General features: G+C 36.6%; 1 protein-coding gene across 1 annotated transcript; it reads left to right on the forward strand.

Moving 5' to 3' along the window:
• Positions 1-5,110: 5,110 nt before the first annotated feature.
• LOC149802829 (proto-oncogene tyrosine-protein kinase receptor Ret-like) lies at positions 5,111-115,398 on the forward strand. Its single transcript, XM_089952281.1, has 21 exons — positions 5,111-5,241; positions 19,870-20,109; positions 20,443-20,718; positions 68,600-68,850; positions 69,272-69,413; positions 89,749-89,858; positions 91,418-91,528; positions 94,255-94,477; positions 94,953-95,177; positions 95,904-96,128; positions 96,471-96,742; positions 97,707-97,860; positions 99,299-99,406; positions 100,843-101,069; positions 101,602-101,724; positions 104,209-104,279; positions 104,642-104,682; positions 105,128-105,224; positions 107,251-107,350; positions 107,738-107,819; positions 108,609-115,398. The coding sequence occupies exons 1-21, from the start codon at positions 5,199-5,201 to the stop codon at positions 108,884-108,886; spliced, it is 3,399 nt and encodes a 1,132-aa protein (XP_089808407.1). The 5' UTR covers positions 5,111-5,198; the 3' UTR covers positions 108,887-115,398.
• The last annotated feature ends 9,984 nt before the right edge of the window (positions 115,399-125,382 follow it).

The raw sequence follows: 125,382 nt of genomic DNA on the forward strand, positions 1-125,382 counted from the left end.
ACCTGTTTAGCTATTCAATAATTAATAATAGATCTTCCTCTCATTGAAAACTTGTCAATGTAGATAAGAAAAATAAAGTGATATAACGTTATTTGAATTGTAAAGGTTTTTGAAAAATATAACATTTTCTTACCTATTTGTATAATCTCGCCTTTTCAATCCGCGTTCCTGCCGGGTTACCCGACTGTAAAATTAATTATTTCATATATGTACTACTTGTTGTCGAGCTTTGGACAAGGGCAAATAAGTTAGGGTAGTTGTTTGATAGGTTGTGCACCTTGAACATGTTTACAAGCTATTTAGGGCTTCACTTTTAGAGTGACATTCAGGCTGGTTTAAAAATGATCTTCAAAATATAAACTAAAGAGTGCTTATTCCTTTCGGACAAACTTGACAAACTGTACAGGAAGTGTGGTGCAAGATCATTATAATAGTTAGTGCATGTTAACGCTGTCCTGTATGTGCATTTACTCAAATTAAATAAAATATTGATTGTTGTTATAAACTCGAATACTTATATAGTTTAATCGAAGCTTATTCAATCCTGTCTGTTGAATGCCCTGCACATTGTATGAAGTGGAAAAACGCCAAGACGAAAATTATTGATCGCCATGGAATTTACAATGGTAGACAGGTACTAAAATTGGTTCAAAAAACAGGTCGTCATGTTTGTCACGAGTAATAACAGGGTAGTACGAATTTTGTTCAACACGCTCAGCTTTCTTTGTGAAATCACAGCGCGCGACACTCAATCCGGTTTGTACTGTATCACAATCTTTAGGTTGACAGTTTCCAAAAATGTCCACGTGCTTTAACATTGATTTTGCCGTATGTATTTCTCGAGGCGAGTAAATAATGACCATTCAAAGGAATATGGAGGTATGAGGATTCTAAATGAAGTGCATAACAGTCTTTTAAAGGTATGTGTAATCAAATTCTAAAACATTATATGAACAACTGTGATAATCGGTACTGAAATTTTCAATTCATATATTGATAGAATATAAAGAAATGGTCAAATTAGTTGAAACTTAGTTCAGATAAAAATCTATTGATGATTTAAAGAAAATAAAAGCGACCATTTCATACAGCTCTAAATTTAAATAGGTCACTGATATCTGAACTTTAATTTGATTGCCACCTAGGCATAACATTTTCTTCAGACGCATGGGGCACAAATACATTGTTAATTTAGTTTAGAAAGTTTAATTTCTCCTGACAAAAACTGCGAAAATTAAAATTGCTGTAAAATTCTTCAGCATTCTAGACTTATATTTTTCTTCCATTCTCCCTGTCCGCGAATATGCCGATGCGATATGGGACAACGTTATTTTATAGGGGTCACAGAAAATACAAAAATAAAAATAATTTAAAACAAAAAAAAAAAACATCTGTAGAGACTGCACAAAATGTCACAGGAGCAGTCAGGTTTGCCAATATTTATTGTTAAATGAAACATGGTGGGGGAAGACTTATAGTTACACGAAAGAAACACAGACTTCTGCACCTTTTAAAAATGCATTAAGGAAGATATCCTACATGCGTGGAAGATATACCTCAGTAGAGATGAAATATTTCTGAGCGTTCCTGTGTAACGTGCAGACAAACAAACTGCAATGTGCCGAACGCAATTATGATGTTGTTAAAACATCATTTCAGCGACAGTTACGAGCTGAAATTCGATACTAGCTCAAATATATTACAGTTCTACTATCACACACTTTAGGAGATTCTTAAATAAAGACATAACTATGATTCCAAATTGTTTCAAAGGAGGGAAAAGAAACTGATAAATTTACAATCATGTTTAATTCTGCACTGCCTTTAACTGAAAGAATACATGTTTAATGAAAATATAGTCGAGTCTCCTTTGTTGTTGTGGCGAAATAGAAAATACGAAACATTTAAATACATTGTCAAAATTACATTGTAACTAGCAGACGACATTGCATTTTATTCTTACTTTGGTACATTTCCATACTGCCATATATGGTAAACCTCATCTAGCAGAATCAGAGTACAGGATTTACTTGAATATTCATCAAGGGACTTTAATGGGAAGTAATCTCATATTAGGTTATTCATCATGGGACTTTAATGGGCAGTAATCTCATATTAAGATATTTATCAAAGGACTTTAATGCGCAGTAAACTCTTATTAAGATATTCATTAATGGTCTATAATGGGCAGTAATCTTATATTAGGATATTCATGAAGGCAGTTTAATGGGCAGTAATCTCATATTAGGTTATTCATCAAGGGGCTTTAATAGGCAGTAATATCGTATTAGGTTATTCATCAAGAGACTAAATTGGGCAGTAATCTCATATTAGGATATTCGTCAAGGGAATTTAGTCGGCAGTACTTATGTTGTAATATTCATAAAGGGTCTTTAATGGGCAGTACTCTCATAGGTTATTCATCAAGGGACTTTAATGGGCAGTAATCTCATATTAGATTATTCATCAAGAGACTTTAATGGGCAGTAATCTCATATTAGGATATTCGTCAAGGGAATTTAGTCGGCAGTACTTATGTTGTAATATTCATAAAGGGTCTTTAATGGGCAGTACTCTCATAGGTTATTCATCAAGGGACTTTAATGGGCAGTAATCTCATATTAGGTTATTCAGCAAGGGACTAAAATGGGCAGTGATCTTATGTTAGGTTATTCAGCAAGGGACTTTAATCGGCAGTAATCTCATATTAGGTAATTCAGCAAGGGACTAAAATTGGCAGTGATCTTATATTAGGTTATTCAGCAAGGGACTTCAATTGGCAGTAATCTCGTGTTAGGTTATTCATCAAGGGACTTTGATAGGCAGTAATCTTATATTAGGTTATTCATCAAGGGACCAAAATCTGCAGCAATTTTATATTTAGATATTCAGTAATCTGGCTTTTCATCGCTACTCGGCAAGCAACGTTATCAGTACTCCCTCATTAGATTTTCAAGTTGTTTAAAACTAACCAGACACCTACTAAAAATGTTTTGTATTTACAAAGGATTTAAATTGATATGCTAAACCCGGTTTATTTGCCATGAAGCAGTCTTAAAATTATGCTTCAGTATGCGATATTTGTTTATACACCATTTTCTATAACTGAAGTGATGCTATTTGTGTTCATAATATTTGTTAAATAAATATTACATGACGAGTCAGTCTTACACACCGTATATACTAGATTATAAGTAGAGTAAAACAGCAACTAACAAAGAAACTGATGTGTCATATCATACTGCGCTTGTAGAGAATAAGTTGTTTGTTTTCCGGACTATTCCTAACGAAATGCACCGACCTCGATCTGCCTGCGCATTATGCTCTAGCAGCTCTGGATCTGTGCAGTATGAAGTTGGACTCAACTTGTAAACGAGCATGAACGGTATACATTTGATTCACCTGGATTTACCCACTCCAAATGATTGATTTACCTACTCCGAATGATTGTAACTTCTATATTTGTATCTCTTAAATGTATGCAGGGTGTTTTGCTTGGAGAGGGATTAATATAAGGAACTATTCCTATGAAATTTTAGAAACTTGTTAGAGGTTTCGGTCGTATCTACGTATGGTCCACTGAAAACGCTTTAATCAACAGGACAAAATGATTTGCATTTTCGTTTGTGTGATGCATCAACATGATAACCCAGTTTCGTACAATTTGCCAAAATTAAGATTCTTATGATAGCATTCAAGAAAAGACCGCAAATGCCCATCACCCCAACTGAAGAAATAACCTATTTCAATGTTGCATTCCTCTCAGAGAACCAGACATTCCCGGTTAGTTTTGTAAAAGAAAATACAACATTTTGAACATTTTTATGAATTTAAATGCATACATAGTTCTGTCCTTTTTTTCCAAATCAGACAAGAAACATGATAACAATGTTGACCTTGTGTGTTTAAGTGTTTAAAGTAGTCACCCGAATCTCCCGCAAAATGCAAAGTGCGCGTTACTTAAGTACATATCACCCCACCACCCACAATACACCTTTAGTCACGGCTTTATCATCCGTTGACCGTGATTTATTCGTAAATTAGTCTTTATAACAAACTACTGTTCATTCTAGTACATATTTCCAAGTCAGAGTCCTTCCTAAACAAATACGTCGAGTGCTCCTGAAACCTTCGATCTATTATTGATCACTCGAAGGATAAATACTAGTAGTTAAGCTGGAGCAAGGTAAAATGGAGATATCTTGTTTAGGAATTTGTTATTCAGTTCTGTTTAGTGGTGTTTCCTGAAAGCACATTGAACTGAAACGTGACACGCTGCAAAACACTCCACTAATTGCTTTTCGATACATTGCCTCTACCAAAGGTTTGCGATTACCTAATTTGAAATAAATCGATGCGTGTACCATGTCAAGGTTTTTCCTTGGCAGTGAAGTTTTAACCCGTTCTGAGCACTGCGCTTTTTATCGCATTTAGAAAGGCATAATGTCGCACAACAATATAGACATTAGTCATTTAATATGAGAAAACAAACGAATTTCTCCATAATGAATTGGATGCTTGTTTGCAATTTAATTAGGCCGTAGAGTACTACCTCAAAGTAAATGGAATGTTGACTTGTAATTAATGCGGACTGCAACTCGTTATAACATTAACATGTAATTTCACGATGGCTAACATTAGCATGACCTCAGAACATTATCAGGAGAATTCTCTTTAATATTTTCTTGTTGAAGGTGAGTCTAACTACGCAGTTTAAAACTCCTCCTGTCCTTGTGCTTTTACATATGTGCTTTTTGATCCCTCATTGGTGTGTGTCTGCCACCGCTTCATTTCATTAGTTGGGACTCTGCCTTCCCCTAAGGTCTTTTTTGTGTGTGCTCATATATGAATTCCTATTTGAGGACTTGTATTTCAATTTTAGTTCCATCTTCAGCCTGATCTTCCTTTTCTTCCATGAGCTGTTTTCATATTTTATATTTGTGTTTGTTCGCACATAGTTTCTCCATTCATCTTAAATACTCTTTTTGTTTCTTTGAGTTGTTGTAGATAGATCTCAGTAAAATCGTACAAATTTGATTGTTTCCGCCTTTGCTTTGATTTTGTTTTGAATTGTGGCCTATTTGTCACTCTTCTCTATGTTTATCTCTGCAGATGGTTGTGACATAAAAGAAATAAGCGTCCTCACATTAGACAGTTCTCAGAGACACCGAAGGATGTAAACATCGACCAAAAGCAGGATGGACTTTAAGCTTGTTGTCATTCTTACGTTTGTTTCGAAAGGTGAGTGCTTACAACAGCAGCAATCAACTGCTGAAAGGAACACTTGGGGCTGGTAAAATTTCCTGTAATTTCTATCCAAACTGTTACATACGATCAAAGACATATCAAAGACAATGGTCCATTCATTGCTGATAGTGGCATACGTGTTACTTTTCTTTATTGTCTTCGTCAAGAGTGAAGTTATTGTGTGTTAATCGAATTTTCTCAAAGCGAATTTTAAAAGAGTATGCTGAATATTAAACCAATGTGTTTTTGTGAAATACTCAAATGAAAATACCGCTTCAATACATTAAGCTCAGATTCGATGCAAAAGATTTGTTAAAGAACTGTAATGTAATAAATATTTCGTTCGATGAAAAGCCCCAGTTTAATATCTAAGACAAAACGTAAACACTTTTCCATCATGAGCAGCAGGGGGTGGGGGTGGGGTGAATCCTACAAGTTTTTAGGCAAAAGGGAGGGCGAAATAAGCCCTTTATAAAACCGCGAGGACGCTTCGTTGTCGCCGTCGTTGCTGCGTTTTGTTGTCGGCGCCCTCCCTGCTGCTGTGAATTAAAAATTTAAGTTAACAATAATGACCAGCATTGGAGAAGCACATTCCGCTAGATTAGCTCGAGAGCGACTAGAAGCAATAAAACAGTTTCTTCCTGTGAGAGATTCTGTAAGACAAAAATTACAAGCGCGGCAAGAAGCACAAGTTGAATTTGCGACAGGTGCAGAACAGTTATTTAGACCCATTACAACAGCTACTGAAAAAGCTGTGGCGGTCACTGAAAGAGCTTTACTGGGAGATCCTAAGGACGAAACAAAAGGTATTCTTCCAGTGCTAAAACAAACCGTCGCGCAGACTGAAAAAATAGCAGCGAGAACTAAAAAAACAAAAAAACTTTTACGAGACCTTCCAACTGACATAGCTGCAGCTCAACCTCCGTCCGTCGGCGAAGAAATACTTGAGGGTATTGGACAAATTCGTACTGAACTCGCGTCTAAACCAATAAAGGAAAATATTGGACTGATTGCAAAATTTAAGGAGGATTTTATCGAAGATATTAAAAATATTAAAAGAAAAAAATTGCCTGAAAAAATATTAATTGGTATATTTAATAAATCTAGTATCTTAAAATCTGTTTCTGAAAAAGTAACTGATGATAATCTTATTAAATGGATATATCGTATACATCAAAACAAAAAACAAGCCAGAGATGATGATTTAGAATACAGAAGTCTTGATGAAGAAGTAAAGAGACTTTATAAAGAAATGCTGAAACAACTAGAACAACAACAACCCTCCCAGCAGGAACCTTCATATCAACTTCCTCCACCTCTGCAACAGATAGAACAACAACAGTCTTCTTCACCGCAGCAAAAGTTGGTTTCGGAACTTAAAAAGTCTGAGGAGCTACTTAAAAAAGCAAAAGGAGAAAGATCACCCTTAAGACTATTTAAGAAAACAACAGAAGAAGGAGCTACTGGCAGTGGTTTGGGAAGTGTTTTTACTTGTCCTAACAATATCATCAATGACGTGTCGCGGTTAGAAGTTCTTATAGGAGGAGCGCGGGCCGGAAATAACTCGCCAGAAATAATTAATGAAGCAGCTGATATCTGTCAGCGATTATTTCAAGGTGGTATCATGGATGCTAGTATATACCGAGAACTTATTGATGAACTCGCAGACAGCGACTAGTTAGATAAATAACTAATTAAATAAAATGATCGTACACAATTCTCATCGTAGACCAGCCATGGTCAGGGTTGTAAACTCACGAGTACCCGTATACAGGATGACTTATGGAAATGGACTTGGTGATGTTGTTCGGGGTTTGTTCGCGAGGATACCGATCGGAAAACAATTATCAATGAAAGCCATTGATGTTATTAAAGATAAAGCTACTGGCGCTGTTGGTAGCGCTGCCAGTAAAGCATTCTTGGCAATCAAGGACAGACTAGCACGATTAATACGCAAACCTCAAAAATCTCCGCCGGTAAAATTACAAGCCACCGCAGACATGCCTGCAAATGTTAGTAAAGTAATAAATGAAGCCGCAAATCAAAAACTATCAGCGCTGATAAATCAAGGGGCTGAACAAATAAACACAAGTTTGGTGGCGGGGAGTGGTCTTCGTTTTAGACGATAACTCTTATAATAAAATGTTTAAACGGGAATCCGACACAGCATTCGACATAGACGAACCGGTTCTTAAAAATGAATCAGTGAGTGATTTTCAGTATTATTCTTATGACGCACGAAACCCAAATCAACGAGGACGAATTGAATTACAGGTTCAGGATACAAGTAGATATTTTTTACCCGCTGAAGCATTTATTGAAGTAGAAGGTGAAATTATAAAAACAGATGATACAGTATACGGGAATGATGTTAAAATCGGTTTTGTCAATAACGGAATTATGGCCTTGTTTAGTAGCGCCATATATATGATTGATGGAATAAATATCGAATCGATTCAGAATGATGTCGATGTTGCTACAACAATAATTGGTTAGCAAGATATTCTGATGATTATACAAGATCAGCTGGTCCATCAATGATGTTTGCCAAGGACGCTTCTAATTTTCCTAACAGTGATCAGTTTATTATTAGACGACCAATAAACCGTGCTGGTCCTAATCCTGCTGATATCGACGTGGAAGACATGATTATTAGCGCTAACACAGAATTTAATTTAGGTTTTCATACACGTAGACAAATGCAAAGCGCTGGTTGTAGAAATTTTTCATGTGCCATTCCACTGTCTCACATCTTTGGATTTTGCAGAGATGTCAAAAAGGTAATTTTTGGAGCAAAACATACGGTTGTGCTTGTTAGAAAAAATGATGACAATGATGTTTTATGGCGATCCCTAGGTGACGCTGGTAAGGTAGAAATAAAAAAACTATTACTGTGGATGCCGGTAATGACTCCTGCAATTCCTGAAGAACAGCGATTGCTTTCTTTTATGGATCAAGGTGGTAAATTATTGTTATCGTGGCTTACAACAACCACAGATAGTATTCAGAGTAATAATAATGGTTTATTTACATGGCATATAGCATCACAGCAGGGAGTTTCTGCACCGCGACATATTTTCATTGCTGTTCAAGATGTTACACGAATAAACTCACAAACACGTTCGCATATGATATTTGATCAACTTGGTATCACTGACGTTTCTCTGAGAATAAACGGACATCAAGAACCGTCTGAGAACATACTGTTAAATTTTGGTAATAATCATATTGCACGTGCATATTAACGATTGACGAAATATCTAGCGCGTGATCTAAATATCGATACTGGTTTGCAAATATCACAATTGGATTTTATATCTCATTATCCAATCTATTACTTCTCACTAGAGCATCTTGATTTAACTAGACAGTCTGTCGTTGATATACACTTTCGGGCTACCGTGAATAGAAATGTGGCTGAAGTAGCTAATTACAGCGCAATTGCTGTTATACTTTCTGATAGAACAATGTTAATGGAAGGTGCTGGCGGCCGAATGAGATTCGTTGATGCACCAGTGGAAAACATGTAGGCAATTAGATCAATCTCATATTAAATAAAATGTCATATAGTCACGTTAATGTCACTCTGACTCCTGGTCAGGCTAAGAAATTACAATCGAAAAACGCGAGCACATGTGGGGCAACGATAACACTAAAAAACGATCAGATTACTGGCGGTCCAAACAAGCTATCGCTGACTAAAACACAACTTAACCATTTCAATAAAGCAAAACAAGCAAAAAATGGGGTTCAACTTAGTTTTGCTCCAAAAGCTGTCAAGGACATGATTAAAATCGGTGGTATATTTCCTCTTCTCGCCGCGATACTAGCACTGATAGCTGCTGCTGCTCCCGCAGTCGCAAAAGCAGCCGCGTTAGGAGCTGTTGGAACAGCTGTTGGAATGGCACTGAAGAAAGCAACTGGAAAAGGATACAAAAAAAGGACGCGGGTTAAGACTTCCAGGAACTCCATCTTCATGGTGCCCAAAACGGTTTTAACACCAATGTCAAATTTTGATTTGCTCGATGCTGTTAAACAATTAAATATAAAAAATTTCAGAGGCGTCTTTATGAGAGATCAATTACCACAACAACCGAATAATCCAGAAACCGGAATTATTAATCTCGATAACAGCGATGGTCCAGGAACTCACTGGGTTGCTTACGCGATCGATCCACGTGAAATTATTTATTTTGATTCGTATGGGTTAGCACCGCCAGTTGAATTTCTCAAATATACAAAAGACGTCCCCGCGTCAAAAGTTTGGTACTCAACGCTGCCAACACAAACACTGACCGATCCTCCGATATGTGGTCGTGAAGTATTAAATGTTCTCGATGCGATATCAGCGTCAACCAAACCACCTCACAAAGTCGTGCACGAGTATACCGCGGATCGATTTAAACAGTTTCCTATCAAATAATGGTTGATATTTACGGAAGATCTCTTCTCAACAGAAAAGGAAAGCGCACCGACGTGGATTTATTAAAATATGCGACCAAAGATGAAATCGATAATCTTTTAAGTCTGACCGGGATAGACCCAGATGAGGTTGTTATTTTTCAGGACCGGCACGGAAAACTAAAAACCAGTGATATCAAATGGCATGAAATAATTCGTAGGGTTATTGGAGCTACTCCGGGTAACACCCGCTGATATCAATTGCGACGTTGCGAGATGATATGTAGAAAGTTGCAGTAAAAAAAGACCGGTGATACAATGACAGGTGAACTCGGCATGAACGGAAACAAAATAACTGTGTTAAGAGATACAACATCCCCGGAAGATGCCGCAAACAAACAATATGTTGACGCGCTATTTACAACCGTCGGAACCATATTTGCTACTCGTTTACAAAATACCGGCGACACAATGATAGGTGAACTCAACATGAACAAAAATAAAATAACCGTGTTAGCGGATCCAACATCCCCGGAAGATGCCGCGACGAAAAATTATGTTGACACCGTTGACGGTAAACTGTCCACGTTGCGGGCTGAGTAGGATGTTCACATGACCGCGTTCACAAGACTTCGAAGAAACTTTCAAAAAACTAATGAAACCGCGAGTGAATTCTTTGGTGATCCACTCACCGTTGACATGAAACTTTCTGATATCAAGACCACTATTGACACGATCAAACAAACACAGCAAGATATCGTAAGTGGGATTCCTGATATCGTTAACAAAACCAGTTTGATTAAAATCCGACCTGGAGTTACTCCCGGGCATATTACCAACATAGTATGCACAGTATCATCTGGATTTGCAACATGGTCTAAACAAAACAACACTATCAAATATACAGCAACAGTCACTGGAGTGTACAGGCTGTCTGTGTTCAGTGCTGCAAAATTTGAAATTTTCACAACGTATCCCTGGAGACATTCCACCGACAAGTATTCCGGGGTTGTAACTATCATATTAAATAGCGGAACCGAATAAACATTTATGCTGGAATCCGCCGACAAGAAATTAACCGCAACATCTTACTGGTGGTGTTTGGAATTCGTAGCTTAAACACCTCAATTGGTTACTGCGTAAAATAATAAAATGGCATTAATGAAGTCAACAATGGCGGCATCAACGACAACGATGGCAGATGCGCAACAATACAGATATGATCAAGCACGCGAATGGCAATCAGAGTTAAAAAAATACCATTAACGAATGCACAATAAAAGTAAAAAAAATACAAGCGGCGTGTAATTATCCTAGACACAATAGTGTATTCAGTATCAGCGATAGTTGCATCTACGGGAGTATTATTATCAGCGCTAACACCAGTGACAACTGCAATCGCGGTCACAATTACAGTTTCAACATCAACGACAATTGCAGGCGTTGCTAATATTATCGCGAAAAAAATATCTTCATGCGCGCTAACAAAATTGCACGAGTATGAAAAGTTAAAGAATGCGGCCACGAGCGCCTGCTCGAAATTGTCGTCGTTGATATCATCAAGTCTCGACGATACAACAATATCAGATTCCGAATTCGCGCAAATGGCAAAGATGCATGAAGACTACACCGGTCATTTGAAGCAACGAAAGATAAATAACAACAATGTCGGAATTACTTCAACAGATAGTCGAAAATACAAGCCCAAAACGAACTTCTTCAATAACAGTAATCTCGACTAAACCAGAATTCAGTATTAATTTTCCAACTGCGATTCCAGTAAACGAGATCGCGTTAGCACAATTACGAGTATATCACAGTTGGCCCAATATCAGATCAAAATCGTTTGGTGGATTGCCAGCAAATAATTTGTTTGTGTTTGCATATAAAAATAAACCTGATGGTACATCAGACTGGAACGTCATTGGGTTACCAACCGGGTCTTATCAAATCGAAGAAATCAATGAGGAATTACAACGTCGAATAAAAAATATCACAACAAAGGAATCAAAGATAACAATAACTGTTCACGAGCCAACGCTGTCTTCTGCTATCGAAATAAGCACCCCAGACTACGCTGTGGATATATACAATAGTTCAATCAGAACAGTGTTAGGATGGCCTAAAGATGCTCCGCCGACACGACCAACACCACCAACGCCAAAGAAGTCTGATTATGTCACTGATAATAGGTCATATCACGGACTTAGACTGTTATACAGATATATTTTGGGTGAACTAGAAAAATCAACGGGCAGGGTAATATTTGAATTTCACCGCACGAATGAAAAGATGTGGATGTTTCCAGTCAAGGATGAGGACCCCGGCACATACATGACTGTGCGCCCAGATATGATCGCTGAACACTTTGAAATCATTAATCGAGAACACGGAAAACAATTACAGCTGCTGCGACAACTTTTTCAGGAAGATGTTTCCGATATAACAAGTTCATTGATACGCAGCGAAATCATCAAAATCGTAGAAACATTAAATCACCTTGCGGCCGATATGGAATACATTAACCAACAATTGATCACGTTGATGACATAGAGCCCTATAAACCAAAATTTCTCGATTATTACAAAATAACGGAAGCGAATCTGCCGAATTTTAAATTTCCCAGATATAACGCACCCGGGTTGAAGAAATCCGTCACTGACCTCATCAATGAGTCCTTCGACGACATTCTTGCACAATACAAGCGAACACTGCCAACGCCAACTATCCTCAGACACAATAACAGTCACGTCAGCGATGGCAGACATGTATCTCCGGGCATCGTAAATATAACCGAAGTGGTCGCGGTCAATCTTGTGTGTGATGTCATTGATGGCAGTTACAGCACAGACACGACAGTATCAAATCAAGCCCACAAGGATTTATTCTTTATTCATTTACTCCGAAAGATGTACCACCTGGATTTCTGATTGTGCAAGAGCCGATCAATCCAGTTTAGCTGCGATGTCACAATCCGTGGCTGACCAGAATAAATTTCGTGCTGACAGACCAACGCGGTCACCTTCTTGATTTTCGAGGTGAAACACTACATATTAATTTACTTGTGAAATCCTAAAAACAGTAAAAATATTTTATTTTATATATATTTTGTACACACTGTCCGATTTGCTAATTTGGAAAGGTAATTTTCTAGTAAAAATCACAGAAATCGTTCGATTTGGTAATTTGGAAAGGTAATTTACTAGTAAAAATCACAGAAATCGTTCGATTTGCTAATTTGGAAAGGTAATTTACTAGTAAAAATCACAGAAATCGTCCGATTTGCTAATTTTGATAGGGTAATTACATAAAAAATCATACGAATTCAACGTTTGTCAGTAAAAAGTAAAAAATATTAAAATCTGCAGAAAAAAATACATGTATTTATTTTTTACTGAAAAATCATGGAAGTCGAAGACTTCTACGATTTCACAATTAATCAATCGAGTATTATATAATGTACCACCGCGTAAAATGTTTCATACATAACAAAGAACTTCTTGATGAAGCTGTCAGTACTGGAAAAGTTACCCCGGAAAAAGTAATTGTTGATGAATACGGCACTGACGATTTTATACTGACTGATACGCAACTACAGCGACTAAAAAAAGATCATATTGTGATCGCGCATTGCAGTATACCTCAAATTTTAGAGTATATACGCGTATTTAGATCTTGAAATATTTGAATATGTACCACCACATAAATGTTTTCGTGTATGACAAACAAGCGCTCGAGCAAGCAGTTAGGGCTGCATTTGCACAAGAAGAAATTAACGTTATATTTATTATTGACGAATGCGGAGACGAAGATTTCTTACTAATACAGCAACAGTTAGATAGTCTGAGACGCGAACATATTATTTCAATTGTATGCGACCGAGATCAAATTCTCAATTATGCTCACTCTTGCATTAACTCCAGCCTACTAAGGAAAATATTATCACCTTGATGAAATCAAGATGATTTCATTTCTAGGTATCCTTGATGATCAAATAAAGGTGAGGTATTTACTTCCTCGTCCTTGACGAATTCATCCTTGATTTATTCAAGGGACATACAATTTTTTAGCTTTCTTACACGAGTATTTATTATCTTCCTTTTTTCATATTCTTGAGCTAATTCCAACCTAATCTTTTCAATTGCACGAGACAATGAAACAGATTCATTTATTTGTGCTTCTTCTACTGTAGCCAGCGATTTATATAAACTCGTCTGGATCCTTTTTATAAATCGGTACTGAGCAGGCAGAATATAAAGCCCTGCGCATTTAGCTTCATGTAGTGATTCAAAATCAGACATAATTGTTTCAGGATTTAGTTTATCGGATATATTAAATCCGCGCTCTTCTAATTTTTTAATAGCAACAATCACATCATTGATATTTTCGTAATTCATATATATATAAATATTATATATTTAAAAGAAAAAAAATAAACAGTCAAGGATGAGGACCCCGGCACATACATGACTGTGCACCCAGATATGATCGCTGAACAGTAGCCATTGATGAGCGGTTATCAATCATAAGTCTTGCATTGGCCTATGGGTCTTCATGAGGTCCTTTCAGACTTGAGATTTTTTACTTCCTTGATTTTGTCAAGGTGATTTTTTGACTTTCATCTTGAAGATTTTTTTTATCTCAGTCTTACAGATCCTTTCTGGTGGCTTCTCGTGATCGGTTCTTTTGGCCACATTTTTTTTTTTACCCATGTGATGTAGAGCTTTATACATCCAAGGCTACTGTTTATTTTTGGGAGCTCCATGTACATACCCCCCAAATCGAAATCCCAGGGGTGAAAAACACACCACCACGATTCGACGTGGAGGAGATATGTACACAAGGCCCCTGCTGGAGCCCCCATTCTATTATAAAACCCCAAATGGGCACCGTCGACAGAATGTCCGTGACGAGATTCGAACTGATGGCATTTGATAAAGTCGGGACGAGAGTCAAACGCTTTACCACTGTCTAATCTGATAATACAGGGTTTAAAAATTATTATATAGGTAACTACTGACAGACAGTTAACAAGTTCTAAAACATTACTGCAGAAATTTAAATTCTGAACTGGATTTTAAACACTGAATTTAAATTTAAGTTGGATCTAAACACAGAATTCATATTACTTATGAAAAATACCTGTACTCACAAACGCGGAAGTGTTATAGACTGTGACGCAATTGTAAAAAAAAAATAATTGCTTACCGCTCTGGATAAATTTACCTGTATTGCACAATCTCAGGGAGTGTTGCGCAATCACTTTGACAAGGGGAGGGAACTAATTGCATGAGATATGCTTAACGGAGTTATCTCCCATTTGCATTAAAAATCCTCGAATTTTAGTGAAGTAAATAATGAAAAACAATATTTTGTCTATATGTTTTTGAGAGGGTAGATTTGGTCACTTTATCTGCCACATGTCGTACCCCCGCGGCGTTAGTACCGAAATACTTGGCAGCTGAGTTCATTGAGTGAAATATTTTTTCTTCACTGGTACTTATGTTGAAAGATTTAACTGCCCTAGGCTCTCTCTTTCCCCCAGTATTCCCCCGTGCAGAATTTTCACTAGGTGTGACAGCCTGTAAATTTTGAAGAGAATTATCAAGTTTGTTGTTATTGATGTGATCAATTACAAGATCGTCTTTGATCTTCCCAAAGAAATACTCGAACACGAACCTGTGATTATAATAGTTTTTAGTCCCAGTGTTGAATCTTAGATAACCATAATTATTAACAACACCAACTTGTTTTTTCAACCTGCAATTTTTGACTATTCCCTCACGATTCGCTTCGTAATTCTTAATGATAGGATGTGGGACAAATTCTTGGCTCATTTATATAATGATGTATTTGTCTAATTTATAATTTGTCTGAAAACCTAGTTATATAATCGCGCTCACATTTTAGCGCAACATCGTTATTTTTTTGTTATAATTTCTTTTAAGTTCACGATATCTCTTTCCCCCGCAACTTGCACATAACTGTGTTTTACCCCTGACCCCAACACCACATCGCAGGCAGGGTATTGGTCCTAAACTCCCCCTTCGGACGCTTTGGGAATGTTCCCCGCAGAATTCTTTTCTGCAGGATTTGTTACAAACAGTTACGGATCCAACTTTAAGCCACTTGCACTGATTCATTATATATAATATTTCGTATTTAAATGTTTGTCTTAAATATAATATGGAGAAGTTTGAAAGATTATCTGCCATCGGCACCGAGAAAGCTTCTAGATTCGATCTTGACAGACTAACCCCTGACTCGCGGAGACGAGCCCTGACTGATCTGTTTGATATTATCAGGAATGCCAAAAAAGAATTTCGTAACGACGGTGCATCTCACGTATGGTCTACATTTAAAATTATACGCGACACTGACTCTGTCAATGTTGACTCTGTCAAGGACTCTGCAATGAATGATGCACGAGCGAAAACAATTATCGATTATCTCTTTGATAGTCAGAAATATTTTTTCAGAATAAAATTCATTGTGCAAGCAGATTCCGATACGTGGATTATCCGTTACAAAAATGACCCTGTCCTTGCTAATGAAAAAACCGTTCTGTTAAGTAAAGATTCCAAACCAGGAATGTTGACTGGGATTGATAAACCATATTACGCTCGATCATATCCTGTGACCGCGGTCATTTATGGAATCTATCCGATAAAAACACCAAAAATCAATAAACTCACCCCAGTGAGATTCTCATCCTTGACAAAGTCAAGGCTGAATTGTGTAGCCGAACGAGTAATGGAACATTTCAAAAATGCGATGCGCGGAAACGGTCTAACTGATCTAAGACGTTCCAAGATAGCAGCGTGGGGTGAAAAAGTCAAGGATAGGGGAACGTCAATAAACGATGTTGCCGAGCTAGAAAAAGCACTTAGATTCCCCATAACCGTAACAACGATAACAGAAGAAGTATTATACAAATCGAAATATAATCGGAACGGAGCTCCAAAAAATATCATTGATCATAACGCTCACGCTTGGACTAACGCAGTTACGATATTTCCGCGGGATCGTGTTGTGAAATATTATTCGGGAAATATATTTGATTTTATTAAACAGATAAGTAAAACCGATCCAGTATCAGTGTGGGTGTTTAAAAGTTCCGAAGATGACGAGTATGATCAATTTGTAAGATCTAACGGTGAATTATACCGGACGAAATCTCTGCAACAACAAATGAAAAAACTCGCATAGAAATATTCAAAAAACACTGAGCAGTTATTTACTAATTGTTTTACAGTTCCGAGTGTTGCCGCTCACACCGCCAGAGAGAGAAATTCATGGAGGCCAACCCGAAGTGAGTTTCTTGAAGATATACAATTGAGTTGTGTCGAGTATGGACATGGCGGTTTGTGGAATACCAAGTATAATACCAGCGAGATGATATCCGTAGACATGATTGCGTGTTATCCGGGAAGCTTTCTTGGGACGGGCGAGTGTAGTGGATATTTTAAAAGATTTGGACATCCCACGAACTCGATGACGCGAGTTGCTATAAACGGTCCTTTACCAGATTTTTCCCTGACAGGATTTGCTCGTGTAACATCGTTTGCGCTAGCTAAAAAACTTCATCCGATTTGTTATGTTTGGTTTGGCAGACACTTTAGTGAAAAGCGTTGGGCGCCAATAGTGTTATTGCGATATATGCTTGACAGCCGAATACTGGTATCGTTGACGGTCAGTGAAGCAATTATATCATATCGACCGCAGACTTCGGTTTGGTTACCAACACCGGAGCGTGTCAGTCTCGATGAAGTCATTGAAGAATATGCACGAGAGTGTCCCCATCAGATCATGGTTGTCATTAACAATAACGCTCCTAATATCTCTTGTCCTGAATGAATTCCTTCGCGTACTGATACCCAAATAACCGCTCAGAAAGTGTTCGATTAAATCGTTCAACAATTGCCTGATCACGATGAATCGCTGTATGTCCTTGTCTAATGGTGACATTATGTTGCTTCATCAGCGATGATACTGAGCCTTGAAATTCTTTGCCAGGATCAACTTGTAATAGATTTGGCCATCGCAGAGGTCCTTGTTGATAAATTCGTTCAAAAGCAGAAGCAACCTCAGATGCTGTTTTAGTCGTTAACGGTTCTGCATCCTTGTATTTACTTGCAACATCAACTACAGTTAGCGCGTACTTGTATGTTCGACGACGAACGGTATCATGTGGCAGAAATAATATATCAGCCTGATGAACTTCATTAGGAACACTAACATTATAAATGTGCAAAATTAATTTTTTTAGGACGCGGTAGATAAATTTGCCATATTGCCTGTTTGGATAATCAATCTGCTGCAGTATCACGTGTGACTTTTGCTGCACTAGCAAGTTTACTAATTGCTGCGCTACCCCTCCAGTATCCTCTTGGGGAATAATAAATCGACTCCATTATAATTAATTACCAGCGCCTAATACAAGCTTAGATTTCATCGCGGACTTTATTAACCAACTGGCTAACCTTTCTTAGAGAGATTTATCAGCAATAGAATTTAGCGCGTGAATTAATTTCACATCCGCGAGATGCCTATCTTGTAGATTTTTACTTTTATAAGCCACATCATGGACATGGCATGCTTTATCGATAGCATTTATTGGGTCTTCTCCGGGTTTTGGTCGATCTTGGTCATCAAGTCTGATATCAAGTCGGGTTCCAGGACCACAGTAATTATATCCTGGGCGATGTTTTTCTCCGGGATATTTCGCCCACGGAGCCCCTGGTAATTTTGCTAACTTGGCGGCAATATCACCTTTTTTATAGCTGACTTTGATTTTGGCTTTGCTTTTGGCGCTCCACTGGGAATAAATTTAAACTTTTTTGTACCGCATCGCTCACACTTGCCTGAAACCGCAGATCTGTTATTTTTTGTTGTAACCGTTGTCAGATCACTTGTTGGGGTACGTGCTCTACATTTTAAACAATATAAATCCATATTTATATTATATTACATCTAATAGAAATCACTGACTTTTCTGCTACAAGGAAACGAGAACCAGTTAAGCATCACGCAGCACTACCAAATTCTGTTCGCATGATTATAATTGGCCCATCTGGGAGTGGTAAGACGCAGTTGTTACTTAATTTAATAATGAAGTGGATGAAGTGGGATAAGTTGTATTTGGTAGCCCCAAGTGTAGACGATCAACGATGCTACGAAGTGTTAAAAGATTTTAATGAAAGTGCAAAATCGTTAAATGAAAACGGCGATGATGTTGTTGAATTTATAACTGACATTAATGAAGCGCCAAGTATTGATGATATTGATGGATTTATTAATAATTTAGTCGTGTATGATGATGTGATGTTGGATAAACAATCAAATCCTGCCAGAATATTTTCCAGAGGCAGGCACAAAAACACAGATGTGATTTATGTAACCCAACGATATACCCAGATACCGAAAGTGATCAGGGATAACTGTAATATTCCTGCTGTGTTTAACGGAGTTGATACACACACGTTACGAAATATACATCAGACTTGGTGCAGCGGTGATATGGACATAAATAAGTTTAGAAATTTATTTAGTCATGCCCAATCAACTCCGCACGGATTTATAACAATAAATTTACATGATCCTCGAACACGATATCGAGTTGGGTTAGATACGATTTTTGGATAAATTGGTTTTCAAAAAAGGACACACGGAAGCAGTAGGGAGGGCACCGACAACAAAACGCAGCAACGACGTCGACAATTGCGTTTACAACGAAGCGTCATTTCGGCATTTGGGAGTTTCAAAACGTTGTCTGTAGATTTTTTTAAAGCTTTATTTCGCTTTTTGAGGCTTCCTAAAAGTTGTAGAATTCGCCCTTCCTTGCCTGTCGCCCTTTGTTTTGCCTAAAAACTTGTAGGATTCGCCCTCCCTGCTGCTTGATGAGAAAGTCATGAAAATATGTTCTGTTTTACAATATCTTAATGTGTTTTCAGGAGACTTGAACTACTTTTGCTGCCAAGATAGATCTACGGCCTCTATTTTCTATAGTAACGTGTTTCACTATCTTCCTTCCTGACAGGAAAGAATAATTTTAGTTAGAAAATACAACCACGCTCTGTCACAAATGAGTTATCGGGTTAAAGATTATAACTAGTAGTCCATGGTGTAGTGTTAAACAAATCATATACTCTGGTTCTAAAGTATGATGCTTTCTTACAACTTTTGAATGCCATTTAATTCCTGTGATTTCATTTATTTCAGTCAACGACGCTCTATATGTATCACAACAGAACCTGTCATTTTGCTACCCTGATAACGCTGAACAAGGACTGTTGCTAGGGCGTGTGTTTGCCCATACTAACATTTTTAGTGATTGTTCAAAAACCGACCTTGAATATGCACTGATGGCCGCTGATGGGACAAGAAATGTTACGCAATATTTTGAAATTACCGGAAGTGGATGGATTAGGCTTGCTTCCGCACTGGATGGCAGGGCAAAAGGTACAAATAAATCAATTAGACCCTCGTAAGGAAAGATGTCATAGTAACAGATTCATTTAAACGTAGCTGAATAACGCCTGTTTATTATAAACTTTTTGGATCTGTTTGTCCGTACCATTCAAAACAGAATTACAGCGAATATATATAATTTAGTCGCTATGATAGATTTTTAAAACGATCAGTTCAATAGAATTTCAATCTCAAACTTGCGTGATACAAAAACGTTTGACATATGGACACCTTTTTTAATAAAAAAAAATTATGCTGAAATTTTATGATTTTTGCTGATCATTTTCTTTATTTATTTAAAATAAATGATGTTTTCTCCCGTAGGACAAACATCATTTAACTTTCTTATGGAAGTTAAATGTAAGAGTGAACCAAGTGTACAGCCATTAGTTGTTCCGGTAACATTACGTCAGCAGACGAATTCAAAGACCGGAGGTATTCAGAAAGACGATATACGGAGATACTGTTTTGGAGATCTACCAAAGACCTTCCAAATCGAAGAAAATGTTGAAAACGCTTCACTTGGACTGTTACGTGGGTGTAGTGATAACATATTCAATAACAGTACTCCTGTTGAAATAACCATGAAGATAGTGACAGGTAAGGTGTTTTAGACTTTCTCCCGATTTAAAATTACCACCGGGTTGTCGAAATCGACATTTCGTCGTAAATATCCCTATAATATAATATAACCACTCTGACAGGTCCTCTAATGAACTTAATATGTACAGTCACTGCAATGACATAAAGGATTGCGTAAAAATAGGGTTTTATATGCAGTAGATGATGCACTTAAACAGAGAAGCAGGAAATATACCTACGATTTGGGAAGGAGAAAGGGTGAAATGATTGCATAGAAATGAAAGTTCATATAGGAAAGATATGCGATAACAAACCCAATCGACTACATCGTAATATGTGACAAATTAAACACAAATCTATTAAAGAGATTATTTGTCACACCACCCGTTATATAACTGGACATTCAGCGTAGCCCAAAATGGCGGGTTAAATTGTACATTTTGCACCATTTTAACATTGCCTAGCACGAAGCTATTATGAAGACACTCTTTACTGTCATCGCGGCGAAAATGCGAGGCAGGGCTGGGGTTCGAACCATAGATCTCTTAAAATCTTGATAAGTGTCAACCGCCTGAGTCATCCGACAATATGCCCCAGATATGTCCCTGTTATATTATCAGTTCACATTTTTAAAGGATACCTTTATCAGTCTAGTGGAAAACTTGTAGCTTTTTAATCAGCGTGTAATCTTAGGCACACATTTGCTGACTTCAATCAAATATATTATGAAGCTCTATTATGACGAATACGTAACGTTTTATTTTTGTTTAACTGAATAGTTTATCTTCATCTACCCATCTGTTACCTTGATCGCCTTTTGTAATTGAAAGAACCATGAAGAAAACTGATTCAGTCCAGATGTAGATAATGTTATGATAAAATCGCTTCTTTAGCGATAGGATCGATTATTTTGAGACTATCGGACGACTGCTGTCTGGACTCAAAAGATGTTTGTATGATAATCAAGACTTCATGGCTTCTATCACTCATGTACAAATCAATATATACCTTTCCTTTTAGTTTTAAATGTCAGTAAGTTTGATCAAGATCTGCAAGTTTCCAAATTTACTACTTTGAAAGAATTATATTTTCATGACTCGTTAAGCAGCTGGGAATGAAATATGTACCAAAATATCTTTTCTTTTGAAAAGGAAAGTATTAATCTCACCGTCAAAACCGTTTGCAATTTGAGATATTAAGACAAACACGGTTACTAAATGGACTCAATGTTTATGATGTTAAGACAACCACGGTGACTAAATGGACACACTGTTTGGGATATTAAGACAACCAGCCACGGTGACTAAATGGACACAATGCTTATGATATTAAGACAACCAGCCACAGTAACTAAATGGACCCAATGTTTTTTGTTTTTTTTAATTTTATTTCTTGCTGTAAGATATATCAATACATTCTCATATCCTAAGCGACCTTTCACTTTGTGCAAGAAAAAGCATACAGCTGGTATGCCAATTCCATTAGTAGCAAAATCTGTTTGATACAGAACAGAGAAAAGTTTTTAAGCTTTTTGCATTGCAAGTCAAAGTTAATATTTTTTTGTATAGGAGTCATTTTGTCCTTACAGTTTAAGGCATACCTGCGATGGCGCCTGTTTATAACCGATACCTGTCTAGAGTGAAGGGACAATTATATTATGAATATGGATGGCAAATCACTTTATTTGCTACGTTCATCTACTTTATCGCTGCACTGATAACTTATAATTGTTATTATCACGTACAATGTTGATATTTCTAATTTCTGTTCATCCAAAATCCATCAGAAATATTCAAATATATATTCAACACATTTCTACTTTAACAAATTATACTTGTTAAAAAAACGAAAGAGCGAAATCTATATTAATATATTTCATTTGAAATGATAAAAATAGCACTTTGGTCCTTCATGAACCTTTACCGCAACAAAATAAGAAGAGAAAAATGACAACCAGTTTTAATATATTTTAAAACTAGAAAATTATTGAGTTATTTGAGCAAATATAATTTAAAGAGAACCATCACCAACATATCAGAGACGTATTTAAGCGCAAAGTAAATACATTCAGCTTTTACGGTTCTAAGAACTCAGATTTGTATGTACACATCACACTGAGTCATATTTGAAGAAGATCATCATTTGTAAAATTGGTCACTTTGAATCTGTGAAAATCCGTCAGACTTAATGGTGGTACTTGCAAAGCCACAAACCCAAGAAGATGAGTAATCTGAGTATATAAATCTTCGCCACCCCCCACCCAAACATTTAAACAAATTAAAGAGGAGTAAAATTGACCACGCCATTAAATGTGTATTCTTTGCACAACATACATTATTTACAAGAAAATAAGAAGAAGGAAAAGGTATTTGACAGAGATTAACATCTAATATTTCAGTTTTAATCAACCGTTAAACGGAAACTCGTCCGTTGATTTGCCTGTATTCATCAAGAACTAAGAGCTTGTCTAAACAAAAACCAGATGGAGATCGCTCCGGTGGCCTAGTGGTTAGAGCGTCCGTTTCAGATGCTGGAGGTCGCAGGTTCGAACCCCGGCCGATTCATACCAACGACTTTAAAAACTAGTACTAACAGCTGCCTCACTTTGCGCTCAGCATAAAGAGGTTAGTGTTAGGACTGGTCAGCCTGGTGTCAGGCTAATGTGACTGGGTGGGACATCATGCTACATGTCATCAGCATGATGCCCCAATGCTAGACATCACTATGAACTGCCACACTGCAGGCATCATAGCGATATGACTGAATTTTTTTTAAAGCTACATTACAAATCCCAAACACACACACACACACACACACACAGATGGTAGACACGTATTTATGCCATGAATATATGTACACAATCTCTCTTTTTTTAAACATTCTTGGAAATTCGGCAGTCTAGACGAAAACGACAAAAACGACAAAGTTGTTAACACTCTACAACATTATAACGAGTCAAACTCCGGAATACGTCATTGAATTACTCTCTCCGTGTATATGAACAAATACATCATAACCTATAGTCATTTGCAAATTCAGGATAAATTATACCAAATCATCTATTAAAACATTAACGCTGGCCTTGTGGAAGAATCTTGAACAAGATACTCAGTGTAGCATGTCGTACAGTGCATTGATAAAGTGTTTATGTCCAAATGTCATATCAAGTAAACTGTCTTATTTTTAGTCATCGAACCCAGATATTGTCAATACTAGATTACGACATAATGTAATCTCATTAAAACTCGATATTTACCGTGTTCAACTTATCAAAACCTCTTTTAGTTTATAAGATGGGATTGAAACCACCATGGATTTATTCATGTTCTGTCCCTATTCAGCAACGATCCGAGTTGAGGACATTACTCTCAGTGCCATTTCCAGCTGCTAGGCTGGATTAACTGCTTTTGTGAGAAGGCGATGCACATGAAAATACAGAATTATACAACATGTCTGCAAAAATATAAAAAAACCGGACGATTTCAATAATTACTCAAATCACGAATGCTGTCTTTGTGCTCATCTGTATGTCTGTCTGTCCCTGTCTCTCTTGCTCTCTGTCTCTCTCTATCTCTGTCTCTCTCACACCTCTCTCTCTCTCTCTCACACACACACACACACATCATGTTCAATTATTAGTCGCTGTTGTCATGATAAAATATGTTTTAATACGTGTATTATGGAGAGAGAGAGAGAGAGAGAGAGAGAGAGAGAGAGAGGAGAGAACTAATTTAAATACCGCTCCGGTGGCCTAGTGGTTAGAGCGTTCGCCTCGGAAGCGGGAGGTCGTGCGTTTGAACCCCGGCCGAGTCATACCAAAGACTTACAAAAATGGTACTAACAGCTGCCTCTCGAGACGCTCAGCATTAAGAGGTTAGTGTTAGAACTGGTCGGCCTGGTGTCAGGATAATGTGACTGGGTGGGACATCATACTACATGTCTGCGGCATGATGCCCCAGTGCTAGACATCACTATAAACTGCCACACTGCAGACATCGTAACAATATGACTGAAAAAGTGTTAAAGCTACGTTAAAAATCCTAATCACACACACACACTAATTTAAATTGTTAGAACTCTTGTCCAATCCCATTGTATCATATTATGACGATGAAATATGTTTAGACTAAAACATTATTTAATATATCGTATATTGGTGCTCTTTATGTACTGCATATACATGCCTAAACGTCTAGTGCAGCTGGAAACAACATAGACACTGATCTATCATCTTATAGAGCGCCGACAGATTAGAGTCAATGTTGTTTGTTGTACTGATTACTCCTAATACACTGCATAGACCCAGATATGTATGAGCAGTATGAGCATGATTCGACCTCAGATCTGGGTTTATAGACTGTGCAGTTGGATCCGATTAATACGCGATGATATACGGTTCGTGATGAAAGCTCCAGATTCCTATATTTTGATTTGCATGAAGAAATGCATATGGAAATCACTTTTATGAAGGCAAAATATTCATTTGTTTATTTGACAGGCGACTTGAATGCACGCACTGCAAATAGTTCAGATTTTTTTAGTGTAGCAGCAGGGAGGGCGAACAGACCGAAACTAAAAGTAGAATAAATAGATAAAAACAGTTTCACAAATACAGAAGGGCCAAACACACAAAAAACAGTTCCCTGGCGATGCTAGCATCGCTCGCGGGGTCCGTCATTGAAAAATCCATGATCGGCCCCCGCTGTGAGAAATGCTTCGACGCCAAGGAAAAACATTTTTATGTTAACGGAATTAAATCATTGATAAATAAATAATGGCAAATATCGGAGAAGCACTCACAACTAGATTGGCACGACAACGACTAGCCACGATTAAAAAATTTCTTCCGGTTCGTGATTCCGTCAAAGAAAAATTAAAAGCAAGACAAGAAGCGCGAGTTGAGTTTGCAACATCTGCGGAGGAATTATTTAAGCCTATTACAGCAGCTACTGGTGAAATTAAAACTGCAATTGTAGGAAAACCTGATCCTGCCGACCCTACCAAAACAAAACAAGGGTTACTTCAAGCAATAGAAGAACTTAAACAGCAACAGGCAGATGCAGGTGCTGTAGCTGATCCAGGTGCCGCCGGAGTAGTGACAGTTGCTAAGGAAACATTTATTAATAAATTTACCGAAGATGGTATTACTGAAATAAAAAATATTCCGCTTACTAACATAGATGAGCTTAGGGAATTTTCTACTTGGATTGTCTTAAATTATCCTAACCGGCAAGATTTTCTAAAACCAGGAGCTGCCTTGGGTATGACTCAGAGTGATTGGCGGGATTATGTTTATAAAGTAAACCGAGGCATTTCTCGAATATCTAGCATTGATGATACCTATAATTTTATAAAAACTGGCGTAATTGGGTTTAATAAGGAACTAAGAGACAAACGAATGAAGGCAAGGGAAGAGGAAAGGCAGGCAAAAATTCAGGCAAAGGAAATGAAAAAGCAGGCAAAAATACCGGCGAAGAAAACACAAGCTCTAAAACAGACCCCGCAAATGACACTGCACGATCCAGTGCCTGAATTTTTATCGCGTAAACCCGTGGGCGCTAGCTCTCCCGATGACGATGATGATTTTACCACTTCTGTTTCGTCACCCATTCCGCAACCCGATACGTCAGAAAGGGAAATACTAGAAAGGGAACTAATCGAATTAAATGATAAATTAAAATATGTAAACGAGGAAATAGAAGAAATAAAAAAACTGAAGAGTTCTGGTGCTAAAAATGCTTTATTAAACAAAATCGATAGTAGAAATTCTATAATTATTGAAATTGATAAAACAAAAGAAAAACTAAGGAAAATGGGAAAAGGTTACACCGGTCACGGTTATAATATCTGTCCTGATAGCGTCGTCAACGATGTGTCCAGACTAGAAGTTCTCATCGGAGGAAGACGTGCCGGAAACAACTCCCCAGAAATTATAAATGAGGCCGCAGGTATTTGTCAGCGACTATTTCAGCGTGGTCTTATGGATATCGGCGTTTACCGGGGACTCATTGATGAACTCGCGGATGGTTACTACAGCGACTAGTAAATTTAGTTAGAGAAACAATAATTAAATAAAATGATCGTGCACAATTCTCAACCTAGACACGCTAGCGTGTTACCAGTCCGCGTAGTGAACTCGCGATTACCAGTCTACAGAGCAACCTACGGAGATGGTCTCGGTGATACAATTACTGGTTTGTTTTCAAGAATAGCCCCTAAAGCGATTCCAATTGCAAAACAATTGTCGATGAAAGCTATTGATGTTGTCAAGGATAAAGTCCTTGGATCTGTTGGTGATCTCGCCGGGAAGGCATTTGCGTCAATCAAGGATAGACTGTTACAGTTAACTCGTAGATCAAAAAAACCGCCACCGGTAAAACTGGCCAGTACTGAACTTATGCCCGCGGACGTCAGTAAAGTAATAAATCAGGCTGCCAATCAAAAACTTGCAGAGCTTGTAACCCAAACACCCGAACAAATAAATACAAGCCTGATATCAGGAAGCGGATTTCGTTTTAGACGACAATAATTTTATATAAAATGTTCAAACGTGTATCTGATCCCGCGTTCGACATGGACGCACCAACACTCAAAGACGAATCCGTACGCGATTATCAGTATTATTCTTACGAGGCACGAACACCTGATCAACGGGGCCGAATTGAGTTGCAAGTCCAAGACACAAGTAGATATTTCTTGCCCGCGGAAGCATTTCTTGAATTTGAAGGTATTATTTTAAAAACTGATGATACCGAATACAACCCTGATACCCGAGTTGGGTTTGTTAATAATGGTATTATGGCGCTGTTTAGAAGTGCCTCATATAGTATTGATGGCCGCGAGATTGAAACGATTCAGGATAATGTTGACGTTGCTACAACAATCTTGGGATTAGCACGATATTCAGATGATTACACTAGATCAGCTGGCCCAACAATGATGTTCGCTAAGGATAATTCTGATAACTCGGATCATAGAAACGTTATTATAGGTCCTATAAGAGCAGCAGGAGGAGCAGCAGATACAACCGGAGTACTATCACCAAATCCTAATCACAATCTTGGATTTGCTACGCGTAAATTAATGCTATCAGGAAATCGCAGAGATTTTTCATGCGCAATTCCGCTGTCTCACATTTTTGGGTTTTGCAGAAATGTCCGAAAGGTTATTTTTGGAGCCAAGCATTCAGTTGTACTCACCCGAAAAGGTGACGACAATGACGCTCTCTGGCATCAAGTAGCTGATACAATTGCTAACACGACAGCACTTAACGGTAAAGTAGTATTATCAAAACTTGCACTGTGGATGCCAGTGATGTCCCCGTCGCTCGCTGAAGAACAACGATTACTTTCTTTTATGGACCAAGGCGGCAAATCATTAATATCATGGTTAACAACAACAACAGATTCTGCTCAAGGTTCTGGCGTTGGACAGTTTACTTGGCATATATCATCACAACAGGGAATATCAGCGCCGCGTCACATTTTTATTGCACTTCAAAATAACAGCCGAGTTGGTGAACAAACAAGAAATCACATGATATTTGATAATCTTGGAGTCACTAATGTTTCGCTGCGGATAAACGGTCATCAAGAACCATCCGAAGACATAACCATAAATTTTAGGAATAATCAAGTTGCTCGTGCATATCATCGTTTAATGACATTTATGGGTCGCGATCAGAATGTCGACACTGGTCTGCAAATATCACAGTTGGATTTTACAACGTTGTATCCCATTTACTACTTTTCACTCGAGCATATGGATTTGGCTAAACAAACTGTTGTTGATATTTACTTTCGAGCTAACGTCGCTGTGTTTCCACCTGAAATCATTGGTGCAAACGAGGCCGCAGGTCCCCCTGTTGTTCCAACTAGAATGGCAGGCATTGCTGGTTTTAGAGCTGTCGCGGTTATACTCTCCGACCGGGCAATGCTACTTGAAGGTGCTGGTGGACGAATGAGAGTTATTGACGCTCCCGTAGAAAACATGTGATGTTTTCCAAAAACATATAACAATTAGATTAGTTTCTGAAATATAATGTCATACAGTCATGTTAATGTCACCTTGACTTCCGGTCAAACGAAGAAATTGCAATCGAAGAACGCAAGCACGTGCGGGACATCAATAACACTAAAACGAGATCAACTTGTTGGTGGTCCAGACAAGCTGTCGTTGACTAATACTCAGATTAAACATTTTAATAAGGCACTAACAGCAAAAACCGGTGTCCGACTTAATTTCTCTGCTGCAGCTATCAAGGACATGACCAAAACCGGTGGAATATTTCCTCTTCTCGCAGCAATACCAGCGTTGATTGCCGCGGCAGCACCAGCCGTAGCAAAAGCCGCAGCACTTGGTGCAGTTGGAACCGCAGCTGGAATGGCACTAAAGAAGGCAACCGGACACGGGTATAAGAAAAAAAAGGGGAGATCCGCTCGCGGATCAGGGCTAAGACTACCAGGAACTCCGGCATCATGGTACCCAAAACGGGTTTAAAAACGCTTCGTGAAACGCAGTCTCCAATGAGCAATTTTGATTTATTAGATGCTGTTAAAAAATTGCGTATAAAACATTTCAGAGGTGTATTCATGCGAGATCAATTACCTCAACGACCAAATAATCCAGAAACTGGCATTATCAATCTCGATAACAAAGACGGTCCTGGAACTCACTGGGTTGCTTACGCGATCGATCCACGTGGAATTATCTATTTTGATTCGTACGGTTTAGCACCGCCAGTTGAGTTTCTCAGGTATGTCCGCAGATTTTATAATGTTCCAGTGTGGCAGTCGACGCTACCAACACAAACATTAGTTGATCCGCCCATTTGTGGGAACGAGGTTTTAAATGTTCTTGATGCAATCTCAAGAAATCCAGCAACGTCTCCGCATCGAGTAGTGCATGAATATACCGCATCGAGAAACGCTAGCGTTTCCAATGCTAGGCATTTTCATGCTCGCATTTAAAAAACAGCAATAAGAATAATGGTGGATATTTACGGAAGACCTTTCACAAGAAAAGTCAAACCTGGCACAGATGTTGATCTCTCAAAATATGCGACCCGAGATGAAGTCGATAATCTTTTGAATATAGCTGGAGTTGACCCAGATGAAGTTGCTATTTTTCAAGACAGGCAAGGAAAACTAAGAACGAGCAACATTAAGTGGAATGATATAATTCGCAGAGTTCTTGGAGCTACCAAGGATAACTTCGCCGCATTTAGTGATGGCGGCCGGATCAAGGACTCGAATATATCAATCGCAAGCATCAAAGACAGTATTGATAAAGGTGTTGACAAGTGCGTGAAAAAAGCCGGTGACACGATGACAGGAGAACTCAGCATGAATGGAAACAAAATAACCGTACTCAGAGATCCAGCTTCGAACGACGATGCAGCAAACAAACAGTATGTGGACACAGCCGACAGCGTCATAGATACCAAATTATCCACGTTACGAGCTGAGTATGATGTTCATGTGACCCAGTTTGGAAGACTTCGCAGAACCGTTCTTAACACCGTAGATGAGTTCTTCGGGAAACCTAATGCCGTCAGTATGAAACTCACCGAAATTAAGGAAACATTAGATAACGTAGTAAATGGAATTCCGCAGATAATGGAAAAATTTAATTTAATTAAAATTCCTGCCGGAGTAACCCCAAAAAACCTTGTGTGTACGAAAAAATCAGGAAGGGAAACATGGTCACAACAAAACAAGACTATTACACATACTGCAGATGTTACTGGAATATACAGACTGACAGTACTCTCTGCTGTAGAATTTAAGATATCTACCAGACATGATTTAACTAACGAGTTTTTCCGAGTTGCGTCTGTGGTAATAAACAAAAGAACCGAAGAAACTTTTACGCTGGAAGCCAAAAAGCCGGAGGGATTAGATACAGTCCCTTACTGGTATTGTCTGGAATTTGTCGCCGAAACACCTTAATTGGTCACCGGGTAAAGTAATAATGGAAGCATCCGCGTATAGATACAATCAAGTCCGTGAGTGGCAATCTGAGTTAAAAACTGTCATCGACGCGACGTCCCAAAAAGTAAAAAAATACCGCAGACGCATAACAGTGTTAGACGTTATGGTTTATTCAGTATCTGCCGTTGTTGCATCCGCGGGAGTAATACTATCAGCGGTCACTCCGGTAACAGCAGTAGTCGCTGCCACGATCTCTGTTTGTGCGACCACAACCACGGCAGGAGTTTTCAGCATCATAGCAAAAAAAATATCCTCGTGTGCTAACACAAAATTACACGATTACACGACAAAATTAAATACAGCCACGACCGCATATCAGAAATTATCATCGCTGATATCATCATCGTTAGACGTGCAAAGTAGCGATGCTGCGTTGATATCAGATTCTGAATTCAAACTAATGTCAGATGCGTACAATGACTATTTGAAAACTAAACAAATAAATAATGTCAGCGGAACTTCTTCAACAAATAGTCACAAACACAACGCCGGTAAGGACCACAATGATCTCAGTGTCCTCGACGACACCAGAATTCGGTATTAATTTTCGAACTCCAATTCGGGTGAACGAAATCGCGTTGTCGAAGCTCAGTGTGTATCACAGCTGGCCCAATATCAGGTCGGCATCATTTGGTGGTTTGCAGCGGAATAATTCGTTTGTGTTCGGGAAACCCAGCGCGGACCCACAACAACGTGAACTTGAATGGGATACAATTACGCTACCCACTGGGAGTTATCAGATCGAAGAAATCAACAATGAGATACAACGCCAAATAAAACGAATCACCGGCAAGGAAGCCAAAATATCTATAACAGCTCATGAACCAACGCTGTCTGCGGTCATTGAAATCTCAACACCGGAATACGCCGTGGATATTTATAGCAGCTCTCTTCGAACAGTATTAGGATGGCCACGAGAACGACCCGAACCTGAACCGGGCCCACCACCACCTCAAAAATCAGATTTCGAGACCGTTAAGCAAGACCCACACGACCTCGTCGGGGATTATTTATTATTTGCAGATAAATTAATATCCGGAGAAGCCTGGTTTTCAACATCACCTAGAATTCCCGTAGATATAATAGAGGCAGCTTTCACGGGCGGGGAATACCGTCAATACCGGCCAGAAGATATAGAAGCTCAGTTTTTTAATCCGATCAAACAAGCACATAAACAACAGCTAGAACTGTTGCGAGTATATTTTCAAGATTATATTTCTGATTTAACAAGTGGAACTGCAAGCAGTTCGGGAACTGGAAACGCTAGCGTTTCTACAAGCAGTTCACGCGATAAAATTATCACAGCCATAGAAAAACTAAACAAACTCGCATCCGCGATGGAAATTATAAATCAAAAAATAATTCAGAATCTACTGAATCTCAAGGGCGATTACGGAAACGAAAAAAGATCCAAGTTCGCATCCCAATTTGGTATTCCGGTGAAGAATATTCCAGATTTTAAATTTCCGGGATATAACGCGCACACGCTGAGAAAATCAGTCTCTGATCTTGTCGCGGAATCTTTCGAAGATATTTCTGCCACGTACACGCGAACAAAACCACAACCTGTTATTTTAAGACACGACAACAGTACAGCATCCGATGGCAGACACATCTCACCCGGGATCGTAAATATCACAGATGTTATTGCGGTCAATCTTGTATGTGACGTCATCGATGGCAGTTACAGCGCAGGCAGCGCTAGCGCTGACACAACGACGGCACAACAGGGGTTTATCCTGTATACGTTCACACCAAAAGACCCCCCTGGTTTTCTGATTGTGCAAGAACCAATCAATGTGGTCTATCTGCGGTGTAATAATCCGTGGTTGTCAACGATAAATTTCAAACTCACCGACCAACGGGGAAATTTGTTGGACCTGCGTGGCGAGACTGTCTCCGTGAACTTACTGGTGAAATCCTAGAAACGCATAGCGTTTCACAATTAAAAAAAAACAGTTGTGTATAATGGAACACGAATACATCCACGCACGAGTTCATATTCATGATAAGCAAATTCTTCACACGGCAATAAAAACCGCATTTGGAAACTCAAAGAATCAGCCCCCAGAACAGTATTTCCCCGTTAAAATAATCGTTGACGTGTATGGCAACGAAGACTTCTTGTTAACTCCGTCACAATTGACGCAGTTACAGCAAAATCATATGATCACAGCTTGGTGTCAACGAGAACAGATTATGAACTATTCTCATTGTTGTATTGATGTTGAAACGCTTAAGCAAATCCTGAAAATGTAAAACATTTCCAAAATCTGAAAACGCCCTTGAGAAGTCCTTTGGACTTCCAGAGAAATGCTTTGAGTTTCCAAGGGCAAAAAAAATAATACACTTTTTTTTTTACCGTGGAAATGTGCTTTACACTCCAAGCGGGGCGCTAGCGTTTCTCAGGTTCTACTTTCACTTTGTGCTGTGAGTCACACGCTATGCGGTTTATACTTCCTTGTCGGCCTCGTAGTCAGAAACACTAGTATTTTCGTCAGAAATGCAAGGCATTTCCGTGTCTAGATTCTTTATATAACCTTTTAACCGTCTCACCCTGGTGCTAATTAATTTTCGAGTCTCATACTCTTGTGACAATCCAAGACGAATCTTCTCAACTGCACGGCACAGTGGAATAAATTCAGATACCTGATTTTCAGTTATCCCGGCAAGTGATCTGTAAATGCGATCTTGCAAACCCTTAATGAACCTATATCTGGCAGGGAGATTGTTCTTCCCCAACCGTGATAGCTCATTCAAGGATTCAAAATCTGACATAATTGTTTCAGTGTCTAGTAAAATATTAAAACCTCGCTGTTGTAATTCTTTAATTTCAACAAGTATGGTATTTATATTTTCGTGATTCATATTATTATATATTTTTATATTTTTAATAGAAACACTTTGCATGAGAAACGCTAGCGTGAGCGATGCTAGCATCGCCAAAAACAAAACGAGACAGCCCTGGCTTCTAGGATCGAGTTCTCTAGCAGGCCCGGCAAACATTTATTTGACAACACAAACAACCTTTACCTCTGATTCGAGTATGACAGCAAGTAAAGGCACAATGAACATGTAATCTTATCCTAACTTATCCTAAGACCTTATCCTATGACGACACAAACATACACAGGTGGGTCATTTTCTACGGTCAGCAGCAGAGCAAAACCATCCATTGAATCGACCATTGGATGGTGCACAAAAGACACCCGCCATTGGCGGATTAAATTTATGGTTTTGCTTGCGCGTGCTGACTTTCGATCGACCCAAAGGTCTTAGGGAGCGATTTCGTATATAACCCAACTGTTACTTGCGAGTTGGAAATTCGCTCTAGCAGTGGGCGGGACTTGTTTAAAATATTTTAATTGTATGTTTTCTTAAGCGCGGTCATATAACAAGCACAGAAGAGCAAAACAGTCGGATATATTCAGTAAAACGAGGATATTGTTTGTAAAAAAATATATATTCTACGGTAAATAAATGATTACATGTTATGAACTCGATAAAATATTTTATCAAGGTGGCTTTCTTAGGGGGAGCAAATCCTCTGACCCAACGACAACTCTGCAAAGCGTTACACACTCTCGGAGGAGTTATCGTCGTTTGTGTCAACGATAAGAGTTACATAACAGCATGAAATCTTCTGTTTGAGCTTCTTTGAAAATGCTGTTTTGTAGATCCCGGTTGCGACATGCTGTACAGAAGGTGGACAAATACCGAAATACCTACCGGCGGCGTTTATTGACTGGAATACAATTTCTTCACCTGTAATTGCGTTTATAGATTTAATAGCTCTTCTTGCAACTGTTTTACAACGCCCTGTGTTACCCAGTAGGCAGTTCTTGCTCTGAGTGACCACGCGAAGATTGTTTATAGAGTTATCAAGTATGTTACCGTTAATGTGATCAATGACAAAACCCTTAGGGATCACTCCAAAGAAACATTCGTAAATAAAACGATGACATAAATACCTCTTTCCGCACGTGGCAGTAAATCTTGAATAACCACCATTATCAACTCCACCAACTGGTCGTCTTCGCGTGCAGTGTCGTACTATGCCATCTCGGTTTGCCTCATAATTTGGAATAGTTGGATGTGGAACAAATTCTTGTTCGGGGACGAATTCTTGATTCATTATACTATAAGCAAATCATTTGTCTAATTCATAATTTGTCTGAAAACTTATTTATGTAATCACGCTCCGAGAGAGTGTTATCACAGTCTGGATATTTTTTATCATAATACCGTTTTAGTTCTCGATAGCGTTTTCCCCCACACGCTGAACATAATTGCGTTTTTCCTCGTACTCCAATGCCGCATCTGATACACGGTATCGGTCCTAGACTCCCGCCGCGGACCTGTTGAGCATGTTGTCCACAGTATTCGTGTCTGCATGGTTTGCTACACGGCGCTGATGAATTTAGTTTAATCCACTTGCATTGGTGCATATAATATATTTGTCTATTTAAATACTTGTCTTAATTATAATAATGAGTTTTGAAAGACTATCCAGAATAAAACCCGCAGGCGGTCGATTCGATCTTGACCGGTTAACCACTGATCGTCGACGAAGAGAGTTGGCAACGGTAATTGGTGTTATCAAGGATGCCAAAGAAGAGTTTCGTCGTGATGGTGCCGCACACACGTGGTCTTCGTATAAAATTATCCCCGGCGATGCTAGCATCGCTCATCGAAGAGTTTCCCGTGAAAACTCCTTGAGTTTCATCATTGATGGTACCATCAACGATACAATCGCGCGTAATATAATTGAGTATCTCGACGATAGAAGATATTTCGTGCAGATAAAATTTATTGTTGGAGTCGACGACGAGGGAACCCGAAAGTGGATTATCAGAGACAAACTAGACCCTGTTCTTGATCCGCGCGGAAAAACCATTTTGTTGAGCAAAGACTCAAACCCGGGAGTACTTGTTGGGATTGATAAACCGTATTATGCCAGAGCGTATCCTGTGACCGCGGTCGTTTATGGAATTTATCCGATAAAGAAACCAAGTGTCGATAAACTCGCCCCGATGAGGGTGTCGCCGTTGACAGAGTCAAGGATGAATTGTGTAGCTGAGCGAGTAATGGAACATTTTAAAAATGCAATGCGAGGAAACGGCCTAACACCGCTAAGACAAACTAAAATAACAGCGTGGGCGACACGAGTAGCGGATAAAGGAGCGTCAATAAATGATGTTGCTGAGCTAGAGCGATTACTAAAATTTCCTATAACGGTTTCATCGTTAACCGGTGAGGTATTGTATGCGTGTAAATATGATTCCCGTGGAGCACCAATAACTATTATCGATCATAACAGTCACGCCTGGACTGACTCGGTTAGGATATTCCCGCGAGACCGTGTTGTGAAGTATTATCCGGAATTGCCGAGCGGAACCGCTAACGGGGAGAGTGCGAGGCACTCCATGTTTGATTTTATTTATCAGATAAGTAAAACCGATCCAGTGTCTGTGTGGTTATTCAGAAGTACCGAAGATGGAGAATATGATCAGTTTGTGAGACCCGACGGGGAAATATATAGAACAACGGCGTTACAGCAGGAAATGAAAAAACTCGCAGAAAAATATCATGCGGGCAACACTGATACATTACTGACACACTGTTTTACTGTCCCGGGTGTTGCCGCACATGTAGCCCGGGAACGAAATTCATGGGGACCAACTCCGAAAAGTTTTCTTGCGGATATCCAACAGAGCTGTGTCGAATACGGACACGGCGGTTTGTGGAATACTCGATATGATCACCGCGGTATGATATCCGTGGACATGACGGCGTGTTATCCAGGAAGTTTCCTTGGGCGTGGAGAATGCAGCGAATATTTTAAACGGTTTGGCCACGTTACAAACTCGATGACAAGAGTTGCTGTAAACGGACCATTGCCTGATTTTGACCTGACAGGATTTGCTTGTGTGTCGTCGTTTAAATTCGCTAAGGATTTACATCCTGTGTGTTATGTTTGGTTTGGCAGACATTTCGTTGAGAAGCGATGGGCACCGATAGTGTTATTGCGATACATGCTTGACAGTCGAATACTGTTGTCGCTGACGGTCAGCGAAGCGATTATATGTTATTGTCGTCAAACCGAAGTTTGGTTGCCAACTCCAACGCGGGTTACGTTAGAAGAAGTCATCGAAGATTGGTCACGAGAACATCCAGAAACTTCTATCGACGCTATCATCAAGAAAGCTCCTGAAGTACTTAAAAACAAACTTAGAAATGACGAAAGCACAGCAAAAGATCTAGGACGAAGAATAATAGGGAAATTCACTCAAGGTGGAGCGTATGATCATAAACAACATCACAGTCGATTAATCATGGACAAGGCTGAATTGGATCTTGTTGTCGCTGATGCAGCCACGAACAACATGTTCTGTAACCGCGAAGATGTGTTTCTGTCAAACGGGGAAAAACTAGGAACTGTTTTTAGTTATATCGACGGAGAATCATCTCAGTACACACATTTGAGATCTTCGATGCTAGCTTATGTATCCATAAATTTGTTGTCGATGATTAATAGATTCCCTGTTGTCGCAGTGAGAGTTGCAACGGATTCATTTTATATTGATAAAAAACACTCAGCGCTGTTGGATAATGTTATATCGGATGATCCATCGTGGGGCTCGTGGAGAATAAAGAATGAAATGTTACAAGGATATTGTGAATCAGCTGACGTTGAAATCAAGGATGAGTATCGCAGCGCAGAAATGTCTTCAACGGTTTCGTCGGGGGCAACTTCGTTGTTGCCGCCGGTGCACGATCCTGTTACAAGACACAAAACAGTTTATCTGAACGGCCCTGGTGGTTCTGGTAAGACAACTCGGGCGATTGAATTATTTCGCGGTTCTGACTTGGTCGTGCTGACTCCCACACACAGACTTGCCAGGGAGATGAGACAACGGGATGTTAACGCGTGCACGTATCACAGTTTTTTCAAATACAGCGGCGGCACGTGGACACCTGAACGAATGGGGACGAAATATATTCCCGAGAAAATAATCTGGGATGAGATAGACACTGTGCCGTTAGATATATTAAAACAGTTTCTGGATTGGCTGCTAAAAAAAAATACCGCAGTGGTGATGTGCGGCGATCATGGTCAACCACCGCCATTTACAGGTGAATCTCCACACACGTGGCTGAAAACTTTTGTAGATTATTATGAGGAAATAACTAACGATCACAGATCACTCGATGAAACGCTGAAAGAGTTTAAGGCGTTGATCAGGCTACAAACCAATAAAGTCCAGTGTGAGATAATGCGTGAAATAATTCCAGAGACTTCGCTGAGCGACTTTTGGGAAACGTGGAAACCAGGTGATCTCATAGTGGCAAGTAGAAAGATAGTCAGGGACACACTTCAGCAGCGGTTATTTCAGTTACATCAGAAGAAATTTCCCATGCTGGTAGTGCCGTTGTGTTATAGACCAGCTGATACGCGATTGCAGAATATTGATGTTGATATTCCAGGGCGCCTGACTGCGTCGGGGGCGGAGAAACAGAATTTAGTATTAAATGATATTGTCACAGTTGATGTTGATGCTGTTGAACAGGCACTGAAAATGAGCAAATCCCCGTGGACGCTAGGATACGCTATGACCATCCACAGTTCGCAGGGACTAACTATTTCAGATACAACAGTTTGGATTGTTGATGATCGCATCGAGTGGTCAAATTTAGTTTATTTAGCCGTGTCAAGAGTAAGAAGGATAGGTCAGTTACGAAGAATTGTATTAGATGATGTTGTCAACGACAGCATCAACAGATCAATCGCTGATGACACAATAAGAAAGAAATTAGCCGGTTACAAACAGAGCGACAAAAAAAATGGCAGAGAGTTTGATCTCGACGAAGCATTTATTATACAATTACAACAACAGCAGAATAATCACTGCGCGAGTTGTAATTGTATATTGCTGTGGCAGTATTCGAAAAATAATCCAAGGCAATTTACCGTAGATAGAATAGATAGTAATCGCGGTCATACGCGTGAAAATGTGATGTTGACCTGTCTTGAGTGTAATCGACGCAGAGGTGTTGCTGCAGTTATTTAAGTGATCGGGGTGGTAATTGTGTATCCGTGGGAATCACCTGAAGTTGCTCGCGTGTGAATCCGCGTTGAGGAGCAGTCGAATCTAATCTGTAGATTGCGTTTCTCCCAGTTGATCTTGTTATGCTGGATATCTTATGTGTAGTAACACTCCATGTGGGATCGGTTGCTCTTTTTTTTCCTCCTTCTAGTTCGCCTGGTTCGTATAAATACCTAACGGTGACATTACCCAGCAACGGGAACGCTAGCGTCCCTGGCTGCGTTGAAATATGTCCACGTTCGACGCCGGGTATATATTTTTTTGTGATTGCATTTACAGGTCTCATGTTTGTTGTTCTGGTAATTTCATTATTCAGCGCGGCTATCACGTTTGGCAGTCTTGCAACCCATTCACGAGATCTCGTATCGTAAATGAATTCCCTCGCGTACTGGTATCCGAATAATCTCTCAGCGAGTGTTCTATTAAATCGCTCAACAATTGCCTGATCCCGATGAATTTCAGTATGCCCTCGTCGTATAACAACGTTATGCTGCTTTGTCAGTGATGACACCGCGCCCTGAAATTCCTAGCCAGGATCAACTTGTAATAATCGTGGCCAGTTTAGAGGTCCTCGTTGATAAATTCGTTTAAACGCAGAGGCAACTTCAGCGGCTGTTTTAGTCGCTAACGGTTCTGCTTCTTTGTATCTACTAGCAACATCAACTACTGTTAGCGCGTATTTGTATGTTTTTCTACGGACAGTATCATGAGGCAGAAATAGTATGTCAGCCTGATGAACTTCATTGGGGGTACTAACATCAAAATGTGCAAAATTGATTTGTCGAGGTGGTGGTAGGTAGATTTGCCATATTGCTTGTTTTGACAGCCATTTTTTGGCAACCTTGCGTGTTACTTTTGCTGCGCTGGCGAGTTTATTAATTGCTGAGTTACCTCTCCAGTATCCGGCCGGGGAATAATAAATCGCTTGCATTTTTATTTAATTATCCAGCGCCTAATACTAATTTAGATTTCATCGCTGATCTTATTAACCAATTAGCGAGTGACTCCTTAAATGATTTATTTTTTATGGCGCTTAGTGCATGAATTAATTTCACATCCGCGATATGCCTGTCTTGTAGATCTTTACTTCGATAAGCAACATCATGTATGTGACACGCTGCGTCGATAGCGTTTATCGGATACTCTCCCGGTTTTGGTTTAGATTGTTCATCAAGTCTGATATCTAGTCGGGTCCCTGGACCGCAGTAATTGTATCCTGGGAGATGTTTTTCTCCGGGATATTTAGCCCAAGGGGTACCTGGAAGTCGTCCGAGGGTGGCTGCGATGTCACCTCCGCTGACTTTGTCAGGCTTTTTTTTTGAAATCTAAATTTTTTTGTGCCACATCGCGCGCACCTACCAGAGAGTGCTTGTCTGTTATTTTTTGTTGTAATGGTTGTTATGTCGCTTGTAGGGGTTCGTGCCTTGCACTTTACACAATATAAATCCATAATTATTATTCCTTATATACAAATGGAGATCACTGATTTTTCTGCGACGCGAAGGAAAGAACCAGTCAAGCATAATTCAGTGTTACCAAACTCTATCAGAATGATCATCATAGGACCGTCAGGATCGGGTAAAACGCAACTGCTGCTGAACATGATAATGAAGTGGATGAAATGGGATAAGCTGTATTTGGTAGCACCATCTGTAGATGATCAGCGATGCTATGATGTTATAAAAGATTTTAATGAGAGTGCAAAAGCGCTGAGTGAAGACGGCGACGAGGATGTTGTTGAATTTATAACTGACATTGAAGAAGCTCCGTCCGTGGAAGACCTTAACGGGAAAATAAATAACCTAGTAGTGTATGATGATGTGATGCTGGACAAGCAAAAAAATCCTGCAAGAATATTTTCACGAGGTCGTCATAAAAACACTGATGTGATTTATGTTACTCAGCGTTATACACAAATACCAAAAGTAATCAGGGATAACTGTAATCTTCTTGCGGTGTTTAATGGAGTTGATGTTCACACGCTGAGAAACATTCATCAGACATGGTGTAGCGGTGATATGGACATAAATAAATTCAAAAATTTCTTTAGTCGCGCTCAAAGAAACCCGCATGGATTTGTGACAATAAATTTACACGACCCGCGGACACGATACCGTATCGGACTTGATACATTGTATGGTTAACATAAAAATGTTTTTCCTTGGCGTCGAAGCATTTCTCACAGCGGGGGCCGATCATGGATTTTTCAATGACGGACCCCGCGAGCGATGCTAGCATCGCCAGGGAACTGTTTTTTGTGTGTTTGGCCCTTCTGTATTTGTGAAACTGTTTTTATCTATTTATTCTACTTTTAGTTTCGGTCTGTTCGCCCTCCCTGCTGCTAGTGTGCATAATGCTTTTAAAACAGCCATGACAAGTCTGGAGATTTACGTCGAAATTCCATTTTTTTTTTTTTTTTTGGGGGGGGTATATATATTGTGTATTTCTCGCCGTCGAAAATCAAAGGATGCAGAGACTACTGATATGGTCATAATTACTTAAACTGTAGATATCCATACATCTACTCATAGTAAACCGACATAATGGGAATTAATAACAATGTAGGTCGGTTCATGTGTAAAAAATGCATCATTTCTTGATCATGTTGTGTCGTCAATTAAAGGCCTTGAGTACGTCTGTGAACTTAAAGTTTGTGAATTTGAACCATTATTTTCTGGTGTACATTTTCCAAACGGAATTTCTCTTTTTCATAAAACAGTAATTTTAATAAGATTTAATAAACGATTTACTAAATGTTTTTATCAAGACCAGACGATGTTTGATAGAATTGTGAGGTTTGATTCCGATATATCTAAAATTGGGTCTGAGAAAAGTTGGTTGTAGGGAAATATCTAGTGATATAAAGGACATGTAGTATAAATTGTTTGGTAAAACTGAATGCATGTGTGTGACATGAGTAAATACCTCTTAGTACGAAGATTACAGCGATACAAAGCATTTGAGCCAGAAACTTAATTAAGCTGGTAAGTTGACCGTTTAAATGAATACCTAAATTTAAAAAATGTAAAAGTTGTATGGCAAACGTAAGGCTAAAATTAGTATTCAAGAAAACAGCTATGTAAGTCAGACCAAAACAATATTGTAAATTAATTTAAGGTATTAGAGAAAATAAAAGAATTCCGGACATAGACAATAATGTGTTTTATAAATACTCCAAAGAACTTAACCAGGCTTTGGATTCAAATAGAAATGACAATCTTATTTCAACATTACCTGCTGAAAATGTATATTAATGATTTAGAGTTTTTACAAGCGAAATGTTATTACAGTGAAGTTTTTTAATCTCCTGGAACAGAATTTATTTTTCAAAGTCCTTCTGCCCTCTATGCTGACTATACTGTTATTCTTGCAGATATCAAAACATATTTTAAGACATTTAAGAACTAATTCTATCGTGCATAAAGCAGAGGATATACATTAATAGTCAAAGTTGATAAGAAAGATATATTTTAATTTTTGGTTTTAGGCATTCAAATAATTCCTCTTTTTTATTTGGAAACACACCACTGGAAATAGATGATCTGTGTTTATATGTATACTTACTTGCTCTTTAAATGGTTTTCATTGTATTGGACAAAAATATAATCACTGAACAACATAACCGAATGCATTGTTTGTCCAATGCAAATGAATAAGAAATGTGTCTGTACAGCTACATTTACAGATGAAACTCTTGATGATGCTGTTTTACCGCTATTCGATCTGTAATTTAGCGACGGTTCTGCTATTGAACAAGTACACGCTGATTTCAACAACAAAGTACTCCATTATACGTGTTATACAGAGAGACTGGAAGGTTTCTTAATACTATTTTTAAAATCAAAATTAGAGATGTTATATTTTGAGTAGGGCTTCTTACTAGACAAAATCAGTACAATTTAAAAATTAGCATACAGCGTAAGACATTATATTGCACAATCCTACTGCTGGTATATACAACTTTACATGATTTCCCTTTTATCAAACACATTCTGTGTGATTTGGTCTGAATAATTTATGGTTATTTCAATCACTCCGTCGGTTGATTGGTTAAAGTAAACAGCTACAATGAGACGGAAATATGATATATACAAACTTGACATAGTAGTGTATTTCATTCATCTTAAACCAAATCTTGTTGGATATTTTCAAAACACAATCTTTTAAGTTTTGAAACATTATTAACAAGTATACCAAACAAGATAGAAACTTTAATAAAGTTCCGTGTAACGAATCATAAATACCCATTTAAAATTGAAAGATAGCAAAATTCAGATATATCTGAAAGAAATAGTGGATTGTGATCCCCACAAGATTTGGTGGTAAATTTGACCATTTATTCAGTATAATATTTCATTGAAATTGGAATATATATAATATCTGAAAAATGTTAATACATACAAAGTTAGTAACTTGTTAAATATCACATACTTATTTGATACCGATAGATAAGTTATTATATTTCCATGTAAAATCAATCTATTTATGTATTAACTTTTAATTCCATTTATATTTAAATGTTAATTAGAAATGTCTCATTTCTTCTTCCTACCTTTATCACAACAAGTCAATGAAAGGATTTAAGTCGCCTACGCAACTAGTGCTTTCGTGACTGGTTAAGTCTCGAAGGTCGAGATTTTCGATTGATCGGGACTGTAGGAATGGAGCCACTACAGTTTAAATTTTATGTGCGAATGTCGCACTTTTTAATTCATGAACATATCCGGCCGAGAAAAGGAGGCAAGGGGCCAGCGGGATGCGAAACGCCACAAGAAAGCTGTACTCCCAGAAACGGCAAAGCGCGTAAGATCAAATCAAGTCCAGTTGTACTAGTGGACAGAAATCTCTTCCAATGGTGTGTAAGCCACTCGTGTAATTTTCCTAATCCTTTGAGTTGTGTAATTTCAATACTATTTTTAATTAAAGTTGGAATTTGGTGTACATGGTGTACTTTTGATTTTCCGAAATGTTGTCGATCAGCTGGGTATCAGCCACCCTATTCATGTTTGGGTCACGCTGTGTTTACTTTCGGTTTTCACTTTTGATGGTGGTATACAAAGGATCGAGTTAGGGTTGTGGGGATAGAGCTTTTATCGAAAGAGGTATTCAATAGCCAAAATAGCCAAATGAAGAACCTCATATAAATTGGCAATTTGAAAGTAGATTTCCGTTTTCTTCTTTACTCCTTCTTCATTCTGTGATGCCCTCTTTATTTCTTTCTCGTGCTGTTGTAGTGTTTGGTTGTTTTGCTAGAGTTTGCTGTTCTACTTCAACTCGACTTCCATTACCTTAGATCTTGATGTTTGCGACTGGCCTTTTTTCGCCACGATTCTTTGCTTAATAGCTATATTGAATTTGGAAGGTATATTGTGCCCCATTTGTTGAATAAATTAGTATGTTTGGTCTGAGTATCAGTGTTGGATTTGCATGTCGAGTTAATAATTGGGGATTGTGTTGTTGTTGTTTATTTAGTTCCGCATTGTGTGAGGGGCCTGATGACTGGGCATAGGTCACCTTATAGTCTTAAGATGGTTGGAGCTTAAGAATTTTTTGTGTTTTTTTATATCTTACCACTCTTGGTGTCGTGTGTACTGGGCCAGATGGCGGGGGTTTGCCACCTTTATAATATGTATACATAATTATGGGACTATATGTGTTGTTTTTCTCCGACCATGATGGTTAGTCTCACTATACCACTGCTACTAATAGTGTTGTTTAGTTACTTAATCTAGTGTCTGTTTTAAAAGACGTGTTAATCATAGCGTTTTTTGTTGTTGTTGTTGTTCTTAGGGACGAATCCAGAAATATCGTTTTGGAACAGTGGTGGTATATGTGTGTGGAGGGGGGCTAAAGTGGTAGACAAGGGGTCTGTAAGATAGAATCCCTGGTGGGGCTCCAAGGGGGCGGACTGCCAGGAAGCTCCGGGATTTAAAGTGTTCACAGAGCATACTTTTAACCATCTAAATGTAATGAAAACTTTCTCTAGGAAACGTTCGCTTTTGCGTTCATTTTTTTTTTTTTTTGTCGTTGGGAAGGATGCGGTAAATGCGTGAGCCTGCACCGCCGACTTCCTGGATCAGCATTTAGTTCTTTTCTGGTTCAATACATGTAATGCTAGCATTTACATCTGTGTTATCTCAGCCGCTACAGACTTTCTCATCTAATGCTGATCATTAAAGTAATAAAATAAAATAAAAATTAAACTAGATTTATTGATGTGACGGTTTTCACTATATGTATTGCGTTACGTTGTTGGATTTATGCAACTTTTTTGTAATGGCTGAGTATGCAAATAAACCGTAATAAAATGATATGTACATAATAAAGAATTCACTCAAACATCTTAAAATTACTAGCAAGTTAAAAGGTTATGTTTGTATTTTGCAAAAATTAAATAAAGAGAAATGTATCATTTGAAACAGAAAGGATAAGTAAAAGACCAAATACATGAGGGACAAATAAAAAATAGTTGTCATTTTAAGTTGAATTAATAGAATTATTAGTTTATACTAGCTGAAACTGAACTGAACAAAATCATTGTTAAAATAATTTAGAACTTAAATAAAAACAATAAAAAGGTTCTTTGTCTAATAACTCTCGCAGACTTAGTAACTTTCAGCAACCAGGTTCTCGCATTTTTGCCGTTGTTGTTCTTGGCGCTTTGGTTTATTTTGTTTCTCTTTTTTTTTTTTTTACATTACATCAAAAGTAGTCTGCTCCTTATACCCTTATCATTTTTTCAAAGTATTCGTGAAGCTTGTCTCAGTCAATTGACCAGAGAATGTGTCTATGCATGGAAAGAGTAATGAATGAAGACGTTTCCGCAAGTCTAATATATTTTCAAAACAGAAATGCAGATAATTGAAAAATTATAGAACAATTTATAGAAGTGACATTACCTATACTTAAATTAGTCAAAACTATTTGATCCATTTTTAAATATTTTATAAAATTTAACTTTGAGCCACTCATATTAAAATGTATCAAATGTTCAGCTTTCTTGTTCCACGTTCTCTAAAGTATGAAATACTGTTATTTTACATAATTTGTCTGGAACATTTATCCACATGAATGTGCACAATATATATTCCCTATTCTTCTCAAATATATGTTGACACATTCTAAAACATAATAAATGAATGTGCAAATGAATATACTTTAAAAGACTATTGAAATGACAACTACAAATTTTATCTATTAAAGGAAGATAGTAGTATTTATCCAATTTATGTTTTACGTTCTGCTATCCTGAATGCCCTAATTTATATGAGCGAGTTTGGTGCTAAGTTAAATTTGCCAGGTACACCCAACCTATCATCAGCAAACCAATAAAAACAACACAGAAAACTAGTATCTAAACAATGTGTTATGACCATAATATAAAACAGTTTATCGTAATAAATCTTTTCATGGTCTTAAATACTACGATTTTCTACGATTTCTTATGCCAAATCAGTTTTGGATACACTTACTATTATTAGTAGTTTCAACCGGGACGAACAGGTCATCATCTAATGAAATCCGATTAAATCTCAAATGAACACAGCTTTGTAATCGAGAATGGTGGGGACAAAACATGTAACTGCGTTTATTTCCCAGAACATACGTTTGTAATGGTTTCACATAGGCAACTCATAATGTCTGAATCAGTAAAGTGTGTTATGTGCAATATTCTTCATTCGATGTAGGTGGATTCTCGTTAATATTTATAAGTAAACCTGTGATATTCCTATCATTATCAAGACATTGTTTCATCTCTACTTGCAAATATATGCCGTACTGATAAGACATAATCGCCTTTGTCTTCTTTTTGTGCTTTTCTTTAATTGATTGTGAGACCCCGACATTCAATTTCGTAAGATAATTATAACACGCTCTATAAATGGCAAAGGTTGGACTCCAGAGTAGTGACTTTGCTTTATAATTATCTTGGCAACGGTGCTTCTACTTTATGACCGTTTAACTGCTACTGGAATACAAAAAAAGAAGATTCAAACAGCTTGATTGAAAGGTGATATGAACTTAAAAGCAAGGTTGGATTTTTAGTACCTTTGTTATTATCGTCTTTTAGTCGTGGCAAGAAGCAAGTTAGGACATCTAAGATGATTCTTCTGGGCGTGGTAATTTGTGTCTTAATTAATCACACAGGTTGTAAACTACGACATTTCAGCTATAAAAGTGGAAATATCCGCCAGGAAGGAGTCTTTATGCATTTATTCAAATGATTTTCCGACACTGTTGACTTTTGTCAGTTTCCAAAATATGGCGCTGCACAATAATGGGATATAAATTGTTAGTGATAGGCAGTGCATAAAACAAAAGATATTTGAACCCATTTCTGCAGTTCACAGAAAACTGGAGTTGGCGAGCATAGCTAAAATATTAGTTGCTATCAAGAAACCAATCTATTTAGACACAATCCAATTCTGTCAACTGATATGTCTGAAGACAAAGTCTTAAACACAACATGCGCTTTTCTGTTTCAAGTACTTTTAAATACATGCCCTCATTCTATCCTGATAAATAGCCTACTATCTTAGCAATTGCTTTCGCACTGTTGACATATATACATACATACATACATACATACATAAATACATACATACATACATGCATACATACATACATACATACATACATACATACATACATACATACAAGCATGCATGCATGCATACATACATACATACATGCATACATATGCACACACACACACACTCACACACATATTTAACAAATTTAAAACAGTAAGTGTTTGTAGAGATAATTTCCTACATCTAATACTTTTAGTTGTGTTTATCATTGATTAATGACTGTCCTTTATACGAAAACTGTAGTAATTAGTTGTTATTAACATATTTCACGAGACTGGATTAAGAGTGAACACCGTTTGGGTGGGTGAAGACCTCCCATCACTGACCGAAAGCAGCCTTTAGAGTACGAAAGATTTGAACGATTGTGAGTTTACATGTTTTGGTTTGAATACTTATTTATGTATATATGTTTTTTTTATACTGTTTCCATTTTAATGTGAACCATGTTTCATGGAGACGCGATCAATATTGTTCAGCTACAGACACATAGACAAAATTTTGATAGTCGCTTGCTTTAAATTTTAAAACAAAATTCGCACCAAAAAAAAAACCATCCATACTCGAACGATTCATTGTCGACATACATATGGACGACGAGAGGGATGATAGCTAGTTAACTAAATATTTCTTATTATATTCCATCGAGGGTTTTGCCTTTAAAATGTAGTGGTTTACAATAGTGTTAATGAGATATTGTGACTATAGGTGACACTAAGAATCAGGTCTTGGTATGTTCAGTTTGCATGGTCACATGATTCTTGTGGATTTTCTAAAAATAGACTAATTAAATATTTCTAAATTTTATTGATAATAATGCATGTTAATATTTGAAATCTGTTTATTGTGGGTTCTTTTTGTTTCTTTTTAGATACGATTTGATTGACGTCTTGTTGGTTCACAATACACATAACTGCACAACGTAGACACATTTGTGATGTATTCATATTGTTCAAAGAGGTAGATAGATAGAAAGCTGCAAAACTTAATTAATGTGGAGGAACAGCTTATCTCGTTGCAGATATGTTTCTTAAATGAGCAAATAAAAGTAGAAATAAAAGTGACATCGTCACAGTGGTGATACCACTTTTTTTCGCGGTACTAGTTTTACTCAGACCGATATGTTAGAATATGTTATTATCATCCTCTCTCTCTCTCTCTCTCTCTCTCTCTCTCTCTCTCTCTCTCTCTCTCTCTTATAACAATCTATAAGTGAGCCGACATTTTACGAGTATACGGTCAGGCAATGCGGAGATGTCATTCAATCAGCAGACTCCCTGAAAGCCCTAATAAGTTAATAAAAAAAATCTAAGCGAATTGTGCAAATCGGCACTATTAATCAAAACATCACCTGTTTCCATTCAAAATTCACTGTCCGTTAAATCGTACGCGGAATCGAAGAGAAAAGATCCGTTTTGTACGAAAATTTAGATGAAATATAATATTAAAAACTTGGTTATTTCACGATTTTACCTCGTTATACTCGCACCTGTTTTTGACAAAACCAAATAACACAGGCATCGATGAAGGCTGATTGAAAACATAAATTAGGGTGAAGCGAAAGCTTGTTATGACTACGTGATTCACGTTTGATTGAAAAACGGCAAAAAATGAATACGCTAACCCATACAGGTACACCCGCCATCATTGACCTAGTTAGTGGTTGTTACGCATTGTACGGTGTCGGATTGGACGTCGCTGTGCCACAACCATTCAGGTCAACGTATTAATGTGCAAATGCTTTACTGAAATTTAATCGCTCTATTCTTTCCGTTTAAAGGATACTATCTGAAGCCAGAGAGAAATATGTAAAATCTTATTGACCTAATGTACTAGAAACTTTCGAAGCTTTGTTATTGCTGTAGCAGTAATACGACTAGCTGATAACTAGTGTAAACTTCTTTGGTTCAGAGTGTAAAACAAAATCACTAATTTACCTCCTTCAGATACATAATACAAATAAAATATAATTTTTCTGAGTAAATATAAGAAATAAACACATTTTATGGGTTAGTCTTGGCTTTGTCACTCGTGATATTACGACGTTTCCACTTCTCATCTTGTGTGTATATATATATATATATATATATATATATATATATATTTATACACACACACACACACACACATATATATATAATTTTCTCTCATTTATTTTCCATATCAATATTTATTACATGTTAAAAAACATATCATTATATGTTAACAAGAATCCTGAAAGATTTCTCATCATACCATTATTACATATATTTGATTTAATTTATATTTGATTTAATTTAATTATTTGTTTGTTAGTTTAATTTTTTTCTTCCATTGCATGCTCTTTTAATGTAACTTTATTTACTGGATTTGACATTTTCCAGAAATTAGTTTGACCCGACTGTTTTTTTTTAAATATAAACACCTAATCATATAAACTTTGTATCTAACTTCTGACCTAGTTCTGGATCTTGATTCAGAAATCAGTGAGTTGAATTGAACACCTTTTTTTTTGTTTTGCATCATTCTTTCTTAATGGAAGATTCGTAGAATGAAATCTAGGCCATACTGAGAGTAGGTGATGTTAGGCATGTAAAGCTTCTGTGTGGTTCTAGAAACATGATCATGTTACCCTCATACAGGAATCTGCGTAAAACTTTTTTCGATAAAGAATTTAGTCAGTTGGGCTAAAACCATTGATACTTTAAGGTGTTTTGGTTGTGACCAGTTTGAATTGAAATTCTATTTTATGGAATTATTAATTCTTTTTCCCGGAAGTATTTAAGTGCAATTACATAATTCCTGGACAAAGACATTTATTGAAATTTATTTGGAATTCAAAACTGGAATATTATTTCTTGTGGTTCAACAAGAAACTGTTGACACATTAGGACATCGTCCTCCATCTTTGATTTTTTATCAGGACTCCAAATCAGATTCATTTACGACTTTTTATTTCTATGACTTCTATTTTTCAATTTTTGGAAAAAATTTTTATTTTATTTGTAGAATCGTAAGTTTTTTCCCAATCTTTTTACCTTCTTTTTGCTAGGAAAATAAATTATTTGTTAAATTTTAAAAACCTTATTGTCTACACTCTTTTCTTGTTGCTGTTATAAATAGCCTAAAACGTAACACAATTCAACGCATGCTCATGCGTTCCTTACTGAGCTCTACTGGCAGCAGCAAAAAAGAGTTAGAGCAATAAGTTGAAACTGTGTTTCTTTAGATACGAGAATTATTAGCTATAAATGTTCGCACTCAACATAGCTGACATGCCGCTGTTTCGCTTTTCTGCACATTTACATGCCTCATCGAAAATACTAAAACCTTTTTTGCTCAAATAGACTTGCTGCTCTGGTCGGAAACGGTAAAATATTTTGAATAATATGTTAAAGTGAGTTGTAACGAGACAGCTTTGATCATCCAAGTGTTAAGTGTTATTAAGTCGCTTCTGTTTCTAGTATGATAGTTATGACCATAATAAATGCTGAAGTGGACTTATTCTTGGAGGCTGGAGTTCCATGATTAACTTTTTATTTATTATCTTTGATTCAGACACAAGACAAAACTGAAGGAAAATATTATTTATACGGTAATAACCGACACACTACATCTTGTGAAAGCAGTGATGTCGTTTAGCTCCTGATTTTGCCATCCTTTCCTTCCACCCCCACTACAATTAGAGGGTGAATTATGTCCGGAAGTACTGCATGAAGAAACACAAAATATCGTTTAGTTATAAGACCTAGAAATGTTGAGACTTTATTTTGTAAGTTTCGTCTTTAAAATGCAAATAAAGAGACGTTAAAATGTTTATATAATCCTGTAGACGTATGAAAGAATTGAAGTCATAGGATTTTCATGAGATAAATGTAATCAATCACGCTAGTGTGTACCTTATCCTATATTGCAAACGAAAGGAACATAGAAAAGATGATATTTTCGCTAGCCAAATTTGCCGTTAGTTAAGAGGGAGTTATGTCAATTGCGACCAATCACATCCAAATCTTAAATTTAATGATTTCGGATGTACTCGTTAAGTCACAGATAGTTGGCCATACTGTGTTATTCTAAACCACCACTGCAAACCTGTTTTCTCTTAAAACGGAAATTAAAATGATAGGTTTCTTTTGGCAGCTTTTATTATATTTCACTGCTTCTTTTCAGCCAGCGTATTCTTTCAGTAATAACTGCAATTATTATAAATTAAATTCCCCATTCTGAGGCAATTTTTGCTATCTTTGAAACGAACCACACATGATTTTCCTTCTGGTGTCGTGAGACCTTTCAGGATATTTTAGAACATGTTGTCCCTATAAACATGTTTTTTATTGACTTTTCATTTATTTATTTTTCAAATCAGAAAAAAATTATATTAAATGCGTTCTGCTCATTAGAAAGTATCTCCAAATACAAAATAGTTTTGACAAAGAAATTGTCACCGTATTGTTTAAACTTTATTAGTATGAACACACTTTCTTATTTGTACCGCGATAATACGACTCGTGCATTGGTTCGTCTTTATCATTTAATATCGACTGCAGAATGATTGATCTAAACGTATAGTTGTGTATTACGGAGAGCATGTCTTGATCTTTGATACCGTTGACATTAATGAATAATAGGCTGTTTCGGTTGATAAAGTCGTTTAATGAAACATCGAGTAGGAGTGTTACTGATTTGATCAATAGTTTACCAGGGATTTGCATCTATCCAATATTCCACCTGGCTAAGGATATGGGATTTTTTAATGTAATATTGTGACATACAAATAAATTTTCTGAAGACTGAAAAACATAAATTTATTAAATCACTATATCATCTTTCCTCTTTGACGTAATGACATTAGTCAGGTAGGCTCAAACTCATACCCTCAATTTCGGAGAAAGGCCAAACACACATCAGAAATTAAACATGTATAACATATTCCCTCCAAAAGAAATATAAATATTTATATAGTAAAGCTTTATCTTATATATTGTTAAGCATACGTACACACACAAATGCATACATATATACGACTTAAGTATTGATGACTTTGTAAATTATTCGCTTTCTCTCTAAAATAAAAAATGAATCTGCTGGTGGTCCATCGCCATATTTATACCAAACGACTGAGTATTTTGCTGTTGGTTTAGTTCTGTACTGCTATTGAGCTAATGAGTTCATCCATTCAAATATTCAAAATAAAAAACGGCATGATGAATAGACTGAGCAAAACTTGAAATATTAGTACCGTGATTGTGATTTTAGAACTGTCCGTGTAATATTATTACCGTACACGTAACATTAGTACAGTACATGTACTATTAGTACCGTAATTGTAATACTAGTACCGTGCTTGTAATATAAGTACCATACCTGCAATACTAGTACCGTACTTGTGACATTAATATCGTACCCGTAATATTAGTACCGAACTTTGTAATATTAGTACCGTACTTTTAATATTTGTACCGTATTGTAATAATAGTACCGTACTTGTGATATTAGTACCGTGCTTATGAAATTATTACCGTACTTTTAATATTATTACCGTACTTGTAATAGTGTTATGTATATTTGATTCAATTTATTGTTACGTGCTTAGGCTCCAATAAACAGCAACAAAAGAAAAAGTGAAAACAACAAGCTTTGAAAAATTTAACAAATAATTTATTTCCCTGGAAAAACACTGTAAAAATGAAAAATTAAGAACTTACAGTTTTAAGAATCAAATCCAAAAATTATCCAAGAATAATCAACGAATCAAATTCGAGTCCCGATGAAAATTCCAAAATGGAAGGCGATGACGTATACTGTAGCTAGTATTGTCTGTTGTGTCTACAGTTCTTTGTTGATTCACAAACAGTAGTTCGGTGTTTGAATTTCATTTTTTAAAAAAAAATAAATGTCTTTGTCCAAGAATTCTTTATGAGCACTCAAAATGTCCATGAAAAGGAATTAATCTTTTAGAATCCAAATAATTTGAATAAAAATTAAAATGTAACTCCAAACTGGTCACAACAAAACAAACACCTTAACATCAAGTGTTTTTAAGCCTTAACTGAGAAATATCTCTCTAAACATCACTAATAATTCTAACTACTTCGCAATTTCGAAAAACCAAGAATTGCGAAAACGGGGTGTTACAATCTAAAATTACATACCCCCATTATGACCTTGATAAAAAACATTCATTTTCCTCGAAAATAAAATAAAAATAGAAAGTTGTTTATTTGTCTCGGTGATTTCTGAATCAAGGTCGGGAACTAAGTCCAAAATAGAAAGTGTTTCTGATATTAGGTATTTATGAAAAGATTCGGGTCAAAGTGAATTTTCTGGAAAATATCGAATTTCTAGTTTTAAAAAATACGTTACATTTTTATATAATGAAATTAAAAACAAAAAAAAATAGAACTTACAAACAGACAAATTAAATCAATTATAAATTAAATCAAATATACATAACAATATTACTACCATAGTTGCAATATTTGTACCGTCCTTGTAATTTTAGCACTGTATTTGTAACATTAATTCAGTGCTTGCAATATAGTACAGTACATGCAATATTAGCATATTATTGTAATGTTATAACAGTAGGGTTCATGTAATATTAGAGCTGCACTGGTAATATTAGTTCTGTACTTGTAGTATTATTATTGTACTTGTAATATTATTACTGTGCATGCATTTTTAAAGAAAAGCTTATATCACCCTACATTTATTAACTTTTTTAATATTTTGGAGTAATTTTATTTTTATATTCAAATTATTATGTAGATTCTCTGCTGATCCGGTAAGAGGAACTTCAGAAATTTAATATTTGAACATAAATGTGTCAACGGTTGATGGTTATTTGAATGACACATGAAGTGGGACTACGAGATCAACAGATAAAATATACCTTCAATGTCTGCTTTCATTTGATCATTGTGTTCGTTTCTTTTTTTTAGAAAGTAAATATCAAAGTCAAAAATTGCATACATCATGTATAACGTATTAGGTACAGAGCTTGCAAAATTAAAATGACATTTCTCCACAGACTTTCCAGTTTTATCGCATTATGTTCCACTCGAATAATTTTTTGAACAATGATTGCCATCAAAATGACATTCCTTAGTGCACGATAAAATTTAATTCTAATAAAACACTTCGACGCGGTTTAATATCCTTCGTTTGGTATGCTAACAATATAAATGTGGTTTTTTTTGCAACTGTAAGTGCATTTCCTAGGTGCTTGTTTCTATAAAGATTTTGCTTTGATGTCTGACATAAATATCGTCACATTGTCAACTGGCGAAAAGACTGAGCTTGGAATACTATTACATGTCCGAAGGACGATGATCAGACATAATTTGATAACACGCTTATCAGTTTATCTTTCAAGGTCTACAAAGTCCGTTGATAAAATCTTAAACCATCCAGTGTCAACAAGATTGAGCTGGCAAATTAATGATTATTTTATCCAATAATTTATTACATAGGATAGTACACGATAGAATATATATATATATATATATATATATATATATATATATATATATATATATATATATATATATATATATATAAGGGCCTTGCAGCATTAATTCGTTACCAAGCGGAACAAACAATTATTTTGTTACGTGTCTAGGCTGGAATAAACAGTAACAAGAGAAAGAGTGAAAACAACCTTTGCAGAATTTAACAAATAATTAATTTCCCTGGAAAAAAATCTGTAAAAATGAAAAATTAAGAACTAACGGTTTTAAGAATCAAATCCAAAAATAATCCAAGAATAATCCACGAATTAAATTTTAGAAGTCCTACTAATGAAATGTTCTAATGAACCCAAATTTGATTATCGACGAAGAATCCAAGATGGAAGTCGATGACGTGTACTGTATTCGTTTTGATGTTGTAAGGTCTACAGTTCGTGTTACTCACAAAACAATAATCCGGTGTTAGAATTAATTAAATGTCTTTGTCCTAGATTTCTGTATGAGCAATCATATATTTATAGTAAAAAGAATTATCATTTAAAATCCAAATAATCTGAATGAAAATTTACAATGTGATTTCCAAAATAACACAACAAAAGAAAAACCTTTAGGTCCCAGTGTTAGAAGCCCAACTGAGAAAAATCTGTATAAACAATGATTATCCGGTAACTCGAAACGCAAAACGAATTCCCGGATGAGGGTCAACTTTCCAGAACCTTCGAGAAGTATTTACGTATAAAAGCACATAATCCCAGTATGACCTTAACAAAAACCAATACATTTTCTCTAAAAATAGGATACAAATAAAAAGTTGTTAACTTCTCTCACTGATCGGGAACTAGGTCAGCTTTAAGTGTTTGCTAATGAAAAGTCATGGTCAAGCTATTCTCTGAAAACATATCAGTTCCTAGTAAACAAAACTACATTACTTTGAATGTGATGAAATAAAAATAATTTCTTTTCAAACTTACAAGCAATTAAATTAAATCAAATATAAATTTAATCAAATATACAGAACACAATGTCAATCACTTCCTTGAGCCAGGTTTAAGAACTATGTTTCCTATATGTTCAAAGACCTCAAGACAACGATCGTTTTCAACTAAAGGATTCTTAAACGTGCTAGTACCATAAATCATTTGCCTCGAATCAACTGACAGCCAGCTATTCACGAAACTCTAATTTCACACTTGCCTAGTTTTTGTTGCTTCTCATTGGCATGATTTATTAGTACGCCTTTCCAAGCGACAGACCATTATTTGATTCCACGTTCTACAACATATTACCAAAACACCCAATTAATATAATTATCACTGTCTCAAATGTCCCTACACTTCTACATTGGAATATTATGAGAATTCCTAATATTAAGTTATTAAAGATAGTCCATTTTACGAAACGAATAAATAAAGGTTCGTGAATTATGTACATGATGATCTCTGCTCCTAGTAATTGGCGAATTATTCGGCTTGAAAAATATATTCTCAATACTGACTCCAAAATAAACAAATACACAAATCAGCATTATTTAAGAAAGCTAAAAATGAAGGCTTAGTTACAAATAGCACATACCCTAGGTTATATATAGATATAATAATACATACAAGGTACAAGGGTGGAGAATAATCAAAAAGAAAAAAGCAAAGGAACAAAATCGTCTGAAACAAAAATGTCAATAATAGCATTATGAATTATAGATATTATATCGTCGTGATTTATACTTTGATAGCTACATTTGCAATGTTTATTTTCTTATATAACATTGATGTATGGTTCCGGCGATTATCTGAAACCCATATATTTAGTTGACTGATACTTCATGTGAATTAAGAAATAAAAATACGTAATGGGTACGAGACTATACCCAAACTGGAACGTGAATTCAAACAAAGCTTTTATTGCGTTGAAAAGAACATATAATTACACAAGTTTTACACAAAACTTGTATTGGCTATTATTTCACAATATGGACATGTCATGTGTTATGTCAATTTGATGGACTGAAGCCATAGTACAAGTAACATTGGTCATGTACACGGGCGAAGTCACTTTTTGCCGCTACTGGTGATATTTGGATAATTTGATTACACATACATTTAAATGGCCTTTATTCACTTTATTTCGCTCCTTGTCCATCAAACCTTCACTGAGGAATATTGTATAAATTCTTCGAAAAGTGCTTAACTGTCAGTAGTCACGTTTGACCGAGCTAGACAGCTTCACCAGTGATGGAAACCAATACTGCGACACCAGACGTGCAAGGCGTGGTTCCAAGATGGCCTCTTGCTATCGCAGTAATACCCGCTCCAGCACTAAGGGTCATTAAGGCTCTTGGTAAAAAAACAAGCTTCAAATTGGAGTTTAAAGAGCATGAGCAAAAGGAACAACATTATTACTAGTATGGGACTCTATCACTGAGGGTGCAGACCTTAATATCGGAGAGGGAGACTACTGCATTGCCAAAAGGAAGAAAAGCAACAGGAAAAGTAACCAGAGAAGGTAACCTGCCCACAACGAGGCGGCTAGCCACTCTGTTACTCCGGCTACAAACCTATGCAGCATACAAGGCCACCAACACCAGGTAAAGGAGCCCCAAACCAAATGATTAGAACTTCATCTACTTCCACCCAGACTAGAGTTCAGTAGCCCCCCCCCCCCCCAAAAAAAAAAGGAAGGATGTTGAAATGCAGATGGACAAATCTGCAAGGGAAGCTGCCACTATGACTGAGAAACTGATACAAACTTTAAAAAGATAACCACTCAGTAAAACATTGGTAGGAGCGGAAGGTGGGAAGGACAAGGATGGAGAAAGAGTTCCGGTCGAGCAATGCGCTACGAGGTTGGGTTGTCAAGATACTCTAAATGACACCAAAATGGCCAAAAACGTCATCAGCTCTATCAGCTATTCGCTCAACGTACACTTAAACACTATCCAAAAGCCTATGAGAAATGTCCGCTTACCACCTTTGTGAAACTTGCCACTTAGTTGTCAATCATCTGTGGGTATGAGGCATTTCCCAAAGAAGAAAACGAAGACAAACACACTCCGGCTGTCATCTGGGCCTACGAGAACCACAGGGACACTTTCAACCTGCGGACATAAAAAAAGCCCTTCTCAGGGATATAAATTGCCTCTTATTTTAAGAGAACCATTTAGGCTTGGTATCCCATTTTGATAAAATAATTATCTACACAAACTTGATCCTTTGGACCGCCACATATAAAACCTAAAATTTGTTATGACCTGATAGTGACCAAACTTTTCATATGTCGCTTAGGCATATTAGTTAAATAGGAAAAATTGGGGCTTTTATTATGTACGCTATGTACTAGAATTATATAGATTTGTTAAGAAGTAGGATTTTTTTATAGACTTGTTGGATTTGATCTAATTGTCCGGGTGGCTTACACATTATTGGGATTTTTATCGTCCATAAGTAACAACTGGACTAGATTTGAAGTAAGTACGGGCTGGCTTTTCTGGGAGTACACAACATCCATAGCCGGCTTGCCGAGTTCCTTGCCTCTTCTGACTCTCTGGACATTTGTACATTGAAGGATATGTGGAACAATTTCCACCTGTCCAAAGCTTGATGTTCCGATGTGAAGTCATAGTGGCGATCAATCGCATCTGGTGTCACATACTGCTTCGGTTGACACCCTTGCTCAGTTGTGGCAGACTGAAATTCATCTTTCTATCTGAGTGCGTGTTGGATTCATTCCCACTCATGATATCCCTTCATTCAGGTCGTTAGGGACTAATAGTCCTCCGATCTGACGGCTCGATCAAATAGTGTTCTGTGAACACATAAATGCCTGGGGGATGAGGCACTAGTTCCTAACCCAATGATTAATTAAACAGCCAGCGGTGCTGGCAGAAAGCGTGATGCATGCATACATGTGCGAAAGTCACGTAAATTTAAATAATCAATCAACCAATTAACTGCAAATTCAGTGATAACGTACTTCGACATTTTTAGGTCCAGTCAAGCAAGCTGGGTATCTCGTTTAAACCGGTTATGTCGCGCGCTATGATGTCTGAGGCACCCTAGCTGACAAAGGCTGGTCCAATGAGAAAGTTGCAGTTGAAATTTCGATGTCTTATGTCGAGAAATCCAATATCAGATGTTGGATCAAATTGCACGTCCTTAACGTTCCATTCTCAAGAGCGAGATTTAAGATTTTATATGTTGAACTATACAGTGCTGGTTTAAAGTTATAGTTCCTATGTCGACGTTTTACAGTGTATATTTTAAATTACACAGCGTTGATTGAAATTTTAATATCATATGTCGAGAATCCTCAATTCACACGTTGCATGCAACTGTTGTGCTTAAAGTTCCATTTCATATGGCGAGTATTTGGATTCCATCTATTGAATTTCACAGCAACGAGAAGCAGCCTGCTTGTTTAAAATTAACGCGGTCCGTTCAAGAGAGCGACATCTAGCGAAGAAATACATAGTAATTCTCCACCTGTGAATGGTAACTTTCAGACTGTAAATGTCTGAAATGTAATGGCGTCTCATAATTAAATAAAAGAATGATGTATCTTACTACTCGAAATTGGTTTGAATTGTTAATGTGGACATTGTGTAATGTGACTTTTAACACCAACACATCATTTCACCACATAAAAAATAAAAATTCTGACAAGCAGAATAAAATGTCCAACCACCGCTGTGTAACTCACCAGACACAATCTCAAAACTCAACATACGAAATGGAACTTTCAGCACAATCAATGTGATTCAACATCTTAAATTGAAACTCTCGAATATAACATTACAATTTGAAGAACCGCCGTGTAGTTCAGAAGATACAATCTAAAAACTCGACATTGGACATCGAATTTTCAATCAGCGCTGTGTAATTCAACAGACGAAATCTAAATCTCAACATATGAAGTGGAATTTTCAACAGAAACTCTTTGAACCAATACGTAAACTATGAATTCTTGACGTCTGACATTGAACTTTCTACCACCGCCGTGTAATTTAAACGACACAATCTAAAACATCGACATAGAAAATATAACTTTCAACTACTACTGTTTAATTCAACAGACACAATCAAAATCTCGACCTAGAAAATGGAACTTTATGGACAAGAATATTTGATACAACACGTGAAATTGGAATTCTGGAAATATAACATTAAATTTTCAACGGCATTGTTCTGATTCGACCAGCTTTTGTCTGCTACGGCGCCTCATAATGATGGAAGAGGGAACGCGCATGCGGCTAGGAAAAAGTTGTACTAAAAACAGAGACGCGACAATGTCGTCATTAAAGTATAAACAAATCCTGGGAAAACACCGGCAGGAAAAAAAAATCGGCACAGAAGTCCAATAAATTGGAGGCATTTATGAAACTTTGTATATGTTTTATGTATAAGCCCGGCCATAGGACAAGGCGAACGAGGCAACGGCCTTGGGCTCGCGCTTTCAGTGGCCCTGGACTGCTGACGGAAATCAACTCCGCAATGCAACTTTTTCTGCTTGGAACCGTGCTCATCGCTTGCTGTCTTGGGCGCCGCACATCCTAGGGTCGTTTCTGCTTCTGTACTATGGTATATCACGTCTTTTATTTGAATTCGTTGCCTCATACAAAATGTGCTTTCATACACGTAAAAGACTTGAAACTTGGCTGTCAATTCAGATTTAGTTTAGTTAAATTTTACATCATGCTCAAGTGTCATTTTGAAGAAATGTCATATGCACATGCTAAGAATACAACTTTTGTATGTTACTCCTCTGTCTCGTTCATAGTTTAACACCCATACTGGAGATGAAGATGCGCGCGACTTCTTGTTCACGCGATTGTACCTTGATTCCCCCTGCAAGTGTAATAATAGTTCAATCCAATATCGACTTTCTTGACCCAGTGTAATGCCGAACGTCCATTGTAAAAGTCTGGAAATTTTTTTATGACAATTAATATGCAAATCACTCAAAAATCACGATTGAATAATCTTTGTTATAATATACAGCGATTACATTTTAAAAAATAAACTTATTTTGTATGCTTCTATCAGAAAATGCTATTACATGGCCCGTGTTACGTACTATAGTGCTTAACATAAGACTTGCAACATACTTCGTGCCTTGTTTCAACCTGCACGTATTCTTGTACGCAGATATACCTACATAAGTGTACTTCTATATGCATTTAATACAATTACCAATCTTCGTTCTTACTCATCTACCTTCCTACTTACATACCAGACTCATTCTCATTAACCCGGTGCATTAATTAGCGCTGTAATATTACTCAAAATTTACGCGTTTTTCACTTTCTTATACTATTATCTTCCCCAGCAAGACCACAACAGTATGCAGGTGTAAATTTCACAAACTTCTGAGAAGCTTTCAAACATTTGACAAAAATAAATTATTTAATATGCTGTTTATAGAAAGAGAAATTAGGTAGATCGACATCCTAGTGAGTCAACAGGATTTATTTATTCAGACTAAACGACGTTTCTTAACATGCGAAAACTGCGATTTTATAGTGAAATAAAATTACATTCAAGTCTTTTATTTTCATCATTAATTTTTTGTTCCTTAAAAGCGATTTCTTATAAACGAAAGAGGCACAGAGAACGCAACATTTGACTTATTTGTTCCTATTTCGAAGTAAGGTATATTTCCTATTTCAGATGTGTGTACTAAAGGATATTTCATGTTAACCTAACCGTGTGTTATCGTTTATCTAAATTTGTTAATTATAGAGTTCACAGCAAAATGATTCAATAACGGACCACAAATGTTCATAGAAGATCAATGTGTACATGACTTTGTAAGTTTGAATTGGGTCACATAAACGTAAGTTCAATAAAGATGTTTATTCACCGTCTGTACTTGCTTATACGTCAAAATCAAACTGCAAAAAATACCAACAAAGATACTGATTTGCCAGAGCATAATGCGCCCGCATGTCAGGGTATATTTACTTTGCTCTACTGATTATTTCTATAAAAAAATGCACAGACCCAGACATGCCGGCGCATTATGAGACGACAGATACGTGTCTGTGCAGTTTGCAGTCAGACTCGTCGTAGGAGCTATTACAGGTATTATGCAAGAGAGTTAGTTCTTCTCTTTGAATTCCTTGATTTAAACATGAAACTAGTGTTTGCCTGGCGGAAAGACGATATGACGTTAATACAGTGTTGAAAAAATATTTAACAACAGCGAAAATCTGTTTTGTTCTGCACTATTTATGTTTCAATTAAAGTCGTATTTTCTTTGCATCTTTATTCTGTAAAACAAATACAAACAAGAAAAACGCATGCGTGTTAGATAAACAGTCGTGTTTTGCTAAGAAGTCTATTGTTAACGTGTTTAAATATTAGCGTTTCAATTAATTGTAGATGTTTTTGCTATTCTTTGTGTGAATTGGGTCATGCAGACTTTGCAAGCAGAAAGTATACGCATGGATTGTTTCATTTTTATAAGTATCTCAAATGAGTATATTTCGATACGTGACAAAAAAATTCAAACTATAATACACAAAATGAATCGAAACCAATATGTTTTCTTTAGCAGCAGTCCGGCATTAGAGAGTTAACAGGTGGGTTGTAGATATTCTGAACTGGTCAAATAAAGTTATGGAATGACAAAGGTGTGTGTGTGTGTGTGTTGGGTGTGTGTGTGTGTGTTGGGTGTGTGTGTGTGTGTGTGTGATTTGGATTTTTAACGTAGCTTTAACAGTTTTTCAGTCATATCGCTACGATGTATGCAGTGTAGCAGTTTATAGTAATGTCTAGCACTGGGGCATCATGCCAGACATGTAGCATCAAGTTCCACCCAGACAGATTATCCTGACACCTGGCTGACCAGTCCTAACACGAACTTCTTAATGCTGATCGCCAAGCGAGGCAGCTGCTAATACCATTATTTATGTCTTTGGTATGAATAAACCGCGGTTCGAACAAAGGATATCCAGCCAGTAACGTGCATTTCACACTGATTAAGCTTGCATTTGGCGATAATATCCTTTCAGACTTTAAAATTTTGAAGAACAACAATTCATGTTTATACGATAAAACATTTTGATGAGAATATTCATTTTTTTAAATAAAAAACGCACTTTTTGCACCCATTGAGTGTACCCAGTTATTTGAGAATGACTAACCAACCAAACACATACATACGCACATATCTACGAAACCGAAAGTTTACAGACAATATGAAAAATAGGTGGTGTAGAATTGCAGGGTACACATACTAACATACATGCTTGCTACCCATTTGATGAGTTATTACACAGTGCGTGGTGCACACACCTAATCCCAGAATAGCGTCCTTTACACGCATTCGAGGTAGAAACGTGCATGGCCGAATGACCTACATAAGCCTATAAATCAAATCAGTCAGTCAGCATACAGGCACTGAAATAAGCGTTCATCGTATGTGTCACTCAGACGTTCTTCATCTTTACGCAAATTTCAATGGACCATTTTTTCCCCTTTTTAAATTGTACGTGAAAGCTGTTAAGTTTATCTTTCTACTGTATATTATGTCTGAGTGCTTGAATGTTCAACTTTTATGGGTCTTTAATTACTTCGATGAAAATTGAGAAATCAGCACTATAGATTACGACAGATCTTTAATTGAAGCTGTAAAATGTGTTTTGTTGATCCATTTATGCTGTATCATAGATACAGCACGATACTGGTGAGACATGATATAATTCATTGCGGAAGTTCATAGTTTCTTGTTGATTAAATGATAAGAACAGCTCGTAACCTGTTGCAATTTCCATTGTTGTAGTCCCTTTGCATTTATTCATAAGATATGAAACTGGCACTTTTCTGTCTGATGTTTATCTGATGACAACTCCTTCTGTTTCCCCTGTAATGCAACTGAAATAAAAGTCACGAATTGAAATACCTTTTCAAGAAGAAGGCACATGTATTTGCTTTTGGTGATATTTTTTCTTACACATGTTACAAAAGAGTACAAGTTTTAAATTTCATCCGTTATCAGTAAGATTACATAAAGACCCAGTACGTCCTATCATTTGTAGCTTTTTGTTATTTTCTTTGAACGACGGATCTTCTTTGATACTTGTCTCGGATTACAAAGAAGGAAATAAATACAAGGAAACGTAGTCTCCAGCGACCAGACTTTAACACGGTTCCAAAACGTTTGGCTGAGTGTTTGTTAAGCCTCTTACGATTCGGGTTGAACAAGATCAAAAAAAACTGTCAAACCATAACAAAAGAACATATGGTACCTGAATATTAAAATCCATCATCTTCAAATAAGATTTATTTAACGTCGGCATGATTTAAAACAACAATTCAACATGAGTTCAAGTAGGCTTTAAGTGAAATTAAAGTACATGTGAGAAGTCTGTCCTGTAACATTCAATGTGGGGAAAAAAATCTGTCTTCCCATGAGTAGTGTGAACGGTCCCTTAAGTTGCTAAGAAACAGACTAGCACAACACAACGGAATACATGAAGAGAGCGTATATACCTATAAAATATAAATTATATAATGTAGAACAAACTAGCAACACATTGTATTGAGGTTAACGGCATATCAGCACAGTGCTAACTATGTAGTGAGAACTAAAAGTCATTTTTTGAAGCTTTAAAGCGAAATCTGCGAAAAAACTTTAGTAATATAAACCCATCTAAATAAACGTAAATATTTAGTCATCCGAAATAAAAATCGAAGATTCTGGAATAGATTTTAAAGATATAAAGGTTATATAGCTATAGAAACAACGGCTTACCTTCATACACCCTAAAATACCTCTTACGGAGCGAGAGACAGGCCAATAATTCTCGCAAAATATAACGCATTTCCTCCAGATGCCATATAACACATTTGAAACAAATATTTATTGGCCTCATAAGAGAATCATTTTTCGTTGAATCTGATTTGGTTAAACATCATTTCTAAGAGATATTTTGTACAGACGACTTTTTTTCACTATAACACTATCAATGTGGATTTTGTATCGCATTGGTTCTCCGATAAGATTGTTTGAGATGCGGAGCTCTTCTTTTGTTTTGTTTTTAAAAGAAAATCACAAACGATCGCTTATGCTTGGTTAATCAAAGTGTAGGAGAGTGTTGGAAACCAGGATACAACTGCACTTATATTTTGAAACAAACACGTACTGATAATTTTGTAAAGAACTGAAATTCAAGATTGACTAATTAATGACGAGATATGTTATAAGAGGAAATTGCAAGCGCCATAATGACATCATCGCTGCTTTGAAATCCAGAGTTGCAAGACTGAGAGAGTATCATCACCTGGACTTGAAACGGAACTGGATAAAAGGCAAATGTGATGAATATCCGCTGACAATGTAAACTTTTTAATCTTTTGGAAAATTAATTTATTTTTATGCTTATCTGCAGTTTGTATATATATATTTACGCAGAGTTGTAGTTTCTGGGTTTGACTCTAATTTCAGCACATGATATGCGATAAAGGGTGGTCAATATATCTGGTGGAGAAATGACAAACTCCGGGAAGACTTACCGGACAGTGCAAGCTACTGGCAAGCTTTTCACATACCGACTCTGATCGAGCTCGAGACTCAACCCCACGCAGACAGAGCTTAGATGGCGATGATCTGTAAAGGCGAGTCTTGACCACTCGGCCACCCGGGGCTCCCATTTACACAGAGAATATATACCGAACGTGTTCTTGAGATGTCCCAGTATGTTTAAATACAATGACTGTTTCAAATATTATAATACAAAAGTCAGAAAAAGATGTGAAAGTTATAAACTACAAAGCAGTCATACGTATCAGTGATATGATATTTCGCAATTGGCAGAAGAGCATCTTGGGAAAACTTATTTTAAACAATTTTTGTCTACTTCAGATAGTTAGATACAGCGAAACAATACTGGCGTTTTTCTAACTTGTATTACAACTGTTGACTTGTTAAACAAAAGTGACATCGCCAGTTTTAACCTTATCCGTACTAGTAGACTTGAACCCAAACTTTCATATAATTTCATCACAATCATTAGAGGTTTAAAAACTAAATATGTATCTAAACACGCATCATAATCTCCAGTATATCGCCATAATCTTAAGTATTTACCATGACTGGTCTGGTAGTCTTCAAGCAGATTTCTAATAAAATGTCTTACCTCGAAAGGAGTCAAAAAATAATTACCTAGATAAAACAGGTTGGATATAGATTAAAGTGGGGCTGGAGGGGTTGATTGGCTGATTGTACCTTCTTACAAGGTGCCCTGCTTTATTAGGTTATCGATATCGAGAGGGTGATCGCCCTTGGTGTTGTTGCCCGGATCGAGTAAATATTAATATAAAGTGTGAAGCGTATAGATGTAATAAATAGATATCTGAGCAGATATATAGAACAGAATGAAATGAGCCCTTGTACATGGAATACAACAATTTAATCAATTATATAAACAATTATGATAATACGTTACATTAGGAAGATACACTTTTCTTTTGAAATAAATAATTCACGGAATTTCAAAGAAATATATACTTATATAAATAGCTTATCTGTTTTAAATGATAGAACTTGTTCATCATAGAATCGAGTGAACAGTCGAAGTCATTGCTTTGTACAACTTCATAACCTGTTTATTTCCGGTTCACTCCAACTTCACTGTGGCTGTTCTTCTTGGTCCTTTCGCTTTTTTCTTCTCCAAACTCTCTTTTGTCTCGCCTCTTTCGGCCCTCAAACTTTGTGTGGGTACGTGGATACGTCAGTGGAGCTATTTGTCATTTTAAAATAAACAGAGAAGCAACCTAAACCTTCAGTCAGATGTCCTACTGGGAATAGATCATTACTCCCCTCTCGTTATGTCAGATATCGTCCTATTGGAATTCAAACTGATACCAAAGACTATCTGGTCAAGCCAAACATGGCAGACCATAAACAAACTTAGTTTCATAAAATTAATGTACTTCTTAACGGCTATTTCATCACTGGCTTATATTAACATCACGCGAGGCATAACAGTTCTGTTCTCGTCTAAATTATACAAATGAATAAATGAAATTCGTGAAATGCTGTAACTACGTTATTTTCAGCGAATGCACACATTCAAGTCTTTAGCATACACGAAACCTTACTGCATGGATTAACAACGTTAATTTCAGTAAATACGCTCTCAAGTCTTTATCATACGTGAAATCAGCTAAGATCGGAGAATTCACACGGATTCTCGTAACTCATATCAACTAAAGTAATGCATGAAATTCTTAGAATACCTGATTTTTATAACAATCAAGACTACAAATTCAAACAATTCTTCAAACTTATATAAAGATCATTGTACGAATTCAGAGAGGTGAACTCAAACACAGTTATGCTCATATCAAGAAAATTGATCTACAGATTTAAACAAACAAATTTATGCAAATATAAGCAAATAAAATCAAGCAAATCGTTATATTGGTAGCAATGAATTACATGAAGTTGACGTAAACATATTGTGCTTTCAAGCTTTGCTCGCTTCTACCGCCAGGATTGTATCCGTCGACTTTCCAGACATCAGGTCCCTCGGATAAATGTTTTGCGAGAGAATTTTTTCTGAATTCAATCTTGGGGTCTCCTATATTTTTCCTCTTGCAGGAAAACTCAGACTGATTAAAGTTTGCAATGGGGCATAGTAAAACCAAGAAATGTAGCGTAAACCATCAGGATTAAATATATATACCGCCTTTTATTAACAGACGCCAAAACTGAGGTCAGTCTGACTTCTAGATTTCCAAATAACTGATTATGGACAATCTCATATGAAATTTTTGATACATAGATCGAAGTTAACCTTTTTCCCAGTCTGTTTGAATGTTAAATAAACGAATGTTTAATTAAGAATCACATCCTCTCACGACACAGACATTAAAAATCATTGCAGCATAGCGATTTAACGCGCACCTGTCCTCATAAATCTAATTAATTGTTCCCTTCCCATAATTAAAATGCTCTTTACCCATCGACATAAATTTGCACCCTTACAATTGCACCATGAATGTCTGTTTTATTTCGTTTTGAATATTTGTAATATCTAATATATAGATCCTACATTCATTTGATACTGCACGTTATTTTTAGATGCACTTGACATTTTAGATATCATGTTGGGGAAGATGAAGCCAGCATATTTACTTTTTCATTTGGTATCAGGTGCTTGCAGTGAATTAAAGCCATACTGGTTCGAAAGTATACTACTAAAACATTACCCCAAGAGGCCAAAGATGGTCTGTTTTTTTTTTTTGGCAGACTATGATTTACACAAAATGTTAGGATCCGCATCAATTTGTTTTCATTTCCTTACAAATATTTCAAGGCTACCATGGAGAAAAATCAATCGTTACACATGTCACTGACAAAAAATTCCATGTCTATTCTTTAGGGAAGTATCTTTAATTAATGTATTGTTCATATACAGTTAAAAGTAAAAACAATGACACGTTCCCTAGAGTTGTATTGAAATTAATATTATATGACATCAAATGTTTACAAACATTCTATTTATGTATATGTATGGCGTATAGGACTGCGTAATAAGGGACTAATCTACTTCATTCTATGATGAGATATGTATTAGAGGAACCTAAACATCGTATTAAGTGTAAAAACTGTAATCACTAGCATGAAATGCCTTATCATGACACAATGTGTAGATTTTACTAATTATCAGTCATTATTGGCTAACACTTGAATTGATCGATTCCCAGAACTTGATCCTTAGGAAGTATCTTTTATTAATTATTTTTCATCTCACATACCAGGAAACTTCAGCCAACATTTTCTGCTGGATCCTAACACAAGCGAGCTGCGGGTAGTGAAGCCTTTAGACAGGGAAACCGTTAAATCAGTACAGCTCAATGTCATCTGTAATTCGACGTTACCCGTTGCTACTTCTGTCACTGAGACCTTTCACATTAAAATACTGGATGTTAATGACAATTTGCCATACTTCGAAAAAACGAGCAACCGCTATCTAGAGGTTAATTGCAACGTAACGGGAACCATGTGCAGGGTGAGTTTAGTGGATAGCTGATCTCAAGCATGCGCAGAGGAGACAAGCCTCAGTGACTTTATTCTAGCAGTGATCTTGGTTGATAATACACCCTATGTACATTAAGAGCTATCATATGATTATTTCGAAAACTTCTTTTGTTTAGATATTTCTTTTTTTTATATAAGTTCAGGGCAGTCAGTTCATGAAAGAAAGAAGCCCAATTATTTTTGCCGCGTCATTCTTGTTGATTTAGCTTGTATTCTTGCCAGCCTGTGGTTGTTATTAATTTCATCATCATCATCATCATCATCATTCACTTATTTTAGGTCTTCTCCTTATCCCGTGCTTTATCTCCATTGAAATGGGATTTTCGGAAATAGAAAAAAAAAGTATTGTTTTTATTCTTAACAATTACAAACTAATACTGTTTTCTTTGCAGATAATCAGCGGAGTGGTGATTGATCTAGACGAGGACCAAGCTGTACCACATACAGTAGAGATACTGGATGATCCATTTGGTGTCTGTCGCGCTGAACAACCGATCTGCTATCATGTCAACAACTCCCTATTTTGTAGGCTAGGTAGGTATACAGACATGGGAATCTTAAGTTAAGCTCAGTAATTTTCCTTCGGTTACACACGAGTGGCTTGCACTGTTACGGATATCACATTTGCAGGAAGACGCCGAAGTGAACAGTGGTCTTCATGACGGTATAAACAGGTCCCAATGTATCTCCCAAATTGCATGAATCAAACTTGAGCGACCGGTGAAGTTTACACATCAATTTTGAAAGTAAAAACCTTTCTTTATCAGGAACTGAAGTCGGGCTAAAAGTATACAATTTGAAATTTGCTGATAGCTTTCACAATTCGTTTCGAAATTTATGCATATGACCATATTTGTTTCTTGATATCCTCCTATAATTCCAGCGCCTCAACTATGTGGATTAAGGATGAGATCATTCTGCAAAAAAATAATTAATTTAGAAAATTAGCTTGATCAAAGGAGGCTGTATAACCTCCAGTTTATGTATCCAAAAAATAATGGCAGAAATTTTAAAGCGATTTGAACACTTTGCAGTCTAAACTGTGAGTCATGGTTATCCTGAAAATGACTGTTTGCTAAATATGCCCTCATTAGTCAAAATGCTTATCATTTGAATTTATATAAAAATGGTAAACTTGTACATGGAATTATTGCTTAGATCATCGCAGTCAGCATGAAACCATGAAAATCATCACAATATATAGAACTGTAGAATCTTGACCAGTGTCTGTAGAAAAGCATGACCGTTAATTCGACATTCATCTTTTATTCGTGTTGTAATATATCAAATGAATTTTATATTCAAATTAGCCCTCGTGCATATATAAACGGAATCATATATTTATTAGAATGACCAGGTGGAAATCAAATAGATGCGGAGCAGTAACGGTGTTGGTATTAACTTACGAATTCGTATATTGAACACTGTTCTTCCTTAAACCGATAATATGGAACACTTACAGTGTTAGTCTTGTTATTGATTTATACATGGAACAACCAGTTTTTCCTTAATCGGAAAATATCGATAGGACCCTTGTGTATTATAGAATATTATCGATGCCTTGAGTGTATCTGTCTGATTTTTCCAATGATGTCTGATATAAGAAATGGAAGAAGAAGGATAAAACACGTTTAGTTTAATTGATTGAAAAGTTGCCCTCTCATGGATTGCTAAAATGCAATCAAAGGAATGGGTGGGTGGGTGGAGCAGGATATTGTCATCGAACGTTGATGTTTAGTTATTTGAAACAACTTCACATCAGGGTCATTGTTAGCTTTCAAATAATGCAGCAGTTGTTTATTGTTGACACACACACCTGTCAGTCATATATCCATCAAGACTCCAACGCAATCCTCTACCCGTCACACGATGATGTGATTAGACTGCCTTTTTCTTAGTAAAAAAAAAAAAAAAAAAAAAAATAGTTGAACTTCTTCTCTGGAGACTGACTTGGAAACACAGAACTAAACAATACTGATGTCCATAGCAGTGATAGGTTATCATTAATGAGTGTCGTTTTAATGACATTATCTGACGCTTGTAACGAGACATTCATCGAAAGACAAAACACGATAAGAGCTTATGTACCTATTTATACTAGTAGTCATGTAATAAAATTATGAAGAAAACATAATGAATGCAGTTCATATATAAGATAACACACACACACACACAGACAGACAGAGCGAAATATTTCTATGGTGATTATAGATCGTATCGCCATATTTGCCGTGAGTATAAAGAAGGTGGTAATATTATTACTGTATATTTACAATTCATCTGGGTGCTTTGTATACAGGCAGTTGATGAATGGAGTTTTGAGATCACGGCTATATATCCAAGTAAGAGCCTTCTGCCCCTCCCCCGATGGACCGCTCTGATGGCCTAGTGGTTAGAGCGTTCGCCTCGGAAGCGGGAGGTCGTGGGTTCAAACCCCGGCCGAGTCATACCAAAGACTTACAAAAATGGTACTAACAGCTGCCTCGCTTGGCGCTCAGCATTAAGAGGTTAGTGTTAGGACTGGTCGGCCTGGTGTCAGGATAATGTGACTGGGCGGGACATAATACTACATGTATGCGACATGATGCCCCATTGCTAGACATCACTATAAACTATCACACTGCATACATCGTAGCGATATGACTGAAAAATTGTTAAAGCTACGTTAAAAATCCAAATCATACACACATACCCTCCCCCGATGACTTTACCCTAGTGCTGGATTACCCATTAAGCACACTAAGCACGTGCTTTTGGCGCCAGCCCAACCAGGGCATCATAAAAAATTCAAATTAATTGCTGATGATAAAATTGAATTTATTATATATATGACCATTTGATCTGCATGAACAAGTATTTTGATTGGGAATGATCGTAACACTGGTATTTTCCAACTCCTTTAGCTTTTCATATTGTTTTCTTAGCCCTACATTTTGTATGGCTTTAATCCGGCACTGACTCTACCCCTTCGGCAAACTAACTGCATTCCCCGGCAAGTATAAACACGGATCTGCACGTTTGCCCGCGAGCGCCCCTGTACTGCAACAAGTCACGATGCAGTATTGATCGTTCGTGGAAGTCTCAGAATGGCGTTTCCAGCATAATATGTTGTTGTGAACGGATTAATCCCAAATATTTTTGTTTGTGTACATCTTTCTCAAATATATACATAAGTTTTTTGTCAGATGAAAGTTCAACAGTCAAATAAAACATCTGATGTGAAACCGAGCATGGTAATTTAATAAATGGGGACATAAATTGCAAACTAGATATCAGCTTTGATGATTGATAAACGTGTGCGGCCACGTATGCGATCTTCAACATTGATAAACAGTGTCATGTACACTATAATCGTTAGAATGAGCTAGAAAGAACCAATTTCAGAAAGAGTCATTGCGCTAGGAAAAGCAGGCAATATAATGTATTTTAAAAAAAAAGAATTCGATTTGACATGCACAATATATCACATGTTATTCGTCAGTTCAGTTACGCTTCTCTAGGACTTTTCTTTTCATTTTCCCTTTCCATGCTCACGGGTCTCCGTGGTCTAATCGGTTGGGGCGTTACACTTGATCACATTTATAGTTCAAAATTCGCTTGGAGAAAATTGTGTGCTTCTTTAATAGTTGAGCTTCGATTGAGTTGTACATGAAATATGCAAGATCAGGTCTGATGATACACCGTCGGTGTCCATAACCAAATAGATACGCATGATTCTTAGGGACTTAACCTTAGTGACACCGAGCTGTAACACAGCTGTCGACTATAAGGAAAATATATACAAGAGTTTAAGATAGCAGCGTGCTTATACATGTAAATTTCAAAGAAATATTTGCATGTAAAGCTAAAAATATATATACACATAAATATCATCGACAAGCGCATTCTGAACGGATATTGTTTCCTTTTGTGGGAGGATATTATAGGAATCAATCACAACGAGTATTTTAAAATGCCGAAGGTATCACCGCTTGACATGCATAGTATTGTAGTAGAAATCATAAGAGTTACTGATAAGGGAACAAAATTGCCTTCACATAGTGAAGTCTATAAACTTAGAGAAAAGGAGGAATTGCTACTTTTCCTGAATGCATTTTATCGATTTGTCAAAGAGACCAAAACAAATGTTCGATGACGTTTCAAGCATTTATTCAGAACACACTAAAATGTTTACCTGGTTATGGATCACATTTCTAATCACGACGGAAACTGGATGACGACTATAAGAACATGCGTGAAAATTCTTTGTGACATTGTTCAAGAAAACTATAAATCGGTGACATTGACTGAGCTACTAAGGGAAAACACAGATAATTAAAAGCCAGCGACGATACAGACAACGAAATACCCAACGAAGATAACAAAGACACCGAGGGTATCCAAGGGTAGATCATTTAGAAAAATGACCTGGTAAAAAGTATATCAATGATATCAACAATCAAGCTTCATAAGATAAATTAAATCATGTATTACGCCACAGACGTGAAGCAGCACAATCCACAGGATACATTTTCCCAGGTCTTTTCCGATTCCGATGAAGCAAAAACACAGCTGAGATTTACAAGCACCCCAACACGTTTGATGTTCTTGCGTGAAAAGTCCGGTCGTGTTCGAGTTGGTGTGATGATCATGGATGGATCATTTGAGCTCATTTGGGTTGAGACCGACCAGATGAAAATTGTATGCAGGATTGCAAGAGACTTTTAAGATTCCGAAAGGAACAATCATGTTGATTTACAATAATCCCGATTTACAATTTCAAATTTCCATAACACAAAGGTATTGCACATCGACCGGGGGACTCCGTTAGATGCTAACATACCATATAGATTCAGATACCACCGTATGCAAGTAAGGAGATAAAACATCTACGACTGAAAATAACAAAACAAGAAAGACCAAAAAAAATCGAATAAAGATTACACGCATACATAGCAAGTTCAAAGACACAGTGACACAATACATGCAAAAGTGAATGCCTTGGAAATTGTGAACTCTTTGGCAGAGCATGACATTACGAATACTGTAAATCACACGCACGTGCGTAACGTGTTTGTACTTGAGCTCGACCATGCCTCAAATGTGGTATCGGAGTTCAGTCGCATAATCAGTTATGGCGTCCGTGCGATGCGATTATTATCGCGCGTGTTGGCGGAGTCAACGACGTGCGTGATTTATCAACAATTCCTGTGCGTACTGATGCTCAAAAAATCGTTCCACAATTGTGGTGTTAAATCGTTCCAAAATGGCCTGATCCAAGCCCGCTTTGGTTAACTTATTACTAACTTTTGCCAAGCTCTCTAATGTTCAAAAACTGCTTATCCCTTCCAGTAACCGCGTGGACTGTAACATGCCGCGAACATGGTCCGCTCGGAAGGTACTCTTTTTCATGACCATGTTTTTTATATTGAGGTTTCACATTAAAGTGGAATTTTTTCTTTAATTCCTCTTTTGACAATCCACATGGCGATTATTTCTCAAACAGCAAGACTCACAATTTCGTTCTAGTCGTGGATGAGGTCCGCATCGGCGCCTTGACCTGTACAATAATCGTTCGAAACTTGTACGCGAGATTGTGTCGGTAACGTGCAGTTTCTATGCGGTATATAAATTTTTCTCCAAGCTTTGGTCAATTGATGGAAACCAGTCATATTTCCTAATTCGTCCCCAACATGCAGTAATTATATCTAGAGATATACTTTTCGCCGGTACATTTACCGTGCCAAAGGTAGCATGGTTAACGCATCAGCTATATTATTTTAGACCCTGCACACCAACAGGAAGTTCATATGAGCGAACATTATTTGATTCACACCGAACGTAATATCTAGGGACTCTTATAACGGTATAAAAGCCGAAGTTGCAGTATGCCAGTTTATGTACAGAAATTGATGGCATAAAAATAAGTAAACAACAAATTAGCATTTAAGATGTAATAGACGTGAGTTTTCTACTTCAGCTAAGCCTCAGACACCCAAGCACGATAAATATGTCCGAGCTGGGAATCCGTATAGTTTCCTTACGATTGACCTTGGAGCCGGGAATCCGTATAGTTTCCTCACGATTGACCTTGGAGCCGCTGGAAGGATGATCTCGCAGCGGTATGATCTCTCAGCGGGCTTCGAGCAAACATTTTCACCGCTTAAAAATCCTACACTCGAAACCGATGACCAAGTGATGAAAGTCGCTGAAGCAGCCACCAAAAGATGAGAAGAAAATAAGAACCGGGTCCATTGTCAAAACGGCCTTGCACCCCAACGTTATCAAGAAAGCCACTAAAAAAACTCGATTAGGGGATGAAGCGGGTGCCGTCAGGATTGGCAAAACTTCAGAAAAGCTGAGATGAAATGCAAATAGATGTAGGAGAGACATTTTCGCGCGTTACACAAGAAAAACCGCTCGAATACCAATCGAAATTGATATAAAAAACAACATCTCACACATTTAATGATCAGGCACGGTAGATGAACTTTAACAATGCCCTAGCGTTTCCCGGTGAATATCCGTAGCTATGGACGTAAAACTCTATATTTTTGAACAACCCGAGTACCATCTAAAGTGAATAGCCTAGATTTTCATTTTAAGAGTCGTTGAGAAATAATAGACTCTACAGTAATAAAAGTTATGTTGAACTACTTTCGTATAATTATTCGCATATATACAACCCTAGGTGCAGAAAACATGCAGCAATACTAGCATACATTTCTCCGTATGCACGCGAAACTGTTATTCAGAATCTACGGGACTCGTAAGACTTGTTTTGCTGGCACCAACGCACCTTAAGTCTTTAATGCGACCACGTCGATTTGCCAGCGATTGATCATCTGTAACATGGAAACGGAAAGGTTTCGCACGTTAAAGCTAACTCATTGAAAACATCAATGATATATGATGAACATGGTTTCTTCAACACCCATGGCCCGAATATATTTATCAGATTTTCGCTGACAAATGAATTGTGCTTGCAGGACTTGGCAGTACCAGATACAATATGGCCACAGAAATTGTCAGGATCACCTCGACTATTCCGGTTAATTTAATATGTGACTCCATCTGCAAAAGTTACAGCACATCAATCTCGGCAACGCAATCATAGCAGGGTTACATATTACTGGGGATTTTCCCAAACACGGCCTCGTGTGATCTGATATCAATTATTCATGCCGAACCCTTGGAGCTTCCATATAGCAATCGTCTAATCACGACATATTTTCCTCGTAGACCAGGTTGGGCATATCATAGACCTGTGCAGGGAGACCTTAGCGATACTTATGTGCATTAGAGATCGATCTGATATTCCATGTACACAGTGAGAACTGTACATGGACGTGTAATACCCATGCATACTGTAAACTCGAGAAAACCCCTTTATGCGACATGTTACAAAAGTGGCCTTGGCGATGATGTCATGGGATTGTTCACAGGAGCGCCAAAGGTGCATGTTAATTCACATTTATGTTCAACTGTAAAGGCGAAACCAACAATGCACTTTGGTGTGGCGACATCGCCGCTACTGGAAACGTTAAGTTATCCAAACTTACGCTTTGGATGCCCTCATTGAGTCCATTAGTGTCCAAAGGCGAAAAGTGAACTGTATTTGCTGAGTCTCGTAGAACATCTGCGATTTAATTTCTTACCATGACCGCAGTCGCGAACCAAAGCCGCTTCAAATAGAATTCTTATAGCAAATTTGTACTCAACACGGTATCAGAGCACCAAGTCACGTAATTGTTACATTTAAGATAATAGATAATTTAAACAAATAAGAGACAAATCCAGTGATATTTGCAAATCTAGGTCTCGCCGAGGTTAATGGGTCGCCAAGAACCCACCAAAAACATTTTCCTTAACTGTGTCAACAATGAAGTCGCGCGTGTGTATCATTGGCTGTTGAAATACTGGGACCGAGACCGCAACGTTCAATAGGCTTGCAGATTTTCCATCGGAGCGGAATAATTCTTTGGTTGCATCCTCGGCGTAGATGACCATGGTAACGAATCTTCTCTTTCGCTCTATGACTAATTTAGCTTTACTCGAGAAACAAAATCAATTAAGGACTTCCGATGCGTATTTATGCTTGACGAACTTGAGTCGATGATCCCACACGAGTGTGAAAACGGTATCGTCAACTTGGATTCGTCAAAAGGGTATGGTACTCACCGGGTTGCAAAAGCGGTGACACATCAAAATCATTTGTATTGTGACTCAATTTGCACCGCCACCAAAATTGTGGATTATTTACATGTTTGAGTCGCCAACAACTTTTTTAAATTAAAATCTAACGATATAAACTCGGATGAACGGCTTAATGTGCGGAGATCTCACTGTTAAAATACTGTACGCACTTGAGTATGCAGCGACAACACGCGCGCTTATCTACGCTATATCGTCATTTAGAAACTACGTTTAAAGTGTGTGAAATGCTTACATACGCGTAAGCGCAACGTCCTGACGAAACGGCGCCGATGGGGATCTAACCAACTACTTTTCTGATGTAGACGAGTTGAAGAACTAAGTCGTCGTTGACGTCGACCCGGACGAGCTTGTTATTTTTCAAAATAAAGACGGAAAACTGAAAATATCAAACGTAGACATCAACAACATTGTTTAAAAACCCCGAGACCGCTCCGGTAGCCTAATGGTTATAGTGTCTGCCTCAGATACTGGAAGTCGCGTGTTCTAACATCCACCGAGTCATAGGTAAGACTTATAAAAATGGTAATAACAGCTACCTCGTTATACGCTCAGCATTAAGAGGTTAGTGTTAAGACTTGTAGGCTTGGTGTCAGGATAATGTAACTGGGTGAGACATCGTGCTCCATGTCTGTGGCGTGATATCCCGGTGCTAGACATCACTATAAACTGCCACACTGCAGACACCGTAGCCATGCGAATGAAAGTTTTTTTTTATAAAGCTACGTTAAAATCCAAATCACACTCACACATACACGCGAGACGTCACCACGCATAACATGGCGGTGATCAGTGAAGTAGGAGGGAGCAGTGAAATCTATCAAAAAGATTGCAATGCAAACACAGTACCAAAAGTAAAATATATCGAAGATAAAATGGATATATAATCATGACCGAAAATCAAATTTAATGGATGGGAAAACGATAAACAATCCTAAAGTTGCGATGAAACAGTAAGTGGATACAGCAAAAACAATACGTCGGCAGTGCTGATGCCGAAACAAGGCAATATATCAATGAGCATACATAATCAAAAATTATAAAGGCCGGCGATGAAATGAGAGGAGACCTTATCATGAACGGAAACAGAATCCAATGGTGCAAGGGTCCATTGACGATACTGATGCTGCAACGGAACAATACGTGAACGTAACGACAGCCGATCATCAGCTCAACCCTTACCACCTCGCGTAGTATCTTCTTGGGGCGTAGGTAAAGAAATGTTAACTAAATATGGTAAGGGAAAAGAGGCAGCATAACAAATGGTCAGACTGTTTTTACTGCTGACGTGAATTCCTTTGTTAAATCCAAATCTCATACATTAAATGTGTATGAGTCAAGATCGTATTTCTTCATTTTAACCGAGTCGTGATGCATCTGACCAAAGTCTGCATGTCGAATAATTATTCTCCACGGTGACATTATAAATAAAAGAACTGTGCCAAGCCCTCAAAGTTACTGACGCAAAACATGATCGAAGCAAAACACATGCGGCATGAATCACCAAGAGAACCACCATACTCGCAAAATACAAACGTGTATTTGTTGTCGTAGAATCGATTTGTGGGATCGCCGATGCGACTACAGTTGGCCTTGTTGTGACTGCAATCGTGGCTGCGACTACTATTAAAAAGCACGCTAATCGGATTACTGTCGTAGGTATATCGTTATTAACCGGTGTAGCTGGCTGATATTTCAAAATAATTTAATTACGACTACATAAACGAATACATGACTTTTCGGAAATTTTCGAGGATGCCCAAAGCAATATCAGTACAGTTACTGAGCTGTAATCGGTACCTATCGAAAAGTAGACCGAAATCAACAACGTCCGACGACTCTTGCGAACAAATACGAAAGAGAGGCGCTACCATGGATTCAAAACTGAAAAATGAAATTGATTTGCACGGGACAGAACTCGAGCAAGCAGCGGAGAACACGCGGAGCAGTACAGAGGTGCTCGTGGGTCACGCCACGTCCGGTGTTTATACGCACCGTGAATGCACTCGCGTTTGCCGTAAGGTCAAAATCATGGTGATGTTAGAACGTTATAACCTGGATAAGTTACTGTTGACTCAAAGTCCCACTTATCAACTACTATACATAATACATTTTCGTAACTGAAGGTATGATGCCATTACTATTTTGTATAAGAATATAATTTGAGTCTGAAACAAGTGATGAGAAAAATGTCGTTTACTTGTGGACGAATGTAATATTTTAGACGATATTAGCGAGTGGGATCCAAATTCATTGTCGAGTCGGGCGTAGAAAATGGTATTGATAGAGAAACCAAGTCTCTTTAATGCGTGAGTTTTCTCTGTTAATACGCTAGGATTCATCCTCCGTGTACTGGGGCCCCGAGTGGCCGAGTGGTCTAAAGCGTTCTCCGTTACGGATCACTGCCATCTCACCTCTGTCTGCGTAGGACGAGTCTCGGATTCAGCCAATGTGGGTATGTGAGAAAGCTTGCCAGTAGCTTCTCGTGGGTCGGTGGTTCTTTCCGGGGTTTTCCCGGGTTCTTCCTCCACCATTAATACTGGCCGCCATGTATAGCCTATCGTGTGCTGAAAAATGGCGTTAAACCCTACAACAACAACAATAAATCCTCCGTGTATCATGTAAACGGTATAACCCGACAAATTATGTTCAGACTGCTTTTATTATATGGACAAGGCTTTTTATTTCTGCTTTATGTAAGATAAGCTCTTTTGTTTTATAACGTTAATATATTTTCCTCAACGCGTATTTTTTTTCCGGCATCCCGATTTCTTCATTTTTACTGTTGCGTCATCTATCAGAATATAATGCACCCACTAATTTTCAGCTGCTCACGTCATCGTGGACCTGTCCATTTCAATTTTCTCATTTTAATACGTCATGTTTACATGTTTGTTGGACAAAGCTGTGATAATTTTATTCATAGTTTAATGCTGTTTTTTTTCTGAGTTGATCGTGGTATATACTGACAGTTGCCGAATCACACAGCAAAAATAACGCCCGAAGGGCGATATGTAAGCTGCCTGAGTCGGCAACTCACACTATACTAAGACGAACTGAGAAAAAACGTGAAACTATTCTATTTGCAATTATTTATAATTTTAAAAAAAATATTTTATTTAAAAAAAATAGATCTTACCTATTAGTTTTAAAGCCTGTTTAAGCGTATGAATTCTTGTTGAATCAAATCTTGGAGACACTTCTTTTTTTACAAACTTCAATTATTTCACCACCTTTGAGATACGAAACTGTCCCTTGGTTGTTAATGATATCCCACTTTTGAAGCTGTATCAATTATCAAATGACGATCTTTATTCGATCATTTGCGTCATTGTACCCGAGGTGGAAAATAAAATTGTTCTAGATGCAATCCCGCTATTATGCACAATTCACAAGTACAAAGGCTTATTTTTTTTTATAGATGATTTTCAGTGATTATTTTGAAGCACATCAGAGACCTTAGATTGTTTAAATGCGAGATATAATTAAATACTATAATAAGGTGGTAAGTTGCATTTGACTGTATGCCGCTATTTATGCGCCTATATACACAAATGTCGTATCATTATGGTAATTATACAAATGGACAGAGAAAAGATTAAGGCTTCATGTAATGCCTTCATCAGTATAAAATCAAGGATTGTTGAAAACTAACCGTTTTTTTATTGTTTATTTATCAACACTGAAGTATTTCGGTGCAAATTTTACGATTGAATCAAATTAGCCTTTGGTATTTGCTTTCAATCACGCATTGAGGTGTTGAAGGAAATTGCCATTAGACACATTGATATCATAGTGCAATTAATTTAATAGAAAATATTATATTGCCTTGGATCGAATACGACGTATAAACAAATGTCATCATCACGATTTGATTTGGTTCATTTTCATAGCAACGGTGATTTTAACGGGGTGAAGACTACGGGAATGGCGGGGAGCACCGCTTAAGGACACACAATATATGCATATGGATGAATTTGCTTGATCCCAACTAGACAAAAATGGGAATAGATATGTTGCTGTAATGTATTTCAAACAAACTCTTTAATATGTAATAATACAAATTTCGTTACATTTCTGTGAGTGTCGTCCAAATTGATCTATTAGCAGGTAACCTGTTTATCGAGGTGTCTGTATCCGTTGTAAAACAATAAAGTAAGGTTACTAAATTTTGTATTCCTAAAAACAGTTAGTTTATCAACATGGTCACGTAAAAGTGGTTAAAATACAACATATAGTCAAAGCCGAGTAATAGTGGGATCAGCATGACGAACTAGGCTGAAAATATATTGTCATTTTTTGTATATTTTTACTCTTGTAATTTGGATTTAAACTAGCCTTTGTTGCAGAAATATGTTGTGAGTGGAAGTCACACTTGGTCTGGACATTATACTAAAGAAGTATCAATTCAGGCGGAGTAAAGTTTCGTTGTTCTAGAAAACACTCGTAAAATATAGACCCTGAACTTCGTCCTCAGAGAGTTTTAGTAATATCCCCAAGTACTTTTATCATATATGCACGCGAGATGACAGCTGGTTAATACAATACTGCATGAACTCTTGACGGCTTATAATTAGGAATTGTGCTAATTCATATAGTAACCATGCAGTGCATGCGACTACAGGTCGACGAACTGTTTCAAACAATGCAGTAACGTCAAACTATGATACTAAATCAATTTTATCAGTTGAAATTTCGCCAATAGTAGTTGCTGTCAGAAAGTATTTTGCTTGACGCATGCATAACAAATTTTCCAAGCAACTAATAAATATATTTTGCGTTGAAGCTTCTATCATCAATCGATTAACTGAACAGGGCTCTCGGCTCTCAACATAAACCTTCCATGGCCATGTTTCGTCAGTCTTCAATAATGCCTTTGGCAGGTATAAAATTGATTGGCATTATTTTTACATTTATTTTCTGCTAATGTTTTTCCCATTTACTCACACAATCAATCCTCATCCTGACTGCAAGATCCATGTCAGGACGTACAGGAAGTTGTTGATTTCCAGGGCGAGACGATGATGAAAATCGTTAAAAAAGTTAGTCACTTCTTTCACAGAGGATCTCAGGTCATCGTTCCTTTCAAATGAAGAGCTGAATATTGTCTTTATTGTGCATGGCTTGCTAAACAAAAGATCAAATATTTTAATGAATATCGTAAATTTCGTTGTAAAGAATCACAATGAAGGGGTTATCATCGGACGAGACCAACACATTTAATTCAATTAAACCGCAAAATAGTGTAGTAGGATCATTTTAGTACACTCGGATGCTTGGGTCATTGCATATTTGATTTGTATGCCATCATGTCATCCTTACGTCAAGAATCATTCTTGCGCTTGAGTAATATGGAAAAAGATATTATACAGCATAATTAATCTTAATAATTCGGTAGTCATTCGATAACTTAACTTACGCGTTGGGTATACTATTGTAGGAAAGGTTAATCCAAAGCTCTTTAATAAATAGAGTATATTTTCATTTCATATTTTAATATCGGATATATTTCATTGTTTGGTTATCCAAAACTTTAGAATTTAACGAGTGGTGAAGCCACGAATGAAATTATATCGTTTTTCTTGGCACAAGATGAAATATATTCGGTATTAACGTAGTGAAAGAAAATTTTCTTTTATTGTATATCAAATTTTTTTATTATTGTATATCAAACCTGCTCCAGAATTGATGTTTACAAGATTAAACTCACTCTTGAGCAGTACACCCTCTCCCTAACCCCGTTTCGTAAGCTCACCTCTTTCATAGGATCATTCTATAAATATACGTAATTTAAGGAAGCGGTAGAATTAGGTTGACCTAATATGTCGCAGTAAATTTCATTTTTGCCAATTTGTAAGCTGTTTGTCCATTTCTGAAAACACTGCAATTCCGATTCAGCAATGCATCACAGCAGATTTGTTGTTGTTTTCAAGGAAGCAACTTAACAGAGACGCGAAGAGCGTCTGATCACATTTCTTTATCAAATACTAATTTCCAAGTCTGAAATGTCAGGCAGTTTCTGTTTATTAATTCTAGCTCACAAAGTACTCGATTTTGTTGTTACAGGTACATATTTTGTAGACAAACACAGAGTAAATCGTCCCATGGCATGATAGGAAATCATATATTTTCACATGTGAAAATGCAGTGATAGAATTTATACTTGTGAACATAGAAGGATATATTTTTCACATGTGAAAATTTAGAAATGAAAAACAAAAGAAAATTATTTCGCCAATAGGGCTGTGTATTGCACACTTAAGTATATAATAAAAAAGTGTAAGGAAAACTTTATAATTGGTAACATATACTGGAAACTTGCCTTGAAAAGTTCAGTAATTATAATAATCAATGATAGTACGGAGAGGCACCGGGTGGCCTAGTGGTCTAAAACGCTCACTGCCATATCACCTCTGTCCGCGTGGTTTCGAGTCTCGGGCTCGGCCGATATGGGTATGTGAGAAAACTTACCAGCATTTAACCGTTGGTTTTCCCGGCTTCTTCCTTCGCCAGTTATATTGGCCGCCAAGTATAGCCTTTAGAGTGCTGAAAAATGGCATTAAACCCAACAACGACAATGATCGTAACATGAATCGACTTCTAGTTAAGCCTTGAGAATGGGATAACTTGACGTTGGTCGACTTTATTGTTGTCACAGTGCTGATACATATAACTGACCTATCAAACTTTCATGACTGAGAATTGCTTTGGATGTAATATATTTCCAACGTTTCTGATGATGTTTAGAAATATTTGCAGCACAGACAACTTTTCGCTGGCTTATTTCTCAAAATATTTGAAAACTTAGATTTCACTGGAAATATAATTTATAACGACCGGCCGTTTAATTAAAACCTTAGTCGTCTGCTATGAAAGTTTTGTTAATTTCATGTCTGTTCATAATTAGTTAGCTGTGTATATTGTTCCCATATTGACATTTTTAAGTGCAATTTGCGGTAATATCATAAGGTGCATTTCAGCCGATTAAATTCTTTGCGTCAGTTTGAACATGTTAATTCATTAACAACCTCAGTATTGCATTAACATCGATAGCTTAACGACAATTATAGGTCCGATTTTGGATCACACTAGTTAGCAAATATCCTTGGCAGGAAATAGCAGTTGAAATGAAACCTCTGATATGTCAATCATCTTATCGGGTATCAATGCGGACATAAGACATTATTGATCTTTCCCTCCAGTATTACCTGGAACTGATAGAGCACATACAAAACACAGCAATCATTCTATTATAAATCGAATTTGCTTTTAGACTGAAGATATAAGTTCAACTGCATTAAGGCGTGTAAGGTAGACGATAGCTCAAATAATTTGCATATAGATATTGTTCATATTCTGATTAGTTCAAGGGAAAGACGAGGGAGTCTGCAATCCATAAAATGTAACCTGACGCTGGTTAAATTTTTTTAACGCAAATTGTGGACATCAACACAAACTGTATCCACCTACCACAAATTGTAACATAACACACAATGAAACTTGTTACTGTCTGCGTCATATTACATTTGGCGGCTAAATCATTTAATACATTTTTTATTTTGTCAAAGGGATATAGAAATAAATCAGTGTAATTTGTGGAGAACGTGTATTTGTACTTGTCAAAACCAACTAATCACATAGCTGTGTCATGTCATAGTCATGTGTGAAGCACATGAATTTGTTTTTGTCAAAGTCATCTAAATACATAGCCGCGTCAACTGTGGAGCACATGCATTATTTGGAATGTGCCATATGTTAAAATCGGACCTGATGTTGTAAGATGGGTCTCATTTTTATTTGTTTGTAGAAACCTTGCATTGTGATTTTTCACAGTACACTTTGTTCATTTCAAGCTAAAAACATCCACTGGTGTGTTAAAAGCTTTTATTAGTGACCTGAAGCATGATCAAGCTTATGCGCTCCCCAGTCATGTCCATATTCCTGTATGCATGTGAGACATGGACCCTGACAGCAGAACCAACGAGAAGAATCCATGTCTTAGAGATTAAATGTTATTAAATGATCCGGAACATCTCCTGCTTAGACCACGTCTCTAATGAGGAGGTGAGCATTATAATCCAAGGTGTAATATGACCATATGAAGATCTGCTCGCCATTGTAAAGAAATGCAAACTAAAAGGGCATGGTCGCTTCTCACGCTTATATAGTCTGTCAAAGGCAGTCACACAGGGCACAATAAGAAAGAAGAAAGAAAAAAAAAAGAGAAAACGAGGCAGACAGGAGAAGAGATGGGAACATAACATCAAAGACTGAATAGGCATGGATATTGCCAAGTCCCAAAAAGCGGTGGAAAACAGTGCAAAACGGAGAGATTGTCGCAAAGTCATCAGTATTATCCTTACGACCAGCCATGTTAGGGAGAAAAGAAAACGAAAGTATGAACTCACACAAAGTCATCACAGCCCATCTCACCCAAAATCATCATAGCCTACTTCGCCCAAAGTCATCACCATCTACCTCACCCAAATCACAATTGCCGACCTCACCCAGTGTCATCATAGCCTACCTTTCACAGTCTCATAGCCTACCTCACCCAGAGTCATCAAAGCCTACCTCACCCAGTCTCATAGCCAACCTCACCCAGAGTCATCATAGCCTACCTCACCCAGAGTTATCGTAGCCTACCTCACACAGTCATCATAGCCTACCTCATCCAGTCTCATAGCCTATCTCACCCATGTAAGCATAGCCTATCTCATTCCTAGTTATCATAGCCCACCTCATCCGAAATCATAGCATATCTCACCCAACGTCTCATAAACTACCTCATCCAGAGTCATCATAGCCTTCCTCACCCAGAGTCTCGTAGCCTAGCTCACCCAGAGGCGTCATAGCCGACCTCCCCCAGAATCATCATAGCCTACCGCACCCAAAGTCTCATAGTCTAAATTACACAGTCATCATAGCCTTCCTCACCCAAAATCATCATAACCTAATAAGGTTGGTCTTTTGGTAGTTTTGAGCCTTAATGTTTACAATTCTAGTTCGAACATGAGCTGAAAAATAAATATGAAAAACATCTTGTTGCACAGGTTTGAGAAATGTGTGAACGCATGATGTAACCAGTTACATATCGCATCAGATTATATTTTCGGCACTACAAGGTCACCACCACTCCCAATTAAATGATTTTCCATCGATATAACGGAGTTTTCTCCAAATTGAGAAGCTTTTTACATTTTTCTTAGTTCTTGCATCCGGATTGCAAAATTCCTTTGCAGGTGTATATGCATTGACATAAGCTTTTAAACACGAATCGAATTCCGTTGATAACCGAGCTTAAGCGTATAAAAGCTCAAGACATTTTGTAATGCACTGCGTGAATATATTGATAAAATATCAGCGTTTTCCAGAAGAATACCCGAATAGTTTCATAATTTGTCCCGATAAACTTACCACCACATTTTTTGTTTGTTGGGGGAGGGGGGACGAACCAGTTTAGTAAATGAATTAACAAATTTCATGTAACTGATTGTAGCATAGTCACTCAACAAGTCAGTCAGACGATGATAATTGTATCAAAGTTCTCTCTCCATTACCAGTGTACTTGTAACAATGCAATTAATAATGGCTTGATATGAAAAACTTGATTTAATATTTTCAAAGCCGTAATGGCTATATTAACTTTGTGACATTAAGATTCGCCTTCATTTTCCTTCAACGGTGCGAATGAACTTCAAAGGTCAAAGATATTTTCCACTTATTTGTGTCCTCTCTCCTATTCAAACAGTATAACTGATTCGTCGTCTTCTTTTCGCTTGTTAGACTAAATCAAAGAAAACAAGTGGCAAAAGTTTGAGAAGATGTCACGAAATAGATTCAGCAATATTATATTTCAGTTGCAAGAGTCCTATAATCTTTAGCTTGTTTCAGCTATTTCAAACACTCCATCCAGTGTTATTATAGTTTGTGATCTAAATATTTATGAAATGTAACTTATTTGCGATTTATCAACAAGGGAATAGTGTGGAAATACTTAATCAGACACTGAAAGTTTGAGTGTAAAAAACTTCGCTCAAATAATAAAAACGTTGATACATATATTTTTTAAGAGTTTAAAAGAAATTTCCAAACATATTTCATAACCTATATTAAAACGTCAAAATAGTTATCAATCTTCTCAAATCAATGTATTCATTTGTATAATACAGGTCATGATGCAGTCACGTGCTGAACCTGTCAAAATAATTCCATTATCTCCACACAACCAATAGTAAGAATCCAGACTGTACAAGTCTGGTGGGCTACAGCTTTCAGAGAAATAGTCGAGAGCATTAGTGGTTTTTAAAAGTATGAAACAGAATTAAAGATATATTTGTGAAGTTCAAACCACAAGCCCCCCCCCCCCCGGTATGTTGCTGACCACGATTTGATTTAGACATTATTAGATAAATATTAGTTCAACAGAAGTCCATTTGCTATTTCCATTCACCGCAATGCATACCCACATCTTCTGAATAATTTCCTGTTCATACATAGATGCATCAATTTATGTCATATGCTATCGTTAATCCGTCAACGTTATTGATGTGTTGGAAGGAGATGGAAACTCTCTAAGGCCTTTTTTTTCCAGCATGGTAAAGAAACCATAGCATGCGCAGCAAGTTTTAGCTCAGTTGAATAATGCGAAGATTTTTAATGGCTGTCAATCTCATGATTAATTTTTTTCAACGAGCACGTTTTTTATGCGTTTTAAGTGGATGATCAAAACGTGTATTCATTTATCGATCAGGTTTTGTCGTTTTCATGGTCTGTTTTATGCTGTTGAAACAAAAATGCTTATCACAGGTATTGGTAGATTTTGCATCACGTTTTTGCCTTTTTTAAATCTGTCATTACTTTTGATTTGTTTTCTCGGCATAATGTAAACGTTTTACCAAAGAAAACGCATTGCAAATTTTGTGGAGAGATGTTGTGCATACTAAGCATACAAATATAGCATGTACCATATAAAAGTGTTAATCGGAATCCTACTTTTCGCAAACGACAATGACCACACAAAAGAAGCAATCAAGTCTATTCGTTAATCGTTGGCTTTCAAAAACAATAGTGATATTAAACGGATTGCATGGTCATGTTCAAAGATTCTTCTGCCAATCATTTGTGGTAATATTTATGCAAGATTGGTCAATACAATCCTTTTTCTGAACCGATTATATTTATTTGCTACTTTTTGATTATCATAACGGAAATCCTTTATGGCTTCGCCCAAATAGGAGGATAGCCCTTTAAGAACGTTTGTTGCGACTCCCAAACATACAAATATTCAAACTTTTGTGCTGTGTGAAACAAAGTAGCATTGTCGAATATTCTAAAAGTATAGGATGACCATATTTTTCAGTCAGGCACACTCTCATTACTTCTACAAATTTTGCACTAGTCTCTTATTCACGTGTCACTCTTGCAGATACTCTACTCTAAGTATTATTAAGTTCGATTAATGTGATAACGTTAAGCGATTGTGCTGGTGATCTAAATTCCTCATATATCTTTACAAAATGTATGGCGTAATATTTCAGTTGGAGAACCAAATAATAATTGTGTATTTTTTAAAACCATTTTCAAAACTTTCCCGATGTTTAGATCATCCTAAAGGAAAAAAAGCTTTGAAGTTCTGATGTACAAGACATCTGGTCAATGATCTGCTAGACAAGACTTATTTTGCACGTGCGATTTATTTTCGGTTGGTAGCCCATAATCATTGCATTTAGTTTGGTTTGGTTTGGTTAGGTTCTTTACGGCACAGCAACACAAGTAGGTTATTTAGTATCGAGGTAATTATACATAAGTGTCATGTCCTAGGACACATCACGGCAGCTGGTACCAAGATAGGATTCGAACCCGCACCCTTTCGATTGTGAGTCCTGTATGCTAACCACTGAACCAGTACAGCTCCTCATTGCTCGTAGAATATTGGTATTGGAAACAAATATCTGCACGCTTGTAAATCCAATTTCAATACTTTTAAAATATATAACCTCTAAAGACAGATATTTTGCAATTGACTATTTAGATCATGTCAATATTATCCGCAGCGACCCTAGAACCATAAAGCAAACCAAACACTAATTAATGTGTTAATCCAAATGTCAGTGAACATTTTGTAAGTCCACTGAATACTTTAAAACATATATCTCTCGAATTATATCTGAACACAACTGTAAATGATTCTGCAGACTGGTTTTAAACTAGAAATGAATAATTTGATTACCAAATCTGCTTTAAATACATCCCCACTTGACCCACGTTGCAAAAGCATGTTCTAGAGAACTGATCATTCTAATGGAAAATTACTAAGCCTAGTATTATTGGAAACAAGACTGACCTTGAACTCTTGCTTTGTATAAATCGTGTTAACCACTTACATTTTTGACAAAAGCCAGGTATGTGAAAACTCCATCCACAACCCCAAACACGAAAAAGTGAAGAATACTATATAAATTAAATATCCATAACATACAAAACCGCAAGATATCAAGATTATAGTGTGCTGAGGCAATTAGAGTTTGTGTCCTGACCAGGGACACACCGCAGCAGCGAGGATTGGAACTCACACCCATTTTGTCGCTAATCTGGCTTACTAACCAAATAGACAATAAATCACCTCTGCTCTGAACAATAAGAATATTAATTGTATATTTTGTGTTTTTTGTAGCAATAACCACTGAGGGTCTCGAGATACTGCCAGAGCCAGCCTACAGCTGCACAGCTGCACTTATAGACGAATCCTACGTAGGTTTATTGGATGAGCTTTACAACAAATCGGTACGTGAGTTGTCTCAAGATTTTTTTTGTTGATAAAGATGATGTTTAAGAGTGGGAGAAAGATTGTTAGGTATTTTATTTATTTTAATGGGTAAGAAGGAGGCAGTTAAGAGAAGACGCAAAATATATTCATAGCAATTGTTACCAATCCATGTCTTATATTAAGTAAAAGAAAGAAGCAAAGCCAAAGTGTTTAGTAAAATCAACGAATTTTTTTAATCCCTAGAATACTAAGTGGAAGTTGAAAAACACTTACAGTATTGTAATTAAATCTTAAATAATCCTAAATATTATGTCATAAGTCCAGTGGTATAGAATATTTCGAATGAATTCCAATGATCCACGAGTCCTGAATGTCCTGGTGTACTACAAATATATAATCACATAATGTCTTTTACTTTTCAAAACTCCCAAAGTAGAATTTAGTACAAAAAGTCAATGAGCACTTGGTAATTCCAATTAAAAATATAAATAAATAATTCTTCTAGAATTATATCTGAACACAACTGTAAACTCTGATCAAAGATTCCCAAAGACTTATTTAAAACAGGGCTGGATAATTGGTAATTTCTTTAAAAAAACCTACTGTCACTTGAGCTATTAGCCAAGAGAATGTTCTCAAAAACTGATTATTGCTAATGTGTAATGTTACTAATTGGTAAACACTGTCAGGTTATCTACTCAAATGAATTCAAACACATTGATTACTTCTTAGAATCAAGACAAATAGCAGGTAGGCACTGACCTCAGTCATGTAAAACGTCAGGTACATAAATTAAATATACATTACGCAATATAATTGCTTTCTTTATGTAGTGCGAATTTGCACATTGGGGAAAGAAAGATTTTCACTTATAAAAGCACAGACCAGTGGACCTCTCAGTGGTTGTATTAAATGTTGCAATATCAGCAGTTGTTTCGAAAAACAAAGCAAATGTTCTTCTAAAAAGGTAAATCAATGAGCTCTGGGGCCCAGACGATAACGAGTTTTAAAAAATCTTTATTCGCGTTATTGACATGGTGATCAATTAATCAAAACAAACGATAGTTCTGGTCAGAACAGATGACATTAGTCCCACGGAATTATTTCCATCATGTATATCAATCTTACGTACCACTTCCTTGTCTCTTTACACGTGACCAATGACAGAGTTACCAGTCTTTCCCTGTCGTAAGCGAATTATATATTTCATTAAATAGCAACATTATTACATAACAAGTATTTTGGAAACGAGGAGTGGGGATGTTAACAAGAAGGTCCCTTAAAGAGGACACATATTGAGAGAATACATTGTATATGATGTTTAATAACTCGGAACACATTAATGGATCTAGTTCCGGATTGAAGGCTAAATTATATCTATGAACAACAAAAAGTCTGTAACACATTGCGAAGATCGTATACCCTTGTCTACCGGCGAGTTCTCAATTGGACGAGGAAGAGGTTTCTTGCCCTGCTCCATTTATATATGGTTATCACTCCACGTTATTGTAAGATCTTGATCTTATTTCCAGATTTCAAATGACATGATTTTTAAATTATTTTTTTATCGTTTCAGGCTGTGATGAAGATCAATTTTCACAACAGCGCAGTGGTGAAATTATCACCATCATATCAAACGGAACATAAGTTTGTCCAGTTTTACAGAAATGCAACTCGATTTGCTCGGGTAGGCTATATTTCATCTTAGATACGAATGCAAAAGTTTATTCATTCACGCAGTTTTCTTCTCCACAGGACGTTAGATGCTTAAGAATAAAATATAAATAATTTAAGGTGATTTTCAGAAGATTTCACGTCAGAGAGTGTGATAGATCATTAAGGAAAATAAGGGCGCTAAGTATTTGTTAAATAATTCAAGTGCATTTTATTGTCAGTTAACAAATGTTTTGGAAAAAAGTCAAGTGAAAATACTAAATATTTGTAATATAGTATGGGCAGGAAACGCTAGAGATACCTTCATTATGAATGTAAACGTTTCCTTGATTAAAACTACAGACAAATTCCTTACATAAAATATTGCGAGCACAAAACAGGTTGCTTGTCATTTAGAAAACAATATGACATAAGTGCTCTGTGCGTCAAAAAGCGATTTGCGTGAGATAAGACAATGGAATATGATTAAAAAAATAGAAGACAATATGACATAAGTGCTTTGTGCGTCAAAACGCGATTAGCATGAGATGAGACATTGGAATATGATAAAATAATAGAATACAATATGACATAAATGCTTTGTGCGCCAAAAAGCGATTTGCGTGAGATAAGACAATAAAATATGATATAATAATAGAAGACTTTATTATATGCTCATTTATTTTCTCCGTTAACTTTACATTGTCAGAATCGTTCAGTATTTTACGATAATTCACGCCTTCATATTGCATTTATGTGCATAAAGGAACAACTTCTATTGTAAACAAACAATGGACGCAGACGCAGGCACTTTTGATTTGTAAACAAATCATGTGTACTCGCGTAGTAGGCGCTTTACGTTTTGGTTGGTTAAATTTGTTTCAGAATAAAGTAAAGCAGATGTTTCCTGGACTGCCACATACCAGCTAATTTGGCACATTCCGCGTTAACTATTTGATACAATGTTTCTGATATAGGCTATCTATACAGTAGACGCCAGAAATGGTCCTTACAAATAACATACAAGTGACAAGGCAGAACCTGTCTTCGTTAGCTGGTAATAAGAATGGCAAAAAAATATACTTACAGTTTTACATCCTGAATGTCCTCAAAATGTACTTTCTTAGTTCTGCAAATCCGAATTACATGAGCCATGTCATACGTTCTCAATCTTGATTACACGTTTTAAAATTGTACTGTAATTTTGAATATAAGTGCAATTACATCCTCTTTACTGCACTGAAAATGAAATCAGCATTAAATTTCATAGCGTATTTTTGATAATTGGAAACTCATCATATTTTCGCCACATCATGATTTTAACATTCAATAACAGAAAAAGAAAACATATTTGCAGATGTCAACACGCTTCTCCCTCGCTTTCTTCAATCCGATGTATTTCATGTGCACTTGTCACATATAAATCCAGTCCATAATCACGAAATTTTGTTGAATCGAAGAAGAAAAAAAAACAAAAAAAAAACCACACACCAAAACTATTCATTTCAGATGAAATGGAAAATTTGTTGAAATGCGCATTCATTCACAATTTGACTCCAAATTTAAATTTTAACTAGAAACGCCATTTTCTTTTGAAAGTTATGTCAAGCGCGCGACTAAGTTCAAATTTATCTGGGTGGAGTTATTTGCAGAATAATAATGTTGTTGTTGTGTAATGGTGAATGTGCATTTGTGTATTTAGTTTGGAATACGGCATACATTCAGTTACTTTGTTTCTTGTAGTGTATTTTATAATTAAGCCTTAGGTAGAATAAGAACATGAGCATATAATAAAAAGGTTACTGCGTGTATATGGGAAAATATGAACTTGTTTTGTCAGCTGGATATACTGCACTCCCTAGGTCGTGCAATATTTACGTCCGGAAAAACTCGTAACCAATAAATATTACATAAGTGCTCTGTGCGTTAAAGAGCGATTTGCGTGACATAAGACAATGGAATATGATAAAATAATTGAAGACTATATGACATAAGTGTTCTGTTCGTCAAAAAGCGATTTGCGTGAGATAAGACAATGGAGTATGATATAAAAAAATGCATAGCAGCCTATTTGTCCAAAGCGAATAGCGACTGAAAAGAAAACTTGTAATGCATCTGTCCTTTGATTATCTTTAGTACAGCTGTAGTGTTCCTATACAAATAATTCCATTCATTTGGGAGCTGTCTTAAAGACTAGAGATACTAATGATACGGAAGAATAGAATACAGTCTAGAAATTGCTGAGTATAAACGGAATATTTATGATTTGACTGGCAATGATAGGTTGATAATGAAAGTTAGTTTTTATTAAAAAGAACATTTTGAGAGCATATCATATTTTTAATTGAATAACTAGAGACAATATTTTTATAGATGGAATTACAATCTTTTTCTATACTTGGGACTGGAAATTTCTTCGCTAAAATCAACATCTTTGATGCGGAATTGAAAACACGTTTTTTAAAGACGTGTAGATCCAAAAATGCCGCGGCTCATGGTTTTCTCTACACAGAAGCTAGCATGAAAGGATGTGTTTATACTTATAAATATATCTATGATCATGAGCATTCAAAAATAAGTTATTGGACTTTTCATATTGTGATGGTTCCGAAGGTTTACTATCGAAGCTGAAATATTACCGCGAGTCCTTAAGTAAATGTTAAGCCTAAGCTTGGAAAACAACACCCAACATCCATACCAAAATACATAAATGCTGATTTACTGTTTGTCAGATTACTTACGTTTGCACATTTTTGCCAGCTAATTGAACTGGGTAAAAACCGGAAGAAAAAGAGACATTACAGTTTGGTCAACCCTATATTTAGAGTAACTCCCAGTTATGGTATCGTGTATGTGTACGATGATAGGGCTGTCCAGCAAGCTCCAGCCTCTATGATTGTGCAAGTGTTGGCCTCCCCTTCGCTTCTCATCAACATCACAGTTCAGATGCAGGGGGAACCTAGGAAGGACATCAAAGGATGTGGTATTTACCATTTTGTCTCTTTCAATAGTTTGTATCGATGTTGTTTGATTTATATAATAGATTTATTTGAAATAATCTAACATTGGACAGTTCCGGCAATTTAATGCAAGAAGTCGTTATCATTGACACGACTCTTCGCAATACGTGCTTATTTGTTCACTTTAAATTAGGGTCATTATTTGGAAAGGTTTAAATATGTGAACAGAACCGCTCTAGAACTGTGGCGTTTCCGTTGAAGAAGAGGATGAACAACGAGTGCAAATTGGGAAAGAAGTAGTTTAAGTGAGTGAAAAATAAAATACAAGTGTCCAGTACAAATAGTTTTGTGTACCAGGCATTGGAATCATTGAACTAGACTTATGTTTTTATGAAATCTTGAAGAAATACGGTATGGTATCACAACTAAAAATATCGAAGTACAAACGGATTTATATAGACCTATGCTTTTCATGCCTATATTTTGTATCATTTCCAGAGTCAGGTTGTTCGAGGATTAAGTCCCTGGATCTATGTGAATCAAGTTGTGGTTTCGGTATCACCACTGGTAATTGCGTATTTAGAAAGGTGGAGAACAATCAAAAGTACCTGGTTAGTTTGAAAACGTACGAGACTTGCTCATACAACACGTCTACCTGCCCCGATCACAGATGTGATGAACTTGAAGAAATGAATCCCCTTCTGTGTCCACAAGATTGTACCAGTATGTAGTACTAATTTAAGCTGAAACTTTAAGCTGAAACTTTAATGTACCTCTGTTGCACATCCAAAAAATGCAAAATATAATATTTATTTGTCTTCAATAAGGTTACATTTATTTAACCTGAGGTAGAGGTATTAACTATAATTAGACTTGTGTCGTTCACCTTGTACTTGATCGCAAATGTCTGAACGTCTACTATGAAAATTATGTACTTAAAAATGATGCTGTCAGAAAGAATTATTTCTGCATCTTTTGAAGTAGAATGTCTTTATTCAGGTTATACTGTCTCTAATCCAGTTTAATTGGATCGCCCAAAAATGTATACTGAGTTAATATGGTGCGAGAGGACTACTTTTGTTGCTGGCAACCTGCTAAAGAAAAGTAAAAGTATGGTTGTGAATGTTGATGAATTCTTCAGGAATAGTTCGATACCATATAATATCCTTATTAGCGTGTTCGTTCGAATGTTTTATTCCATAATACATTAACTCTGATTCTTTCTATTAGCGTCAGTATAAAGACAAGTTTATAGCCTCATGAAGGTACGTTTTCCATACCAGAAAGTGTGCACGTTGTGCTTTTGGTATTTGTAGCAGTTGTGAATGTTCAGTATGCAACATTTAAGGAAAAGGAAAAATGACTGAAAATAGACATTCTGTTTTATGGTTGCCCGATTATCATAAAAAGAATCATATATTTTTTTTATTTGTTTGAACAATATTTCAGCTAAGAATATTATTGGCGCTGGATTTTTGGATGAATCCTCCAGAGGAATAAAGTCATGCATGAGCCCTGCCTGGTGTGACCGCTCCGCACAATGTTACTGCACTTATCCGATCGTACCTACGCAAGTACCCACATCCCTAGAAAGCTTTCAACTACCGATGCACACCTTGGAAATCACTACAGTTATTGAGGCAAACAATACTTCCATGGAGAGGCAGGTTACCGGTGAGAAGATCATGATTAAGTCACGTGGTCTATGAATGTTTGACATTGTGCATTTTCACCAGGTTTTGTGTGCAACTCTGCAAATTTGATTGTTTGTACTAAGTCATCTTGTATTTTGTTCCCTCATGCATATTGTTGCAAATTGCCGAGTCATAGGTCAGTGTGTAGTATTACTGTCTGCAAGTGGTGTCCGATCCTAAAAACTATTTACGAATAACAAAACAATCAAAAATCATTTTTACCGGGTTCATTAGAAATATATAAATTAACTATTGTTTGAATATTTATATGGAAATCAGTATCAATGTATTATTGTAAAAGCTATTTATTGATTTATTTCAGCCATATCCAGTGACAGTGATAATGAAATATGTGATCATTACTGTAGGACAGTTATTGGAGCTTCGATTGGGTCGCTCGCATGTTTCATTCTTATACTAATTATAATGTGGACCATCAAGCGGAAAAGAAAGGGGAGGAAGTCGAATCTAAAACATGTTGGAAGTCTTCTATCCATATCGGCTGTTCCCTCAGATTATATTGTGGATAGAGAACGCCAGTCATCTTATCCGTCTCCCATTTGGACCCCTAAACAGCCATTTATCTCATCTACGGTAATTTCATTTGCATTATCGTTTTTGGTTGACGTCTAATAACTTGCTTAATCTTTACGTTCCCCTCCATTATTCGTAATTCATTAAAGGTTTTCTTGTTTGCAAGTGAATATTTTCCTTACCTTACTGATACAACCAGTGAGTCTATGATTTTATCCGTCCACAAACATATCTATTCAGAGTTTTACCCTCACTTAGATAACACTGTGTTGCCCGATGGGTTCAAAAGGTCACATGCAAAGTATTGTCAATAACAGCTGATAAAAATAACATCTGATGTCAATTTCAGTGCCTGTCATATTATCATATTCCTGTCGCTACCTCTTCTTAAAAATGAACACTCTATGAAATGCAACGTTTATCCCTGAATACGAAATTTGATTAGAAACATATAGTTTATTATGAGCCATTCTTCCACACTGTATGGACTGGATGAGACAATCCTACATTTGGGGCTTAAATTGGTGCCATGTACTCGGCACGCCTCTTATCAGCCATAAAACTTATCTTTTCGGGTAGAATTTTGCTATCCTACGTCAATCATGCAAGTAATTTTTGCACATCTGTATGACTTGCAATAATAACATGACCTTATTTAGCATTTTTTAATTGACGTAGGGTCAGTCCCTAACATTCTTCCTCTTAGAAGGCGATTGTATGGAACAAGTAATTAGAATGATTATCTACTTTAATAGAGTGAACATTTCCAAACAGTTTAAATAAATAAAAGTAAATTGCACAAAATAACCGCGCTTGTATTGATCTAAAGAATGTCATGTTAAAAATACGTACACCGAATATTATGATAGACTCTCTTTGGTTTTGGAGTTGATTGCATAGGTTGTACATTTGTGATCAGTTTTGTGGATTTTTTTTATCGTTTCTTGTTAATTTGTAAAGAAAATTTATAGACAATCAGCATGACAATAGAATATACAATACATAGGATACGGTCTATTTTCAGAGACAAGAAGACATGGAATGGGAATTTCCCCGTGAAAATCTGTACTTGGAAGAAGCATTGGGCGAAGGGGAGTTTGGAGTGGTAATGAAAGCAAAAGCTAAAGGTTTAGGTGGGCAGGATGGATACATGCAAGTTGCAATCAAAATGTTAAAACGTAAGTAAACTTGAGACAAAGAAGCAGTTAATGATATAAATACTTCAAAGTGCAGCGCCCTTTTTGTTTTCACACTTCTTTGCTACAGTTCACTTAATCGTCTTTGCAATTCTGCTTTATAATCGTAAAGTTCAACCTAACGGTAGATTAAATAAGAAATCGAAATAAACTCCGAAAAGACATTAATGATTAAAATCCCATTACTGATAATTTATTTTAAAAAATTGATTAATTTTGGCAGGTTTGATTGATTAAATCTATAAATGCAGCATCAATCAGCCTGTTTGGGCATGAACTTTATTTTATGATTTACGGACATAGCAAAATGGACTGTCCATCAGACCATTTTGCTATGTCCGTGTATCATAAAATAAAGTTCATGCCGAAAATTCACTTGTGTTAAAAAACGCAATTATAGAATCCTCAGGTTCAGAATGAGTCGTTGCGAATGATATAAAAATTATAATCACAAGTGTTGAACAAGTTGTGCATTTCTCAGATATTCTGAAGCAGACATGATATTTCCTGATGCATACTAAAATGCATCATTAATCCCAATTGTCATACTAAATTCGTTTAATCTAAGATAATATTGTCCAATCGGCATGGTACATTCATTTGCTCTAAGATACTTTTGTCTAATCGTCCTAGTACATTAATTTGATTGAAGATCCTATTGTCCAATCGTCCTAATACATTCATTTGCTCTAAGATACTTTTATCTAATCGTCCTAATACATTCATTCAGAGATCCTATTGTCCAATCGTCCTAATACATTCATTTGATCTAAGATACTTTTGTCTAATCGTCCTAATACATTAATTTGATCTAATATACTTTTGTCTAATCGTCATAATACATTTGATCGGAGATCTTATTGTCCAATCGTCATAATACATTCATTTGATCTAAGATACTTTAGTCCAATCGTCATAATACATTCATTTGATCTAAGATACTTTAGTCCAATCGTCATAAAACATTCATTTGATCTAAGATACTTTTGTCCAATCGTCATAATACATTCATTTCATCTTAGATAATATTTGTCTAATCGTCATAATATGTTCATTTGATCGGAGATAATATTGTCCAATCGTCCTAATACATTCACTGAATCTGATATAATATTGTACAATCGTCATAATACATTCATTGGATCTGAAATATTATTCTCCAGTCATCACACTTCATTCTTTTGATCTAAGATACTTTTGTCCAATCGTATTAATATATTCATTTGATCGGAGATCCTATTGTCCAATCGTCATAATACATTCATTGAATCTGATATACTATTGTCCAATCGTCATAATACATTCATTGGATCTGACATACTATTTACTATTGTCTTGAGAGTGGACGGAATATTTTAATATTGTGCTTTAAGGAGTATGTTATCCATTGAAGGTTATATTTTTAATGTTATTTTTGTAGATTGCTCCACCCCGTCTGAAGAGCAGGATTTATGGTCCGAATTCAACCTTCTTAAAGACGTTACTCACCCAAATGTCATTAGGCTTCTTGGTGCGTGCACAAAAGATGGTGAGTCGTCATTAGTTTTATCTCTAACATATTCACCTTTCAAATTCTTGTGTTACGTGTTTAGGCTTTTTCAAACAGTAACAAAAATAAAGTGGAGACAACAAGCTGTGTAAAATTTAACAAATAATTTATTTCTCTAGAAAAACATGGTAAACATGAGAAAAAGAACTTACGGTCCTAATGAAACTGATTTCGAATTCCGACGAAATCTAAAATGGAAGGTGACGACGTATGATGTGGTTAACTTCGTACAGATGTGTCAACAGTTCTTTGTTGAATGACAGAAAATAATATTCCAATGTTTGAATTTGTGAAAATTTCGATAACTATCCTTGTCCAAGAATTAATTAAGAGCACACGCATTTCCAGGGAAATTAATCTCTTGGAATCCATATAATTTGAAGAAAACAAAATAATTAGCCCAAAAACTTGTCTCAACATAAAACACTTTAACTTCTCAAGTGTCAATGCATGTAATGACTATTCTTTCTCAAAACATCGATAATAAACCTAGCTACGACACAAACAGATGCATGGATGTGGGTCAATCCCCTGGAGAAACATAATTGACACATGTTATTTGTCACGTATTCCAAGTATGGCTTTGAATTCACTTTATGAATCTTACTCTGAGAAAGAATTAAAAAAATATAAAACAGTTGTTTACTTCTATTCTTACTGGTTCAGAATCAAGGTCAGGAACTAGATCAGCGTTTGATACAAAGTTTCGAGTATTAGTTGTTTACAAAAAACAGTCAGGTCAAACAGAATTGAACTGAATTTCTGGACATTGTCAAATACAATAAATACAACTACATTACAATAACATGTAATGGAATAAGAAATGAAAACTAAGACACAATCAATTAAATCAAATGAAATATAAATTAAATCAAATATACATGACAGGCATAAAGGTACTCATGTTTGTAATTTTCCGAGTAAACTTTTAGTTATGAAAAAATATATCCTTAACACTTGGCAATATCAATTCTGTCTGCTTGATGATACAAGTTCTGTCGACATGATACTATAAGTTTTGTACACTTGATAATATAAGCTCTGTACAATTGATAAAGTTCTGTACACTTGTTACTATATGTTTTGTACATTTGATAATATAAGTTCGGTACCTAGGGTTAGTTATATGCATACATTATGTTTCTTATCACAGGTATCGTATCATTATCTCAGACGTTAGTTGTTTATGTGATCCGTATATTTGTTTTGTAAATGTGTGAATATTAGTTAAAGCTCTTGCTTATGTTCTTTACAAACCCTACATTTATTTCTTATTGGTATATACAGCTCTTCTCAGTTTAACTTTGTGCTGTATAATTCGTACTTTTCGTTTACCTTCCAGTGATTTTAATATCATTTTTTTATGTATTTTATCAAACTGCACACCTAAATAATTGTAGCTATATTCTATTCAGGTCCACTGTATCTAATAGTGGAATATTGTGCAAATGGGTGTCTTTTGAACTATTTGCGAAATAGCTGCCTGGAAGAGAAAGGATACGTAAATCAACACGTCAGCTACAGAACTCCCAACAACAACAACAAGGAAATTAGGCACAATGGGGAAACGTTAACCATACGGGATCTTCTGTCATTCGCATGGCAAATAGCTAAAGGAATGCGATATCTTAGTGATATAAAGGTATGAACTATTGAATTAGACACACACGCTATAACACACAGCCTTAAGAAAAAGAGATGATTGAAAAGATGAGCTCTCTAGATCGTTTGAAAACAGACACGACGTGGGACTTACTTGTATGTGTTTGGTGCAAAAATGTGCCTTAAGTAGGAAAATCAAATAAATAAATTTCTACATATTTGAATTTGTTATACTTTGTTAACAAATATTCGTGTAATAAAACAGCCAAAAGAAACGAATTTCTATATATTTGGATGGGTGTAATTTGTTCAAAAACGTGCCTATAATAAAAAGATAAATAAGCGAATTTTACATATTTATGGTTTTATATAATTTGTACTCGATTGAAATCCAAATTTCAATGTCAATCGCAATAATGTCGGCATAAGGTTCAATTTAAACCTGAGTAAATGCAATGTATTTGATATACATTATTAATATTACTGTAAATGAAACTTTTTAATGATACTATTTTGACCAAATGTCCCTTTATTATTTTATTGAATAATAAATGCAACTATATTTAATACAGCTAGTCCACAGAGATCTTGCAGCACGAAATGTACTCGTTGCAGCTGGGAAGCATTTGAAAATATCTGATTTTGGACTAACGAGAGATATCTACGAAGCTGATGCCTATCTTAAGAAAAGTAGGGTAGGTTCAACATGGCCCTTATATGCATAGTGCAGTAGGATTCATAGGTAAATCTAGTGATGGTAAGATAGCATTATTATAAACAAACTTTCCACATAATCAACATTCCATTGTGACTGAACGTGTTTTTCTGGTAAGTACGTTTAGGACCTTAATTTAAGTCGCGTACGAAGTGGTGTCGCTTTACTTTGACTATGGTTATTCAAGCTCTCCCGCTAATCTGAACACAACAATATTAGATTTAGCCTCCTACCCACTGGAAGTACTTATTGCAGACATTGTCAAGATATGACGTACTTGGAAAGGATGAATATTCAATTGATGATTTTGTGTCTTCTGCGACAGCTGAATTGAAGCATGCATATCATTTCTCAGGCTGCGACGGAAGTATCAGCTTCATTAGCAGCATTAAGAAGATGTGCATATCCGAAAGTCGTATGTCATAAATGCTGATGCTGTTTGTAGAGGAGACTGATATGAAACTCGTATGACAGACATCCTAGAGCTGTCTGCATATGAGACTGATATAAACTCGTGTGACATACATCCTAACGCTGTTTTCAGACGCGACTAACTTTTCTCACCCATACGACAGAGAAATCTAGCTGTTTTGCTAACCTTACTTTTCTTATCTCAGTCTAGTCATCTCAGACCAGTCGTCTCAGTCAAGATGCCCACGCGCTCTGAACTACTTTAAAAAAGAAAACATTGTCGTCTTCTACTGTGACTGAGGTAGTTGTTCTAAAAATAAACCAACAATAACAACAAGTATATAACAAAAACATAGTAACTTAAGGTCAATCCATCTTTGAGAACACACCATACAAAACATTTCGAGAGACACACAAATGCTCATGATGTCGAGCTATTTGGTATTATCATAGTTAGTTTCACACACCATGGTCAAATTTATCCTAATTGCAGGCCTAACTCAGTAGATTTTCAGGTCATTGCCATTAAATGTAGCTTAAGCCATCTAACTACATTTAAATACTTCCTGTGAAACAAAGTATATACTGTTAGCTTTATTTAATGACATGACATAAAATTTGACTGTGCTGCAGATAGGATAAGCTTCTCAATGCTGTATGAAATGAACTGTGACAGAAAACACTGAACAGTGCACTTCATAGCCTCGTGGAGAGACAAATAATATAACCCTTTGACTTAGATTTCATTGTCTTAGTCAAAAATCTCAACAAAGATTATATTAATCAAGGGACATGCAGACTATACGCATTACCGGCGGGGCCCCGAGTAGCCGAGTGATCTAAAGCGCTCTCCGTTACGGATCACTGCCATCTCACCTCTGTCTGCGTAGGTTCGAGTCTCGGATTCGGCCAGTGTGGGTATGTGGGTCGGTGGTTCTTTCCGGGGTTTTCCCGGGTTCTTCCTCCACCATTAATACTGGCTGCCATGTATGGCCTATCGTGTGCTGAAAAATGGCGTTAAACCCTACAACAACAACAACAGCATTGCCGTCCACAAAAATCCCAACTCTCTCAACAGCTACAGAAAACGTTGTAACAGCCAGAAATTTATGTCCAACATGATTTCTTCTAATTTTGTTAAGTATCTGAAATTGTGCCCCAATTGAATCAGACATATATCTACAATCTTTAATAACTAATAATGCACTTACCAAACAGAAGTAATCATTTATCAATCCACACTTTAATCCATAAGCAACTTTCACGGTAGCACTTGCCATATTTTCAAGACAGAAAATGTAATTTTCATAGAAACAGTGAATTTGAAAGTTCAGCACATTGTTATCCTCCTGGGTATGAATTTTCACCTCCTCCAAAGAAAATGGGAGTTATTTACGATAGTGACATAGATCTCTAATTACCCATTAATAATAAAATGCAACATGTTACTCTTTGTTACAGCTTGTACTAAGAATAACTACAGTACATGTGTACCCAGTATCGTTTCATTATTTACAATAAAATTTTTGAAAATTGGAACTGACGAAACTGATACATTTTCTTGTAATAAATATTAATTATTTATTGTTAATTTCATGTAACATCCACATATTAAATGTGATAATACCTCATCACTATGCGACATTTTATGTTGATATTTGTCTTTGCTCACGCGTATAAACTGTGTAATTCGGATGCAACGGTCACACCACAGCCCTCATTAACATATTTGTAGTAATGAGCCCCATGTAAATATTTAGAAGTGAACTATATTGCACTAGTGAAGAGTTCTTTTTATTTTAAAGGAAAAATATTGGGTGAAAAAAATAATCTACGTTGGTGTTTGGACCGAGACAAGGAAATCTCATTCCTAGGGTTACATTGTATGTCACTCTACGAGGCAAGCCTCGTAGGGTGACAAATAATATAACCCTTTGAATGGAATTGCCTCGTCTCGGTCCGAACCCCGACATAGATTCTATATGTCAGTGCAATTGTGAACATTTTACAAATAGACTATTCTCGTAGAAATTAATAGCAGTCTATTTTTCAGGGTCGAATTCCTGTGAAGTGGATGGCCCCGGAATCCTTATACGCTCAAATATATACCACTAAAAGTGACGTGTAAGTAGTTAGGGTGCATGCTGCTTCTCTAGACGTTAACACCAATGACTGCTGCAAAATAAAAAGAAATTTGATGATGTGCAAAAGCACGTTATGAATTTTGCTGTAATAACAAAATATGATACTGCAAGTTTATGTCAGGAAACAAATATCTTGCCCACAACATCACCCAGTCGATGTCAGATTTCCTACCTTGTATTTAAATATTTTACACCATATGCCTAAAAAGAGAGATATGAATTTTGTTGGATTGTTTAATAGCGAAGTTATTTATTAATTTTCTATTTGTTGGTTGATTGATCGATCTATTAGTTAAAAAAGATATTTAGCTTATCTAACCAGATCATTTGTGTTCTTCACAGGTGGTCATACGGAATTGTTTTGTGGGAATTAGTAACGTTAGGTAAGTACTACAAGCATGTCATTTATACATAAATATAAGCTAATCAGTATGAGCTTTTGAGACGAAGTTCGTGTTATATTTCAATAATTGCATTGATACTTTGAATAAATAGAATAAGTGAAGAGAAAGGAAAGATTGTCTTATATGTCCATCGATTCAGGAGATTTAGTTTAATAAATCTCTAATTTGACGATAAATTTAGCGGATAAACATCGTATGGTAGACTTTTTGTCGACATTACAAGTAGGTTCGAGTTAATTATTGTTTCTTGTTTGGGTATGAGCCTGTTGGGTAAATTTAATTATTCTTTCCGGAATCGTTGAAATATAGAGACAAATGACCACTGAGGACATAAAAGAACTGTTGTATAATGTTAAAATTGATGTCGCCATAGCAAACGACAAACCGAAGAGATGGATAACAGTAGATTGTGCTTTACTTTCAGGAGCCTCTCCATATCCGGGAATCCCTCCTGAGCGACTGTACAGTTTGCTAGTGGGTGGTTACAGGATGGATCGTCCAGAACATTGTCCTGAAGAAATGTAATGATTTTAAACCATTAAACCTCGAGATGAATAAACACTGTAGTTTGGAATACATTTCATAAGCCTGTTAATTTGCTGGGTATACGCTAAAATCGTGTTCCTCAGATAACGACGACTTGACGGTTTAAAGAAACATTTAGAAAAAAGACCGATTCAAAAGAGATTGGACCGCTGTATGTACAATGAATGTAATAAAATATGAAATATATAACTTTCAAATGGCAACTGTATCCACCTTTGAGTACTTTAAAAGATATGTTAAATCGATTCTACATATTAATTTAGTAGTACATTTGCTGCTGATCAAGTGGCGCTCTTCGAAGCCGTTAAGAAGCTGCATCCACCTATAGTACAAGTCACATAAGTCATGTAAGCAAATTTATTGATATAAGTTTAATAAATGTCATTTTTAAAATTTAATTGTAATATAGTTATAACAAAGTTTATTCAATTAAAAAAATTATCGATCGCTGTGGACTTTTGCAATGGAATTTAGGAATTACACTGGGTCAAGAAGTCGATATGGGATTGAATTATAAATAGGGCGGGGGGGGGGGTAATCAAGGTACGGTTGCATGGACAAGAAGTCGCACGCATCTTAATCTCCTGTATGGATGTTAAATTATGAATGAGACAGAGAAGCAACATGCAAAAGTTTTCTTCTTTTTTAGCATGTACGTATTACATTGCTTTAAAATGATAATTAAGCATGATGTAAAATTTAACTGAAATAAATCTGAATTGACAGCCGAGTTTCAACTCTTTTACATTTATGAAAGCACATATTTGTATGGGAAAATAGGTAGTATGTACGAACTGAAGTACCAGACATGACATACCTTACAGAAAATATAGACCGCTCCGGTGGTCTAGTGGTTAGAGCGTCCGCCTCGGAAGCGGGAGGTCGTGGGTTCGAACCTCGGTCGAATCATACCAAAGACTTACAAAAATGGCACTAACAGCTGCCTCGCTTGGCGCTCAGTGTTATGAGGTTAATGTTAGGACTGGACTTCCTGGTGTCAGTGATAATGTGGCTGGGTGGGACATCATGCTACGTGTCTGCGTGATGATGCATCAGTGCTAGACATCACTATAAACTGCCACACTGCAGACATCGTAGCGATATGACTGAATTTTTTTTTAAAAGCTACGTTAAAATCATCATTAAAAATCTAAATCACACACACACACAGAAGTTATAAATGAAGTTACCTAATTGCTTCCAATTTAATGGACTTGAGTGCCGATTTTGTTTCTCCTGCCAGCGATTTCCCATGCTTCGTTTATAAATGTCGACACTGTCGTGTCTCTGTTTGTTTGCAGTACAAATGTTTCCCAATCGTAGTTTAAACTAGAGCACACCGCTTGCTTGACCGTACTGAAAAATGTCGAAGTACGTTATTTTCGAAATTGCCATTAAGCATTTTGCGATGTATTTATAAAGTAATCTTCAATGGAATTTTAATAGACAAGGAGCGAACCAGAGTAAATAAACATTTAAAGATGTGTGCAATCCAATTCTGCATACCCGTAGCTGAAAAACTGACTTAGACCGCTAACAGGATCTGTGTGAATTGTACTTTAGAACCAACATCAAACTTAAACAGATATCCATCAGCATTGTACGAATAACAGTTTCCGGATATTTACGCCATTGAACCAGAACCGACTCTTCATCATTTTTCTCGTAAGATAAAAAAAATCATATAAACAGCGCAATGTTACTATTTGTTATTTTGTTACAAAAACGCTCTTGACAGAGGGTTAAACATAAATTACTCAAGTGAATAAATATTTCTTTGAAAACTCCAGTTGTATAGAAAAATTACTTTCTGGATAATGCTCGGATATGAGACTTAAAGCCTGTTCAGAATTTATATCCTCCAATGTGTATTATTATTAATAACGTTACTTTACGTATGGTATTTTCTTCAATTTTGAAATTCTATCTCTACGGAGTATTCCTATGTGCTGCATTTGTATCTAGTAAGTACTGAATTTGTCAGTTGCTTAATTTTCCTAGGTATGCAGTTATGCAGAAATGCTGGAAGATAGATCCCCAGGACAGGCCAAAGTTCCGTACCATATCCGATATTCTTGACAGAATATTGCAAGAGAAAACGGTAGGTCATTGAGCAGCAATGTTAACATGCAATGAAACGGTGGTCTGAACATGTGTCGTCAGTTCAATTAACGGTTACCTTTATTTGTTCATCCCATTTCTTTGATAAAATTGTGCCATTCAGTGGGGAATAAAAAAATCTGAAAACTTGTTTTACAGCAAGAAAATGCATAAATATACAGTTTCCAAAACGTAAAGTATGACAACAAAAGTTAAAGTTTTCTGAATTCTTTACAAAGGTGATTTCGAATCGCATATATGAATTTATTTGAAACTTATAGTGCCACCATTATATCTCAAGCATTGTAGCTTCTAATTATTATCAGATATATTTAATAAAATCGAAATCATTCTATGTGTATTAACTTTTGACTTGTATGTATTGCAGGGCTATCTTGATCTGAACTGCGGCTTTGGCGAGAATCCAGTCAATCAGTTGTTAGAAGACAGGTTTGGCAGCATTGAGAAAGGTACGCTTGAATAATGTAATAAAGAATTAGTACAAAATTATATATAATTTCAATATAATTATCATGATAATATATTGATATGCTTAAATGAAGTGAAGATTTCTCCATTCGGCAAAATGTTATGACAGTCTTTTTGGTCATATGATATATTTTCAAAGTTTATGTCAGTATAAAAAATCGTATGTTTCTTTTCTGTGGTAAACCACGTGGGTACGTCTGAAAACCTTTTACTGCAATATTTCATACCATTTAGAAACACAAACACGATGGTTTAACGAAAGCATGCATTCCTCAACTTCTGCGACATCACTAAAATAAATTATCTAATTATTGAAGTTCTCTTAAATTTTACATGGGGCAAAAAGGCTGTACTAATTTATCTTTCTATGCAACCGTACATTGATGAATGCAGCTTGTTAATTTCGTCCAAATTATTTGCATTTAAAGCTGATATACTGTGTTATATATCCTTTTATATTAAACCAAAATAAAATCATAGAAAGTACCATCGTTATATGCTCTTGTGAATGTTGATTGTTTTACTTTATCGAAATCAAATGAACACAGCGTAATTAAACGTCGTTCAGATTGTTTAATTTATCGCAATAAGTGAGAGGCTATCTTACAATATTCAAATATGCATCGGGATATGGGAAAAGATTCTCAATGCAATTGTATTTTTGTTGGGAGAAGGGTATTTATTCCAAACAACACTGATAGTTCATTTTATTATTTACGGATGTAATATGCACTCAGAATTAAGTTTAAGCTTTCTATTTATTTTATCAGAACATCCTGGTCGTAACAATCTCTACACAAAGAGGCAAGATGTAGAAGAACTAGGTTCCTCATTTAGTAGCAGCAGCACATATCTCACTCCTTCGTCCAATGTTCTGCCTGATTGTGAGAAGTCATCTTCTCCTCTCTTTGGGAGGAAAAACATTATTTACCCCAGCGAGAAACAGACTCTTTTAAAAGACATGGATACAGTGAAATTCATAAATGTGGACAGGCAAATAACAGACTCGGCGGAGGAGCTGGAACCCTTGACATTTGGCGCGTCGTGAATAAATAAGGAGAAAAGATTGTACTTAGCTCTACTTGGAGATTTAAATGGAGCAGCATAATGTGATATTGTGCAATTTGTGCAACCTTGGTAAACGATCCATGCCTTTCTGTGCGTTGTATAAGAAGATACAAGCTGTTTTGTGAAAATAGAGATGTAATTAAGAATAGAGTAAACAGCAAGGAAGAGTAAAGGTAGTAAGCATACTAGAAAGGTTATCAATATTAGTTGTACCAATATTATTTTTTCATTTCAAAATGCCGAAAGCTTATTTGTTCTAGACCGCCTTCAGACAAAATCAACGGTGTGACGACTTTCATCATTATTTGTCAGAATTTAGTGCCGCAAACATTAAACGTACATGCTTCAATGTATTATGTGGACCAGAACCTGTACATAAAAGGAATTAAAAGCTGTTAAATAGAAAAAAGAATCCAGATCTCCTATTTATAGACATTGAAATGTTTGAATTAGGATTAATATATTTCTATGTCGTCCTTTCGCTCTGGATTTTAAACTTCTTGAAAAGAGCGATGGAAATTCAAAGAAAACGATATGAACCACAATACCCATGGAATTATGCACGTAACCAGTTTAGCACCTGGGTGTCCAATTGTATCATTAGAGCCATGAAGGTTTACTTCCATAGGCACAATCTTTGACCAATTCCACAAATCAAATGATGTAACAGATCTTGATGACATGGTAGACCAGTTATTTCGGGCAAGTAAACCAATTTTGTATTTCTGTTAGAAGTTTAATTCGTAGCAGGCGACAAGGGCAACCAATATATCTTTCAGAAAACTACCCATAGTGCCTAGGAAAATGACGCCAATTTTCGCAGGAATTTCCATTGTTGTTTCATCTTTGCGTCTTCTGCTATAAATGTTTATTTGATATAAAGCAGAAAGCAGTGTCAAATCGAACTCTTCGAAAAACATTTTGGTAGAGCACTTACTCGAGTAGAATTGTGATCTAACTACAAACTTCAAGGTCAAGTACTGATATAACAGTTTGTACCATCTGATAGTGTCTACGCTGTGAGATTAAAGTCATTTGTAGGCGGCATAGCGTAAAGACTGAAATGCTTTCCAATTATGCACCATACGATATGGGACTACCTTCTCCCCATTCAGTGCATGTTATAAAGGAGGAAATATGGTTTCTTATCGTGATCAAAATATGTATCTTGAATTGGTTTATTAAGAGAATACAGATATATTGTTTGATCCCTTACATTATACTAAATATACTTAACGTGCCTTTTGCTTTATCAAGGAACAGTTAAATATACTTCCTTCTTTACTCACTGATAGTATAAAAAAGTATCGATCGAAAGATGATTCTGTAGAGTTTATCAGGAAATACTTGTCTTTTAGGAAACATTTGAAATAATTATAAACTTGATATATTTTGTTCAAAGCCGATTCCTTCTGTATGGGAAACATTACTCTCTTCTGTACATGATTTGTAAAAAATAAAATTTGTTTCTTGCGAGTACCATCTTTACAATGCAATTAGAGTGACTAAATTGAAATTTCGTTAAATATATACGGAGGCAATATTTCAGAACTGAAACAGGTCGAGGATTCTAAAATGATTCATTGCATTAAAAGGAATTGTGAATATGTCTTTTAAAAGAGATTTCATCGTGTACGAGCGGTACGATCGGTGAAGTATGTTCCGCGATACGTGTCGGTGAATTACAATTTACTACACCGACTTCAGCTAGATTTTAGCTCAATTTGTGCTCAGTTTTCCTGCCAGGATTTCCAGCATCAATGTCAAAAGGGCGTTTATTTTTATTTTCGTTCACTCGACATCATTTCCTTTACATAAAGTTACTCAAAATATGAAAAATGGATTACATATTGAGAAAGGAGATTTGTTTCTTGGAGTGTTTGAAATAAATCATCCGCGCTGTCATATTTCTTAATTTTTCTTTTCAGTTAAATATTCCAAAAGAGAATAGAAGATATAGTGCTCACGTGAATACCTTTGTTCTTGTGCTTTATGACTGTTTCCATACAAGACTGGTGCTCACTCTTAGTATGTGAAGTAGTTAGTGCCCAGATTGACCCTACGTGGAAAAGGAGTGTCCCATCTGTTTATTATCATAACCATTCATTTAAACTTAACATGCGACATCTATATTATATATACACATATCGCATGTTGAGTTTGAACGAATATATATAGTGAATACCAACGAGATGACTTGTTGGTTGGACAAACCTTTCTTTAGTCGCTCAAAAACTACATTCAAAATGAAAGGAGCAATCATTCACATCTTTATCAAGCGACCCCTTCTCTGTTATGCTATGTGAAAGTTTCTTGATAGAACAGAGAAAGATTTGCGCGATCATGGTCTCACTCAGTTTAACACAACTGACCCCTTGGCTGCAGGAACCAAATGTAGATTCCTTAGTTTTGATAATTGATGACCAATCCAATTTCAAGCTACACGTGAATCATTACATCGTCCCTTCTTGAATTTGGCAAGGGTAGGACATCTTGGTAGTTGTACTTCATAACATATAAAATTTTAAATATTTATTACTGTGTCATTTAACTTAATACAATTTTCATAAGATGCCCCAAAAGACACACGTTTAAAAACTAACATAGTATATGTGCTGTGATTTATGTAAGCGGAACATCATTTGTATTGCAGGATAGGGTAATGGCGGGAGTGGTTCTTTGCTTTATTGGACAAATTGTCAGGTTGTTCAGAATGTAAAATCGGGTATTTTATGCCAGGAGACATTTGACATGAGATTCACGGAGTGTGTGAAATTACAAAACTCTGGCAAGAAAGACATATATTCGTAACAAAAAATAAAAATCATAATATGATTAAGAAAGTAACCTGAAAAAAAGGTTATTCTCATGTCAGGTTTCGAATTGAGAAAAACATTAAAACTGAGATCAATGATGGATGGGAAGTTTGATGGTTAACATTAGGCCCTAGGAACGCTTCGTGCACTGGGATCCCAAAAAGGTTCAATCACATAGACCCTAATCCACTTGTTAACGTTCCCCCATACGATGTTTCGAGTTCCCCTCTAGAAACTTCAAAATTAGTCGATAATGTTAATTTTATGCCAAGTTATTAAATAACTTGACATAGAACATATCCGAAAATATTAGAGATAATTGCATACATTTTTTAAAATCTTGATATGTTTGACTCTAAGATATTCCTGCACATTTTGAAAATGTTAACTTGCGTGATAGATTGATTTCGTGCAGTTTAGTTGATAGTACAAAATGGAATCTTTACTTTGGTGATACTTTGCGAATAAAAGTCTAAATCCTTTACGTGAAGTTTACTGAATTCCTGACCAGATCTGTTCTAAGTCATCGTCTATCAGTTTAATGAATTTAACATGCAATTCTTGGATTTGAGAATGGTATTGACAGATATTTAAAAGTGGCATTGACAACAGTGAAAAAGTGATATTGCCAGCAATGTAAAAACTGCGTTGACATCTATCAAACAGTAAAAGTGAAACAAAGCAACTTATCATCACTCACACCTACAACCATCGCACACAACTACAGATCACTAATATATAATGAGAAACACGGTCTTACTGACCAAAGCTGGCGGACGTTGGCTGAGACCATAACAATACTACCATTCTGTAACTGACATGGAATTTAACTTAGACAATACATAGAACCTCTGGAATATTTTGTAAAACATGTATAGACTTAAAGTGATATAAACAGTTTAAAAATTACATGAAAATAGATAAACAAGCATTGTATATATGATGAAAAAAGCAGAGACTAAAAGTCGTATAGAACACCAAAACATGGCACGGAATTAAAACTAAATACTCTCCGAAATATTATATTAAAGCTATTGCTTGTACTAAAAGCAATATTAAAAATTACAAACTGAGAGGAAATTTGGCTGCCCTCCCACTCTAAGAAAATTAATAAGAATAATGTATGCAAATGACTGAAAATAAAATACTAATATTTCAGAAACTGGCGTGACACTTGTCTAAAGGTAATGATAAAATGTGTAAATTGGCAAAGAATAATTCTGGAACTAAAATAAACAACTTGGATTAAAAATAGCCAAGACAAAAGTCGTTCAATAAAAACTGACATGTAATTTTGACCACCCAATAAAATATACAAAAGTACTGGAGTATTCGTTGAAAATGTCTAAGACTGAAAAATAAAAAATAATACTAAAAGTCAAAAACCGACAGGGAATGTGTCTGCTGCTAAACGAAACTGACTTTGTTTTTCAAACTGCAAGAGACTAAGAGCAATAGCAACATTCCACAACAAACATTTAAAATGGCGGAAACTGAAACAAATATGGAAATATTATGATAATGCTTGAAACTATGTTATACTTATATTCGGGAAGTGATATGGAGTCTGGCGGGAATTGACAATTATGTGGGTAGACGTAATACACAATTTAACCTAGTACATTCGATTAGTGACCTTGGTTTAGAATATAGTGATAGTTTAAAATGACGGGTGAGGAGACAGAGATATGCAAAGGCATGACCTGAAATTTAGTATTGAGAGAGAGAGAGAGAGAGAGAGAGAGAGAACAAAGGTAAGAATATACGCGAACGAAGAAATTTGCTGCTTAAAGAGAAATATATATGACTGACGAATGTATGATATTAGTAGTATGAAAATAAAAAAGTAAAACAATTCAATTAGTTTATCAGTAGTAGAGGTAAGGAAATGGTTAGTGTAGAAAGGTAAGAAAATATATAATTATAAAGTGAAAATTATGATGACTGATAATAATTCTATATGTATCAATGTAGAAGTCAGTCTTATAATGATATCAGGAAAATATCCATTTTCAATTTAAAGTAAATGACTTCAATTTTTTTTAAAATAAATATTCCACAGGTAAAAGAAATTACAGATCATTTCAGAGATGAGTTAAATCTTACTCCATTGTCGGTGGTTTGTGGAGCAATAACTATGTTCATTCAGATGAAGGAGAAAATAAATTTAATATGATCCCAAAGCCATGAGCTATATAATATAACGTTGCTGTTTTACGTTACGTTATATCGCAAAAGAGTTTTGATAAGGGTATTTTAATCTCACTAACAGTTTATTTTTCTCTTTATATTTTACGTTTACAACAGTTCCATTCATTCATATCAACAAGCATGATTATCCTCAAAATTATTTTTCATACACATATTTTTCGTTTGAAGAAAATGTTACTTAAAGAAAAAGCAGTTTATAACATAATTTTGTTTTTGAACTATCAATCATGCATACATTCCGTAGCGTCCACCAATACATATTAGTTCAGTGTATTTTCTAGGATTATTGCTTGCAATATCTAAGTTATCTTATTCATCCAAAAAAAGAAAATTATTCCTTGGTTGACGCTAATTAACCACTCTAGTTAATGTTATACATATTTCACGATAATCAATAATTAATGCACCATTGATTTTGTTAAGCAATTCTTCTGTTAAATTGTTGTTGGAAATAAATGTTTGACAGATAATACTAATAAAAACAAAACACTCATGTCCAGTTTATATTGAATATATTGCATACTTTGTTTTCCACAATCGTTTATATCGCAGATTATCATATTGTAGGGACCTTTAACGTGCATTATATATTTAATATAGTACTCATAGCGGACTCATCAAAACGTCCTTGTTCCATTTTTGTTGTTGTTGTCTCTCATCACTACTATCATTTAAATATCATTTTCAAGCTTCATCAAAGCATCAGAAGAAACCTTGATTCTTGGGTTGTAGATCAGTCTTAATTTTAGCGTCTCTTATTAAAAATAACTATCTTATTGCAAGATAAATTGGTAGTGATTTTTTTGGATACTTTTATAGTTTCATTTTAGCTTGAATTCCTCTTAGATCATGAAGTGACCATATTTTATTTTAAAAGAATAAATAAATAACTTATGGATTTAGACTCATTGATCAATTATATCTTATATGTATAAAGAAAGCTAATGGTTTAAATAAATATACAACTAAGGTACATGATCTCTAATCAAAGTCTATTCTTATCAAACTTTTGAAAACGAATGGTTATTTGCAAGCGATGCAATTTTCTTTTGTCTTGTCTATATCCACATATTATATGCTCATTAATTAATCAACATTTGTTGCATATTAATTAGGTTTTCACTGTGGTACATAAAATTCATTCACGGTACCTTTTTGCTTCACACATTTGGTATTTTATCCATTTATCAATGTTATTAAATATTCAACAACCAATGAGCAAATATAACAATTTGCACCGAAAGTACAATAAGTAAAAATTTCATGAGCTTTCACGTATTCTTCTAATTTTATCTTTATGTGCATTCCTTACTGAATATGTGATACTTTATTTCCCGTGCCATGTAAGTTATTGCCATTAGTGGTTCTTAGGTAAATAATGCCAATTTTGTGTAAATATCATTATCATTAATATCAATTGTCTCTGTGTACTTTTGTTGTTCATCAAATAAATATTTTTTGCTTCGTTACATTGTTGCTTCATTTTGTAAATCCTCGTGAACTAGTCATTATTTTGTAATCGCTCTAAAGTAATCATTATGTTATATATTACTGAATTGAACTACTTTTCAAAATTATCCTCGGTCTTTCCTACGTGGTATCCAAACCCATGTCAAACTCGTTTTTGCAAAATCAAGTTTGTATATATGGCAAGAGGTTATTAACAGCTGCATCAATATTTTTCTGTAATGAAGTCATAAAAGAAAGAACGTCTATTTCGTTTTGTGTGTGTGTGTGTGTGTGTGCGGGGTGTGTGTATTTATAACGTAGCTTTAAAAAATTTCAGTCATATTGCTACGATTTCTTCAGTGTGTGGCAGTTTATTGTGATTTCTAACAATGGGGCATCATGCCGCAGACATGTAGCATGATGTCACACACATTATTCTGACACCAGGCCGACCAGTCCTAAGATTAACATCTTAACGCTGAGCGCCAAGCGAGGCAGCTATTATTACCATTTTTGTAAGTCTTTGGTATGACTTGATCGGGATCGAACCCTCGATCTCCCGCATCCGAGGATGGGGGCTCTAACCACTAGGCCACCGGAGCGGTACGTTCCTTTTTGTTAACAGAGTAGTCTTTAGATTGGGTGTAATTGTGTCACACTGAATACATATATAATCCTTCCCTTATGCATTTGTAAATCTTAATTCTTGCGGAAGAATGAAATGACAATGATTTTCAATGATCTGTCATTGTCTGTCAATCAACTGATGATTCAAAATTGTTATATCTCTAGCGAACCTTCTTCCTAAAATTTTTACGACTGAATTATTAGCACCTACTTTGACCTTGGCATCAAATGGAACAAACATTCATTGAATATAATACTGGGTCCTAACTTAGGTGTTTCCTTACCATTGGTGAATGTTGTTGAATTTTGCATGGCGTGTGTTGCAGTTATTTGGTGAATGTGATGCTTGAGTGGATTTATTTATTTTATGAATGTTTAAATTTATTTACTCACAAAGTGCGAACAAGCGACTTCTTCAATGTTATTGCTTTCTCTGAAAGTTATTTATACCCAGTATGAACACTAGTTCCCTTTACAACTACTTTGCTTCTCTTTTTTTTACAGAAACCATTAGGTACTGATATGGTCTTCGTATCATGCTTTTTTGGCAATATAGTGTAATGGAACGTTTAAATAATGCAAGAACCAAGTACAAAATATATTCTCATTAGGAAAATATATAATTGCCAGTTTGTGCTATCAGTTTGATTTGAAAAAGCGATTATTTCTCAGATTGTACTTCCACAGTGATGTAACTAGGATTTGACTATTGGACCCTAAGCACATCATGGTTCGAGTAAATTAATCTTCAAGTTAAGGAACTGGAACAGAAGGATGATTCAGAGTCATGCGAATTAGCCAGCTTGCAGACTCTGTCGTTAACCCTACGAACCATTTATTTTAATCAATAGCTATGATGTTTAATTTATTGTAGGTTATTACATCATCACTGATTGCTTTATGTTTCATAAAAAGCATTCAACTTACCTATAGAAAAGGCTACAATGGCATAATGTTTTCAAAATTTATTGTATATAAATTGGTCGTTCAAAGCTCGTGCAGTATGACCCAGAAACGTTGTACCAGAACCTGTAGAATCTACAGGATTAACAGTCCTTATAATGCCTTCATTTCCGAAGACTTCAGAAACTGTACTAGTTGACTCTGACACCAATGATTTTTTACTTAGTTTTTGTAATTTATAACACTAAAACATATCATATTCTATAGCAAAAGTTAACCCAGATATCATGAGATTTCGGTCATATATTCCTTTTATTTTTTCTGCATCGGTGTTTAATGTTATTCTGAATAATTTCTAGTTTGTTGCCAACTTCGGCTTGTGTTTTAAAAAGTTACACACTCAGTTTGCACTCACCCCTTCTATTTATTTTGGAACGAACGTTTTGCTAAAAGATGATTAAATTTACTTTCAAGATATTTAATATTGTTTTCGATTTATTTTCACTTGTTTTTTAAACTTGCAAATAACGAAACTTGCTATTGGTTTCGTATTCGCATCTTAATGTGTTCAAAAGTTCATCATCCACAAGAACAAGGATATAAAAAAAACCAAAGTACCTAATTATATTTGTTGTTTCGATGATCTTCGTTTAACACTTTCTGTAATTGTTTTAAAGTATCAATTAGAAGGTGTTTACTCATCAAAGATCTCCTTCCTATTATTGTTAATCTAACAATGACATTCATAGTCTAGCTGATCTAGCATTTACAATTTTATAAGTTTTCTTGCTTTTTTTTAAATACACTTTACCGAACTGTTTATCTGTTGAGGGACAATCAGACATTACCTTTTATCATTCATTTACTAATTTTAATGCTGTTTTAGTGCATTGCTACTCTATATTTATATATAGCAGTGGCGTAAGTATATCGGTCTAGCACAAAAAGTTTATAAAGAGAACAACGACAGGATAAGTGCACTATGCGTTGCAGTAAACGTAGTTCAACAGATTGTTTCATTAATAAAGTTAAAAATGGAACAGAAGCCAGCAGCTTGGGATGTTTTTCGTGCAGTGATGATTATTTTGCAATCTTTTTATTCTCTCCATACACGTTCTCATTTGGCTTTATTGAAGTCCTGTCAATGTTTACAAGTTTTCCACGAAATTTAATTCTGTGAAGACCGTTTGGCTTTTTGTAAATTACCATATCAGATTCTTAACTACCCTTGTGTTTACTTTTCAATATCTTCCTGAAATTTGTGTGAGGTTTTCATCAGATTCATACCCCTGTTTCACCCATAATTCAACTTTGTACGCCGGCTTTAACCGTAGGCTTATAATCTGTAACTGTTGTTCTATTTTCTACCCGAGCATCTAAAATTGATATAACACATCATCTACTTCTCGGGTGTATACTTAATTTTATATTTGATTGTACTGTTTGTACAAGTTGTTCAAGTCCAAGAGCCACCAGGTGAACTGACTGCACGCAGAGCGGAATATTTCTGCCTAAAAAGGTATTCAACGTCGTTATTTGAATGTGGGGCTATTCACATATTAAATAACGTCTTGTCAAACTTGATGTAGGTAACTTTAGTTGTTGATTTACATGCTGCATGGTTAAAAAGGTAATATTATTTTTACTTCGGGAGATTTCTTACTATGTATTACTGAAACTTGTCAGCGAGAAAGTGGCAGTAACAAAAATTAGGCTAGGGCACATGCTGTTCTGGATCGTATGTTGATAACGTGTCGTATCCCTTGAAGAGACTTACTCAAGAGCAATATGTACATGTACTTCGCACAGGCTCTGTAGTTGCTGTTTAACTGATTGTTTATTGTTAATGGTTGAAGTATAACTTCGTTCAGTTTCAGGTGGCGATAAACAACAAGGCGTTGAAGACCAAATGAACAATATATGCGGTGTAAAGTAAGCCTTTCGTGCAGTGATGATTATTTTGCGATCTTTTTGTTCTCTCCATACACGTTCTCATTTGGCTTTATTGAAGTCCTGTCAATATTTACAAGTTTTCCACGAAGTTTAATTCTGTGAAGACCTTTTGGCTTTTTCTAAATTACTTTATCAGATTCTTAACTACCCTTGTGTTTATGTATCTGTACCATTCAGTTAGCAACATAATTGGCAAGATAGATTTAAATATATCTGAATCTGAGATAAATGTTTCAACAAAACTTATTTATTTAAAGTAGATGTTTAGACTCGCATAGGTGAATATGATATAGAGGAAAAATGAAGAGAATGAAGTATTATAAGCTGCACTTCTTCCTAACAATTATATAGTAAGAGAAGCTGTTGTTATTGTAATTGCGCTATCGCGATAGTCATATCAGCTATTGTTTATCCAGTTCTTTGAAAAATACATCAGTCAAGACAACACAAGAACAAAACAATCAAATAATATCAAAGATATAAGCTAAACATCTTGAAGTATCGGACATTAGCAAACTATTTAAATTAGTAAACCACAGTAGCTGGTACAACCAGAACTTGCGAATGTTTGTCATTTGTTGACACTGTGTCTTATACTATTACTACTACTAATACTAATAATAATAATAATAATAATAATAATAATAATAATAATAATAATAATAATAAAAACGAGGATTTTGTATAGCTATAAGCGCTTTACAACATTAGACAACACCTATAACATAACAAACATATATAATGATATGATTAGAAAAAAACAAACACCATGAAATTAGAAAACATCAAAAACATGCTGAAAATATTTAAGGTAGGAAACATTATTAGGTCTTTAAGTTTGTTCTTGCAGTAGAAATAAGTGAGTTTTTAGAGCACTCTTGAATGGGATCACTGTGTCTTTGTGTCTAAGTTCAGTGGGTAGTTCATTCCACGTTGCTGGGCCCTGGTATGCAAAAGAACTTTGTCCATTTGACTTCGTTTTCGTAGTGGGAATAACGAGTATACGATTGTCAGAAGAGGAGCGTAAGTATCTTGCTGGTGTGTACACTTAGTGAAGTCCGATAGGTATGTTGGACTGGAGTCCGTCAGTGAAACGTATCACAGAGAACAAATTTTGTGTTTGTTTTTTAAATATACTAGTGATTTAATTTACCCTGGTTTGACACATATTAAATATTATCTAATATTGTCGTTTCTTAGTGAGTCAGTGACAATTACTGCTGGGTACTATATTAACTTTTGAGGTTATCAGGTAATTGGTACTGTATACAAAACAATTGCACGTTATCTGATCATTTACACATATTAAAAAATCATTTTTGCTGGATCAAATTAGCATATAGCAATATTATTTGGCCAGTACTTGGCACCAGTGTGTATATATATATTCTTAGGCAGTGACATGAGAAAAGTTATTTTCTCGTTACATTTTCGTCTGTCAATAGTTGGAAAATACCCTGATGCGATTTGTAGAAAAATAACTCCAACTTATATCAATTATATTTTTTGTGAATAAGAAATAATTATCTAGAAGTACAAGAAAATTAAATATTGCAGCTCAAGGGAAAATTGCAGCCACACCCTTGAAAATCAAATGGTCATTACCTTAGTTTAGATAAATTTGCCATGTTAATGTTAATTGTTGTACAAGTTGTAATTTATACTGTTACTGAACTGGGATGATTAAGTTTACAAAATAGCTGACGCCCTGTACAAGACATAATGCTGAAATTTGAGAGATCGTTGATGATAACAAAAAGTGTACACATTAAGTATTACATTTTACAGGGTACATTATTGATATAACACGCCATTCCACTTTGGCAAGATTTTAATCAGAACAGGATAATAAAACTAAAACACATCCAATAAAGAAGAAAGTATTTAGTGGAGAAATTATATAAATTCAAAAGACAACATATACTCTCCTAACAATCTTTAGAAAGTTATAAGTTTTATAAACGAATATGTGTACTTAGCGAATTGAGATTCGCAGGGAAATAAATAAATAAACCAAAACAATAAAGTTGGATAGTGCTTAAATATTTTTAATACTATATGTTTTGTCACCACGCTGGCATACATTCCACGACCAAAACATGACATTAAAGGAAAATACATATTTTGTTACAGGTCTTAACACAATATTGCAGCGAATGATAGGGTATACATGGTTACCAGTATAAAATAGTGGAGGAAGAACCCGGGAAAACCCCAGAAAGAACCACCAACCCAATAGAAGCTGCAGGCAAGCTTTCTCACGTACCAATATTGGCAGAATCCGAGAGTCAAACCTAACCAGACAGAAGTGAAACGGCAGTGATTTGCAAAGGTGAGCGCTTTAGACCACTCGGCCAGTCGGGGTCCTGATAATAAATATAATTATATTTATAATGTTCAAAATTAATATGTGGCGAATATTACTCTTTAAAAGAAATAACCATTAGTTTTTAGAATTAGTTTCTGATGAAAATTTAAAATATGCTGCTAATGTCGTTACATTTGTGTCAAGATTACTCGGGAGCCCCAGTACACTCCACACTGACGGAAACTACCAAAGCATACAAGTATAGTGTAAACGTTCGGCACCCATCTGGGAGAAGGTAAACTCCGACTTCAAAATGCCTTGAGACTATATTCTCTCATGGGAAAGGCAAAGGGAGTAAACCCTAACAGATAATCCGGAGATGGAGTCCTTACAGCGACTTGGCATTGCATTCAGCACAATCTCGGTAATTCCTGAGACGTCGCTGGTGCCTGACATATCGGATTGCCCATTCCCTTGGATCCATCAGCTGAGTGGAGAGCGGGAATCAGTTGCATGGAAACAGCTGATTATCCATATCACGCTGCCCAGGCTTTCGCCCTAGAGAGGACACGCCAGCTTTGCTTTATAGGGTCGACACAACACGGAAAGCAGCAGTTAACCGGTTATAAGTCACCGCTAGATTGGCGTTGACTCAGAAACCAGGGTTTGCTTCCGAGGTGGGAGAGACCAACATGTCTTATTGGACAGCTACTGCCAGCCTCAAGCTGGGCAGCCCACAGCCAATAAGTTGCAGCCCCGTCACAGTTTTTCTCCCTTACTGGGTGCGTAGGGCTACTGAAACTACTGCACCAACAAATAGAAAATAACAACCAATATTGAAACCTTCAATTCTCAAGCTAGCTACCTTGAATGTTCGGACCATGTTGACTCGGCTCTCAGATCATCTCCAGGCAATCGGCGATTTTCGAAAGACTTCATTCATCAGCGACAAACTCACAAGACTCCAGGTCGACATCTCCGCACTACAGGAGAGACGACTACCGGATTTCGGGTCCCTCACAGGAAAAAACTTCACTTTCTTAAGGCTAGAAAAGAGGACAGACGAAGCCAGAGAGTTAGGTGTTTGATTTTCCGCAAGGAACTCTCTGCTGAGGATGACAGAACCCTGTCAACAAGGAAACGGAAGACTGATATTCCTTGGGAGATATTACCACAACCGGGGCTGTCAACCTTATCAGCATTTATGCTTTCGCACTAAGCGCTACCGCGGATACTAAGGATGAGATCTACGACGAGTTAAACTCGCTCATCGAAAAAAATTCCCAATGAAGAGAACTTGATGTTAATGGGCGACTTGAATGCTAGGGTGGGTGCCGACGATAACTCTTGGCCTTCCTGTTTTGGAATCTTTGTCATTGGGAACATGAATGAGAACGATCAGCGACTTCTAGTGATGTGCTCGTACCACGACCGTAGCATCACCAATTCATTCATTCAGACAAAGCCAAAACAGAAAGTGTCTTGGAGACATTTCCGGTCCAAACGCTGCCGCCAGCTTAACTTTATCATTACGAGACGTTCTTTCATGAAGGGTGTGCTTCTTATCCGTACCTTCTACAGCGCTGACTGAGACACTGACCACTCAATTGTGTGCTGCAAAACGAAGCTTCAGCTAAAAAAGATGCACCGCTCTAGCCAAGAGGGTAAACCAAGCATTAATGTGAGCAACACGTCATATCCAGACAAGGCTGAGGAATTAAATTATATCCTCTCCAAGACGTTTGATTCAGAACAACTCAACAGCAGTACAAAATACAGATGGGATGACATCAGATAGACTGTGTACAGCACAGCCACAGGGATTTTCTTGTTGGCATCCGTTAGTCTCGAGAGACGATGGAAGTGCTCCAAAGAGAAATGTTCCTATTCGTGGTTGTGCATCGTCCGCTGTGGCTATGGAGCCCAACATGTGGCTGTCCTTGCTTCACTTGCTGCACTTGAAGGTTGAGTCTGGTGTGGGTTGGATTTGCTTCTTCCTCTGAACTCTCTTTTCGTCGGCTAGCAAGCGGAGACTGTCCTTGCCAGTTTTCAATCCAATGATCAGAGCGTGTCGCCAGCTGGACCTGCCTAGAGCAAGTTCTTCCCAGGTGTTGATAGTGGCTTTCATGTTGTACTTGCAGACATCCTTGACGCGGATATGTGGTCGTCCCAACGACCTTTTGCCAGAGGCGAGTATCGAATAAAGAAGGTCTTTGGGGATACGTCCGTCATCCATTAGACGTACATGGCTCAGCCATATGATGCGGAGTTGGCGGAGGAGTGTGACCATGCTGGGAATCTTGACACGTGCAAGCACCTCGTCGTTTGTTACTCGATCGCTCCAGTTGATCCCAATTATACAGGGGTAATCTCATGTGAAAGGTGCACAGTTTTTGTCTCTTGTAAGGCGTACAGTGTCTAGGTATCACTAGCGTACAGGAGAGCGATTAGCACGCTGGCACGGTACACGGAGATCTTAGTGTTGAGGGTCAGCAAGCTGATATTGTACACTCTCTGCGACAACCTGTAGAGAGTTGTTCATGCCTTGTCTATCCACTGTTTTAACTCAGCATCGAGAGATTGTTGGTGATATTAGAGCTGAGGTACGTGAACTGACTGACTAACTCAAGTTCGTAGTTGTTGGTGATGATGCTGGGGAGTCGGCGTCCTTTAGCAAAGCGGTTCATCAGGTGATGTAGCCCAGCTTCTGTTTGAGTGGCTAGAATAGCATCGTCTACAAAAAGCATGTCTCTGACATCAGATCGCGTGTGAAGGTAGATTCCTTCCGTGGACGTCCCAAAGGTGAGCTTGAGCAGAACAACGAATGCGCTGCCGAAGAGCGTGGGGGCAAGGACACAGTCCTGTTTCACTCCGCTGCGGATGTCGAAAGGGTCAGATGTTCAGCCATCGTATTGTACTGTGCCTTTCACATCATCGTGCAATGATTAGATTATGCTTAGCAGCTTGCTGACCCTCAACACCCTCATCCAATCGTCGACATGATTGTGAAGAGTCCGCCTCTGTTGTCTAGATCGAACACCTTGGTGAGGTTTATAGAGGCCATGAAAAGGGGTCTGTGTTGTTCTCTGCATTTCTTCTGCAGTTGCCTGATGGAGAAGATCAGGTTGATATCAGAACAAGCACTGCGACTCTGGATACACTCTGTTAGCAAGCGTCTGCAGTCTGTTCATGGTGAAGCGTACGAAGACTGCACCCACGGATGCTTAGAAGGGACAAACCCGTCTAGTTGTCATAATCACTTCTATCGCCTTTGTTCTTGTACAGGATTACGATGATGGCGTCTTTCAATGTCTGCACCCGCGAGTGTGTGATCAGCCTGCTGCAGCCACACTTAATGACTTTTGCTGGGATGCCAACCTGCCCAGGTGCTTTAGTTCTGCTACATTAGGTTTCTTGTCCAGTTCGCCCATGAGAGGGAGGTTCTCAATGGCGCGGAGGGCATCGTTGGTCACATAGTTCTCTCCGGAGTACAGATCAGAGTAGTACTCCAGCCAAAGCTTCATCTGTTTGTCCTTGTCGTGGATAGTATCGCCTTCGGAAGACTTCAGTGCTGCTGTCACTTTCTTCGTGGGACCCATTGCTTTCTTAATGCCATCACACACTCCTCTGATGTTTTCGATATATGCTACGGACCAAAGGGTCTAATAGAGTTGAGGCCAGTATTCATTGACGCACTGAATTGCTAACATCTGCACTTTGCTTTTGGTAGACCTGTATGTCTGTAGTGTCTTCAGACAGGGGGTCGCTTATAGTCCAGGTGAGCACTGCGACGCTCTTCTATGGCTGGCATGAAAGTGGCGTAGTAAGCTTTAAGCCAGTCATTGTTCATTGACTGCTTCTTACCGAAAATCCCTGTGGCTGTGCTGTAAACAGTCTATCTGATGTGATCCCATCTCTATTTTGTACTGCCGCTGAGTTGTTCTGAATCAAACATCTGAATCATATATACTGGGCCACGATGAAAATCATGTAAATCAAGATGGTTCTGAAATAAGGGGAAAGTGCAACACTGATTGTGCAACCAATTAGGATCCTAGACAGTGAGAGTGTAGCAGACACGAAGCGATGACCCAAAGACTGGATGAAAGCCATATCAATGTGTGTGTTACCTTTGAAGTAAAAGGACCGGTATTACCTTCATTTTGCCAAAAGTATTTTGGGCACTTCTAGTATACGAAATCCCACTGA

The sequence above is a fragment of the Sinohyriopsis cumingii genome, chromosome 3, assembly GCF_028554795.1.
Source record: "Sinohyriopsis cumingii isolate HCF-2022 chromosome 3, ASM2855479v2, whole genome shotgun sequence".
In the NCBI taxonomy this organism is placed as follows: Eukaryota; Metazoa; Mollusca; class Bivalvia; order Unionida; family Unionidae; genus Sinohyriopsis; species Sinohyriopsis cumingii.

Excerpts from the sequence above, each read along its gene's own strand:
- LOC149802829 (XM_089952281.1), top strand. The coding sequence starts at position 5,199 with ATGGACTTTAAGCTTGTTGTCATTCTTACGTTTGTTTCGAAAG. Across the intron at positions 104,280-104,641 it reads TATACCACTAAAAGTGACGT|GTGGTCATACGGAATTGTTT; the intron begins GTAAGTAGTTAG and ends TGTTCTTCACAG. Across the intron at positions 105,225-107,250 it reads GAACATTGTCCTGAAGAAAT|GTATGCAGTTATGCAGAAAT; the intron begins GTAATGATTTTA and ends TAATTTTCCTAG.